This window comes from Camelina sativa, chromosome 4 (genome assembly GCF_030686135.1).
Source record: "Camelina sativa cultivar CO46 ecotype springtype chromosome 4, ASM3068613v1".
In the NCBI taxonomy this organism is placed as follows: domain Eukaryota; kingdom Viridiplantae; phylum Streptophyta; class Magnoliopsida; order Brassicales; family Brassicaceae; genus Camelina; species Camelina sativa.
In genome coordinates, this window is record NC_141883.1 from 926,189 (window position 1) to 1,064,910 (window position 138,722).

At 36.5% G+C, this 138,722-nt stretch overlaps 19 protein-coding genes, 2 long non-coding RNA genes and 6 pseudogenes across 30 annotated transcripts; 16 read left to right on the top strand and 11 right to left on the bottom strand.

The window, feature by feature from the left end:
• Positions 1-20,061: 20,061 nt before the first annotated feature.
• Positions 20,062-20,990, bottom strand: LOC104779474 (uncharacterized; annotated as a pseudogene).
• Positions 20,991-21,356: 366 nt separating this feature from the next.
• Positions 21,357-22,312, top strand: LOC104779475 (putative NAD(P)H dehydrogenase subunit CRR3, chloroplastic). The gene is made up of 3 exons (XM_010503838.2): positions 21,357-21,733; positions 21,826-21,962; positions 22,081-22,312. Exons 1-3 carry the CDS (start codon positions 21,474-21,476, stop codon positions 22,203-22,205), a joined length of 522 nt encoding a protein of 173 aa, XP_010502140.1. The 5' UTR covers positions 21,357-21,473; the 3' UTR covers positions 22,206-22,312.
• A 2,058-nt stretch (positions 22,313-24,370) lies between these two features.
• LOC109132413 (uncharacterized) lies at positions 24,371-25,807 on the top strand. Its single transcript, XM_087509067.1, has one exon. The coding sequence runs from the start codon at positions 24,386-24,388 to the stop codon at positions 25,805-25,807; it is 1,422 nt and encodes a 473-aa protein (XP_087365193.1). The 5' UTR covers positions 24,371-24,385.
• A 285-nt stretch (positions 25,808-26,092) lies between these two features.
• LOC104783432 (uncharacterized protein At4g04775 pseudogene) lies at positions 26,093-26,635 on the bottom strand (annotated as a pseudogene).
• A 490-nt stretch (positions 26,636-27,125) lies between these two features.
• Positions 27,126-29,998, bottom strand: LOC147945173 (uncharacterized). The gene is made up of 6 exons (XM_087509130.1): positions 29,156-29,998; positions 28,447-29,066; positions 28,270-28,277; positions 28,057-28,222; positions 27,892-27,973; positions 27,126-27,815 (listed from the first exon to the last, which is right to left on the bottom strand). Exons 1-6 carry the CDS (start codon positions 29,981-29,983, stop codon positions 27,132-27,134), a joined length of 2,388 nt encoding a protein of 795 aa, XP_087365256.1. The 5' UTR covers positions 29,984-29,998; the 3' UTR covers positions 27,126-27,131.
• Positions 29,999-31,456: 1,458 nt separating this feature from the next.
• LOC104779476 (putative clathrin assembly protein At2g01600) lies at positions 31,457-35,163 on the top strand (annotated as a pseudogene). Its single transcript, XR_015596375.1, has 15 exons — positions 31,457-31,741; positions 31,841-31,910; positions 32,010-32,107; positions 32,193-32,331; positions 32,449-32,576; positions 32,676-32,768; positions 32,871-32,921; positions 33,018-33,083; positions 33,177-33,242; positions 33,327-33,407; positions 33,500-33,580; positions 33,689-33,874; positions 33,974-34,051; positions 34,150-34,264; positions 34,603-35,163. The product of XR_015596375.1 is annotated as a putative clathrin assembly protein At2g01600 (transcript).
• Positions 35,164-35,456: 293 nt separating this feature from the next.
• Positions 35,457-36,641, top strand: LOC104779477 (HMG-Y-related protein A-like). Its single transcript, XM_010503839.3, has 2 exons — positions 35,457-35,782; positions 35,871-36,641. The coding sequence occupies exons 1-2, from the start codon at positions 35,708-35,710 to the stop codon at positions 36,378-36,380; spliced, it is 585 nt and encodes a 194-aa protein (XP_010502141.1). The 5' UTR covers positions 35,457-35,707; the 3' UTR covers positions 36,381-36,641.
• A 1,883-nt stretch (positions 36,642-38,524) lies between these two features.
• Positions 38,525-39,604, bottom strand: LOC104779478 (pectinesterase inhibitor 11 pseudogene; annotated as a pseudogene). The gene has a single exon (XR_015596376.1). The product of XR_015596376.1 is annotated as a pectinesterase inhibitor 11 pseudogene (transcript).
• A 2,506-nt stretch (positions 39,605-42,110) lies between these two features.
• LOC104783434 (uncharacterized) lies at positions 42,111-46,085 on the top strand. Its single transcript, XM_087509131.1, has 4 exons — positions 42,111-42,263; positions 42,345-42,566; positions 42,652-42,979; positions 45,721-46,085. Exons 1-4 carry the CDS (start codon positions 42,153-42,155, stop codon positions 46,083-46,085), a joined length of 1,026 nt encoding a protein of 341 aa, XP_087365257.1. The 5' UTR covers positions 42,111-42,152.
• A 974-nt stretch (positions 46,086-47,059) lies between these two features.
• Positions 47,060-50,294, top strand: LOC104779480 (F-box protein SKIP28). The gene is made up of 3 exons (XM_010503842.2): positions 47,060-47,470; positions 47,540-47,770; positions 47,859-50,294. Exons 1-3 carry the CDS (start codon positions 47,144-47,146, stop codon positions 48,171-48,173), a joined length of 873 nt encoding a protein of 290 aa, XP_010502144.1. The 5' UTR covers positions 47,060-47,143; the 3' UTR covers positions 48,174-50,294.
• Positions 48,278-51,395, bottom strand: LOC104779479 (glucan endo-1,3-beta-glucosidase 3). Of its 2 annotated transcripts, XM_010503841.3 has the most exons (4): positions 51,003-51,395; positions 48,925-50,178; positions 48,791-48,818; positions 48,278-48,699 (listed from the first exon to the last, which is right to left on the bottom strand). In XM_010503841.3, the coding sequence occupies exons 1-4, from the start codon at positions 51,058-51,060 to the stop codon at positions 48,534-48,536; spliced, it is 1,506 nt and encodes a 501-aa protein (XP_010502143.1). In that variant the 5' UTR covers positions 51,061-51,395; the 3' UTR covers positions 48,278-48,533. The 2 variants fall into 2 exon arrangements, with proteins under 2 accessions (XP_010502143.1, XP_019099972.1); XM_019244427.2 differs by lacking the exon at positions 51,003-51,395 and having other exon boundaries at positions 48,925-50,284.
• An 819-nt stretch (positions 51,396-52,214) lies between these two features.
• On the top strand, positions 52,215-53,663 carry LOC104779482 (uncharacterized). The gene is made up of 5 exons (XM_010503845.3): positions 52,215-52,353; positions 52,479-52,537; positions 52,632-52,681; positions 53,072-53,220; positions 53,319-53,663. The coding sequence occupies exons 1-5, from the start codon at positions 52,334-52,336 to the stop codon at positions 53,509-53,511; spliced, it is 471 nt and encodes a 156-aa protein (XP_010502147.1). The 5' UTR covers positions 52,215-52,333; the 3' UTR covers positions 53,512-53,663.
• Positions 53,608-55,524, bottom strand: LOC104779481 (plant UBX domain-containing protein 2). The gene is made up of 3 exons (XM_010503844.3): positions 54,483-55,524; positions 54,109-54,387; positions 53,608-54,013 (listed from the first exon to the last, which is right to left on the bottom strand). The coding sequence occupies exons 1-3, from the start codon at positions 55,395-55,397 to the stop codon at positions 53,780-53,782; spliced, it is 1,428 nt and encodes a 475-aa protein (XP_010502146.1). The 5' UTR covers positions 55,398-55,524; the 3' UTR covers positions 53,608-53,779.
• Positions 55,525-56,619: 1,095 nt separating this feature from the next.
• Positions 56,620-58,420, bottom strand: LOC104779483 (plasmodesmata-located protein 6). 2 transcript variants are annotated; one of them, XM_087509677.1, is made up of 3 exons: positions 57,530-58,420; positions 57,182-57,310; positions 56,620-56,977 (listed from the first exon to the last, which is right to left on the bottom strand). In XM_087509677.1, exons 1-3 carry the CDS (start codon positions 58,251-58,253, stop codon positions 56,967-56,969), a joined length of 864 nt encoding a protein of 287 aa, XP_087365803.1. In that variant the 5' UTR covers positions 58,254-58,420; the 3' UTR covers positions 56,620-56,966. The 2 variants fall into 2 exon arrangements, with proteins under 2 accessions (XP_087365803.1, XP_087365804.1); XM_087509678.1 differs by lacking the exon at positions 56,620-56,977 and having other exon boundaries at positions 57,093-57,310; positions 57,530-58,385.
• An 860-nt stretch (positions 58,421-59,280) lies between these two features.
• LOC104779484 (uncharacterized) lies at positions 59,281-61,695 on the top strand. 2 transcript variants are annotated; one of them, XR_015596377.1, is made up of 6 exons: positions 59,281-59,550; positions 59,765-59,834; positions 60,068-60,126; positions 60,222-60,283; positions 60,779-61,158; positions 61,449-61,695. It is a non-coding gene; the product is annotated as an uncharacterized LOC104779484 (long non-coding RNA). The 2 variants fall into 2 exon arrangements; XR_002037622.2 differs by lacking the exon at positions 61,449-61,695 and having other exon boundaries at positions 60,073-60,126; positions 60,779-61,050.
• Positions 61,696-65,819: 4,124 nt separating this feature from the next.
• On the top strand, positions 65,820-67,052 carry LOC147945174 (uncharacterized). The gene has a single exon (XM_087509132.1). The coding sequence runs from the start codon at positions 65,820-65,822 to the stop codon at positions 67,050-67,052; it is 1,233 nt and encodes a 410-aa protein (XP_087365258.1).
• Positions 67,053-67,717: 665 nt separating this feature from the next.
• Positions 67,718-69,697, top strand: LOC104783438 (uncharacterized). The gene has a single exon (XM_010508594.2). The coding sequence runs from the start codon at positions 67,718-67,720 to the stop codon at positions 69,695-69,697; it is 1,980 nt and encodes a 659-aa protein (XP_010506896.2).
• Positions 69,698-70,690: 993 nt separating this feature from the next.
• LOC104779486 (nudix hydrolase 17, mitochondrial) lies at positions 70,691-72,415 on the bottom strand. The gene is made up of 5 exons (XM_010503847.3): positions 72,001-72,415; positions 71,795-71,900; positions 71,596-71,679; positions 71,363-71,491; positions 70,691-71,257 (listed from the first exon to the last, which is right to left on the bottom strand). Exons 1-5 carry the CDS (start codon positions 72,084-72,086, stop codon positions 71,114-71,116), a joined length of 549 nt encoding a protein of 182 aa, XP_010502149.1. The 5' UTR covers positions 72,087-72,415; the 3' UTR covers positions 70,691-71,113.
• A 7,565-nt stretch (positions 72,416-79,980) lies between these two features.
• Positions 79,981-81,301, bottom strand: LOC104779487 (uncharacterized). The gene is made up of 3 exons (XR_766483.3): positions 81,127-81,301; positions 80,517-80,594; positions 79,981-80,296 (listed from the first exon to the last, which is right to left on the bottom strand). It is a non-coding gene; the product is annotated as an uncharacterized LOC104779487 (long non-coding RNA).
• A 5,728-nt stretch (positions 81,302-87,029) lies between these two features.
• Positions 87,030-89,453, top strand: LOC104779488 (ankyrin repeat-containing protein At2g01680). Its single transcript, XM_010503848.3, has 3 exons — positions 87,030-87,814; positions 87,941-88,350; positions 88,437-89,453. Exons 1-3 carry the CDS (start codon positions 87,490-87,492, stop codon positions 89,301-89,303), a joined length of 1,602 nt encoding a protein of 533 aa, XP_010502150.2. The 5' UTR covers positions 87,030-87,489; the 3' UTR covers positions 89,304-89,453.
• Positions 89,454-89,620: 167 nt separating this feature from the next.
• On the bottom strand, positions 89,621-94,786 carry LOC104783439 (protein VAC14 homolog). Of its 2 annotated transcripts, none has more exons than XM_087509680.1 (20): positions 94,313-94,786; positions 94,068-94,181; positions 93,886-93,951; positions 93,580-93,669; positions 93,351-93,470; positions 93,240-93,268; positions 92,995-93,137; positions 92,818-92,912; positions 92,553-92,639; positions 92,328-92,435; positions 92,142-92,233; positions 91,971-92,052; positions 91,814-91,879; positions 91,574-91,689; positions 91,372-91,492; positions 91,041-91,202; positions 90,821-90,949; positions 90,671-90,739; positions 90,281-90,568; positions 89,621-90,187 (listed from the first exon to the last, which is right to left on the bottom strand). In XM_087509680.1, the coding sequence occupies exons 1-20, from the start codon at positions 94,400-94,402 to the stop codon at positions 90,035-90,037; spliced, it is 2,220 nt and encodes a 739-aa protein (XP_087365806.1). In that variant the 5' UTR covers positions 94,403-94,786; the 3' UTR covers positions 89,621-90,034. The 2 variants fall into 2 exon arrangements, with proteins under 2 accessions (XP_087365806.1, XP_087365805.1); XM_087509679.1 differs by having other exon boundaries at positions 93,240-93,271; positions 94,313-94,704.
• A 523-nt stretch (positions 94,787-95,309) lies between these two features.
• Positions 95,310-96,768, top strand: LOC147945175 (nudix hydrolase 2-like). Its single transcript, XM_087509682.1, has 4 exons — positions 95,310-95,539; positions 95,978-96,162; positions 96,252-96,389; positions 96,488-96,768. Exons 2-4 carry the CDS (start codon positions 96,109-96,111, stop codon positions 96,542-96,544), a joined length of 249 nt encoding a protein of 82 aa, XP_087365808.1. The 5' UTR covers positions 95,310-95,539; positions 95,978-96,108; the 3' UTR covers positions 96,545-96,768.
• A 997-nt stretch (positions 96,769-97,765) lies between these two features.
• LOC104783396 (uncharacterized) lies at positions 97,766-100,342 on the bottom strand. Its single transcript, XM_087509681.1, has 7 exons — positions 99,977-100,342; positions 99,411-99,865; positions 99,012-99,312; positions 98,702-98,929; positions 98,457-98,605; positions 98,269-98,376; positions 97,766-98,173 (listed from the first exon to the last, which is right to left on the bottom strand). Exons 1-7 carry the CDS (start codon positions 100,227-100,229, stop codon positions 98,069-98,071), a joined length of 1,599 nt encoding a protein of 532 aa, XP_087365807.1. The 5' UTR covers positions 100,230-100,342; the 3' UTR covers positions 97,766-98,068.
• Positions 100,343-100,457: 115 nt separating this feature from the next.
• Positions 100,458-101,401, top strand: LOC104779489 (uncharacterized; annotated as a pseudogene). Its single transcript, XR_015596378.1, has 2 exons — positions 100,458-100,703; positions 100,846-101,401. The product of XR_015596378.1 is annotated as an uncharacterized LOC104779489 (transcript).
• Positions 101,402-119,104: 17,703 nt separating this feature from the next.
• On the top strand, positions 119,105-122,657 carry LOC109132414 (uncharacterized). 2 transcript variants are annotated; one of them, XM_087509683.1, is made up of 9 exons: positions 119,105-119,820; positions 120,096-120,298; positions 120,403-120,462; positions 120,541-120,615; positions 120,691-120,747; positions 120,862-121,020; positions 121,268-121,430; positions 121,584-121,967; positions 122,046-122,447. In XM_087509683.1, the coding sequence occupies exons 1-2, from the start codon at positions 119,105-119,107 to the stop codon at positions 120,133-120,135; spliced, it is 756 nt and encodes a 251-aa protein (XP_087365809.1). In that variant the 3' UTR covers positions 120,136-120,298; positions 120,403-120,462; positions 120,541-120,615; positions 120,691-120,747; positions 120,862-121,020; positions 121,268-121,430; positions 121,584-121,967; positions 122,046-122,447. The 2 variants fall into 2 exon arrangements, with proteins under 2 accessions (XP_087365809.1, XP_087365810.1); XM_087509684.1 differs by lacking the exon at positions 119,105-119,820 and adding an exon at positions 122,616-122,657 and having other exon boundaries at positions 120,160-120,298.
• Positions 122,479-123,460, top strand: LOC109132643 (uncharacterized; annotated as a pseudogene). The gene is made up of 3 exons (XR_002037640.2): positions 122,479-122,716; positions 122,823-122,907; positions 123,028-123,460. The product of XR_002037640.2 is annotated as an uncharacterized LOC109132643 (transcript).
• Positions 123,461-126,255: 2,795 nt separating this feature from the next.
• LOC147945176 (uncharacterized) lies at positions 126,256-127,104 on the top strand. Its single transcript, XM_087509133.1, has 2 exons — positions 126,256-126,742; positions 126,872-127,104. Exons 1-2 carry the CDS (start codon positions 126,256-126,258, stop codon positions 127,102-127,104), a joined length of 720 nt encoding a protein of 239 aa, XP_087365259.1.
• The last annotated feature ends 11,618 nt before the right edge of the window (positions 127,105-138,722 follow it).

Genomic DNA, 138,722 nt, shown 5'->3' on the forward strand with positions numbered 1-138,722 from the left:
TTGATTCGGGGGCCACACACTGTTTTGTGAGCCCAGAAATGATAGGAAAAGGTGGGTTCCAGAGAGAACCAAACACCGAATATGGAATGGTCCGAGCAGCCGGCGGGCAGGTGATGTTCCCGTACGGTGTGGTTCGCGGCATCTCGGTCATTGTCAATGGTGTGGATATGCCTACTGACCTAATCATTGTGCCACTCATGAAACATGATGTTATCTTGGGGATGGACTGGTTGGGAAAGTACAAGGCTCACATTGACTGTCACCGAGGGAGAGTAAATTTTGAGGGAAAGGAAGGAACATTGAGATTCCAGGGAATAAGATCAACTTCGGGAAGTTTGATCATCTCAGCAATCCAGGCGGAAAGGATGCAGGAGAAAGGTTGTGAGGCGTACTTAGCCACAATCACAACAAAGGAAGTTGGGGAAAATAAGGAACTGGATGAGATTCCGGTAGCCAATGAATTTGCCGATGTGTTTGAAGCGGTACAGGGAGTGCCGCCGGATAGATCAGATCCGTTCACCATCGAGCTGGAACCAGGGACGACCCCTATATCTAAAGCGCCTTACCGGATGGCACCGGCAGAAATGGCGGAGTTAAAGAAACAATTGGAAGAATTGTTGGAAAAAGGGTTTATCAGACCAAGTAGTTCACCTTGGGGTGCACCGGTCTTGTTTGTGAAGAAAAAGGATGGTAGCTTTAGGCTATGCATTGATTACCGGGGGCTGAATAGGGTTACGGTGAAGAATAAGTACCCATTGCCCCGGATAGACGAGTTGTTGGATAACCTTCGAGGTGCGAAGTGGTTCTCAAAGATAGACTTGGCCTCGGGGTACCATCAAATTCCGATAGAGCCATCGGACATTCGGAAAACGGCTTTCCGGACGAGGTACGGCCACTTTGAGTTTGTGGTTATGCCGTTCGGATTGACCAATGCACCGGCAGCCTTCATGAAGATGATGAATGGTGTCTTCCGGGAATTCTTGGACGAGTTTGTAATCATTTTCATTGATGACATACTTGTCTACTCGAAGGATTGGGAGACTCATCAAAATCATTTAAGGGCAGTTTTGGTGCGGTTAAGGGAACAAAAGCTTTTCGCGAAATTAAGCAAATACTCGTTTTGGCAAAAGAGTGTCGGGTTCCTTGGACACATTGTCTCGGACCAAGGAGTGTCCGTGGATCCGGAAAAGATCAAGTAGATAAAGGACTGGCCACGTCCGAGGAATGCCACCGAGATAAGGAGCTTTCTTGGGTTGGCTGGATATTACCGAAGATTCGTCAAAGGCTTTGCGGGTATGACTCAGCCAATGACACGATTGACGGGAAAAGATACCAAGTTCCTATGGACGGAGGAATGCGAGAAAAGTTTCGCGGAGTTAAAGGCGATGCTCACAAGTGCTCCGGTACTGGTGTTGCCGGAAACGGACGAGCCGTACATGGTGTACACTGACGCCTCTATAACCGGGCTAGGTTGTGTATTAATGCAAAGGGGCAGTGTAATCGCATATGCTTCAAGGCAACTGCGTAAGCACGAGAGGAATTACCCAACGCACGACTTAGAGATGGCCGCGGTGGTGTTCGCGTTGAAGATTTGGCGTTCATATCTCTATGGAGCCAAGGTTCAAATCTTCACCGACCACAAGAGTCTGAAATACATATTCACCCAGCCAGAGTTAAATCTAAGGCAAAGACGGTGGATGGAGTTTGTCGCGGACTATGACTTGGATATTGCCTATCAACCGGGAAAGGCGAACCAAGTCGCAGATGCTTTGAGTAGGAGACGCTTCGATGTGGAAGCTGAGAAAAATCAGGAAGCATTGGTTAATATGCTGGGGACCTTGCATTTAAATGCATTGTCGGGAGAAGTGGAGCCATTGGGCTTAGGGGCAGCTGATCAAGCGGACCTACTTAGTAGAATTCGTTTGGCTCAGGAAAAGGACAAGGAACTAAAGGGTTGGGCGGAGAATAATAAGACTGAGTTCCAAACATCGAACAATGGAACCATTGTGGTGAATGGAAGGGTGTGTGTGCCACAAGGTAAGGAACTAAGGGACGAAATCCTAAGGGAAGCGCACCAGTCTAAGTTCTCAATCCACCCTGGTTCGACCAAGATGTATCGCGATCTGAAACGATACTATCACTGGAAGGGAATGAAAAGAGATGTGGCCGCGTGGGTTGCCAAGTGTAAAACCTGTCAACTCGTTAAGGCCGAGCATCAGGTACCGAGCGGTTTGGTCCAAAGTCTACCCATGCCGGAATGGAAATGGGATCATGTGACCATGGACTTCGTGACTGGGTTGCCTATGAGCAAGTGGAAACACGATGCGGTCTGGGTAGTGGTTAACAGATTGACCAAATCTGCACACTTCATCGCAATCGCGGAAACGGATGGGGCCGAAGTGATCGCGGCCAGGTACATGGAAGAGATTGTCCGGCTTCACGGGGTACCGGTGAGCATTGTCTCAGACCGTGATACACGGTTTACCTTGTTATTCTGGAAAGCTTTTCAAAAGGCCCTGGGAACAAGGGTGAACTTGAGTACAGCGTACCACCCACAGACGGACGGGCAGTCCGAAAGAACAATTCAGACGCTCGAGGATATGTTGCGAGCATGCGTACTGGATTGGGGTGGAGGCTGGGAAAGTTACTTGAACTTGGTGGAATTCGCATACAACAATAGCTACCAAGCTAGTATCGGAATGTCGCCTTATGAAGCGCTATATGGCCGAGCATGTCGAACGCCTTTGTGCTGGACGCCGGTTGCGGAACGGACGTTATTCGGACCCGGGATTGTGGACGAAACGGCCGACAAGCTAAGGTTCTTAAAAATCAAGTTGAAAGAAGCCCAAAACCGACAGAAAATTTATGGGGACAAGCGTCGGAAACAGTTGGAGTTTGGAGTGGGTGACTTGGTGTACCTTAAGGCCATGACCTATAAGGGAAAAGGGCGTTTCACTAAGAGGAAAAAGTTGAGCCCAAGGTACGTTGGTCCGTACAAGGTACTTGAACGGGTAGGTACGGTGGCGTACAAGCTGGAGTTACCACCAAAGTTAGACGCTTTCCACAAGGTGTTCCATGTATCTCAACTTCGGAAATGCCTAAGAGAAGAGGATGAAGTGGTCGAAGATGTTCCGGCCGAGTTGCAAGAGAACTTGACCGTGGAAGCGACACCTATTCGGATCATTGATCGAATGGTAAAGGAAATGCGCAGGAAGAAGATGAACATGGTAAAAATCTTGTGGAACTGCGGCGGACGGGAAGAAGCTACTTGGGAAACTGAAAACAAGATGAAGGCCGATTTTCCTAAGTGGTTCAAGGAGATGGGTGAAGATCAACTTGATCCGGATTCGGGGACGAATCCCCTTCAAGGGGGGGAGACTTGTAACGCCCGCGATCCTGAATAGGATCGTAGGCCATGGCTTGGTCCGGGATGGAAGGGTGATCTCAGACAAGTTGGGAAAGAGCTACTCGTTAGCTCGGTCAAGGGGAGAAAACGAGCCAAGTATGGGACAGCTCCGGACAGCTCTCGGCCAGCTCCGGACAGCTCTCGGCCAGCTCTTGATAGCTTGAGGCCAGCTGCGGTCAGCTGCGGTCAGCTCGGCCAGCTAGTGACAGCTCGACCAGCTGCCAGGGAGCTTGACCCAGCTCGACCAGCTGGACGACAGTGGACAGTTCACTGACCAGCTGGGAGATCGGGACCGAAAGGGCACGGCCAAATGGCCATGGCCGAATGGGTACGGCGAGCGTACATGAGCGAACAGGAGTGAATGAACGGATTCGTCTGAAAGGTGCCTTTTAGGGCCAAAACCGCGGCCCAGGACCCTATTTAAAGGGGGCGATCCTCTCATTCTGAGGACACGTTCGGATACAGAAAAATACACCAAAAACTCGAGAGTACGAGTAAAGATCAGGAAGAAGGATCCGAGAAATAAAGAGTTCGGCGAGAAGGGTAATAAGGGTCGGAGGTACGGTACAGTACCGTCCATATAGGCTCTGGGAATTGGGGTAGTGCATCAAACATAAGCATAAGTAATGCTTCGGTTGGTCCGGTTGGTCGGAGGAAAGGGGGTGCGGCTCGGAAGTGGATCGGGAACCGCCAGGTTCGCCGTGAACCAACCGAACTGATGTGCATGCTACCTCCCTACCGATCAGCGTACCATCCGGGGTGTCCAAGTACGGACAAATTGGGTGGAGAAAAGTAAACGCGGCTCGGCGGTTGGACAGGGATCGGTACAGACCCCCAGTACACCGTCCGAACTGATGCGCGGGATAACTCTCTACCGGCCGATCTCTGTACTGGACGGTTATTAGTACCTAGCGTGCATTGCATGACATGTACAGCGGAAAAAGGGAATGTTATTGATGCCTACTTGGTTTCAGGAAAGGAGGGTGATCGCGGGAAAGGAAGTGCTTAGGCGCGGGACTCATGGCCGGGAAGATGAGTGGTGGTGTGAAGGGTAGATAGGATCGATTATACAGCTTGTTCTAGCTTATTATGCAAACTCATAAGTTGTATCGAATCCTTTGATTACTTAATGAATATCGAATATTTATTACTCTAAGTATTATATCATGAGGATTATGTATGAATCACAGAATGTGCAAACGAACCTTGTTTAAAGGAATGGGCCCTAAAATATGACTAAGTAGTGTAAAGGGACGGGAGAACCTCTCCGGCCATAGATGGCCGGGGATGGGGTCTTTCAGCGTTCGTGAGTTGTAGGGTCTGGGACGACGAGCTCGGAGGTTACTGGGCTCGCTACCCTGGCCGACGCTATCTACACGACGGTGTAGCTTGAAGGTGATATCCGTTTGCATGCCTTTGTGGTTGCAAGCGGGGATTCGCAGAGTTGTTGAGGAGGGGAAGCATACCGGGACCATAAGTTAAAACTTGTCTAAAAACACTTTCGCTTTTATTCAAGTTTATTGCACGTAGTTTGTAGTTGATTGATTGCTTGTTGGATTTATCAATTAGCTCATTAGCTTCCGCAGCTATCTCTGATTGTTGATTGATTGTTGTTTGGGGATTTTGGGGATTTTTGGGGATTTGTTTTCTGCAGGAGCCCTGTAACTCACTAAGTAACATTAGGTTACTTATGATAATATTGTGTCTTGCAGGTAACCCTAGAAAGGATTAGAGGACGTGGTGAACGCTAGGAACCCGGAGTAGTTTTGTGTCTTTTTGTTAAATAAAGTATGTTGCCTTGCAACCGAACTTTGGCTTTAAGCCTTGAACTTTGAACCTTTGGTTCCGTTTGTAATAAACTTTATTTTTCTTATTTAATAAATCGGATTTCTATTCGTATGGGTTGTAGCAGATATAGACTCTGTCCGAGTCGGTTCAACGACTGTCTCAAGGGTTGAAAAGCCTAAAAGATGCCCCATGCGGAAAAGGAGACGCCGTCGACGGACTGGCTAAGGGTCCTGATGTGTTCTTGATCCTCGGCCGGACTGTTGGTGGATGTTTCCAAGTAGCGCATTGGGCCGGTCTGTGGCCTTCGTGTCCATAGCACGGTTCGGGGGCGTTACAAGCGGTGCTATCAGAGCATGGTTAAAGATGCGACTACAACCCATGTTTTCAAATGTTTTATCGAGTCAAAATGGTCGCAAATAGACACTTTCGGAATCCGGTTGTTCACCACTTTAGGATTAGAAGAGATTAGGTAACCCTTATTGTTGATGATGGATGCAGATGTGTGGTCAAGGATCTGAAAGGTCTAGATCGATGCGCTTTTCTCCAGACACAGGGAGGGGTTCAAGTCAACAGTTTGGTCCGGAGGAATGGGATCTGCATTTTGGAGATGAACGTGTAGAGGATTCGTTTCCAGATATGTACGAGCGACACACGTTTATGCCTGAGTGGGATGTGCCCAATGCGACGCCGAGGTACCCGAGAGCAAGTTCTACGCGGAACAGTACACCTGAGTACACGTATCCGTCATTTAGAGAGTATTCGCCAGTTGGACCGTTCGCCGCCAACCCGAATTCAAGTATGTCAAGAGGAGAACCGAGACGTGAGGAGAATCCAAATGAGCAGAGGATGCCCAAGATCCAGCAAACGCTGAAGATGATACAAGACCTCTTAACCCACATGATCCAGCAGCAGCAACAAAACCAAGGAAGCCAGCCAGCCGAGACTCCATCATCTAACTTCATCAAGCTTGTTATGATGATGAGAAACTTAGGAGTTCGCTAGTTCAAAGGAGAGCAGAACACGGTGTTAGCAGACAAATGGATACGAGAATTGGAGATGAGGTTCGAGATGTCAGGATGCCCAGAGGAGTTCAAGAAGGTGATCGCAATCAACTTCCTGGAGGAGGATGCACGTGCATGGTGGGATAGTGTAGTTCCTCGTTATCACTACATGACGATAACTTGGGAAATTTTCAAGAGAGAGTTCGAGCAGAAGTATTTTCCACCAGAATCTCGCGATCGACTGCAGAATCAATTCCTACGTCTAGAGCAAGGAGAGATGAGCGTCCGAGCCTACGGACAGATCTTCACCCGACTACGGAGGTATCTGTATAAGGGGAACGATGACGAAGAAGCAATGGCCCATTGATTTCTCTACGGGTTACGACCAAAGATAAAGGGAAGGTTGCATGATGTGACGTATCGAAGTGTAGCTGAAGTGGAGGAGAGAGGTAGTGAATGTCGAGGAAGGGATAGAACTGGAGAAAGAAGTCATGGTTCGAGAGAAGAAGAAGGAGCATGTGCAACAGAGCAAGGCCGTGAATTTTCGCAAGACTAACCAAGTCGCTGGACGAAACAAAGGAGCGAACCGTGGTAAGGTCAACATGATTGCCAACCAAGGAGGACAGGCGATAACCAACTTTGATCCAAGAGGATGTTTTACGTGTGGTCAACTCGGACACTTTGCCCGAGCTTGTCCGACACTTTCTGAAGTCAAGAATCCCAATCTTGCAACGATCACATGTTTCTACTGTGGAGAATTGGGACACTATGCGACCACATGTCCATCGAAGCCAACCAAACTGAACGCCCAAACTGTGAACCGTGCCCAGCAAGTGCAACAGGGGAAGGAGCCCCCGGCAAAGAAACAAGCGACCCCAGCTAATGTTTACGCCTTAGGAATAGAGCCACCCAAACCACTAGTGCCTGCGAAAGGTCTGATAACAGGTTTGCACGGGTTCTAACTCTCTTGTGATTGATTGTGTGTTGTGTGATTGCGTGTTTAGTTTTTTCATTGCATTTTTTTAAATTGTTTTGCATTAGGAACATTACTTGTTAGTGGTAACCCCACACATGTATTGTTCGATTCGAGAGCGTCCAATAGTTTTGTGACTCCCGAAGTGGCCGATAAATTCGGAGAATTGTGTGAAGAGGAGGAGGTAAACATCAACGTCTACACCGCCGGAAATCAACCGCCGCTTAAGACCAGAAGGATGTTTAGGGACGTGTCGATAGTCTTGCAAGAGGAGAATCTACCGGTTAATCCACTAGTGATGTCGATGGAGAGATTTGATGCAATCTTAGGAATGGATTGGTTATCGGAACACCAAGCCCATATTGACTGCAGCAGGAGCAGAGTCATATTTGAAAACAGAGGAAGGACACCTTTGGTTTTCTACGGGATCATCCCAAGCAAAACGGCATATTTCGCATCAGCTATAAGAATTGGAAATTGTTTTGAAGAGGGGAGTGTTTACTTAGTCACTCTTACCACCACCGGAGGAGACGACAAGGAAGACCTAGAAGTCGAAGACATCACAGTCATGCGGGACTATGAAGATGTATTCAAACCGTTAGAAGGATTGCCTCCACCGAGAAGTCAACCTTTTACCATAAACCTGGAGCCCGAAGCAACCCCAATTGCTAAAGCACCATACCGGATGGCACCAGCCGAGTTAGCTGAACTCAAGACGCAGTTGGAAGACTTGCTAGAAAAAGGATTTATTCGACCAAGTTCATCGCCATGGGGAGCCCCAGTGCTATTCGTCAAGAAGAAGGATGGAAGCATGCGTTTGTGTATTGATTACCGAGGTATCAATAACATAACCATCAAGGACAAGTATCCGTCACCACGGATCGACGAGCTGTTAGATCAACTCAGAGGAGCAAGCTGGTTGTCGAAGATTTATTTAGCCTCCGGCTATCACCAAATTTCGATCTCAGAACCAGATGTGATGAAGACTGCCTTTCGTACAAGATATGGCCAGTACGAGTTCGTAGTAATGCCGATTGGACTTACCAATGTGCCAGCACCATTCATGCGACTCATGAACGAAGTCTTTCATGATTACTTGGATCAATTCGTGATTATATTCATCGATGACATCCTTGTATACTCGCGAAGTGCCGAAGAGCATGAAGAGCATTTGAGGAAGGTGTTAGAAAGACTGCGGGAGAAGAAGATGTTCACCAAGTTCAGCAAGTGTAGATTTTGGCAGAGGGAGGTTGGATTTCTAGGACATCGAGTTTCAGAACAGGGAGTGTCCGCCAACCCAGAGAAGATAGCCGCAATCCAGGATTGGCCAAGGCCAACGTCTGTGACAGAGGTCCGAAGTTTCTTAGGCCTTGCGGGCTATTACCGGAAATTCGTAAAAGGGTTTTCATCCATTACTAAACATTTGACACAACTCACCGGGAAAGGAGTACCATTCATATGGAGTGAAGAAGTGGAGGGAGCTTTCCAGAAGTTGAAGGAAGCATTGACAACGGCACCAATATTAGCATTACCGGAGCCGAACCAGCCGTACGTCATGTACACCGATGCATCAAGAGTGTGATTTGGATGTGTTTTGATGCAAGGAGACAAATTAATTGCATATGCCTCAAGACAATTAGGGAAGCACGAAGAGAACTACCCCACGCATGACCTAGAAATGGCAGCCGTGGTGTTCGCATTAAGGATATGGAGATCATACCTGTATGGAGAAGCGGTTCAGGTACTTACAGATCATCAAAGTCTTAAGTACTTGTTCACGCAACCAGACCTCAATTTACGCCAGCGGAGGTGGATGGAGTTCATTGCCGATTACGACTTGAAGATTCAGTACCACCCAGGCAAGGCCAACGTAGTTGCAGATGCACTAAGCCGCCGAAAGGTAGAGGTCGATGTAGAGAGAGACGTAGCATCCCTAGCCGACGAATTGAAGAAGGTAAGGCTGTTAGCCTTGGAGGGAGAATCTAGCGAGCCGTTGGGTATACAAGTCGTTACTCAAGCAAGCTTAGTACAAAGAATTCGAGAAGAGAAGCCGAAGGACGAGAACCTGAAGAAGATCGTTGAAGAGTTGAGGAGTTTGGACGGACCGAATGCTAGTGGCTATCACTTAGCAGATGACGGCACATTACTCCTTAACGGGAGAATCACTGTACCTGACAGGATGGGACTGCGACAAGAGATCCTAGTAGCAGCCCACAGTTCATCATTCAGTATTCACCCTGGTAGTACCAAAATGTGCGCAGGTAGCAAATTGGGTGAGTCAATGTGACTCATGTCAAAGAGTCAAAGTGGAGCATCAAGTGCCAGCAGGATTGCTTCGCAACTTGCCCATACCAACATGGAAGTGGGAGTCTATTTCGATGGATTTCATCACCGGACTACCAACAAGGAAAGGACGAATCAACGATGCAGTATGGGTAGTGGTCGACCGTTTGACAAAAGTTACCCACTTAATCCCAGTAAGAAGTACAGATCAATCACCTGTTTTAGCAGAGAAGTATGTCGACGAGATTTTGAAGCTACATGGAGTACCAGCCAACATTGTCTCAGATCGTGATCCAAAGTTTGCAGCCATATTTTGGCAAGATCTACATAGAGCCCTAGGAACAAATGTTCATATGAGCACCCCTTTCCACCCGGAGACTGACGAGCAAACAGAACGAACTATCCGAACCATAGAAGATATGCTTCGACTATGTGCTTCAGAATGGTCTTCTGATTGGGAGAAGAACCTACCATTGGTTGAATTCGCGTACAACAACAGTTATCACTTAAGCATTGGCATGTCACCATTCGAAGCAACGTACGGAAGACCCTGTCGAACGCCATTTTGTTGGACAGAGGTAGGAGAAAGGACGAGTTTCAACCACAAGCTGATTGACGAGACGACGGAGAAGATCAAGTTCATACGGGAGAGCATGAAAAAGGCACAAGACCGCCAGAAGAAGTACGCAGACAGGAACATGCGAGAAGTGGAGTTTGAAGTTGGAGATATTGTGTATTTAAAAGTCGCACCTCAGAAAGGGAAGGATCGGTTTGGTAAGGTCGGGAAACTCGCAGTGAGATTCATTGGGCCATACCGGATCGAGAGGAGAGTTGGAGAGGTAGCCTACCGGCTATCTATGCCATAAGTTATGCAACTGCATAAAGTTTTTCACGTTTCACAACTACGGAAGCATGTACCTGATCCTAACATGATAGTGCCCGAGCCTATCGAGGAGTTGGAGACGAATCTCACCTACCCGGAAGGACCATTTGGGATCGGAGAGCAAAGGACGCGGAAGTTGAAGCAGAGGAGCATTCCACAAATCCAAGTATTTTGGGGGAATCAGAACCGCAAAGTCACTATTTGGGAAGACGAAGATAGAATTCGAACCAAGTATCCACAGCTGTTCATTGAAGAGGACGAAGCAGGTCCTTCAGATCCTTATAGAATTCGGGACGAATTCTAATAAGGGGGGGAGAGTGTAATGACCCTCGCCATGGGATAAATTTCAAATCGAAAACCCAAGGCCGAAAGACCTGGAAAGGAAGCCAGGAAGGAGAGCTGAAGAATTGTCGAAGAAGTGTCCGAAGAAATATGGACGAATCGAGAATTGACCGAAGAAGCCGAGATGTACCGCAAGTGCCGAGACGTACCGTAAGTAGCGTCTGAGACGTACCGCAAGTGCCGAGACGAACCGCAATTTTCGTCTGAAGCGTACGGCGAGAGCCGAGACTTATCGAGGCGTAGTCCGAGGCATGCCGCAGATGGAGACCGAGCCGCGACGCGAACCGTCGACGAGATATGGTATCGCAGGCCGAGCCATGCAAATTCCTTGAAAAATTGACCAATACAAATTCATGCAAATTTCTTAAATAATTGGCCAATAGGAATTCATGCAAAAGTGAAAAATATAATTATTATTTTTTACAAAAATTGGCCACTAGGAATTCGTGCAAAAAGGTGAAAAACATAATTATTATTTTTTCACAAAATTGGCCAATTAAATTGCATGCAAAAAGGATAATGGAGATGCATGAACCAAATCTTGGGAGACAAGAATATTCCTTGAAGATTTTAAGCTTGCTCACCAAGTTTAGCTAAGGGGGAAGAACCAAAGTAGAGGACATGCATTGGTCCATCCCACCGCCCACCATTTTCTATATAAGGACCTCACTCTCTCTCATTTTCGCATACCATCAAAGCAAAGTGAGAAAGAAGAGAGAAAGAGAGAAGGAGAGAAAGAAGAAGAGGAAGAGAAGGAAGAAGAAGAAGAGAAGAAGGGAGAAGAGCAAGACTAGACTATCGACCGCCGCCGTCCAAAGCCTTGTATCGAGAAGGCAACTCGATCACAAGCAGAGATCAGATCTCAAGTGCCACCGAAGAGAAGAACATCGCCAAGAGATCCGATCGCCGGTTTTCTGTGAGTTCAGGCACAAGCTTACCGATCTAGATGGATCCCAACGACCTCCATCTAGAAAACGGTTTGCTTGGAATTTTTAGTTGCATTACTTACTTGATTTATCTTTGTGATCTTTCTTGTTTATATGCATGTGGTGTGAGGTTACTCTCATCGCTACCCTGGCCGACGTTGTCTACACGACGGTGTAGCTTGAAGGTGATATCCGTTTGCATGCCTTTGTGGTTGCAAGCGGGGATTCGCAGAGTTGTTGAGGAGGGGAAGCATACCGGGCCCATAAGTTAAAACTTGTCTAAAAACACTTTCGCTTTTATTCAAGTTTATTGCATGTAGTTTGTAGTTGATTGATTGCTTGTTGGAGTTATTAATTAGCTCATTAGCTTCCGCATGCTATCTCTGATTGTTGATTGATTGTTGTTTGGGGATTTTGGGGATTTTTGGGGATTTGTTTTCTGCAAGAGCCTTGTAACTCACTAAGTAACATTAGGTTACTTATGATAATATTGTGTCTTTTAGGTAATCCTAGAGAGGATTAGAGGACGTGGTGAACGCTAGGAACCCGGAGTATTTTTTGTGTCTTTTTGTTAAATAAAGTATCTTGCCTTGCAACTTAACTTTGGCTTTAAGCCTTGAACTTTGAACCTTTGGTTCCGTTTGCAATAAACTTTATTTTTCTTATTTAATAAATCGGATTTCTATTCGTATGGGTTGTAGCTGATATAGACTTTGTCCGAGTCGGCTTAACGACTGGGATGTCTCAAGGGTTAAAAAGCCTAAAAGATGCCCCAGGCGGAAAAGGAGATGCCGTCGACGGACTGGTTAAGGGTCCTGATATGTTCTTGATCTTCAGCCAGACTGTTGGTGGATGTTTTCAAGTAGCACATTGAACTGGTCTGTGACCTTCGTGTTCATAGCACGGTTTGGGGGCGTTAAAGTGAGTATGTACGGTTGAGATCGATTCACTGCAGATATTTTGTGAAAAAAAAATAAAACCTGAAAGATTATAATAAGAAATCAAATTATCGTATGAAAAAATCAAGCAGTTATTTATATAGACAGGAGAATAATTAATTAATTACTCTGTGTATTATATAATTAAGTGGAGGCGCGTGTATCGTACGAAGCAGAGTAAGTCGCGTCAAACAAAGACAACTGAAGACAGCCTGGAAACTGCATACGTGTCGTCCAAGCATGAAAGTGAGCATCTTTCCTACTTTGCCCACTGCCCGCATCCCGAGTTTGAACCGCACGCTCTCTAGTCCCCCAAGCCATGTGGCATTTTGTTATTACTCGCTGCAACTTTCTATTAGCTGAAGACGTGAAGTAATTCCTAAAGCAATACAATCATTTCTTTTATTTTTGTGTGTTAATTTGGTAACTGGTAGTACCTATTATAATCGAAAAGATTCAGAAATGTTTTTTTTTTGTTCAAAAGATTCAGAAATGTATGAGAGAAAATATCACAAAAGTATCAAAAATAACACAACTGGAAATAGCATCACTTTATTTAATTAAAAGGACAAGATTTTTCAAATTAGATTTGTTAATAGAGAAAAAAAAACATAAGATAAAAGGGAATTAACATCTCGAAAATTTGTTTCTCGAAGTTTATTTTTATAAGCTATATATATATACACTTTATATTCTATATATCTATGTGTTAAAAATTCTACAATAGACAAAACATTTCAATATCGTACGACTACATAAATCCATGTTTCAAAAATTGCTAGGCGTTAGTCGGGCGGTGAGGGAGCGCCTAGCACAGAATCAATTAATCGGGGATTATACGGGGATTAATTGGGACTAGTTTTAGGGGTTTTATATATAAATAAATATAATATATTATATATGTGTATTTATACAAATTTTATAGTGTAGTCTAGTGGTTCTAGTCTCTAGGTTGTATCTCTGTGACCCAGGTTCGAATTCCACTTACCTTATTTTGCCCTTTTTTAACAATTTCGATTTAATGAAATACTAAATGACGAATTTGTCCCTGTCTTCAACCTCTGAAAATCGAGATCTGCACCCCTAAATCTGCCGTCACTTTTTTTCTCTCACTTTTCATCATTTCATTTGTTATTTATTATTGTTTACTGCTTAATATACTAGATCCATCAACTATCTATCGATTTCTATCTTCAAAACTCCAAAAATCAACTTTTTAAAAAAATTTCCGATTTTTGAACCAATTTTACCATAATCCCGGCGGTTGCTTGCCGCCGAGTGCCTACTCGCCGCGTAATCGGCCGCGTTTTAAATCAGGGACATGAATACATGTGCATGCATGGTGAAAACTGAAAACATAAAAATAAAATTGGTGAAAAAATCGGTTGGCCAGATTGGGGGACACAGCGCTTTAAGATAACAAGATTTGAGATCTACGACGTCAAAACGAGTTAGAAAATAAATGTATTATGACCTTCAAATTGATTTATGAAAACGACGATGCACAAAAGAAACAATAAAGTGGAAGAGAAGTGAAGAGAGAGGAGGATGACCAACGGAATCATGCTTAGTTGCTTATGTTGGCTTCAGGTGCAAGACGCATGAAGTCCACATGAAAAAAAGGTGGCTCCGCTAGCTATTATGGCTTATCCATAGTGTTCGGTGTTTTAATAAAATATATATCCCTGTTTTTTTCTTCTATTAGCCAATCAACAGAGTGATTTTTTACAACAGAACTCATTTTATTACATCATAACACACATTGAAAGTAATATAAAAGCTGGTCTGAACGAAATTAAAGACATTTATAATTAATTATATATGCCGACATGCGACATGTATTAGATTGCGGCCCGAGAAGGCGACATGCGCAAATCTATTTGATAAGACTCAGAATCTTTCATCATAAGATTTGGCCTATCTTTCCTCTATTATTTCTCCTGATATGGTTTATCACTTCACTAGCATTAGTATGTCTGAATTTTGTACGGAGTTATCTTGAAACTGATGAAATTTCATAACCCAAATCATCTATATTCGTGTTTTACTACGACCACACCAATTCGAAATCTCATTAACTGTACAGCCCAACAACATACCGAAGAGTCTAACCCACAAATTAGGTTCTCTGATCTTGTTTCTTAAGAATATTACTCTACCAATTTATAATCGTATTGTTTATTGTTTTTTTTATGATAGATGTAAACTCTTTATTCTTTAACATCAAAATGAGATTCCAAATATTGAACATTGGTGACACTCTTGGCTTTTTTTTTTTTGAATAAAATGTAAAATTTATTCAGAAAAACTTTTGTACATCGAGTGCAGCGTTTGTTTTAAGAAAGAGCATACATTTTCAGAGAAAAAAAACTTGAGAAACTTGTGCCTTAGTTAGGAGGATAGCGTGTGGCGAGCCATGTGACCAGACCGTCGCGTAACTTCCAATCACCCTGTTCTTGGATTGAAAGCAATCGATTTCGTATTTGTTGATCGAGTCGTCAAACTAGCTGAGCTGAAGGAAGGATTGTGTCGCCATTGCGTCTTGTGTTTTGTTCCATCCACAGTGAATGAATGGTAAGCTGAAAAACATACCGTAAGAGATATAGTTTGGTAGAGCCCAATGAGGTATCTGTCAATAACGATAGTAGGTGAGTCCATGAGGTTGTGTAGCGCGTGAGGAGTAGTTTGGATGTGAGGCCAGACCAAACCTCCCAAGAGTAACAACAAGCAAAGAACATATGATTTCTAGTCTCCAAAGACTGGTTGCAGAGAATGCAGGTCGGATTAACACCCACATTCAAAGCCCGCATGCTATCACCTGTAGAGAGTCGATTGTGGATGGCTAGCCAAACCATAAAAGCATATTTTGGAGTGGCGTGCTTGAACCAAACCCCCTACTCCAAACGTTTTTCTGTTTGTACAGTCTTATGGCTTCCCATGTGTCTTTTGTGCTGAACAAATCACGAAAACAGTCCCCTTTACCCTTCCAGAGAACTACATCGTCCTCTGTTGCCTGCTGGTGAGACTGCAGCTGATCAATGAGCTGCTCAACTTGGTTGAATAAAGCATTGCGATGGTTCCTTCGGCGGTGAGTTGCCATAACCTCAGCAATAGTCGAATGTAAACCAATACCCAAATCAATACAGCCTCTTTGGCATGTGGTCTCAATCAAACACCCGAAGGAAGACCATTGATCATACCAAAAGGATGTGTGATGGCCGTTGTGCACCTCATATTTCACAAAACCAGAGGCTATACCACGATATTTCAGGAGTTTCTTCCACATCCAGGATCCTAGAGTAGTGGTACCTTTGATCGACCAGAAAGAGCCTTTGTGAAGCAGATAGAGTCTTAGCCACTAAACCCAAAGTGAGTTAGTCGACAGTATCCTCCAGATAAGTTTCAAACAGCTTACCTTATTTGCTTCCTTTAGAGAGCGCAGGCCTAGACCACCCTCATCCTTGGGAGTACAAACATCACACCATGCAACTTTCGCCTTCTTTGTGTTTAACTTTGGACCAGACCACAAAAATGCAGAGCATAGGCTATCAATTTCTCGGATACAAGAGCTGGGAAGCCGAAATGCAGACATCCAAAAATTGGTTAAACTATGAATGACTGAAGCAATCAGTTGTAGGCGACCAGCAAAGGACAAATGCCGAGCTGTCCAGCTACTAATACGCTCCCTGACTCGCTCTAAGAGTGGACTATAATCTGCAGTTGTCATCCGCTTAGTGAGGAGTGGCAAACCAAGATAACAGACAGGTAGGCTACCTGATGCAAACGGGAAAGAGTGAAGAATATCGTCCATGTCACTCTCGCTTACCCCTGCCATATACAGGGTTGATTTTTCGAGACTGATTGACAGTCCTGACATCGCTGCGAAACTGTCAAACAGTTGAAGAATACCCTCAATAGAGCTTTTCGTACCATTAGTGAATACCAATATGTCATCCGCAAAGCACAAATGTGTCAGCTTCAGCTTGTGACATCGAGGGTGATACCTGATACGTTGCTCCAGACCCGCCTTGTCAAGTAAAGTAAACAAAACATGCATACAAATGACGAATAGGTATGGGGACAATGAACAACCTTGCCTCAGACCTCTCTCACTACGGAACAGTCCTGCCAACTCTCCATTCACCTGAACAGAAAATGATGCTGTTGTGATACAGAGTTCAATCCACTTGATAAACTAAGGGAAATCTAACGCAGAGAGTGTGTTGAGCAAAAACGACCATTGCACTGAGTCAAAAGCCTTAGAAATGTCAATCTTTAAAGAGCATCTGGGAGATACAGTTTCTTTGTGATAGTCTTTAACCACTTCTGACGCCAACAAAACATTTTCCATCAAAAGTCGTCCCTTTATAAACGCTGACTGATTCGGAGCAATGAAGTGTGGGAGGAGCAGCTTCAACCGGTTAGCAAGAATCTTTGATATCACCTTGTATAAGACGTTGCAGCAAGAAATAGGACGATAGTCTTTCATCTCTTTAGCCTCTGTCTTCTTAGGTATAAGGGCAAGAATGGTTGTATTCACTCCTTTGGAATGAATCCATAGATGAAAAAGGACTGAACAGCCACAACAAAATCCGCCTTAATGATTGGCCATGTCTCCCTGAGAAACTCCACCGTATAGCCATCAGGACCCGGGCTTTTATGATGTGGCATGGCAAATAGCACCGCCTTGATTTCGTCTGCCGTAACCTCGCTCACAAGTTGGTCCTTTTCAGCCTCTGAACAACGATAGGACAAGAGGTTTTTCAACTCCTCCTCCGAGCTGCATGTAAAGTAGGATGGTTTATGTGTAAGAAACTCATGAAAATATCTCTCTGCTTCCGCCTTCATCTCTTCTTGAGAGTCAACTATTACACCATCAGGCCGTAGTATCTCCTTCATCGCATTTGCGCTTGTCTAATCTTTACAGCCCTATGAAACACCTTATTGTTGCCATCCCCCACCTTCAACCAATGTAACTTAGAACGTTGCTTCAAAAAACGTTCCTCTAAGCCCGAAAGGTGCATCCATTTGTGATAAGCATCTGATTCATTCCTCATTGCCAAACCCGTGGGGTTCAGAAAAACCTCAAGTTGTAGTTTACATAAACGTTCAAAAGCTGCTTTGCTATTTAATAAGTTAAACGTTGTGTTGTAATCATTTGAAATTTTGAATATGTTCGTAAAAACAATTCAAAGACCACAATATGTTATTCAACAGCTATTATAGTTACCTTGTTGTCAATCTCCATCAACAATTTTTCAAGTTTCTTACGCTTTGTTTAGATGTGGTCACGTGTCTCGATGGTCTACCATGCACATCTTATTCCAAACGATGTGCAACAGAAACGTAAGAAACTTGTTTGGAAAGTATTCAACGATTCTGAGAATTTATTTTTTAACTTAGGTGTTCTAGTTCATAAGACGCAGATTACTATTAACAAATATTGTTCCCTCATGTTTAAATTTCTTCCACATGCTAAAAGGTCTTTTATACATTTCACAGATTCTAAACTCACAAGCACTATGGTTCCTTGCAGCTCTATGTAACGTTTGCAGCTATAGCTGATGGTGTAGAAATGGAAATTCATAAAAAGACCCTATTCAACGTTTTTTAGTTTTTTTTTGCACGAATACTAACATCAATTAGTTTTTTTTTTTGGTCGTAACATCAATTGATTTAAAATTTCAAATGGGTAAAAATGCTTTAATATCTGATGGTATAATAATTAAACATGTTATCAACGATGGAGAGGTATTTTATACCATACTAATATACTATATAGTATATACTAAGAATGCACGAAAGTCAAACATGATTATGATTTGATTAAGGTGCTGTTCGTTTCGTGATCTAGACACAATATCTAGATTTAGTATCTGGACAGAGTATTTGGATGCATCATCCAGATACTGTTCGTTTGTGTTTTTGATCCAATTCATTCAGATATTGTATCTGAAACAATCTATGTTTGTTTTGTAATCGGGTATAGATAATTGGATACAATATAAAAAATGATTAAAATACCCTTTATTTTGTGGTTTAGTAATTTTAGTGATTTTAGTTATGTTTGTAGTTAAATAATTTTCATATTAAATTTAAATAAACATCTAATAAATATTTAAAAATGAAATCATCTTTTATAATTTAAAAACAATAACATGTATCTGCATCTAAATACTGCATCTAACACACCAAACGAACAACACCTAAGTAGCTTCTTGTTTTGGTAACGTATTTAAAAACTAAAAGAACAAAAAATCTCTTGGATTTACCAAAAATGGATCATAGTCGATTAGTCATCCATCATTCCAAGTCATCACGTTGACATCAAATCATATTCTTATACTATTTGCAGATATAATCATATGTAACGTGGATTGAATCTGTAAAATGTTAATGCCAAGTCTTATGACACGGATGTAACGAGTGAGTTCGACGTCGTTCAGTTATCAGTTTATCACCGTCCCTTAGACCCTTACTTAAACAAGTGAAACGCTGTCGTATAATCTATCAAAGGACTAAGGGCAGTTGTGTAAATTATAGACAGCAGAACCGCAGAAAGGTTCGTAGCGAGATGGGCTCGAGTGAGAGAGAACTTCGATGACAATGGCGTCAGTGAGGGAGTTCCACAAAGTCGCTGAATCTCGTCTCGATTTCTAGCTCAGGTACTCTTAAAATGTGTTTGTGAAGTTTTAGGTTATCGCTGGAATCATAGGATTTTGGGAGTTAGAGGGTTACAATTAGCTGAGGATTCCGATTTCAAAATGCCATACTCGTGTCGAAGCTTAGTGGTTCCAAAGATTGTGAAACAAAAGGACTTTTAGAAATAGTTTTGTTTTTTTACTCTCTCCAGTCCCAGGCTCTGTTTTTGTTGACAAGTGACTCTTCTTATTAGAAATTTTGGAAAATGCTGTTGTGGTCTTTGTCAAATTCTGTATGATTCGTTGCGTATATTGTGTTTGCTTTCCTTGTTCTCTTAACCTTGAATCAATTTGGTATCTTCAATCTACTTTGAATGCTAAAGACAAATCACATCTAAGCTCAGTTCAACCATATGGATCAGTGGATTACCTCTTTTATTTTTATAATCTTGCTGTTTATGTTTGTATTATATTTGCAGTTGACAGAGGCTAACCTAATTGATCTACTTCAAATGTTTTTGGCCTCCCCATCTGTTTTCAGGTATACGCATCTATACCTGAAAATGCAGTAATGGCTTGTCTTTCTTTAATAGAATTGGTTATAATTGCTTGCAGCCTTGAACCTCAGAGTTTTAGTCAACTCCATTGAGTTTGAACAAGTTGTTATTAGCCATTAGTAATCATGCTCTAATGATCAGATGAGCTATTCCAGAACTTAGTTTTACCTTTGAGCTCTTTTCATCAAATGCTTGAACTTAGTTTTTGCAATATATAAGACTGTCTTTGGGTGGTATCATGAAGCGTTTTGTCTGTGCCTTAATTGCTTCGTTATGTGGTTGATACATATGTATGATCTTTTAATGTCTAGTTATGAACTCAATATTCAAGGACATGTCTCATTTCATTGCTGGTCGCGCTGGCGTTGTGGTTTTGCAAAAGAATGACCAGAGATTTACATTCTTGGTAACTATCTTATCAGCACATACATATATGTTTGCTTTACGTTATTAAACATTATCGAACAGACATATGTATAAACTTTGATCGCTACTTTCACAACTGTGATCAGGTTCTTAGAGATCAATTATTTCCTGAAAGAGTAGAACACAGTGAAGATATAAATACTGAGAGCAGAAGAGACCAAGACCACAAGCGCCAACACGGTATGAATCGCCAACGCACTGCCGCAAGAGAGTAGCCCGATACGAAGCTGAATGACATCAACAATTGACAACAGGATAAATACACAGCCCAAGATAGATCCACCAGCTGCACCAAGCACACCGAAGCGAAGCACATCACTATTGATATTTGCTTTAAACACTTCGTCCGTTTCTTTGCTGTTCAAAAGGTTGATGGCTAGCTTCATCCCTTGAGCCACGAGGGAGGAGAAGAGGAAGAAGGCAAATGAGATGACTTCAAACACAACTAGGTCCCGTTCCACGTCTCGTCCCGCACTGCACTCGGTTCTGTCCGTGAGGCTGAGATCCTGTGGTTGGTCGAAGGAGATTCCGATAAAGACCGCAACCGTGAAGAGAGAATTAGCACTTACGATACCGTCGAGGGCTGTAACGTGAATGCTCGTGGTCGATGCGGTTGAATGGCTGGTGTTGCTGTTGCTATTGTGGTTGCTACTCGTCTCTTGTCGGAATCTGCCATTACTAATGGATCTCTTTTTGTTGAATAGCTTCAAAGCTTCTCTCTAGTGGTGTGGATCACATATATTCTTCTGCTGTGTTCTTATATGGTTTCCCTTTTTAATTGATTTGGTAATGTAGTTTAAGAGTGGGTGGTGTTTGGTTTAGAACGATTAGCCTTTGGGAAAATGATTGATGTATGTTAAAATGAATATTTTAAATCCTTTTCAAGTCATGGAAGGTGGTACACACACACCTTTCTCCTTCTCCTTTTGTTGTGTTAGAAAAAGGCTTCTTCAGTAACCCAAATCTTCACTCAATTCACATGTAAATCAACACAATGTTGTAACAAACTTACACGTAAACTATCATTTTCTTACATTTTCTTTTCTATTATACCGGTGTGCTCAAGAAATCGGTTTAGACTAAAGGGAAGTTGCGTATTTGAAGAGACATGAAAAATATCATATAACCAAGAATAGAAAGAAAACAAAACTCAAGGTTTGTATCAGCTGACGTGACATGGGTTGTCTTAGATGACGTGGCATTATCTCAAGTTTTAATTGGCTGGGGGAATTGAAGAGGATGAAATATAGAAACCTTCATCTTAAGTAAAAAAATTCAAACCACACAAGTGAGGACTGAAGAGGAAGCAATGGCGGTCTTATCCACCATCTTCTCCGTCACCACCAGAGCCTCAACGCCTCCTATAGCGTCTCTAGCTAATGACTCACCGTCTCCACTTCCTTCTTCGTCATCACCGTCTAAGAAACCGGCAAAACTCATCAAAGTGAGCAAACAAATGGGAAACCAAAACCAGCAATTACGGAAATTACAACGGCGAGGCAACAACAAGCCTTCGATAGCTCAGATCGAGCGAGCGTTCGGCTCTGGATCATATCTTGATTCCGAAGGGTAAAGACAAGTCATTACGTACGATTGTCGTCTTATAATCGTAACTGTGCCAATTTTTGATGATTTTTGTTAATTTTTGTCTCGTCCGAAAGGGAAATGGATATGAATACAGTGTTTGATGAGCTTCTATTAGGCCATACTAATAAATTCGAAGGAAAAATTGAAAAGAAGCTGCGAGAGATCGGCGAAATCTTCGTAGCTCAAACGGAGACTAAGCTTCGTTCCTCCGGTCAGTTTAGTGATTTATAATACAATAATCTCATGCTGATTAATCATCATCACATCTAAATTCCATATGATAGCGTTGGCTTAATCATATATAAGTAATAGATTGATGTACTTTGCAGGGAAACAAGTATTGATGTTTACAATACAGTGGATTCTTCCCATATGGATTATGTCTCTGCTCGTAGCTTGTGGAGCTATTAAACTCCCTTTTAGCCTCCCGTTACTTGATGACTTGATCATGTGAATTCTACTAGCTACAATCCATGTCTCGTTACTTATACTTTTACTGTGATATATGGATCATATATGATAGAGATATCTTTATAGCTTCTACAAATCTTGGTTAGAAAATGGTGTATGCATAAACAGAAAGTTATAATCTTGCAGCTCTCTGCTTCAGCTATAAATAGTAAGTTGTTACAAAGTGGCATTTCACTTCATCACCGCCGCTATCAAAACCAGTCCGCAGCTGTGAACTCGACTGATTGTGAACGTTTGAGTCAAACAAATTTAGAATATGAAGCTGGCCATTTTAGATAGTTAGCGGTAGGTGGCCAACATTTCTCACTCTCACATATGTAATCTAATCTCCACCGCCATTTCTTATGTTATTTTCTTTTTATATTGAAGAAATTGATGACTAGAGACTGTAGGTATAAATAAGCATCTCTAGACTATATATGTATTATTGAAATACTAAATACAGAAGTATAGAACACATGGCTTTGGGATTTTACAAAAAAAAAAGGTGATATTAACAGATGGGATAATCCAGAGGAGCAGATTCGAATTGTTTTATTGATGAGTAGAAGTTAGGTCACTAGTACTGTCAGATTTTTACAGATATACACATATCATTACCGTTTTATGCTTTTGCGTGACCTTTAATTATGATTCCCCCGTTTCATCAAGCACAATATTATTCCCAATTATAAATAAAGGATCTTTTTCTAAATTGTCAATTGTCAATTGTGACGAAAATGCCCCTACTAATAGAAATAGTGAAGTTTTTAGGAGTTTGAACCAATTAACAAACAGAAAATCCATGTTAGTATACAACTGTGTAAAAAAAAATTTGAAAAAAAAATGTTTTGGATGTCAAAAATCAGTTTGTAATTTGCTGATTTCTGGTCTAAATTGTTTAGAATAGACTTTCTACGATTTTTTCTCTTTCTGAAACATTTAGATTGTTCATTCTACAGTTTGTACATGTTCTACAAAATTAAGAATATGAATTCTACGTTTTTCTTCATTCTACTTCAATTCAGAATTCGTTTTCTACGTTTTACCCTATATACTAAAAGAAGTAGAAGATATATCATAGAAATTTTAGAATTTGTAATCTGTAAACCTTAGAATACCCTTAAAATAGAAAGAAAATAAATTAAATAAGGAAAGTGAATATTTTTTAAATATTTTTTAAATATTCTTAATTTATGGTTAAGATTTCGTAATTATTGTTTAGATTTGTTCTAATATATTCTAGAATACATATTCTAAATTATTTAGAAGCTAAACAAATTAAGAAAAATCGACATTATACCTTAACGTGATCGGTCACCATCTCTTCCACCTTCCACAAAAGCTTTCACTTACCTGTTTATGATGCAAATCTATGTTACTTGTGGTGTATGGACACTGGATGCCAAGAAGGAGTGGAGATTTATTGATGATGAAGAAAAACGTGCTAGATTACTGACTTTGCAACCCACTACATCTCTTGAAGAGTTGAAGGTGATGGTTTCAGAAGACTATGAAATAGAGCAAAATATGTTTGATGTGGAATTCAGTTATCTACCCACAGAGGTTAAAGTTGATTGTCATCCTGTTGTATTGACAAATAATAGAGGTATAAATAATTTTCTTGCATATCTGAAAAAGATAAACATGATTCGGTTGTGTGTTACATTCCAAAGAGTAGTTGATGGCGATAAGAGTAAAGTCCAGTTCGATCTGAAGAAGTTGTCAGTTGATAGTAGCGATGGTTGTAATGTGGAAGTTGATGTGGGAAAATCAGTAGGTATTATTTCAAGGAATTCACCTAAGCCGACTAATGATGTATTAGAAAAGCCTACTGATGCTAATCTTGGTGATGCTGCTGGTTTAAAGTTGGAAGATTCAATGGTAAAAAATGGTGAATATTTCAGCAGTAAGGAAGCTTTACAGGCTACTATGGAAATGTATGCAATGAAATATAACTGCGACTATAGGATTACAAAATCTGATAAGAGATGGTGGTGTATACGCTGCATTAATAGTGCTTGTAATTGGCGTCTCCGGGCTGAGTGTTTACAAGCATCTACATATTTCAAAATCAACAAGTTTGTGGGTAACCATACATGTGCCCCTTCAAAAAAAAACTCATTTTGTAGGACTCCATCTGCAAGAACAATTGGACATCTCATTAAGCAAAGCTATGAGGGCATGAAGGAAGGTCCTAAACCGAATGATATAGTTAATATTATTCGTTCAAGGTACGGCTGCGAGCTAACATATCACCAAGCTTGGGAGTCTCGGGAGTATGCAGTTAACGAAGTTAGAGGAATTCCTGAGAAAAGTTATGCTAAGATTCCAAAATACTTGCACATGCTACAAGAAGCGAATCCTGGTACCTTCACGAATTATGAAATTGACTTTGATGGAAGATTTAAATATCTATTTATTTCTTTTGGTCAATCAACAAGAGGGTTCTACAAGTCAATGCGGAAAGTGATAGTAGTTGATGGTACATTTTTGAAGAATAAATACAAAGGGGTTCTCCTAGTTGCTACAGCTGTAGATGGTAACTCCAATTTGTATCCAATCGCATTTGGAATTGCTGATTCTGAGAATGATTGTTCATGGGAGTGGTTTTTTATGCAACTTAAGATGGTTATAGCTGATGAAGAAGGTTTATCATTTGTGTCAGATAGACATACATCGATTGCTAAATCAATTGGAAACATCTATCCATTGGCTAAACATGGTATTTGCATCCACCACTTGCTTAGCAATGTGATAACATATCATAAGGGAAGAGGTGTCGCTGGTAAGGTTGCAAAAGCATCAAAAGCTTATAGATTTGCTGAGTTTGAGAAAGAGTTTGGGCAAATTAACAATATTAGTCCTGCTATTGGAAGTTATCTAGAGGAAGCCGATGTGACAAAATGGGCTCGCTGTCATTTTCTGGGTTATAGGTATGATATTAACACCAACAATGCAGCTGAATCAATTAATGCTGCTTTGAGGACACCCAGAGAGTATCCAATAATTCCTTTGTTAGACAGCATCAGAGAAATGATGACACGCTGGTTTTATGAGAGTAGAGAGTTAAGTGCAAAGCATAAAGATCCTTTAACTGTTGAGGTGGAGAAAAAGATTTCAAGAAGAATAGAGAAAGGTAAATTCATGAACGGTTATTTGATGAGCAGATCGCAGATCCAGGTTAAAGGTAATAGAGTAGACTACATTGTTGACTTAGAAAGAAGGACTTGTTCATGTGGAAAGTTCAGCATCCAAAAACTCCCTTGTAGACATGCTATAAAAGGAGCTTTTGATATAGGCAAAGATCTATATCCTTATGCTGATGATGTGTATACCACTACTGCATGGAGATCGCAATATGAGGAAACTGTTAATCCAATAGGTGTTCCTGAAGAAGAATGGCGAGTCCCACAGTATGTTGAAGATGCAAAAGTTCGACCACCTGAAACAAGAAGACATCCAGGACGGCGAAGAAAAAGAAGATATGAATCCGCTGAAGACAAGATAAAATCATCACAAAACTCACAAGGGTCAAAGAGACATAAGTGTGCGCGGTGTGGCAAAGAAGGGCATAACAGAACGACCTGTGATATCGTGATATAACAATGGTTTGTGCATCAACTTAAGATTCCTGTTTTTGAATTTTTGATTTCACGGCAGCTGCTTTGTGATGAATGATGGTGTTTGATGGTTTTTATTTTCGATTAATAGACTCATTTGTTTTGAAATTCGTTGATGGTGTTGATTTAAGACATTTGAAGTACTCATGTGTTTTGAAATTCCTTGATGGTGTTTTCTTTCAATCAAACTTTCATTAAAACCAGAGTACAAAAAACAAGACTAACAAAAAGTGTTAAGCATAACAACAAAATACAGAAAGCAAAGACATCATATCATCTTCTTATAAAACCAGGCCATTGAAACTGCCAATACGACTAGTACACAAATCCTCTGCTTGTTCGACTTCTCCATACTCTCTTTCGCAACCATTAGCTCTTGCCTGATGATCTCAATCATATTCTTCTCCATCTTTTCTTCCATCTCCTTCACCATCTCCTTTTGGAGCTCCACATTGTTTGTTACCATCTTTTTTAGGTCCTCTAAGAGTTGGTTTTGTTTGCTTTCAACCATCCTAATCTCCTCTAGAACAGCATCATCAACCCAACGGAACATGTGTTTCTCCTTCTTCTCCTAAAATCATTGTTTCGATAACAATATTTAATAAATTTCAGCTATTGTGATGAATAAGGACTGATAAAAGTAAATTACCTTCACACCAACAACACATCTGTAAAATCTCCTACAGGGATTCTCTTCCGTCTTTGATGTGTAGGTTCTAATCTCTCCACCACACCGGCATCTACACGGAACTCCAACCTGAGAACTTCTCGACGGTAACCCTGACGATCCAGCCGAAGAATGTTGGCTCATGGCTCCTATCAGTTGTTACAATGAAGAAGAAGAAAGTATCGGGAAAGAAGAAGAAGAGAGTATTGGAGAGGAAGATCAATTATTGGAAAAGAAGATCCCTAATTTTAAGAAGAAGAAAGTATCGGGAAAGAAGAAGAATAGAGTATTGGAGAAGAAGATCCCTAATTTTATTTTTTTCCTTAATATTGAATTAAAAACCGGGTCATCGGTATGCTTACATCGGGTCAACATTTAAATTTGGGTCAATAGCTGGTTTAAATCTGATATGTTTAAATTATGGCAAATCGGTTATGTTTTTGTGTTGTTATGTTAACATTTAAATCGGATATGATATGTTTTTGTGTTCTTTGTGTAGGACCTTATGTTATTGAGTCTCATATTAGTCAGTCCTAAATCAACACCATCGAGGATTAATACTAATGAGTCTGATATTGGTCTAACAAGAAAAAGCATCAAAAACCATCATTTACAAAACAATCATAAAGACACTTAAAAATTAGGCAAGGTCTACAAACTCAGCCGCATACACTGGACGCACATAAGTTTTCATTCGTTCCACTAGCACAGGATCCTTTGCTGCTGACCAAAGATCGACTGCCAACTTCAAACGAGCTTGCTTGATGTTTTCATCGTCAATCAACTCATAAGATAGATCACGCATGTGACACTCGATATACTTCAGGGTATAAACTCCACAATCACAACTTGACCGATTTAATTTAGGTGGCATACGAACCTGGATGATCTCGTATGGAGTCAACAAGGGAGCTTTTCCATCAACCTTTTTGTGAATCTCCTTCACAAGACGAGGGATGACATTAGCGAATGGCTCAACGTGTCTTCTGTTTTGGTATTGATTACAGTCGAAGACTTCAATTGTTCTTAGTCTGAAGTTAATGCAAACTGAGATCCAGTGATTACCGTTAATGAAGACCGGTGCATAAATTCTATCCAAATCTACAGCCCAACTTTTTCCTGTCTTTCCATGAGATGGCAGTTCACCTTTGGCATACTCTAACAAAAAGTGATTCCAAGTGTGGGTTCGTCCTGCCGATCTAAACTTATTGTAGTCGGCCTTGACGTGCTCGCTAAACTGACAATTCATGAAACCTACACGATCCAACTCTAGGCGGCCTAAAGATGTATGCTCCCGAAAAATATACATCATTGCATCCATTTCCTGTAAATATTTAAAGACTCAGGTTTGTCTTACTTTAAGAATATAAAATATAATATTTAAAAAGATTGACACGTACCTCGTTTCCAAGCCATTTGAAGCCCATCATGACTCGGTTAAACAATTCTTGATCAAGTAAAGTTGGACCCAGTTGAATGCTTCTGTAAACGTAAAACAATTGTAAGATTACAAAAAAAAAATTGATAAATCATAACATGTATATAAAAATATTTGAATCACGTACTCGAGATGCCTACTCCACTCTTCGAAACCATTCCATAGATCATCAGAAACTGAAGTCAACACCGCATCCGGTTCATCTTTACCCGCGTCTTTGGGACTAAGTGTAGGATCAAATCCGGTCACAACAGACTTCTGAGATAAGTGTCCTACTGTGTTCTTTAGATAGTCTTGTGTATCTACATTGAGGTCTATCAACAGATTATCTAAATCAAACAGTTCAACCTGTCAAAAAAAAAAATTATGAAAGGCTTTAGTTAAAGTTACAACACATAAATTATGACACATAAGTTACAACACATAATTTATGTTTACAACATACACATACAAACAAGGATACAACAAAAAGGAAAGACCACACAACATATTACAATCGAACAAGGCATTGAGCTACTTCTTACGTACCGAAGTTTTGGGCTTCACTCGTGATGGACTAGGATCCACTACTGCTGGCTTAGGATCCACTTCTGTTGGCTTAGGATCCACTTCTGCTGGTCTGGATATCAAGGCCTTGATATCTGATACATCTTTCTCCATTGTTAGCAATCGTTCCCCAAAGGTCTCTGTGAAGCTCTTGAAAGAAGAGTCAATTAACTCCTTAAAGAACCGCTTCATATCATCTCCACATGAACAATGTGAAGTTGATGCTCTCTGAGATAGCACCATTCTTTTCTGTGTCTCTGCTCCATGGTCAACTTGCTTCTTCTTCCTCTTCTTCAAGCTAGACACTTCTGGGATATTAGCTTGCTTCTCACCACTCTCCTCTCCAACCGAAACTTCATTGTTCCCTCCAACAGCCTGAGATTGTTCCACACCAACATCCTCAATGTTATCATCTTCCACACCATATCCTTCGCCACTCTCCCAAATATGATCTCTAAAATCATAGCCAGATCTGATCAAAGCTTCCAAGTTGTCCACTTCACAATCTTTAATTTCATCACCCCTCAAATATTCAATGGACTCCAATACATCAAAGTTTCCAGTGGAGGAAATGCATGGATAAACAACATCCTGACAAAACAATAACAAAGAAACCAATTAAAAAAAAACTCAATGTACTCGAATTTAAACTTAAAAGAAAAAAGAAGAAGTCAACTGACCTTGTTTCCAATTGATTTCTCTACAAGGAGGAGCTCATCATATGATACTTTAGCAGCACCTTTCCAATTAGAGATTCGGCTAACTGTAATCTCTGTGTCAATCTTCTCTCCCATAAGTTGTCCAATGAGAGGAATGGCTTCCATAACCCAAACTTGAAGAGCATATGAGAAACCATTGAGGATGTAACTAATGGGGTTCTTCAGTTTCTTTCTTGCTTCCACTATAGAGCTAACTAAATGGTCAAAAGCTACAAGACCCCAAGGATAAGTCCTAACCTTCTCTAGATCCATGACCAGCTTGATGTATGAATGTGGTATAGCTTTCTTCTCATCCTTAGCCACTACCAACCCAGCAATCACACAAACATACACAAACCGAATTCTATCTTCTTTTTTTCTCCACGATGGAGCTGCTTCAAGGTGGGTCTTCATCAAGTTTTGAATGGTAATGATACCACCTCTCTTCAACAATTTGCTCCAAACCCCATTATCATCTGTCCAACTCTCTGAATCATGACTGAAATCGGCATTGTACTTAAGACCAGTAACTGCATGGAATTCTTGCATTGAGAATCTAAGCGGCTTCTTACCAAACACAAACCACAGCTCATGTCTTCTCTTAGTCACCAACTGCCTACACATGATGCTGTGTATCAACCGAGCTGAGTACCCAAGACCATTCTCATACAATGCAAATACAGATGCGAAAACTGGATCACCCTTCACAATCTCATACTCTTCTGGTAATGCCTTCTTGATTTTGTGTAAGATTGACATTCGACAAGTGTTATTTATCTGTCCAACTTGTGGCTCGCTTCCATCTTCCATAAGTCGTTTAGGGTACTTCTTTTCCATTCCTGCCGAAAAAAGTAAAAAATGAATTAGTAAAAATTAGCCAAAACTGAAATAAATCAACAAAGATATGAGACTTCAATTTTACAAAAAAAAAAAAAAACAGATTACTAAAAGTATGATTTAAGAACAAGAAAACTATGACTACTAATCATTTAGCTGCTAACAGAAACTTGAAAAAAAAAATAGAATACTAAACGGATCACTCTTGTTCTTGTTAACTAGCTTTATCGATCTTGTTTCATCAACCCTGGTACACAATTTTTCCTTTAAAGTCAATAGAATACAAAAAATAATAATCAACATGCAAAAAAAACAAGAATTACATGGTCAATATGCTAAACGGATCTAAAACTATGATGTTCTATAAACAACTTTGATGTTCATTTGAATTCTGGATTGAAAAAGAGATTACAAAAGGATAAAAATTAAAATTTCCCAAAAAAAATCCACAATTAAACATACCAAATTCGATAAACATGGAGTCATGGTTAAGAGAAATCCAAACTGAAAATTTAATAATTTACTTATCATTAGACAATTCTAGATTGAAATCAAGATTAAACAAGGACAAAATTTAAACATGAAAAAAAAACACAATTAACATACCCAATTCGATCGACAAGGAGCAATGGAGAAGAGAAATTCAACCGGATTGAGCTTGAGATAGTGAAGAGGAGACCACCAAAACGAGTAAGAAGCAGATGGATAGAAGGCGGAAGACAGTGAAGATGGATAGACGGCGGAAGACGGTGAAGAAATCGAATCGGCGGAAGATGGTGAAGATGGAGAGAGATGGTGACGATGGAGAAAGACGACGGTGAGATGGTCAAGATGGAGAGAGACGACGGTGAGATAGTGACGATGGTGAGAGACGACGGTGAGATGGTGACGACGGTGAGAGACGACGGTGAGATGGTGACGATGGTGAGATACGGCGGAAGGGTTTTGTCTCGATTAGCCCTTTTGGAAAAAAAATTTTACCGTAATTGGTTTCTTACTTTATCTCGACAAAGTGATTCTTAATTTGTCAAAACCCAAAACAATAAATTAGGCCCACTCGATGGAACCCCAAAACAACAAAATGTATCTGAAAAAATAATTAAGGGTATAATTGGCTATTTTCGATTAATAAAACTTATTTAACCAAACTTTTATAAAAAAAGTGTACATTGCCAAATTTTTAGAAAAAGATCATTTATTTATAATTTTCCCCACTAATTATAATTAATTAAATCCTGCCTAGTTTACTTATTTTATTTCGTCTAGTCAAATAATTATTTAGTTCTACACTAATTATTCAAAATTTGACTCTATCCCATTTTTATTTTATCAAGTCTGAATAAATTGACTTTAAATTACGAAAAAATAAAAATAAAATTAAAATGGAAACGGAACAAGTAAGAGTAGTCTAAAACCTCGCGTCCCCTTTTTTTATTTGCCTTCTTCACTTTGTTTTTCTCTTTCTTTCTCTCTGTCATCGGTTAGTCCCTCTCTGTGATTTCTCGTGATTTTTCCCGGAGCTTTTCTTGGGAAAAATTATTTAAATCTATCTAAGAAGGTGGTTCTAGATTGTGACACGTCATCTCCGAGTTTCGTAGAGAGAGATCTGAACGAGTCTTCCTCCTAACGTCTTTCTTTCCGATGGGAACGCTTCAGTCATGGAGAAAAGCTTATGGAGCCCTAAAAGACTCCACCAAAGTCGGCTTAGTCCGAGTCAACAGCGATTACGCCGTACGCTCCCTTTCCTATTTTGTCTCTCTTTTTCTTCTCTAAACTAATGATTTTGTTTTCAGTCTCTGATGGATTCGGTTTTTGGTTTCTTGAATTAAGGAATTAGATGTTGCCATAGTTAAAGCTACCAATCATATCGAGTGTCCTCCCAAAGATCGCCATCTCAGAAGTGAGTTATTGGGAATAATTCCTTAGATCTGATTTTTTTCCAATTGGGAATTCTTCTCTGAGAATGATTGATTGTATTCTATTGTTGTTGTTGTTGCAGAAATCTTCGCGGCAACATCAGTGACTCGTGCTCGAGCAGATGTTGCTTATTGCATTCACGCCCTTTCTCGCCGTTTGCATAAAACCAGAAATTGGACGGTACTCATTTCCTCCTTCGTTCTTGAAATCGTGTGATTTGGCTTAAGTTCATGAACTGATCTCTACTGGGTTGTTTGGACAATAGGTTGCGCTGAAAACACTAATTGTTATTCATCGGCTTCTAAGGGAAGGAGATCCAACATTCAGAGAGGAGCTATTAAATTTCTCGCAGAGAGGGCGAATTCTGCAACTTTCTAACTTCAAGGATGATTCAAGCCCTATTGGTAAACTCAAATTTAGTGTTTCTGCTTCGTTTGTGTGTATATGTGTTGGAATCTTAAGTGGTTCCTAATAGAGTGTTAAAGTTAACTGGAAGGTTTTTGTTTTTGTTTCTTTTACAGCCTGGGATTGTTCAGCTTGGGTACGTACTTATGCATTATTCCTTGAGGAACGGCTTGAATGCTTCAGGGTTTTAAAATATGATACTGAGGCAGAACGTCTTCCTTAATCTACCCCAGGGCAGGATAAGGTATCAATTTTTCGTTTACTCTCTCTTTTTTATCATTTGTGTTCCTACCTCTTTTTTCTTTTCTGATGGTTTCGGTTTTGCATATTGCGGGATGGCCAGGGGTACAGTAGAACCAGGGATTTAGATGGTGAAGAACTCTTGGAACAGTTGCCAGCTTTGCAGCAGCTTCTATATCGTCTCATTGGTTGCAGGGTACTGTTTCTGATTTTATTTGTTTCTGTTGTTGATAATTGATATTATGTTGCGGCACTTGATGATCAATGAACTGTCTTGTCCCTTTGTTTCTTTTTTCAGCCAGAAGGCGCTGCTAACCACAATCATGTTATACAATATGCACTTGCTCTGGTACTTAACAATGTCTTGCTCTGCAAAAGCTTTCTGTTCCATATGGAAAAATAACGCTTGAAAATTTCTAAACTTTTTTATTTTATCGTATGATAGGTGTTGAAAGAGAGTTTTAAAGTCTATTGTGCTATCAATGATGGAATCATTAATCTCATTGACAAGGTAGGTCTAGTTTGTCTACCATCATAGTTATTACGTCTCTCTATCTGCCTTCCTTTTTCCCCTGCTTACTTTGTATGTATATATGTATTACAGTTCTTTGAAATGCCAAAACATGAAGCCATCAATTCCCTTGATATATACAAGCGTGCGGGTCAGCAGGTGTGTTGTTGGACTGTTTTGTTGGTATATATTTTCACTTGTCACACTTTTTTGTATGACAAGGGATATATGTTTTTTTTTCAGGCACGAAGCCTTTCTGATTTCTATGAAGCCTGCAAAGGATTGGAACTTGCGAGGAATTTTTAGTTTCCTGTTCTTAGAGAGGTACTACCGAATGAGATAACTTCTGATAAAGTTAGTTGACAGCCATTGCTTGTTTCTATTACTTAATACATTATTTTATGTTATTTTCTCAGCCTCCACAATCTTTTCTGACAACAATGGAGGAGTATATTAAAGAAGCACCACGGGTTGTTGATGTCCCAGCCGAACCACTGGTATGTATGCCTATTTCTCATATTAGTGATTCAATATTTTTGGTCTTTTCGCCATATTTTTTCTTTTCTTTCTGGGCCTTATGTGCTAATGGAGTTTTCTGCATTCAGCTTCTAACGTATAGGCCGGATGATGGACTGACTGCCGAAGATACTGAACCGTCACATGAAGAACGTGAAATGTTACCTTCAGATGATGTGGTTGTTGTATCTGAAGAGACAGAACCTTCTCCTCCGCCTCCTCCGCCTCCTCCTTCAGCCAGCACTCAGAACTTCATTGATACTGATGATCTACTGGTGAGATTTCTAACATGATGGCTTTATAATTTTAGTTTCAATTCTGTTTCTTACTGCGATTCTTATTCTCAAGTTCTCTTTGTTCAACTTTCACCACAGGGTCTGAACAGTGCTGCTCCTGATGCATCTGTGATCGAAGACCAAAATGCACTTGCTTTAGCCATTATTTCAACTGATGGTAAGCTTTCTTGTTAGACAATCTGCCAGTCTGGAGAGGGTGTTACTGTATTTTATTTTTTCATTTCGCTAACGCATTTCTGTTCTCTCTATTTCCATCTAATCCTTCAACGCCTCGTTTTGGTCAAGCATGATTACGATCCTACAGGATGGGAGCTTGCTTTGGTGACGGCACCCAGCAGTGATATCTCCGCAGCCACCGAGAGGAAATTGGTAAGTATTATTCCCTTTTGTTATTCATAATGCCATATGCTTAAAACAGTAGATCACACAAATTAACGCCAGTTAGTACTTGGTAGCTCAATTTATAAATCCTTAGACTAGGAACCTTGTTATTAGCAAAAAATAGTAATGAAAGAGTCATCACATGCAATTTATTATCAAAATTGTAACCTGAGACAAGGAGCCTCGCTATTAATCTAGTTACGGAACCGTGAGGATGAAAAGTTCATTGTTGGTGTAGGTTACTATATAGGAGGATTAGGATAGTGTGGAAGGCTGTAAGCTAATGTTGAAAAAACCATTTAATCTGTGCAACAAAAATGTTTTAGGCTGGAGGGTTAGACACCCTTACACTTAGCAGTCTACACGATGATGGAGCCTACATAGCTTCCCAACGCCCAGTCTACGGTGCACCAGCTCCCAATCCTTTTGCGTCCCATGACCCTTTTGCATCGTCGAATGGCACAAGTCCCCCACCTCAGCAACAGCCAGCAGTGAACAACCTCTTTGGTGCTTACCAGCCGACGTATCAGCATCAGGCCAACCCTCCTCCTACCAACAATAGTAATCCATTTGGAAATTTCGGGGAATTCCCGGTAAATCCGGTATCACAGCAGCCAAATACCACGGGTTATGGTGATTTTGCGGTAAACCAACATAACAACCCATTCCACAGCACAGGCCTCCTGTGATCATGTTTTCTATATTCACGTATGTATCTTTGATTGGTTTTGGTTGGAGGGAAAGGAGAGAGAGATGGAGAGAATTGGTTTTATTTGTGAGTAATAGAACCACATGATTGGTTTGATGATCTCTGTTTTTTATTGTTTGTAGAAAGATGTCTGGGATATATATATGCATATATGAGTTAAATCCCCCCTACGCTCTAATTACATTCTTAAAAGTATTTATCTTCTATTTTGTGTGCTCTATCATCAGAGAGCAAATGTTTGAGTTCTAAATGGGCCTGTCTCGACTTCAGTACTTTTACTGCTACAAACCGAAATGAGGTGTCTCTCGTCTTAAGGTTCTCAATTCTTTTCGTCCTTTACACTAGCCGTTGATATTTCAACACGTGTCGACTTTTAACAAGCCGCGAATCATCAAATTATTGGCCCCAAATGGTTAGTTTATTCTTCGATGATAATAAAGTTAAAGATCAGGGAGAATAGCGTAATTTCTCAAAAGGTGTGTGAGTTATCACCTTTAAGCCACGTCAGCGATCCGGCGAGGTGTTATTCTGATCGATGCATAGCCGTCAGATCATCAATCGAGTTCCGCATACCCTAACCGTAGGATGAGATAGAAAACCACTTAACCAATTAATTTAATTTTGTTATTTAAAATCCCTCAAGAAGCCACACAGTTTCTTTGCTCCACCGCAACAGTACTACTCCTCTCCTCTCTCTCTCTCTCTCTCTATCAATCTCTCTCATGACGACGGCGGAGAACGAAATCGATCTTCAACAGAATGATCCAGTGGCCTTCTCTCTCCCTCCGTATCCTAAGGTATAATATCTCTCACTCAAGATTTTGATTCCTCATTTCTCCCTTTCGTAGATCTGAGAGATTCTTCTTTCTTTGTTACTTGAATTAGATGATAATGGACGCGATTGAAGCATCAAACGACGCGAACGGATGCAACAAAACGACGATATCGAAACACATCGAATCGACTCAGATCACTCTGCCTCCGTCTCACAACACGCTTCTCAATTACCACCTCAACCACATGAAACAAACAGGCCAGCTCGTGATTGTCAAAAACAATTACATGAAACCAAATCCAAACGGTCCTCCCAAGCGAGGCCGTGGCCGTCCTCCCAAACCTAAACCCGATGTCGTTCCTAGCCACGCGGCGGCTGTTCCAGCTCCGCCTGCTTCTCCACCGAGGCCTCGCGGTCGTCCTCCCAAATCCAAAGAGTCTCAACCAGAGACTAAAGCGAAGGCGGCACCGAGTGGTTCGGGGAGGCCACGTGGACGACCGCCGAAGAAGCAGAAGACGGAATCAGAGACTGAAGCACCAAAGGCTCAGCCTGAAGGTGAGCGTAGAGGTCGTGGAAGGCCACCTAAGGTGAAACCAGCCATGGTGCCTGTTGGTTGTTAAGTCTCTCTCTCGAGCTTTTGATTTAATCCCTCCTTAAGTAAACCGCTCTTTAAAAAACTTTGGTTCCGGTTCGTTTATGATAATAATTTAGGTTTTTATTGTTAAATCGTCTAGTTTAATTTTTAATTGCTGTGTTCCGTTATTGTTTAGGGTGGGGTTGATGAGTAGACAAGATAAATGTTGTAATTCGACTTTGCAATTGTGTGTGTTGTAAAAAATTTCGGGTCTTAACCCTTTTCTAAAAGTAACGGTTTGGTGAAATAATATTTTTATGAGTGTGTGATTCATCAAAGTTTTTAGTTAAAAAAACAAGCGTTACAATTACAACTTGGTGGCTAAATTGAATGTTGGACAAAATAGTGACAACATTTCAGAATTCGAAATAGAATTCAGGTATTTTCGAGGTTTTGCTGTTCAGGCGGGAGGTGGGGTTTTCAAAAGATTGCAAATTTTTCGGAAACATGTTTGGTCCCCATTTCCTTGTAATCAAATAATGATGGTATTGGTAACACTTCACAGTTCACACTTCTGAGTTTTGATTGATAAAGGTTGTTGTTTTCGGTTTAAAACTTCGATGACAGAGAGAGGCCTAAAATCAACTTCATGGACCTATAATGGGCCTAATAAGACTGAAAAGGAAGTTGCAAAATAATACTACGACGACATGTTTGAGCCTCCTTACCAAAAGGCTCTCGAGTCTCAAGCTAATATAAATTGTACAGTCCCATAATATATAGTGTTGTGTTAGCTTGGAACATAAGAAGTCTTTCCTTATGAAACATCAGTACCTCTGACCGTCCCTTTTCAGATCTTCACTTTGTGTAGAGTTGTAGGAAAGAAACAACTCAACAAGGAGTTCCATTGAAATGGGTTGTGGACTCATGTGTGTGATTCACATATGATATATTCTATTAGTCTCTTAGTATAGTATTCAGGTAGTTTGACTTGTTTGATCAAAGTCTTTTTTTGTTAATTATCATTAATACGTTTTTGGCTAAAAAGGCAATAAACACATGGCAATGTATCGTATCAGTATGGTGTTTTTTGTTCAAAAATCTTTGGCTTGTAGAGACTCTTTCTTAGATAGAAGCTAGGGGTGACATGACCAACTTAAATAAATAATCTTTTTTTTTTATATAAGTTACAAACTTTCAACCATTCAGTGTTACATACTTACATGTAAAGAAGCATGACAAACAAAAGAACAATCTTAAGCATACAAATACAATGATTCACGTCTTTTTTTTGCTATTATGTTTGCTTACTGTTTTTACCAAAAAAAATGTTTCCTTACTGTTTTAGTTTTCAATTCTTGTGAGTATCGATCGCTTTTTTATCACACTTCATGTTAAAATTCATATACTCTCTTAAATTGATCAGAGTAATTTTTTTAATGTAATTTTGTCAACACCGGTTTAGAACTCTAACAAATTAAGTTTAACAATATATATAAGCTCTCTAAGTTCCAATGATTTAAATATCTTTCTTCAAAACCAGTAGTAAAACGCCCTATCATATGTACACAAAATCCAGTGTGAGTTTGGACACAGTGCAATCTCGTGAGTAAAAGACCGACGTTTAATTTTTTTTTTTGTTTGTTTGGAAGGGCTTGAGTGGGACCATTAACAGAAACTAGGACACACAGAAGTGTGGGAAATGAGTATATATATATATGAACACATTGATATTAATTGGTCTATTGGATATATATGGTGACATGTCCTACTCATTCCACGGGTCGAGAAAGAAGAATAAACACAACAAAACTTATAACCACTCCATGTGATTGTGATCTATATCTACTATATTCATACATACATATTCTTACAATAATCTTCTATATATTTATACGATCATGCAATTTAGTTAGTAAATCAAATATGTAACACCATCTTCGAGACTGCATGATAATTATACACTAGTAAAGACAGCGATTCAACGTTAGTCTGTCCTTTAATCTATTAGGAAGTCTTGTTATCTTATAGTATGATTTTTTTTTTTTCAAACACGCAAAGCTGGTGATGTAATTAACATCTCCTTGAAGTGACCTTAACCCGTACCCGTTAAGGCGTTAAACATACACAAAGCTCTCAGTCAGCTCGGTTAAAAATAAAAACCAAATCAGTAATTATAATCATTTCCACATAATAGAGACAAAGCATATATATTTAGAAGCTTGCACTTAACATTCAGTTTCCTTCCACACAAAACTATTATAATATTTATAACTTAAACCCATAATGTATTAAATTATCAAAACATACACTTAATCAAAGTTAAAAATCCTCATGGGGGCTCTCATGGTCATGGTCATGGAGCTCCATTGTTGGCATAAGTGTTCACAAGAGCAAGAGCATTACTCGTTAACCTCTTCACTTCCTCGAGCCGGTCACAAACGGTCGTCTTAATCAATCCTCCTTCGTCCATATCTTCAAATCCATCAGTACACGTGTCCTCATCCGTCAATGCTGCACTCATCCACGTCTGCACGTTACTCATCTGAAACCTAAACGTTTCCACCGACCTCCGAGCCGCCGGGACTCCACCTTTGCCGTTCATGTCGCGTAGCTGTCGTAGAGATCCTCTCATCTCGTCCACCGCGTCTTCAACGTTCGAAACGCAGTCGCGGATTACGGAGGAAGCAGTTTGGTGGCCATCACCGACAGAGGTAATCACGGCGGCAGAGCGTGAGAGTTTGGAAAGATAAGCCGCCGTGGATTTGGCTTGCGAAAGTGAAACGCCGATTGCGAGCTTGGCTAGCCTCCCCGGACTGTCTTGTACGGCGGAGGCGTAGCTGGCGAGTGACGTGAAGCATACGTCTGGATATAGGGTGGCGTTGCAGCTTGTTCGGATGAAATCAAGATCGTTGGTTGTTGTAGTGTTTGGTCGTGGAGGCAAACGGACGGCTGAGATTGATCTGGAAATGAAAAGAAAGGTAGTGGTAAAGAAGAGAAACGTCGCCGTGTGTCTTTGGCTTACCATTTTCACTGTTTTTCGAAATTGCTTTTTTTCTTCTCGTGTAAGATTATAGAGGAGTGATTGGCGGTTTATGTAGGCCTAAGGGATGGGGGTTTTCAACACTTTTCATGTTACAATGTTACCCATCTTTGTTATAGGATTTACTAGATTGCCACTAATCATGTTGTCTGATATGTGTGAAATCACGGATTATGTTTTGGGTTGTAGCTTACAAGTATATAAAATAATAAATCAGGAGAGTAATTAAAACCTATGTATATAGAGTTTCACATTACGATGAGCCATGTCGTTTATAGAACTTACATATTACTTTGTCCTATACTTCTCATAATTCCAGCTAACTACATTTGTTTAAATGTATTTCTACCTCTGTGTAAACCGGCTATGTTTCAGTACTATGGTCGATGGTCGATGGTCCACCACATATGGTCGATGGTATTATATTATAATGAGAATTTGTAATGAGAATTAGAAAAGATAAATACTTTTGCGAAGAATTATACTGTTTAAATTAATTTCGAAGTTTTTTAATAGATGTAATTAACTTTGAAGTCTTATTAACATTGGCATATTAGGTGATCAAAGCTAGATGGTGGATAAAAACATTTTATGAGGTGACAAAAAAAACTCCTTAATATTCAAATGGGAGCCACCTAAAGTTGATAGATTCCTTGGAGATTCGCCAACCTTCTTTATTTTGCGATTGTGGGATGGTGCTTTCATCTGCCGTACCATTGTTATTAATACGTTAGAGAAATGTTCGATCACGCAATACTTAAACACCATTCATTTCCAAAAATGTTAGCGATCATTCAAATTAGTGCGTAAATATGATGTGAAGGTTAAGAGGTTGCATATCCAAAAGTGGTAACGATCATTCAAATTAGTGCGTTCATATGCTATCTATCTTCATTTTTAACATAGATTCATTACATTATATACACAACTTCATTTGTTTGAATTTTTTGGGCTCTAATAAGATGTTTACTTTGGTTTGTACATCCCATAATATGAAAAGTAACCGATTGTATTTCCATACCACTACAAGAAAACATGGAATTGGTTAATGAAATTTGCGACCGTTTAGCTACTGAATGACTACTAAAATAAATCAGTCGCCTAGTAGACGCTAATTGGAGACTGATGCATATTGTCGTAGTGTAGTCGCCAATTTGCGACTAATTTGGAGACCAGTTTGACAGTCGATAAAAGTTTGCGACTACAGAGCTACTATTTAGCGGTTGCTTTAATAAATTTGGGCCTTAACAAAATTTGGGCCGTAACAAAACACGAAAACCCATTATTTTTTGTTTTTTCCCCGAACAAACCCTAATCTAACATTTCTTTTCTCATTTCTTCTTCTTTTTCTTCGAGACAAAACGGCGAAACCTCAAAACCCTAGATCTAAATTCCTCTCACTCGACGAAACCGTAAATCCTTGATGGCTGGAGCAAAGAAAAGAGGTGGAGGAAGAAGAAACCCCTCTAATCGAACCTCTGGAACCTCACAAACGGCGAATCACAGACCCGCCAATCTTCCTCCCCAATATACCTTCACGCCGGCGAACCATCGAGTTCCAGAGACTGATTCTCAGGGAACTCCTGTCCCAAACCTCCAGCCTCCAGCGAGACCTATACCTTCTTACCGAGACTATCCACCTCCGACTAATCATTTCCAGCACTCAAGGAGCTTTCCCGGAACATCCCCTTTCGGGGAAGATCCAACCAGGCGTCCTTTTCCTCAACATCTCACCTCCGCGACGAATCCACCAGAATTCTCGAGTCAACTTAGAGTCTCCTCAACCGTCAGTCACGAATCATCATCGACAGTCTCCTCAAGTCCCGAATCTACCACGAGAGTCTCCTCTACCTTGACAGTCTCATCGACCACCCTCTTCTCAACCTGGTCAACCTCGAGCAGCTTCTGCATCGCTTCACAGTTCTCAAGCGCAAAACTCACATGAGGAAGAAGCTGATTCGGAGGATGACGGTGCAAGGGAATCAAATCTCCCAGCTGATGTACTCACTTCTTTACATGAAATTCTTGTCCAACCAGGCCGTGAGAAGTATACCACTGTCCTCTCTCCCTCATTAGAGCGTGGAACCACTTGGTAAGAATTTGGATTAGAATTTTGTATTTTGGATTAGAATTTGATTGTGTTTGTTTTGTTTGGATTAGAATTTGACTGTGTTTGTTTGTTTGTGATTAGAATTTGGATTAGAATTTTGTATTTTGGATTGTTTGTGATTGTTTGTGATTATTATTAGAATTTTGGATTGATTGTGTTTGTTTGTGATTAGAATTTTTAGAATTTTGGATTGTTTGTGTTTGTTTGTGATTAGAATTTTACTTGGATTGATCGATTTGTTTGTGTTTGATTGGAATTTGACTACTGATTTGTTTGTGTTTGAAGGTTTGGTAAAGACAAGTCATCACTTACCCGAAATATTACAAAAGTGTTTACAAACAAGTTTGATGGTCCATATTACAGTTGGGGTTGTGTTCTGAATGCAAGAAAAGAAGGTTACTTAATTCGCGGTAAGTTGGAATGGTCCATATTATAGCTTTTTTCTTGGTTTTTTTATCACTAACACTAGTCTTCTTTTGTAGAAAACACACACCTGGGATCCCTGTCTAACCGGTGTGGTTCAAGCAAAGTTCTATAGCATTTGTCAAAATCGTATAAAAGACATGGTTTCCAAGGCAGCAGCTCAGCGAGAGGAAGTGAAACCGAGGTGGATTGAGAGAACTCTTTGGAAAGAAATTTGTGACTATTGGAACACAGAAGAAGCCATGGCAAAGAGTGCAACCACTTCAGCAGCTCGAATGTCTGACCGTAATGGTCTTAGCCCTCACAACCATGTATCAGGGCTAAAGTCTTACTTACAAATCGAACAAGAGATGGTGAGTTACATCATGACCTTTTCATTGTTTAATTACTTGACATCAAATGGTTCCTAACCTTTTCATTGTCTAACATTCCAGGAAGTAGAATTGGGAAGACCGCCAACTATTCCTGAAGTTTTTCTGAGGACTCATACAAAAAAAGATGGTACTTTTGTGGATAAGAAAGCGCAAGCAGTTCATGAGGCATATAATAAAAGAAGGGAAGCTAAGTTGGCTGCTCAGGATAATGATGAGTCTTCAGATGGTACTTCACGTCGATCAGAGCTATCTCACGAGGAGGATGATGAGCTCTTTCTTCAGGTAATTTTCTTCTTTCTAATAAGCTATTAAGTTTTTCATTGTTCAGTAATTATAATAACTTTTTCTCTCTGTTTTGTGTATGGAGTCTACTTACATAAATGATAGAGGAACATACTTTGGAGTTGGAAGCCTAGGAAGTTACATCAACGGGAAGCGAAAGTATCCTGGAAGCTCTTCTACTTTCACAACCCTGCAACAACAGCTTGAAGACGCTAACCGCAAGATAGAAGAACAAGCAGCTCTACAAGCAGAGCGTGACGCAGAGGCTTCACGGGTTGCAGCTGAGGCTTTGCGGGTTGCATCTGAGCAACAAGCAGAGATCTCACGCTTGGTGAGCTTCCTCAAGACTAACCCAAACTATGTCGCCTTCCTTGAGTCTCAAACCAATGACCCAAACCCTGCTGATTTTCAAAGTTAGCTTCCCTCATGTAATATTTGCAACACTCTTGGATATTTGGATGTTTTTTGGAACTTTTGCTACTTTTGTAAAAACATGGTACTTATGTCTTTGTTTAATTTCATGTTTGTTATGTTTTAGTACATGTTTTCTTAATCAGTTTTGGTATTACAAAATCAAATAATGCATTTTTACCAGATTTTTTTAAAAAACTTGATAATTAAACAGTCGCAAAACAGTCACCTAAACGTAAACAAAACAGTACCCAAACAGTCGCAAATGAGTAACCATATCAGTCGCTAAAGCGTTGCAATTCAGTCGCAACTTTAACGACTGTTTGGCGAGGGAAGAGCGACCCCAATTATCAGTCGCCAATTAGTAGCTCTCTAGCGACTATTTAGCGACTGATTTTTTTTAGCGACGCACTGTTTAGCGACTACGTATGTCAGTCGCCAATCAATCGTGACTAAGTAGTTAGCGACTGTATAGTGACTGTTTTTGCAGTCGGTAAATCCATGTTTTCTTGTAGTGTACCAAAAATATGGTTCGTATATATCAGTGTAGAATTTTGAACGTATACGATAAACCATTTGCATACTTGTAATTACTTAGATCCACAAATTATAAACCATTTGCACACTTGATTTGGAATCCCATGATTATCATGTTTTTAGGAGATGATCAAATTGGAAATAATTTCTGATGGTATTAGACCAACCATGCTTTTTAAGGAGAGGTATAAAACTCCACATTATAGTACTTTTCTGGAAAGCGAATACTTAGGGATATGATGCCTTATATGTATAGTGGGGAGGTAGCCGACTCATTGTTATTGCGTAAGACATAGAACACTCGTATACATACACGCATTGACGCATACTTGTTATAAATTATTCTTCCCCTTTTTTAATAGGTTAAATATATTTTCCAATTGATGTATATAAATATTATTAGATTGACCTTTTGAAGAGTGTTGGTTAAGAATGTGATGGAAATGGAGGTAACGACTTGTGTTGTCTTCTTAGAGAAGACGGCCATTAACATTTTGTGTGAGGAGGGTCCATTTTGGTTTAGTCAACTTTTCAAGAAACAAACTAAAATCAAATACATAATGATGGTTTTAACTTTTAATTGATTACGGACTTTAACTTCAAGAAATTCGTGGCGAGATTGGCTCTAAATCTACACTCGATTAGCTAAATTTACAAAAAGGCAAAAAAAAATTAGATAGGACATATAAAGATAGAAGCCACTTTATTCTATGATGTTATCTTTTGTTTCAAAAGCTTTCTCTTATTAACCAACTACCTGTATTCTTTTAACTAACAACCTCGACCAACTTATTTTTGAGAAAAAACAAACGATTTTTTATCGATTAATAAAAATAAATAATTTAATGGTTCGAGATTTTGGAGGAGAATATTGGATTATTAATGTTCATTTTACTCAGAAATGAATTTGTGAGCTCAAGATAGTGAAAAAGTCAAAAATATTATTGACCAACTATCATCATATCTTCATATCCATTCCCAACGTTCGAACGCCGTGGATTATGGCAACATAAATGATTCAATCATGCACGAGTTGTTTAAAAAGCTGTACATGTGGTTAGGTTTTGAAACAAAAGTTTTCATGCAATATTACTTTTTCCTTTTGAATTTAGACTCTTTCTGTGACATACTTTTTTTTTTACCATGGACATGCTTTTGTTGTCTACAATATGATAATTTAAGAAATTTAATTTAAATCTCATTCCATAAAACACATCTCGGTATACTTTTTTTTGTGCAAACCATAAATTCATTAACCAAACTAAACTAGGAACGATTTTTTTAAGTGATAGCTGAAGATTATAACATCATGTATTCTTTTTTTTTTTTCTGTTCAAAGAACATCATGTATTCTAACAGGTGCTTTCTTTGAAGAACTTTTTGAGTTCTTTTTCTACCTTTCAATAATGGCATATGAATTATTAGGCCAACCAGATATTTCTATAATCCATCTACAAACAATCAAGTGTAGTTAAGGCTTTAGATTTGTGTTGTGTGTAATTGTTTTTCAATATATCATCAGTCCATCACACTCCTTAACTTGGTCACTAGGCTCCATTAAGATTGATACTTCTAATTAAGTTCTAAGTAGTTACACATAAATGGATGGGTAAACAAATAAGTAAGAAATATGATAGATATTAGTTATTTTGAATTTGTTTGATATGACATTACCTTGACTCACATATTTTGTTCACAAAATGTGAGATCATGTGTGAAACTTGAAACTTTTGTACTATCCTTGCATAAAATCTCCTTTAAATAGAAAATGTTATGTACTTTTTGGCATCTTAAAAAGTTATAATATTTGCTTAGCAAAATAATAATAAAATATGAAACAACAAAATTATTTTTGCTTTATTGTAGAAAATATCAGTTAAATCCTTAATTATTTATATTGGTATCCTAGTGATCATGATTAAATTATCATGAATATAACTTCTTAAACATTAATAAAACATTACATTAATTAAATTGAAGTTCATAATAATCTTTAATAAATCGGCGGTAGCTGCTAGCGTTCATCAATTAGAACTCGAACTCTGTTTAAATCAAAAAGGACCCGCATATCTTCACCTGTGACTTTGAATCTCAATTGGTTGAATATGTTCCGTACCATGGACATGCATCTTCGTTCGTTTGGGATTACTGAAAGTCTTGCCATATTTTTGACCCATTTGGCCTTCTTTGCCTTTCTCTATTGAAGATTGGCTCTTCAACAAAAATGAATACCAAAGTCACTCACCATATCAACCAAGTGTTCCAGTGATTGATCACGATGATGAACCTCAAACTCAATGTAATCAAGTAGATCTTATCGAACTGAGCGATGATGATCACGATGATGAAGAGGCCAATGACTGTCGAGAGTACCAACATTATGATCTAGAGCAAGTTATGTGGTTCAATGAACTCCCTGAAGGGAAAACACAAGGACAATTCTCACTCACCGATCTCAAGAAATGGAGTGATGATGAGTACTTTGTTGACCTTCCAAATCTCAAAGTATGGATAAGAGAAGAGAGCATTGAATCTGCAGTGTTACTCACTAACCTTCTACCTCATATCTAGTGATGTTAATATGGGTTTTGAAACCCATTTAATTAAATGGCTATGTTATACAATATTCAGCCCGTTTAGTCCCATTTATCTAAAAATGTTAAATGCGTACCCGTTAATTCAACGCATTATTCACAACATCATTCACAGCATCATTCAAAAGCATCACTCACAACATCACTGACAAATATTTTTTATCACTATCTTTACTTTTTAAAACGTTTCAATTCAAAACAAATACATTTTTTTTTGTAATAGTGAAATTAGCAAGAATAACAAAAACAAATTTAGTTAAGAGATTAATCAGGTAATACATTTGATTATGATACATTATATATAAATTATAATATTTACAAAACAGATGATTGTCTTCATCTTCTTTTTTCTTCTTGTATCTTCTTTGTTGTTTTTTACCAATCATTTTTTTCCCTTGGATCTTTTCACAATCAAATGATTCAAGTTTTCGATTTCAACTTAAAAAACATAATAAATGGTATAGGTACAAACACAAATTTCTCAAAAATCAGCGGAATCACAAACTTGAATTTTTTTTTTTGTTATGTTGTCAATGGACAATGTATTATAAATTGTATAATGTGATTTTAATAAAAGTTAGTGGAAAAAATATAATTAGTAGCGTTCGTCTCGTTATATTCTAACATTCTTTTAGAAAACTTAGTAGCGTTCGTCTCGTTAGTTTCGAGTTTCGACTAAGCTAAAACTTAGAATAACCCACAAAAAGAAGAAAGTTCAATAGGATTTGAGACCAAATTTACAGAGGTCTATTGATATTGTGGATGCTAAACCTTACTACTTGCACAGATTTGGAAGTTTTGAAGTTCCTAAACAATAAATCAAATCTTGCAGAAATGTATGGGCTTTAGGCCCAACGTGTTATAATCCACAAGAGAAACTGGGCTGGAGGCAAAGTAGCCCAAACAGCTCCCGGCGAGTAAAAGGTATTATTACATAATTCAAACATTTGTAAGAAGTTCCGAGTGAGTGGCATTGATTCATCTGATCGTCGCTCAAAGGATAAGAAAAAAGCGCAGAGCAAAACTGAGAAATTGATGAAGACGGAGGAAGAAGAAGAAGAAGAATGGCGATCAGCTCGCAAGGTTTTGTTGATAGTTCTTCCTTATCTTCCTTCGTTGTTCGAGCTTCTCTCTATGACTCGCGTTTCGCGATCGCTCAGAGACGCGATCAGAGACGAAACCGCCTTGTGGACTAACATCGTCGTTGAACCACCGCTGAGCTCTCGTCTTACCGATGATATTCTATCGGACATCACTTCCAAATCCGCCGGTAAGCTCAAGACTCTGATTCTCCGCCGTTGTCTTAGGGTTACCGACAAGGGCCTCCGACGTGTGGTGGATTCGAATCCTCTCATCACTAAGGTAACCAATTTGGAACCCTAGAGTTTTAGATCTATCTGGAATTGGAATCTGAACTTTTGTTGATCTCAGATAATTGTGCCGGGATGCTCGGGATTGACTCCAGAAGGAATCATGGAATGTGTTGTAAGCTTGTCCAAGAAGGTGGAGACACTTCACATCAATGGTGTCAATGGCTTCACTAAACAACATCTCTCATCACTTTTGACTTACCTTTCTTCCGAGGTAGGAACGATCGACCTCGAGGTCTGTCCCAAATGCGATGAAGTAAGAATGATCCCGCCTTGCTCAAGAGAATCATGTGTAAGTATAAACTCTCAAGTTAAGAGATGATTGAGTTGAGACTCTTATAAATACTACTAATAATATAAATGTGTTTCTTGGGTTGCAGAACAAGAAGCAAACGAATGAACGCAAGTGTAGGGGATGCTGGCTTTGTATCCCTAGATGTGCAGAGTGCTCTGTGTGCCTTGGACCAGATACTGAGAGTCAAGAAGCAGCGTGTGGTAATGACGATGTTCTGTGTCTTGAATGCTGGCTTGTGCTTCCCAAGTGCAGGTTCTGTAACAAACCCTACTGCACAAATCACAGTAGTCGTCGACATGAGATTGCAACAACTAATGCTGCGGCGAGACCTTCGTTTGAATGTGAAGCTTGTTACTATAGGGCAGGTACAAACCCATATGAAGTCGACTATCAAATCTAAAAGCTTGGGATTGCAACTTGTTCTCTCTGCAACTTTGTTTATTTTTTTGTATATGAAAAGCCTTGGATTGTGAGATATATTCAGAGACGTTCATGGAGTAAAAGTAAAAAAAGAAAGAGTCCAAGCTTTCAACACAGGAATTAGTTTACAATCATCGATGGTCTTGAAGCTGAGAACCTACAGGCTACCCTCCATGAACTTCTTGTTAAAGAAGATGGTCAACAAAACTGGGTAGACAGCTAGACACAGAGAGAACAAAACCACCGAGCTCTTTTTTTTGTCTCTCACGTGTTGCAAAGAAAGAAGTTAAATTTTTAGAGAAACAAGAATCGAGAGTTGTTGTTCGTTCTTTCAGAGTTTCTACAAGAATACTAAGGCAACGATCAGTAGAAGGGAGAGTAATGTTAAGTCAGCGAAAGATGCGTGAGGGTGGTGATAGTACTTTGGGATACATCCAGAGGTTGTAGAGTTCGCTGAAGGGGCCAGTGCCATGGTGTTGTTTCCAAGTGTCTGATTGCTTTTCGCACTGCAAAATGTAGAGATGTCGATACAAACGAAGTGAGCTTGATTCGTTTGGATATTACAATTTAACATGAGAAGAAGAATAAGAATGTTACCTTCCAGGGAACACGCATGTTCCTCGACCTGCAGAGACAATCAAAAGAACAGAAAGTTCGTTTTCAGATTCAGAGGCAATAGGTATATTCTTTTGCAAAGAGGAGAATGATATAGTGTTGAGAGATTCACATACTTGGATCAGTTGTGGTGACTGTAGCAACTCCTTTGAAATCACAGCTTCCTAAAGCTTTCCCCATCTTCTGGTAATAAGAATTAAATGCATAAGTGGAATGTGCAACCACATCATCAGGTTCATAACAGGACTCTCCCTGCATCAGTGCAGAGCAATCGACTTTCCCTGGACCGCAAGCCCAATCAAGAGCTGCCTGAAGCATCTTTTTATCAACCTTTTCCTTCGCTATACAAAACGTTTGGTTTGTTGTATCATTCGCCAGAATAGCCCCTGCACCCGCCAAACGCAAAGTGTAAACCGGAGTCCCGTTTGTATTAAACAGCCCCCAGTTCTTCTCAGATACAGGTCCCGGCCTCGAATCTTCATTGTAAAGCTCGTATATGTATGCAGTAACTGCAGTTCCCGGGTGTTTTGGTGTTCCAGTCTTGTTGATCACGTGCTGGATCAAATTGCTATTGTAAGTGTTTGCGTTCTCTACAGTTGCGTCGTGCTCAGAGGGGCCTCCTTTAGATGGCCATCCAGATTCTGTGACCACGATTGGAATGTTGGTGAAGTTAAGATATGACATTGCAAAATAAGCTGCGTCGACGATTGCATCAAAAACATTAGTGTAATGTAACAATGTGTTGGCGTCTACAGCTTCTTTGTTGGCTTGGAGAGGCTGAAAAAGCGCGTAGTCAAGCGGTATAACTCCATTGGACTGAACATAGTCGAAGTAAGGGTAAACGTTGAGCAGCAATGGCGATCCCGTGGACTGAAGGAACTTGAGGAGAGGAACAATGACTGGATCCCAAGTCTTGTTGAAGAAAGCTTGCGAAGGAGGGAAAGAATCAAGAATGATGGCTGAAGAGTGCGGAGTCGATACTTTGATCTGACGGTCGAGATTGGCCGTGACGAGAGCAGCTTGGATGTATTTGAGGGCTGAGACGAGGACAGAAGCTGCGTTTGATAGGCTGGTTAGGACTTCTGATCCGACAGCTATTGTGGTAATGTTGGTGGCAGGGTAATAAGCGGCTACGTTTCTAGTGACCCAGTTGGCTGCGGTTGCATTTGATTGGCTGATACCGAGAAGCTGTTCGTTTGGTACTGAGATTATAACTTGAATGCCGGTGTGAGCAAACGCGAGAAGCATTGAACGGTCTGCGTCGTAGAGGCGTACGCGGTTGATGTTCTGTGATTTGAGGAGTGCGACTACTTGTGTTGGACTCGGCATGTTTGTCACTTCCGTGCCGATATTCACACCGATTAAGGAATCTGAAATATATGTTTGAAAAACACACAAAACAAACTTAGCGTATGTATTTACGAGACATTTCACATGAAAATCCGTCGACTGGTCGGTCCAATTCTCAATAAGCATTAAAACCAAATGCTAATGCAAAGAGTCAAAAAAGAATTTCTAAGTGTATGTGGAAACACACAAAGAGAAGCCATTGGCTTGTACGCAAAAATCGAAAATGCCCTTAGAATGAAATGAAGCTCCGAGGACAGTTTGGTCCAGTTAGATTGCAGAGTACTACTGGGGGAAGCATATGAGCTGGGATGCAATATCTTGAGATTCTCATTCCCATTAAAAAGATGGCAAGATTGGAATAATCCCTTATTATTAAAAAAAAAAACTAAAATTTTCAATTAAAGTCTTCATCTTTAGTTCTTTCTTTACTTAGGGAAAAGTAAAAACCCTTACAGAAATGAAGAATAACCCAGAATCATCTAAAAAGAAAAGAACATAATAAATCCTTGAAAATATCAGACTGTTTTGGCATCAAAGGGAGACAGTTGTGGAGTTGTTACCAAAGAAAGATTTACAAAATGAAGGCACCACATTTTCTATTTAGTAACCATAAATATTGATTGTCTAACCACAGAGAGATCCTTCAAGTGAAAAAACACACAAAGGAACAGACAAACTTTCAACCACTAAAGTAGTAGAAGAAGAAGAAGAAGAAGAAGATTTTTATGCAAGGGTGAGAGAAGAAACATAGAAAAAATCAACAGATTTATCTATTAATCAAGAAATGGGTTTCTTTCAGTTGGTTTTTTTGAATAAATTTTTTAAGAGAAGAAATTTTTAATACCTTGGGAGAGAGCAGAACTTGCAAAGAGGAAAAGGAAAAGGAGAAGAAGGGAAGCCATTGATGGAGCTTCAAATCTTGGGAGATGCTTTGATTTTGCTTCTGAAGCATAAAGCCAAGACAGGTCTCGAGGTTCTCTCTGAAGTAACCCACGAGAACAAAATCCAACCAAGACAAAAAAAAAAATATTTATTAAAAAATAGAAATAGCAAAAGAAAGTGAGAGAAAATTAAGAATCAGTTCACTTCAAAAGATTTATATATAAACTGATGTCTAAAGCCTAAAGGTGGGTTTCTGATTTATTCTTTTTTTTTTCTTTTTTTTTGCTGAAAAAGATGTATCGTACCACTAAATAACAATTATTTATTTTTCGGTGGAGAAAAATTGCTTATATTTTCGTTTAAATGAAACTACAAGCTTTTATATACTCCTACAGTCCTACTTACCAATCACCCTTTAATAAATGTTACAGGATTCTTTTGTTGTTTTTTTCAAATTTATGATAATAGATTTTTTTGTCGTTGTGAATCTTAATTGTTCTCTGTAGTGGCAGTGATTCACAGTTGATTCAGTTCAACGGTCATCTAGCATTTTTTTAAAAATCGATTTTTAATTTTAATTTTGAGTCTCTAGACTCTCTACTATTTATATACCACACGAGTAATCATTTATTTTATGTGTGTTTTTTTTTCTTCTGTCAACTATTTTGTGTTTTTTTCCTATAAAGAATTTATATGAGAGATTCCTTAATTATTTACAGGCTGGAACTTTTTTTTTGGGTTGCTTTTGTCAGTCTTTTTTGTTGCTCATCTTTTCTCATTTTTTCCTTGTTATATTCTTCTTGCCATTTTGGGTCTAAATGAGGTTCGTATCTCTACAAATTTTACTTGAATACATGGTCATCAATGTTGATAGATAAAACAAATAAAAATAGATTATTTGTTAATGTTAACTGATAGGTGTTGTACTGTTGTTTTAGTCTTTCAAAGCCATTAATATTATAGTCAACATGCAAAGCCAAAACGTTAGTCAGAAATAAACACAAATTTCTATTTTAGATTTGCTTAAACAAATAATGATGTAAGATTTAAGGTTTTTAGCACGCATTATTGTGTACTTATCATTTGGGCTCATAATGGGTTTATAAGTCTGGTAAGGCCCAACATTACTGTTATTCTTTTCCGGGTCGGGTCACAAGATCCGAAATTACAAGGCATTCAAAAATGTCTTGTCACACGAATTTGTTCAAATCTAAAACCCTAACAAAACTTAGTTCGATCAGCTTTCGCCATTAACCAGAGTAATCTGAGGTCGTCGAAGGTTTAAGAGACAGAATGGGCAAACCGAGTAAAGGGTACGGCTTTGTCTTCTCTTGTTCCAACGATTATTCATCTCAGCTCAGATTCTGTTTTGTTGTTGTTGTTGTCCGAGATTTTGAGTTTCTGATGCTTAGTTTCTGGCGTTATTGTTCACTTTCAGATCGGAAGTGACTACGAAATCTGATAAGAAGTTCGATAAGAAGCTTCAATTCTACACAAGTAAGCCCTGATTGTCTCGAAAAATTCGAACTTTTATTCTAACTAAACAAATCAAAATTGCAATGTGTCTGAAAACTTTGTTTTGTGAACGCAGAGGTCAAAGATACAGTTACTTCTTTGGCTGTCCAAAAGGAGATTGGCAAGGTAATCTCACTTATGTTTCCCATTTGAGAAAGTTGCAATCTTTGTTTTAAAACTGTTGAGAATATTTGCTATTCTGCTACTTGAGTCCGTTTCTTTAGTTCTTGGTGTTATTGTAGTTCAGGCATTGTAGGAGTTTCGAATAATGAGCTTACTTCTACTAATTAGTTTGTTGCAAAATTTGAAAGCTTTGAACATTTTTCCCATTAGAGGAAAGTATCAATCTTTGTTACAACTTGTTTGTTAGCAGTACTGCAATTTGCAGGGAATTTCTAAAAATGAGCTAACTTTACTTGTACTATGGTGTTGTTTGTTGCTATTGTGAAAAGCTTTGAACTTTTTTATCCATATCATTTGCTAATTAGGGTAAACCTTTAATTATGGTTTGATCAGAAGAAGAAAATCCGCACTCGCCAAAAGAAACTAAAAGCGTATGATCTCTCCAACCTCTCAGAGTTTCTTCCCGAGTTCAATGCTTTGCAGAAATCAGCTCTTCCTGCACCTGACTTGAAGATGAATTGCAAACGGCGACAAAAGCTTGTGTATAATCTCCATTTTGCTTTGTGGTTTGTTTGAACTTTCTTTTGTTGTGATTTGCATCTGAAAGGATTGTCTTGTGTGTGTGTGTGTGTTTGTGTAGGTTGACGGAAGGGGAAAGGTTGAACAAGGTTCTAGACCATCCAGCTTTCCAAGCTGATCCTATTGGTTCGATATTTCAGCATTTGCAGAGTCAACAGCCACCGGTGGAAGAGAAGCCAAAGAAGAAGACTAACACAAACGGGAGCAAGAAAAGGAATCGAAAAAAGGGAAAGGCTGATTCCATGGAAATCTAATCTTGTCCTATAGACATAAGTTGCTTTTATGTTTTGTTTTGTTGGTTTGTTAAAGTAGTAAAACAAAATCATGATTTTGTTCCTTGGACATGATGATGAGTCTTCAAATCTGATTGTTATTATTGTGCAACTTACACAAATTTTTCCATAAATATGTGCTCGTATCACAATCACAAAATCATCATCAACTACAACTTAAAAAAGAGAGAAACGTAAATACTTTTTTTTTTCTACGGTTCAAGCCAAATCTTATGTGGAACACAAACAATCACGAGAGTGGTTCGCTGATCTCGAGGAGTTCATTGCAGAGACCTGTGTACACCAGAGAGTCAGTTTCAATTGGTCTGAACTTGATGAGTGCTGACGGAACAAGTTCTTCATCCTCTAAGGTTATCGGTTTCTGTCCCGGGGGTGGAGTATGCGGAATCACACGCCTTTTAACCAGCACTGGATCCAGCAGCTCGAACTGCAAACTCGGTTCTTTCAAAGCAGAGCTCACAAACTGATAAGAAAAAAACAAAAATCATCAAAAACTTTTGTTTAAAAAGACTAAAACCAGACTTGTGTATGCCATTTTAAAGAGATATCATTTTTTACCTCATAGAGAGCAATGGTTGGTTCCCATGGAGCAAACACACCTTGAAGCACAACTCCATCAGGAAACTGCACTCTTATCATACTTCTTTTGTACCTTCTTCTAGCCGCTTTCGCTTGTTTCTCCTTATAAGATCTCGGAATCAAAAGCTGAGACTCCGCAATCTTTTTCCTCCGTAAGTCCGCTTCTCTCTTGATTTCATCAGCTGATAGACTATAGAACGAATCAGGTACCGCTATTCTCGATGCTACGTTTTCAGAAACCGAGAAAAAGACACGAATCTGAACCAAGAAACCAAAAGTAAAACACTCTCAGAACAAGTCACAAACTTAAAATATAGATTATGTCACAACTTAAAGACCTTAATGACTCTTACCTCTCTATCAATCTTCTTTGGAGCCACTGGTTCCACAACCTGAGGTGAAGATACTGACTTCTCATCATCTTTCCTAGGCACCTCAATCTTTCTGTTATCTAGAAATCCAACAACTTTACTGATCAGTTTCGATTGTTCTTCTCCAGGAACATCCATAACAGCCCAAATCTCATTATTTTCCTCTTTCAACTCAAATCCAACCAACTCAAGAAGCTCAACACCTCCAGCAACATCACCAATAGCTTCTTTAATTTTAGCGTTACTCATTCTAATCTTTCTAAACTTAGCATTCTCAGGTTCTTTAACTATGTTCTTAAACAACCTAAGCAAAACATCAACCGAGCTCTCACTTGGCTTCCCAGAGAGATACACAACCACAAGTTTCTCGATTTCAGATATATCATTATCATTATTATCATCCTTCTCAAGTGAAGATTCTTCTCCATTAGTGTTCCCATTACCAAGACAGCTCTCAACATGAACAGAGACTTCTTCCTCTGAGGTAAATGCATTTTTACAGATCGGACACTCGAACATATTCAGAGAGTATCCGTTCTGAGATCTGTTGGAAGACGTTATAAACGCACCGTACGGGTCGAACCCGTCTTGTGGAGGAGCACGAACCGGGTCAGGATCCGGGTTTCTCGTAGACCCACTAATAATCTTCTGATCGGAGGATATGGGTTTGTCAGGCAACTGCGTCGGAGTTGGATTTGGTTTGGGTCTAGGAGTGGGATTGGTAGGAGGAGCTTGGGAAGAGTTAAACCGGTTATGAATCGGGTTAACGGGTGGTGGTGCAGAGGAAGAAGAAGAAGAAGATCCGAGAACTCTACCTGGGCCTTTGAATTTGCCAGAGGAAGAAGATAAACTGACTTTTTTCATGAACCCTTTTAGCTTATCTTTAACGTCATCCATCTTCTTCTTCTTCTCCGTGTAATCTCTCAAGCTAAATGAAAAGTACAATCTGTGTCTGAAAAATCAGAGAATGATCGATCTGTTTTGTTCTCCGGTCGTTGAAGACTTTTTTTTTTGTGTTCTGTTTTTTTTTTCCGGTTTTTCTTCATATGTAAGCCTGCGGCGTAATTTTTTGATGGGCCCTATTGGGCTAAATATTCTGATCCAACACCTACATACATCCTAAAAGCCTTAAAAGTTAAAATTACTAATTTGATATTTCTCCATTAGCCTTGGTTTTTTTTTTTTTGTTTTTTTTTTTTGGCTTTTAAAACTTTCTTTAATTTTGAAGAGGTTGAATTTTCTATTGTGTAAATTTTTGGGTAAATTTTTCTGTCATGTTACAGTTACACCAACGGGTTAGGTACCCTGATGTTGTTCCAAACATTCCAATATTCCATGAAGAGAATGGTTTCTGAACCTTACCTAGTTATCTTCAATCATTCACACTGTGCTATTACTTGACGTAGAGAGATGAATGGTGGTGATATATATAGGCATATAAAAGAATCTGTTTTTCTAACATTGCAACAGAGAGATTCTAACGATGCAGTGTCACATTTGCCACTGGCACATTTTTTTAGCAACCCTTGTTTCACATAAAATAAGGTTGAAGATAAAGGAAATGGTATATATAACAATGTTTGATCCACAGGAAAACAAAATAGTGTTGCTGCTTCTTTCTGGCCTAGGATAATATCGAACGCATAAAATGAAAAGAAATACAAAAGAAGTTAGATACTTCAAACAAATTTTAATCTACTTTAGAACCTAAAAGGGGGGAATAATTGATGATAGAGAGTGCGTCACGTAAGCCGATTGTTCCACCAATTATGCTTTTGTTTCCCCTACTTTTTTGTATGAAACATAATGATACTAAATATTCATATCTTATAGTATGATATGATTAGTATCTAATTCAATCAACTATACCTACCATTTGAGACATTGTATTTTACTTTAAATCATGGTGGATGTTAGAACTCGTTGTGATGAGTTAAGATTAAATGAAAGGGGGTTTCAGAACTTAGTTGTATAAAACATGAATCGAAAAATAAAAATAGAATTGTTTCATTGATTATAATAGAAATGGATAGACTCCTCCTAGGTTTTACTTGTGAGAATGCGCTGAGAGTAATTATTTTGAAAGAAATTTATATACTGGAAACTAAAAAAACGTATATAGCTCGCCATGGTTTAGATTCATCATTAAACAGAAACATACACTTTTTATGTCAGGATCCGTAACACATATAACATCAGTCGACAGCGTTAAGTGGCTATGGTAATCAGAAATATCAAAAACAAATTGCATGCGCCACACTTTAAAATGTTCTAACATAAAAGATACGATCACAAATCCAAACGGCGTGAGTTTTCTATATACATTTTGAAAAATAGTAAAAAACTTAAATTAAAGGTGGGTCAAAAAAGAAACATCTTTTTAGAGTTTTAGTGGAGAATATAAAGAATCTCTTCGCTTTTCTTTCTCCTTTACCCATTTAATTCTTTTTTGATAATATACGAAATTTACTTGCCACCTGATATATTGAAGAAAAAAAACATTAATAGAGGATATTGAATAAAACGTCGGAATCCATATATATAGTGCCTTGTCTAGGGTCCATCACAATTTAGTCCGTTAATCATAAAAAGTTTTTGATTGTGATGATAATGTTCGATTAATTATTAGATAATTAATTGAAACAAAGATGAGTTAGTAGGAGATGGGTCACTTCATTTACCTTTACCTCTCTCGCACGATTTTGCCATAAAAGAGAGAAATACAACGAGTAACGTAACTCCAGCAATTAAGCCAACTATGATTGCAAGTGTTTTCTCTATCTCATCGTCATCATTGTTACGACTTCCACCTAATTATATCAAAATGAAAATTAATTAAACCAACACAATTATAATATGTTACATAACATTAAAAAAAAATTAGAAATTCTATAAGATAAATGAAAGAAAAAAAAATCTTGAATATAGAAACATACCAACACTAAATCACAATTAACAAAATAAACCTACTATTAATTTAAAAAAAAAAAAAAAAAAAAAAGCAATGAACAAAGAAGAAAGGGCATTACCATAGCCGTTGGCTCGAGAGTGACCTCCACGGCCCGAGTAACGCGCGTAGCATTTGGCTAAGTACACGTCAGCCCAAGCGGCTCCTCCGCAATCCGATCTTAACCGGCCGATCGCCTCCATCAAACAGTCTTGACACTCGGTCGCACTGAGATCTCCGGTGCACTGCGCCACACCTTGCAACCCCCCTGACACTCCTACTCTGTACGAACCACCGCTACTTGCCGCTAAATAACCCACCACCGAGTCTCTCCGAATCAGCTCATCCGAGTTATAACCAACCGGTGGTCCACACCGTCTAACCACCACCGTCTTGTCTTCCACGCCGAGGAACGTCGCGTTGTCGTATTTAACGAAACAGCCTTCGAGCTGCAACGCGCCACCGCAGGCCATGGCGCAGAGACTCCCTAGCCGGCTAACGGCTCTCGCTATGCATCTTGCGCAATCTCCGGAGCCGGAGGAGAGATCGCCGCGACACTGGTACAATCCGTAGACGTAGGAGCTGTCCCCGGAGATACCGTTGACGGTGAAGTTGTTGTATGTGTAGAGAGAAGCTGAGCTAACGAAGGAGGTGAGCAGTGAGTTTACGTTGGACTCGTAAGGCGATCCCGGAAAGTACTTTGCCTGTGAGCAGCCACCGTAGACGAAAGTATCAACGGCGGCGAACGTGAATGTTCCGAGAAGTGACACGACGGCGATAAAGAGAAGTGTTTTTGTCGGGAACATGACTTTCACCTATTGTTCTTTTTGTTTGGTGTATGTATGGAGTATGGTCTAAAATGATTCAAGAATATATGAGAACGTAGCAACTTCTTTATGCTTGCTAAAATGCTAGGTGCGTTATTATTATCGTTTTGTTTATTTATTTATTGAGATATATAATACGTTGGTGCATTTATATATGGTTACGAAACACTTTGTGTATATATTAAACTTCTTATCATCTGTTTTTGGTTTGCAAATTGCTATTGTGCGATACTGTAGTCTGTATACGGTCAATATTATTTTACAATTGCTAATGTAGTCATATGCGCTCATTATATAAGTTATACGCTCGTCTAATGGACAACTAGAGAAAAAAAAATATGGACAACTAGAGTGCATTCTCGATCTAAGGTGACTTTTGTTAAATGAACACATTTATCAGAATTGTAAGTACTGTTATCTTTTGGTTATTAAGATTAATCCAAACTATGCCAGAAACAAATAATTTATTGTTATTTCTAATTACAATATTACATCTTGTTCATCATATTTCTAAACGAACTTTTATTATCATTAGTGAATTTATTTCATATAGTTTATAGTTTATATACCTTAAAGTTATAGATACAAATTTGCTTTCAGAAAAAACTTGCTTAATTATGTTTACTCAACTGAGTTCTTTATACAATACTAATACTAGGATCTGACCCGCGCGGGGGAAAATTTTATATACATATTCATTTAAAATAACTGTTTAGTATAGTATGGTTGTATCTCTATATTAGTATTATTTATGATTTTACATAGAAAACATTTGGGGGATACAATATATACAATTCATCCACATAATAATATAGTATGTATATTTTTAAAATTGACCAATATATTGCACTGATGTTGTGATTGGGCTCAGTTGGGCCGAAGTTTTGTTTTATAGTTATTTAGAAATCGTCAAAAAACAATCGGGCTTCATACGTGGGGTTTTTAATATTAAAAAAAAAAAAGCCTGGAAAGACATTATTAATTTCCGATCACCCTCCCCAAAAGAACCGATCGACTGCATGACACCGTCTCAACTTCTCGAATCATTTCACCATCTCTAATCCTTTTGGAGAGAATTGATTGAAACCCGATTATTTTCATCACACAGTCCAGTCCCTTTTCTGTTCTACAATTTTGGAGACCCAGTCGTACTGAAGAACAACTAAATCTTCAACTCGAAGAGAAAGGGGAAACCTAATTTGCCGTTGATTGTTTTCTTACACGGCGGATTCAATTGTGGGTTTTAGAAATCTACTTATCTATCTTAGTTAATTGGGTAAGTTGATTCTGATTAAGATAAACAAAACCCCTATCAGTACCTTCGTGGGTTTGAATTTAGCTTTATTTTTTGCAATTTGAGTAGTTATTAGAATTCGTTTTATCCATTTTTATCAGAAAAATAGTAGTCGATGTTAAGAATCACTGAAAATTTCATATGTATCCTTGACTTTAATTTGTAATGGTCTTATTATTATGTTGCAATTTTTCAGTGAATATGTGAAGGAGATCTATAAAAACAGACGGACAAAGACACAGACATCATAAACGGCAGATTATATGGTGGGTTTAACTAATCTTGTAAACTAATTCTAGTTAATTGGTTAAGTTGATTTCTAGTTCTGGAATTATTAAACGACTATCACTTTCTATCAAGTTTGAATTTAGCTATATTTTATACGATTTTTACCAACTGTGAGTATTCGTTTTATCTAGTTTTCAACTTCTTTCACAAAACATTAATCTTATTTGCTCTAGTTTCGTTATGTGCTGATTGATATGTACTAATTTTCCAGTGCAGTTGTGAAGAATAGTAATCAAACGGGAGGACAAAGGGAGAGACAGTACTGCAAATGTGAGATTTAATATTCCCGATTATATAATTAGGAGTGTTTAAGCAATTTTTACGTGATATTACTGAACTGTACTAAACATCTGTAATTATATCAGGTATCTTCGTGGAACCCTACAGCTTAGATTGGAGATGACATTGTCCAACATATTTGATAATGGTAAGTATTCTCATCTACTTTACATATTAAGATATTGATAGGTTAGATTGGTTGTTGCATATATGAAATTAGATAAATTGATTGCCAAACTTAATTTGAAAAGAAGCTTATCCTTTATTAATATCATTATCATTTCATAAATGGAAATACTAAACAACTTAAACATGATAAAGCATAGAAATTTTGACATCTTTATTATTAAGTACTGAAACATTAAGACTAATCATTCTTGAAGTAATCCCCTGGCCATACATGCGTCCTTGTATGAGTCATATACGACACCATCATAAGTTCTCAAATCTTCATCACATTTTGGTCCTTTTAGAAAACGGAAAAGGAGTTTCAAACAGAAATTTCCATCAAACTTACTTGGAATATACGAAATCCTTCTATTCCCATTTGTTCTCTTCCTTCTTATGAAGCTTTTTTTCTTTCGGATCCCAAGAAAAGTACAATGGAATGTCCTCAAACGTTAGTGCTCTTGCTTCTGGACAGTATTTGTTGAGATAGAAGCAAGCTGAAAGCAATGGATCTTCGATGCTTCACTTCTTTCCCACTATCCATACTGGATGGTCTTGATGGATGCAAGATCAGTTATTGCTAAGTTGGCAGCCATTTCGTAAGCTTAAGTGATATGTGCTGAAAAACTTTGTTGGAAGGTATGAAGTTTATGTGCATGAGTAATGAGTATTTATAGGTAAAATATGTTCTCATAATACATTATCATAATTGATTCACTAATTAATTCGGTAATCAAATTTCCGTAATTTTAGTGGACTGAGTTTTAGATACAGGTTTTGGAGATCAGTTACGGGACTAAAAATCCGATTGTGCTGACTAAAATTAAGGATCGTTTACTTGATGATATATATTTGGTAAAGTTATGAGATCGTAGAATGTTTTAACGATTCCTTATTTTCCGAAACCGAATTGTATAAGACTTTAGTTGACTAAAATTATGGATACGATTAGGGAAAATATAGTTGGCTAAGATAGGATATCTTTGAGAGTAAAGTGTGAATTACTATTTCGTCTCTCAATAATTGTAATTATGATTCCTAAATTATAGGAAACGTAAAACGACCGTATTTATTTTGAAGATATTTGTTTAATTGTTTTGAAGATTAATGTTTAATTAAGGTTTAATGTTTATGATTTATTGTAGATTTCGGATCACCCAGTTGGAGATTTCGGATATAAACATCCCGTTATCCGATTGTGTTAATTTCGGGTTAATTTCTTGTTATGACCCGACCCGAATTCTATTTGTACTTCTCTTTTTTCCTAATATAGAGATTTCTCTATAATCCAAATTAGATAATAGAGATGAATCTTTTTTTTTTTTTTGCCAACGAGATGAATCTTTAAATATAAAAACAATGTAAAATATATATATCATGTAGTCTCTAAAATTAAAATTTAGCATTAAAATTTTACAATGATATTTCATTTGGTTTTTTGTAACACATACAACAAAAATAAGAAATTGAAAACATAAAAAAAAAAAAAATTGAGATATTGTGGAAGAGAATGAAAGAAGTGGAAGAGAATGTGAAAATGAGAAAGTAAAAAGTGCCAATATGAGAGAATGAGACAATGCTTATTTATATGATAAGAATTAATGGAAGTTACATTTAGAATTATTGGAGTTACAAATATTATTTATTGTGTTTGAATAAAATTGAGTAGTGGAATATGATTAATGCATAATTTATTTTATTTTCAGTTATAATTTTATTTTAATGTATGAATTAAATGTATTATGTTAATTGGGTCTTAAATATTATTTAAAACAATCAAACAATTAGAAATCAAATAAAAAAATAAAAGATTTAGAAAGTATTAAATGAAAATCAACCAATAAGGAGAGACCAAAACCTTAATTATATATATATGATTAGATGTCTTTTAAGGTTTTCCACATAAATTATTTAAAAAATCTTGCTTTTCTTTTATTAATAATATATCATATACTTTTTCTTTATACAAAACACTAAAACAATAAGGGTAAAATTGAAAAATTGTATCAAATATTTGCATAAAAAAGCCTAAAATAATACTTATCACTAGGATTTCACCCGGGGTACACCGTGGAACTAAATTATAAATTATTGTATTTTAAATAATAATTTTTAATTTATTTAGTTTTTAAATTCTCAATCAATTAACTTTTTTCTAATTAATTTAGAATTTTGTTTAGAATTTTTATTTCTTCTTCTTATTTTTTATAAAGTTTATAACTTAATTACAAAAAATTTGTGGTTAGATAGAATATAAAATTCTAGATTTGTTTTGTTCTCTAGAATTAAACAAAGGTATATGCCTATATAGTATGTTAGTGCATACTTTTATGTGTATTTAATTTTTTTTTTTTTTGGAATATTAAGAATGTGTTATAGTATGTGTAACATTTTGTAGTTCATATACTAAATAATTTATAAGTTAATTTTCAAAACTATGATTACAAATATATAGTATATATGAGATAAACTAATAATTTTAGTGTTGGTTCTATAGTCCAATTTTGCTATGCTAGGCGGGTCAGACAACATGTTCAAAGATTTTTAATCCACAAAAAACTCATCATACAAACTCGTGAAAGTAAAATTTAGTTTTAAATATGTTGAGATCAAAAATCTCGGCCTGATCTTCCTCCAAGATTGAAAATCAATTCGTTTATTGATTAGGGCGATTGTTTAGGAAATTTGTGTATGAAAAAATTAAAATATTGTTTTGTAAAATTAGAAATTTCATATTAATTAAATTAATTATAAATTTAATAGTTAATGTTAAAGAGAGTGGCTCCCATTATTTTGGAAATTTATTTAAGATGAGAAATCTTGTTTTCAAAAATAGAAACTTAATATTAATTAATTAAATGAAAAAGAAAATAATAATTAATGTCAATAACAATCTTGTAAATAGATGTCAACTTCAGGATTTATTTGCTAAATGTACTTGAAAAATATATATATAGATAAACGAAATTTAAGTGGTAAAATGACATTTAAACTAAAACAGAGGAAATAGTAACTTTTCTTTAAAAAATGGGAGTAATTGCTCTTTCTAGAATGATCTATTGGAAGTTTAATATATACAAAAATGGGAGTAATTCAAGTGGTTAGTGGTGGTGCAAATGCAATATTGATTGCAATAAGAAAAAACGTCAAAATTAACGCTCATATTGGAAGTCTTGGGAGTTAAACACATAAAGATAGTATCTAACAACCACTCTTTAACCCCAAAAATAGAAATACCCATCGGTCCCAACAAACAATGGTGAATATCCGCGACGGTGCAAAGCTTTCCGACTTCTATTTTTCTTCCACAAAGGACAACCACCGCCACCAGCACCGGATCTAACCATTCGAAGTGTTTAAGGAACCAGAGTACAGAGGAGATAGAAGCAACTGTAAGTTTTTTCTCACACTCTTCCCCACTCTCGGTGTAACCCTTGCAAACTTTTCTTAAACCTTTTAACCCTGTTAACCCTGGAAAGCATTTGATAATACCTGTAACCATCGGAACTGTAAACCCACAAAACCCTCATCTGAAACCTTAAGCTGTACGTTATGGAGAGACGTATACCGTACCACCAAAAAGGAAAAGGAGTAGAGAGAGGTTTTTCCCCACCCCCCAGGAAGAGAATCAGAGCCCCAGAGCTGGATACATCAGCAGTAATCGAAGCTAATGCCCTCACGCTAATAGGACGACTCACCAACCCGTCAGTCCAAAGACTATGGTCTTTATTTCCTTTCCTTGCTAACCGCTGGAACCTCCGGGGAAAAGCGACGGGAGCCGACCTAGGAAGAGGATGCTTCCAATTTAGCTTTGAATATGAGGAGGATATGCAAAAAGTACTTGATAACCGGCCGTACCATTTTGACCAGTGGATGATCATCTTTCAGAAATGGGAGCCAGAAATCTCAGAATCCTTCCCATCCCTAATCCCTTTCTGGGTGGAACTTCAAGGGTTACCAAAGCATTACTGGCAACCTATTATGTTGCAAACTATTGCGGAAGAGCTAGGAGAGTTCATTGACCTGGAAATAACAGCCTCCGCTGCAAAGATTAAGACTCTCATTAACGGTCTACAACCACTCGCAAAAGACACAGTAGTGGAATTTCCAATCGGTAAAGAGGCCATTGTTACCTTCGAATACAAGAATCTCAAGAACCATTGCCACCACTGTATGAGGCTATCTCATGAGATGAAGCACTGCTTGGGATTAGCTGCTGAAAGAGAAAAACTTAAATCATCTACGGAAAAACCAAAGTACAACCTGGGAAGAGAGGTGTCCAGAAATTACTATGTGGCTAGTGATAATTTCACAGCTCCGAGATCCCAAGGTTTTGCAACCCATTCGGGCTTTGAATCCCAAGAAGGTATTACCTCTCGAAAACGCAAACTCGACAGTAGAGCAGAGAACCAACTCTCCTTTTCGGGGGAGAGAACTAGCAGAACCCCCTCAGCTGCACCTATAAGAGAAAGAAGATATGAGAGTAGTGGATGACCTAGATATGGTGAAAAGAATAGCCCCAGAATCCATAGTCAATCAGCTCGAGCACCAACTTACCGGATGCTGCAATGGCGAGAAAGACCAAATCAACAATACTCAGCTAGAGGAGAAGATTCAGGGAGCTCCAGACCTCGCAGACCTCCACTGGAGAGAATTGTAGAAAACCTTGAGCAGCGAACTCCGCCAACTGCCTCCACTACTCGAGAAACAAACCAGAATGCTATTGAAAATGGCGGCAGAATAAACCCGACTCCGGTAGTAATACCTTCCAAGGATCAAGTCTTAAGTGAGTTAAGAGAGGTAATTGTACAATACTGCTCTGTCGCAGATCCTACGGAGAGTGCAGCGAGGAGACAGAGAGTCATTCAGGGTGAGGCAAGGAACCTTATGAACCAAACAGCAGAAGAGATTATTGAATCTGCGGTGGTGTTAGCCTCTGATATCCTACCGGGAGAGGAGGTGGCTGTGACTGGAACCCCAGTGAATCATGTGATTATCAGTGAAGATCTGCCACAAATTGACAGAACAAGAGCAACACAAACACCAAGAGGTCGAGGAAGACCACCAATGGCAAAACCACCTACAAAAACTGTACAAAAGCTGTCAGGAGCTAAAAGCCAAAAACGAAACCTAATTCAGGGTTCTCCAAAGAAACCAAGTGCTCCTAGACAGATCCAAAGAAGTGGTGGAGAAACCTCAAAACAAAATAGAGGAAAAGCGGCAGACTCAGAGCGAACCGAGGATGAATCATCATCTATCAGAAGCCATAAGTCGAAACAACGCAAAACCGGGGATCCAAAGATCTCTTTAATACCTGCAAGAAGGAAGAATACAGTGGATTTTCAGAATCCGCCAACCCCTCTTCCTTAAGGGTACTGAGCTGGAACTGTTGTGGATTGAGGAATCCCATAACAGGCCAGCGGCTAAGGGAAATCAAGAAAAAGATATTCCCTGACATTTTATTCCTCATGGAGACAAGAAATACCTCGAAGTTTATTCTGCAACACTTGGACTGGATGGGGTATACGTCAAGCTTCCTTGTTCCCCCATCAGAGTCGACTACAGGAGGACTTGCCTTGTTCTGGAAAGGAAATATTGAAATGGAAATCATTACCTCTTGTGCAAATTTTATTGATACCAAAGTAACAACAAAGGGTAAAACTTTCTACTCTACCTTCCTATATGGAGAACCGGACTTGGCCAAAAGACAAGAGATATGGATCCAGATCCAAAACTTTGGAGAAACTCGAAATAGCCCCTGGTTTATTACAGGAGACTTCAATGAGATCATAAATAACTCTGAAAAAGTAGGTGATCCACCAAGACCTGAGGGTTCATTTACTAACCTGCGAGCATTGACGTCTACCTGTGACCTCTTTGATTTAAAACATTCAGGAAACTTCCTGTCATGGAGAGGAAAAAGATATTCTCATTTGGTACGGTGTCGTTTAGACAGGGCTATGGCAAACAGTGAATGGGTGTTGGAATTTCCGTCGGGCAGAAGTGAATATTTGAGATTTGAAGGATCTGACCACCGGCCTTTGGTCACCTCCTTTGACCCTATTAAACAAAAGAGAAGAGGTTTGTTCCGGTATGATAGAAGTTTAAAAGGAAATGAGGAAGTGAGGAAACTTATCCTAGATGCCTGGAAGTTGATCCCGGAGGCAGCAGTTGAGGAAAGACTAGAGGTTTGCAGGAGGGAGATAATCACCTGGAGCAAAAAGAACCGTGAAAACAGTAAAAAAACAATCAATCTGCTCCAGAAAGATTTGGAAGAACAAATGACTAAGGATGAGGATAATCAAGAGGAGTTAGACAGAATAAACAAAGAGCTACTGAAAGCTTACCAGAAGGAAGAGGCTTTCTGGAAACAGAGGAGTCGACAGCTGTGGCTCACCTTGGGAGATAAGAATACGGGATATTTCCACGCAGCTCCCAAAAGCAGGAGGGCCCTAAACAACATATCAGTGATGGAGGCAGCGAATAGTATTCCAGTTTTTGAAGAAAATGAAATAGTCCAGGCAATTACTGACTATTATCAACAAATCTTCACCTCCCAGGAAGGAAACCGAAGGAAAGTGGTACAGGAGGCTCTAACTCCCTGCATAACAGAGGATATGAATGCAAAACTGATTGAGATACCTTCAAGCGAAGAAATAAAAAAGCATGCTTTGATATACATCCTGATAAAGCCCCGGGCCCGGATGGCTTCTCAGCTTGTTTTTTCCAATCAAACTGGAGTACAGTGAGTGATGAAATAGTTGACGAGGTCCAATCTTTCTTCATCACTGGAAACCTACCACACAAGATCAATCACACCCATGTTAGGCTCATTCCCAAGATTACGGCTCCTCAAAAGGTCTCAGACTATAGACCTATTGCTTTATGCTCAGTATACTACAAAATAATATCCAAAATACTGACCAAAAGACTGCAACCAATCCTCTCGTCGTGCATATCTGAGAATCAATCAGCCTTCGTCCCCCAAAGAGCTATATCAGACAATGTGCTTATCACACATGAAACCCTGCACTATTTGAAAACATCAAAGGCAAAAGAGAGAGTGTTCATGGCTGTCAAAACAGACATGAGTAAAGCATATGATCGTTTAGAATGGGATTTTATCAAGGCTGTGTTGGAAAGGATGGGTTTTCATAGACAATGGGTGCAATGGATGATGCAATGCATAACAACAGTTTCCTACTCTTACCTGATTAATGGACAAGCGCTGGGCTTAGTCACACCCCAGAGAGGCATTCGCCAAGGAGACCCCCTATCGCCTTATGTCTTCATTCTGTGCAGTGAGGTACTTACTGGTTTATGCAATTGAGCACATGAACAAGGCAGTCTCCCAGGGATCAAAGTTGCAAAAGAAATCCCCCGCGTGAACCATTTATTATTTGTGGATGACACAATGTTTTTCTGTAAGTCGGACCAGAAGAGCTGCATGAAACTGAAGAATATCCTGCAAAAATATGGAGAAGCATCAGGTCAACAGATCAATCAAGATAAATCTGCCATCACCTTCTCAGCAAAAACAAGCAGGGAAATAAAAGAGCGAGTAAAGAGAGACTTAGCTATACACAAAGAAGGGGGTCGAGGCAAATATCTAGGCCTCCCAGAGTTGTTTGGTCGAAAGAAGAAAGACTTGTTCACTCAAATAGTGGACCGGATAAAACAGAGAGCTATCAGTTGGTCTTCCAGATTTCTCTCGATGGCAGGCAAAATCACACTACTGAAATCTGTACTAACTGCCATGCCAACCTACACTATGTCTTGTTTCAAGATTCCAAATTCACTATGCAAGAGGATCCAAGCTGCACTTACCAGGTTTTGGTGGGACTCCAATACCGGAAAAAAGAAAATGACATGGATCTCCTGGAAAAAGATGTCAAGATCATTTAAAAACGGAGGATTAGGGTTTAGAGATATCAAAGTGTTCAATGATGCCCTTTTGGCAAAACAAAGCTGGAGACTACTTACCAAACCGGGAAGTCTACTTGCACGGGTGCTAAAAGGCAAATACTTTAAATCCTCATCTTTCCTGGAAAGTGAAACCCCAGGAAACGCATCTCATGGATGGAGAGGAATCTGTATAGGACGCGAGCTACTAAAGAAAAAACTGGGCAGACTAATAGGTAATGGGGAAGATACCTCTGTATGGTACAGTCCATGGCTATCACTCACATCCCCCTGCAGGCCCATAGGGCCCCCTACGAAACTCAACCAGAACTTAAAGGTATCAGAACTTATCCTACCAGATACAGGACAGTGGAATTTGGATCTTATCCGCACTGTTCTCCCGGGTTATAAAGAAGATATCAAAAAGATAATTCCAAGTACCTTAGGAGCAGCTGATGAATGGGCGTGGCTTCCACAAAACTCCGGAGTATATACAGTTAAATCTGGATATTATGAAACAATGGCAGAGAGAGAGGAAGAATATCATATCAATCACCCATATGTTGTGGATGACTTTGATTGGAAAGCTCTCATCTGGAAGAAGGAAGTATCACCAAAAGGCAAAATGTTTCTGTGGAAACTAGCTCAAAACGCCTTACCAGTGGGAGAGAACCTCATCCACCGTCAGGTGGTCACAAATGCTTCCTGTCCTCATTGCGGGAGCCCTGAGTCTGAACTCCACCTCCTATTCCAGTGCCCCTTTGCGGAACAAATATGGACACAAGCCCCGCTCTACCCCCGGGTTCAGCCACCAACCCTCAACTCCATTCATGAGGGTATATCCATTTCTGTTAAAGCGACCTGCCTCCCCCCGACCGGAATTAGGGCTGGTCCACTATCCCCATGGATCATGTGGGCAACCTGGACAGCAAGGAATCGTTTAATTTTCAATAAAGGAAAGCTGAAACCAGGAGACGTCCTATCTATTGCGATTACCCGAGCTAAGGAATGGCAGGAGGTGCAATTTGAGAAATCAAAACCACTTACCAAGACACGGAAGTTGGTCCCGCCTGCCCCAAGAAACTCAAACCACTGGATCTGCACAGATGCAGCGTGGAGAGAAGATGGATCAGCAGGTTTAGGATGGGAGATAAAGAACCCTCAGGAAGAACCAATCTGTGAAGGGTCTTCTTCAGCATCGCACGTCGCCACACCGTTGGTAGCCGAAGCTTTAGCAACTCTGATGGCAATCAAAGTTGTGATTGCATCGGACCTCACATCGGTATCCTTCGCTTCAGACTCGCTAACCCTTGTCAAAGCTATCAACAAAGAGATCCAAGTCAAGGAACTCTACGAGATTCTACACGACATCCTGAATTTATCCACTGCCTTTGCTTCTGCTGTTTTCTGTTTCATCTCTAGGGATTTTAATCGTCGAGCCGATGCTCTGGCAAAAGAAAGCCTGTTGGCCGGTCTAAACTCTGTTACTTAATTGATTGAATGAAAATCCGGTTTAGTTAAAAAAAAAAAAAAAAAAAAAAGAGTATCTAACTTTTTTTGGTCGACTAAATCTACTACTTAAAATTAGCTAGTGTCTAACAAAACATAGTTAGTATTAAACTCCATTTTTAAGAAGGTTCTACAAACGATCGGCAATCAGATTGAGAATCAGATAATCAAACGCTACCAAGGAATCAATATAGCCCAAAATTTAATTTACGGGCCTCAACCAACCCAAATGGAGCTGATCACGGACTCACGACATGCATGTCACCTAGGCCTACATGGTTCAGCTCAAACTTTTTATTCAAATAAAATAATACAATGTCCGATATGAAATTGATGAATTCAACGCAAAAATGTAAACAAATATACTATTAATGGTATTTTTAAAAATCTTTAACGAACAGAAACACCGATAAATATACAAATTCATCAGTACATTTATAATTTTTAAGCATGAATAATTGACAGAAACTCTTTGTCAATTACTGGATCAAAGAGGCTTCCACAAATATGGATTAAGTTTTAAGACAATTAACTTTTCACATTTTCCTGAAATTATTAGTAGTAAAACCGACATAGCATGCAAACGACCTTGTTATGATAACAACAATTATCATACTAATAATAGTTATTGTGTTATATAATTATGTATTGCCATCTAACTTCATGCCTAAACTAAGATGTTGGTTGGTGACAATGAATAGGTAGTTGGGGAAAAGAACAAGTTTACTCACAATGTGAACCAAAGTTTTCCAAAAAGATAAAGCCAATTTTGATGATGATGATGATGATGACTCATCAGCATTATTTTTATATTTTTCATAATAAATTTTTGAAAAGGACAATTTTGCTTTTCATATAGTAATATTAGCATATGGTTGGAGTAACTTATTCCTGCTTTGTTTCTTTCTTGTAATCAATCACATCACAACACGCATCACCTACTTGCATAATTTTATAATCACAAAGAGCATCATCATGAAAGTTGAAACCAAAATGTCTCCATTGCCAATTCAAGAAAGGGAGAGAGATAGAGGAAACATAAACAAGAGGGAAACACAATTGTACAGTTTTTTGCTTGCACTCTAAGTTTATATTATCTTCTTCTTCCCTCTTACTTAACTTAATCAAACCCTTAAGAAGTTCTTGCAGAAACATTATAAACACAAACACACAAGACTTCTTAAATCACAATGATGTTAAAAGTTGCTCCAGAGGACCATAACCTAGAAAAAACTCTACCATCTCTTTTTTTTCCTGCTCTGTATCTGATTTTCGAATCGATTTTTAGCTGTCTCAATAACTAGTTGAAACTCATCTATTTTATACCTACAGAGGATCCATTAGTTTTATAAAACTCCCCATCACAAATCAGCAATTTTAGCAATCATGGATGACTTCATCAGCACATTGTCTCAATAGAGATAGAGATAGTCTTCTCTTCCTTTGGTTGATTCATTGGTGATGAGAGTCTCTCAACCAAAACATCTAATGCTTCTTTCATCCACCAATCTCTACAAGCTTCTCTTGCTTCGGTTACATTCATCTGTAATCCCCGGAAAAATTCATACTAATAATCAGTACAAAAGCTCCTAAGATATGTTTCAAAACAAAACAAAGAGACTTTAGTTATTTTTTATAGCTAACTGACCCAGATTCTTTGCCTAAGATGTTGTTCAGGCCAAAGCTCAAGTTGTTCTGTAACAAGCATAGGGAACATTAGCCCTTCATAGTATGTTCCTCTGCTTTTGCTTAAAAAATCCCATTTTCCGAGTTGATGCTGCCAATAATAAAAAATACAAACACAAAAAATTAAGAACAAAAAAAAAACAACATATAATAAACAAAACAAGAAAAAAAAAGATTTTAGTTTTAAAAAAATACCTCAATGTTACCAAGAACTCCAGCTTCTTCACGACATTCTCTTGAAGCAGCTTCTTCTACAGATTCATCAAGCTCCCAACCACCCTATAAATTTATTCAAAATTTACAATTAATTATACAACCTCAAATGACAAATCAAGTCTTTGGGTAAACATAAAAATCCAAACTTTTTTTTGTTTGTTTGTTATATTAGTTATACCTTAGGGAACATCAAGGCGTGACCTTTTTGCGAAGAGATGACAAGAACTTCTACTTCGTCACTTATTTTACCATCGTTAGATAGCTTGAATCTATACGGAACACATCTGCAATAACCACAAAAAAAACTTTCGTTTCAGAAACCGAGAAAATTTAACCTTTTTTGGGTAAAAGCAGAGATCTATTTGTAAAGATGAACGAACATACCCAACGACTTGACGACGACCTTTGTTGTATCTCTGAAACTGACGACCCGTGCGAGAAGCCAAACACACCATTTTCTCAACACCCATTTTTCTTGAGCAAAGATTTTGAAAGAACCCTAAATCTTGTTTTGTCCAGAATAATAAAGAGGAAAGGACGATGTTTTATAAAAAACACAAAAAGGAAAGATGAGTGTAACAACTAAAACGGGTAAGAATCTGTCGAAACTAAGAAGAACCCTTCGAATCTCTATGGTCGGTTTAGTTATTGTTTCTGCTTTTAAGTGTTTATGATTCGATTCGTTACGCCTGAAAATATTTGTGAGAGAGAGAGAGAGATGGAAGAAGAAGCAGAAGGAGAGATATGAGATGAGACAAAAAGCGTTGTCTCAACCTCCAGTTGCTTATCTTCCTTATATAAAAAAAACGGCCGCTCCTTTTTTTATTTTTTAAAGAAAAACAAATGTGAATAATATTTTTTATTTCTTTTATTGGAATTTTCATCATTGGTCGAGAAGCTTAATAAGCTTAAGCTAATGTTGGTATTTTTTAGAAAATATTAAGTACCATAACATATCTTTAAAAGTCTAAATTTATCTCATTACTTGATTACTGTATATAAGACTTATCCCTTCTTTTATCATTTCCATTTTTTAGTTCATTTATGTTTATTTTGTTTGACATATGTTCGTTCCGTTTTATCCAATGCTAATAATTAATGATCTCATCTTTAAACCTTTATTACATCATTATTCATTAATATACCATTTAAGTTTATATTCATAAATCATATATATAAAAGTAGAGTTTCAGTCTCTCCTTATTGGTCCACTTGGCAATGCAATTTTAACAAAACAAAATTATATTAAAACACAAATTTAAAACAATTAATTTTCACATTTAACTCACATAATATAAAACTGAAATCTTTATACCTTCTCCCTATAAATTATGCATTAACTTTATTTCTCCACTAAGTTGTATTAATCAATTGTATTAAAACAAAACAATAAATTAGAATTGTAATTCTCATTTTTCTAAATGTAATTTTTCATCATTTCTCTTCCTATAAATACTCATTATCTTATTCTCTTAGTCTATCACTCTTTCATTCTCTCATCTTCTTCCACTACTCTCAAATCTCTTTTTTTGTTTTGTTTTGTATTTTTTTTTGTTATTGTTGTTGTATGGGTTATAAAAAATCAAATCAAATATCATTGTAAAAGCTTAGTTTTAGAGTTTGTATGATATGTATATCTTATATATTTATTTTAATCTTTTAAAATGTTTATCTCCATTTTCTATTTTATATTAACATCTTATAAGTCATTATTTTCATACATCAATATTCACGACACAATAAGATCATAAAGTTAAAATGATCCATATGTAATTATCTATTATGTCTCTGGTTATCTTACACATTCATGTATCATTTTAAATAATTTATAAAGATCAGTATAATATTTAAAGATCAATATAATTATCCATTTATCCATTTATAAAGACTATTTTGTTTTGTGATCCAATTGTTAAATCTGCAGAGATCAATATAATATATATTTTTTTTTTATGATTTGAGGTTTTTGAAAACAAAAAGAACATAATTAAACAATTGGTTTTTTGTGTCTTTAATCAAAATTAAAAATGATCCAAAAAACAAAACATATTCAACTAGAACTTAAATATAAAAATAAAATATCATTTTAAAAATATCATTTCACTAAATTCTCTAAAGATGAAACCATTAGTATGAAATCTAGCACTATAAATTAAATTGATGAGTAAAAACCAAAAAAAAATATAAGTTATCCTTGGGATTTTTAAAATTATTGAGATTGAAGAATTCATATAATTTTATAAGAAAACTAATTTAGTTTGTCACTTAAAAAGTAATATTTTTGATTTTGAAATATTATGTGTAAGTGTTGAGTTTATATCAACAAACAACCAAATCATGTGAATTTTGATTCAGCCACTTGGTATTCCTTTTATTTTAGGTTATAAAAAATTAAAATATTTATTTATAATTAAAGACATGTAACTCCATTTAACTCAAATGTAACTCCTATCCAATAATTGTACATTAATTCATTCCTCCTACTAACTTATTATCTTTCAAGAGAAATTATTTTTGGTTAAATTTTAATATTTTTTATTTATTTTGGTTGGCTAAACTTATATTTATATTTTGGTTGGCTAAATTAATATATTTCTCATGTAAAATTATTGTTTATAATATATTTCTCATTTCAAAGTTTAAAGCAATATCATATATATAAAAGTAGAGTTTTAGTCTCTCCTTATTGGTCCACTTGGCAATGCAATTTTAACAAAAAAAAACTTATATTAAAACACAAATTTAAAAACAATTAATTTTCACATTTAACTCATATAATATAAAACTGAAATCTTTATAGCTTCTCCCTATAAATTATGCATTAACTTTATTTCTCCACTAAGTTGAATTAATCAATTGTATTAAAACAAAACAATAAATTAGAATTGTAACTCTCATTTTTCTAAATATAATTTTTCATCATTTCTCTTCCTATAAATACTCATTATCTTATTCTCTTAGTCTATCACTCTTTCATTCTCTCATCTTCTTCCACTACTCTCAAATCTCTTTTTTGTTTTGTTTTGTTTTGTTTTTTTTTGTTATTGTTGTTGTATGGGTTATAAAAAATCAAATCAAATATCATTGTAAAAGCTTAGTTTTAGAGTTTGTATGATATGTATATCTTATATATTTATTTTAATCTTTTAAAATGTTTATCTCCATTTTCTATTTTATATTAACATCTTATAAGTCATTATTTTCATACTTCCTTACAATATTCACCACACAATAAGATCATAAAGTTGAAATGATCCATATGTAATTATCTATTATGTCTCTGGTTATCTCACATATTCATGTATCATTTTTAATAATTTATAGAGTTTCACTCTCCTTATTGGTCCACTTGGCAATGCAGTTTTAACAAAAAAAAAAATTTATATTAAAACACAAATTTAAAAACAATTAATTTCACATTTAACTCACATAATATAAAACTGAAATCTTTATAGCTTCTCCTTATAAAGTAAAATACTTAGGTTCACCCCTAGGGGTGAACTTCTCCATTCACCCCCTCTTCTCTCAGCCAATCAGAATCTTCCATCTAATATTTTATTTAAAAAATAAATCAAAACTAAATTAAAAAGCAAACTAAATAAGGAAACAAATTCTGCATACTTTTAATTAAGGAAAGATAAATATTGGCTTGGTTTAGATTTTTAAAATTAGAATAAAATTATTTATCGGTTTGGGTTTACAAATGAAGTGGTTAGAGTTTAGATTTTACAATTCAAACGTAATTATATGTCGGTTTGGATTTACAAATGAGCTGGTTAGGGTTTAGATTTTACAATTATAACGAAATTATATGTCGGTTTGGGTTCACAAATGAGATGGTTAGGGTTTAGATTTTACAAGTAGAACAAAATTATATGTCGGTTTGGGTTCACAAATGAGATGTTAGGGTTTAGATTTCACAATTCAAACGAACTTATATGTCGGTTTGGGTTCACAAATGAGATGGTTAGGGTTTAGATTTTAAAAGTAGAACAAAATTATATGTCGGTTTGGGTTCACAAATGAGATGTTAGGGTTTAGATTTCACAATTCAAACGAAATTATATGTCGGTTTGGGTTCACAAATGAGATGGTTAGAGTTTAGATTTTACAAGTAGAACGAAATTATATATCGGTTTGGGTTCACAAATGAGATGGTTAGGGTTTAGATTTTATATATGTCGGTTTGGGTTTATTAAAGAGCGGTTTAAGATTTTTAATTTTATAATAATATATACAGATTTTATTTTCTTATTTTATAAGGGGTGAGTGGAGAGGTTCACCCCTAGGGGTGAACCCAAGTATTGTTCCCCTATAAATTATGCATTAACTTTATTTCTCCACTAAGTTGAATTAATCAATTATATTAAAACAAAACAATAAATTAGAATTGTAACTCTCATTTTTCTAAATGTAATTTTTCATCATTTCTCTTTCTATAAATAATCATTATCTTGTTCTCTTAGTCTATCACTCTTTCATTCTCTCATCTTCTTCCACTACTCTCAAATCTCTTTTTTGTTTTGTTTTGTTTTGTTTTGTTTTGTTTTGTATTTTTTTTGTTGTTGTTGTTGTATGGGTTATAAAAAATCAAATCAAATATCATTGTAAAAGCTTAGTTTTAGAGTTTGTATGATATGTATATCTTATATATTTATTTTAATCTTTTAAAATGTTTATCACCATTTTCTATTTTATATTAACACTTATAAGTCATTATTTTCATACTTCCTTACAATATTCACCACACAATAAGATCATGAAGTTGAAATGATCCATATGTAATTATTTATTATGTCTCTGGTTATCTCACATATTCATGTATCATTTTTAATAATTTATAAAGATCAATATAATATTTAAAGATCAATATAATTATCCATTTATCCATTTATAAAGACTATTTTGTTTTGTGATCCAATTGATAAATCTGCAGAGATCAATATAATATATATATATATATATATATTTTTTTTTTTATGATTTGAGGTTTTTGAAAACAAAAAGAACATAATTAAACAATTAGTTTTTTGTGTCTTTAATCAAAATAAAAAATGATCCAAAAAACAAATCATATTCAACTGGAACTTAAATATAAAAATAAAATATAATTTTAAAAATATCATTTCACTAAATTCTCTAAAGATGAAACCATTAGTATGAAATCTAGCACTATAAAATTAAATTGATGAATAAAAACCAAAAAAAAATATAAGTTATCCTTGGGATTTTTAAAATTATTGAGATTGAAGAATTCATATAACTTTATAAGAAAACTAATTTAGTTTGTCACTTAAAAAGTAATATTTTTATTTTGAATTATTATGTGTAAGTGTTGAGTTTATATCAACAAACAACCAAATCATGTGAATTTTGATTCAGCCACTTGGTATTATTTATTTTATGTTATAAAAAAAATTAAAATATTTATTTATAATTAAAGACATGTAACTCCATTTAACTCAAATGTAACTCCTATCCAGTAATTGTACATTAATTCATTCCTCTTACTAACTTATTATCTTTCAAGAGAAATTATTTTTCGTTAAATTTTAATATTTTTTAATTATTTTGGTTGGCTAAACTTATATTCATATTTTGGTTGGCTAAATTAATATATTTCTCACGTAAAATTATTGTTTATAATATATTTCTCATTTCAAAGTTTAAAGCAATATATCATATATATAAAAGTAAGGTTTTGGTCTCTCCTTATTGGTTGATTTTTATTTAATGTTTTCTATTTTTTTTTTTTTTGCTTTCTAATTTCTTTAAACAATATTTAAGACCCAATAAACCCAAAACATTTAACTCACACATTAAAATAAAATTATAACTGAAAATAAAATAAATTATGCATTAATCACTTTAAAGGCATAAGAGGTCAAAAATAACTTCTATCCAATAATTCCACACATTCCTCCCACAAATAATATATATATATATATATGTTCAATATTATATTTAAATATCAAAGAATTTTTTAGTTAGCTAAACTTATAGTCACATATATACAATATATATACATAAGAATCTATATTACTTATTAACACCATAATTCGACCCATTATTTGCTTAACTCAAAATTGGTTTCAAAGCCAACTAAAGAAAAACATAAACGATCTTATTGATATTAGACCAAAACATGGACATACAAACATAATCACTTACACGGAAAATAATTACTTTTAAAAAATAACTTATTATTGCAACATCAACGTATGAAGGGTTTACATAAGCAGTTAATCAGAAATCTAAAATACAATAAATGTATTAGGAACAATATCAGTCAATGATAAGATTGGATCTTCAAAAGCAAGAAACAACATCCTCATAATTCATAAAAAATAAACGCAACAATTGTACACATCTAAACGAAATGATATAAACATATAGTGTATTAATACAAGTGACTGCGAAGCCCATATATGCCTAATTAAAACGAAATAATACAAAAGAGAAAAAGAAATAGACCAAAAAAACAAAAAAGTGTCAACTACACCACAAGCCACGCGTTGCGTGGGGAAGCACCTAGTTGTAGTTAAAATTAATGTTTTTTTTTTCTAGTTTCCAAGATAAAAACCGAACATGATAATGTTTAAAACGTTAAAGTTCGTCGTATAAATTAAATAACAATTTTTCATAGTATAAATTTGTAAATTTCAATATACGTTGTGAAAGGTAGGCCCGAGCAACAAGTGTTAGATATTAAATGAGGACAAATTAAACCAACCAAACTTTTGGATTATAAGTAAAAACACTTCATATTGCAAGTGTGGGGCAATTTTTTGGTATCATATAACTTAACGACATATTTGCGTGCATCATTTATATTTTAGCAATATTTAATACTCCATAAAATAATGCTACGAGTTGAGATATTTTATATTCGAAAGATAATACAATGTAATTACAGATCGAGGTATGGTAAAATACTCATGGTTTTAGAAGTTTTAGCCAATGATCCGATATATTCAAACCTTTTTTGTCATTAGCTTTTACTTGCAAAATTTACATGGTAGTAATATATATAGTCGCAAAATAATACTAAAAAACAATGGCTAGTGTGGATTTCAACATTAGACGCCCGGTTATATAAATTTGTAAAAATATTGGTAGGTCAACAAAATTAAGAAGTACTTAATTAAGAGAATTATAACTAAGGCATATAAGCCAATAATTCAAAGTAATTAATAATTGGACCTTGTCCCTGTCGAAGTGTCTAAGGGGTTTCTCTGTCGTTTCGTGGTCTCGGTTTGTAGGTTTAATTGGTTAATAACGAGAGACATTTTAATTTAGCCATTAGGCTACCAATTAAACACGTAAAATTTTAAAATTATGAAAAGTAGTAAAACCGCAATAGTCTCAATCCTTATGCGGTACGTTTATGTTGACTTTGGAAGAGACATGGTCACGTGCGTCGACATCGTCGAAGCTCCTATCCTATGTGCTCGATCAAATGCGTACGTGTTTGAATCGCGGTTAGTGGACGCGTCTATGTTTGATGTATGTTCGATGTATCTACGTTTTATTTTCTTACCTGAGTGATGCAGTCGTTACATATAATGCTGCTTACAAGTAATCCGATCCTTATATTCAATATAATGCTGCTATTGCATAATGCGTGGTTTGGACCGGTTTCTTAAACTCGAGAAAGATTCATATTTTTGCTCCTTATTATATACCAACCTCATGGGTCGAATATGATATGTTTTAAAAATTTGTTTGTTTGCGATATATATAGTCCCATGCATGAAACAGACAATACGGCACAAAAATAGGACCTACCTATGCCTTTATTTAGCTCACTTAAACTATAACCTAAACGAATTAACTTCATTATTGCAATTTTAATACATCGAAACGACATTTCTTGTATAATAGAGAAGTCAATTTATAATGTTCCTACTTAGCTGATGATTTTACAAGTCCAAATATCAAACAAGATTGTAGAAAGAAAAAGAAAAAAAAAAGACGAAAAGAGAAAATATTGAGGATTGAGTAGGTAGTAACATGGACATATAAGCTAAATGCACCATAAAGGTTCAATGAATACTGGATAAAACTAATAATATAAGTTAGACTTTTAATATCGAATATGAAATGTTCCTGCAAATGTGTGGTACGTAGATATGAATTGTTTTAATGCTTCAACCATCAGTATTTAAGTTTTAGCCACCGATTTAGAATCTTTTCCCTTTAGTTCCCCCAAAAGGATTTTTTTTTCACCACCACACATGATTAATGACCTTAGTCTCTTAGAGCAAGATTATCAGTAGTATCATAATTGGAGTCTCTTAAACATTATTTGATTTTTTTATGAATTAATTGTGTATTGTTTTGAATATAAAAACCCATGATCTCTTAGTTAAAATTTTCTCCTCCAATGGTAGATTTTAATTTTGGATCTCTTATTTTTGAAAATATTGTTTTTTGACATTTAAAAATTTTAGATAAAAATCAGAGAACTTGTTTTACAAACAAAACATGAAAAAGAATCATGACAAGAGTACAAGCACGAACCATGACATGAGGATTGAAGTTGAAGTTGCTCTTGGCTTGTTGGTGCTGAGTACAAGCTTGTTGTTGCTCTCGGATGTTGAATCAATTTATTGATTCTCGGAGTTTCTATAATTCATTCATGTGCAGCTTTCCGATTTTATTGGAAATCCACCAATACCTGCAAAATAACAGATTTAAAAGTTATATGAGGCAAACTCTCACTATGTCAGCATTAATCCAAGAAATGAATTCACTTAAGCCATCAACATTTATAATTCTTTATTGGGATCGTTATCCTCCATTTCCATAGAAACCATAACCTGCACACACCATCAAGTATAGAGCAATCTCTGTCCCATTCCAAAAAATAATCACAACACTAGTTTTGCTGAACTTACCAGTTTAATACCTTGCAGTGACAGCTTTTTTATAGTTCCACAGTACATTGCTGAAATTTACGAAACATATGTTTGTTTCTGGCAGGAAGAAGCAGTAGAATTGAGTTGAGACACATACACAGAACAAAACCACCCACAATCGATTACAAACCATACTATTTCACTACAATCCTGAAACCAGTTCTAGTTTCAAGAACAAAGATCTTGTAGCCAGAGAACATCAACCAGAGAAAGTTACTACTATTATTCAATTGGCCAAAATCAGGTTTCTCAATCAAAATCCAACAAACCCCAAAACTACACAAACTCAGTAACAAATTGAATCACATATTTCATAGTTCATCCAAAAAACATCTTCGATTAAGATGAAAGAGAAACTATACAATCAAACTTATAGATGCAATTCTAATGTTCAAAAAGAAACCAAACAAGTGTTGTATACTTGTATTCACAAACAAACCGAGCCAAACCAAGACTGAATTAAAAAGAAAAGAAAAAGTAGTTGGATCAAATCGTTTTCTAACAAAGAACAGAACATATAGTTTGTGAATTAAGAAAAAAAAACAGAGAGAGATTTAGATGAAATTAGTAATAGGATAAACAAAATTACATCAGCCCAAGAGATGTCATCCTCATCTTTAGCTTAATCGAATCCGATTTTACGCGATAAAATCTTGAAATCGATAGACAGATCGAGATGATTCTCCTTCAGCGTCACCACCACCGGATCGAGATGATTCTCTTTCAATCGCGAGAGAAAGAGAAAGAGAGAGAGGAAAAATAATAAAATCAATCGTTCCAATTTTTTTCTCGTTTTGTATTTTCTGTTCGCCCAACAGATAGCTGACACGTAGCATCTCTTAACCCACGATCCAGTATACTATATAAGAGGAGATCTTACATTTTTTCTTTTCTTTTGATTTATTTTTTTTGAACAAAACACTAAGAACCTTAGCTATGAACCTCCGATAAACATGACCTTAGTAACGCATGCATCATGATTCTTGTGTTTTCATAATAATCCAATTTTGTCACATTTGATCAAGTTTCAATAATGTTTATTGAGATTATTCATTTATATGACAATCTCTAACGATTTAATTTTGATTGTTGCTGTATAAATAAGTTTAACTATACAAAAGGCAAGTAAAAGAGCCCCACTTGGTGATGGATATCTAAAGAGTGTTTTACTATTCAAAACTTTAACGCTATAGGAAAATTCTAATATGACAATCCAAAACCCACGCCGAAATACTTTTGGTTGCTGATTAATTGTGTTATCTACAAAATATGAAAACATGATCAAATTCGAAGCTACTTCTCTGGATAAAATTACGACAACAACAAATAAATGGAATAGAATTGGTCAGAGATAAGAGATACCTCCGCACAATATGTTTCTCTCTCAACCACAAAGACATTTAAGACACTCAGCTTACAAATTACATGGACAGGAAAGAGTCTTAACAATCATTAAACTTAATCAATGATCATTTGATTTTTTTTCTTTTTTCTTTTTTTTTTAATAACAAAGATCAATAATCATTCTCATTTTCCATATGCCCTACTATATTTGGATTCCACGCGACTTTGTTACGAAACACATTTGTTTATTGGAATAGCAAAATATATATAGTTAAATTATTTTGAAATCATTGGCTGAAATTATGGATATGAAAATATTTCCCGAGAAATTAGGAAATGGACACGACCACGAGGGTATCATGGGATCATAGAATAATAATAAATAGTAATCTAATTTATTTATTATTTTAGTTTATTGTTTTTCTAATTTTAGGTGATCCGAATCTCCACACCGAACTAAAAAGATGTGAAGTTCAAATTGTTTCGCAGTAACCAAAAATCAACAAAAATTTGCTGGTATACACAGACGAAACCGACTAATATGATGTAGTCCAACCAAGAAAACTGACCCTATCATTTTCATATTTTTAGGTTCTAAAAGTATTCGTTTTTGCTATATCCTATCATTACTTTTTAGTTTTCATTCGAGTAATTTTGACACCAATTTTTCGAAAGTCTATTATGGGTGTGAATAGTTACAGCGGTTGAGGCGGAAAAATCTATTTACGGATTAGATCGTTTTTTATTTACCATTCACAAATTTAGTCCGTATTAGTGAAACAATTCAAGAAAGATGGCGAATATTCGCCGTCATTATTAGAAAGAAAACCGCCGCCAGACCAACTACAGACTATTTTTATGTATAAATAAAGTTGGTCCGTAGCGATTTACTGTCCGGCCTATTTTTGGGGCGGACTAAACCGCTGACAGATTTGACCGCCCCGACCATAGTCTATATTATCTTTTTGGAAAAATTATAATCTTGATATATATCTTTTTATAATTGATTAATTCTCATCTGTTTTTTTCATACATATTGATAGAACACTCATCATTTTATTTATATGTAACAATCTAGCTAGAGATGTATTTTAAAAAAAATCATTTAATATTTTAAACATAGAAAATTCATAAAATATATTATACCATATAGAACAATAATAATTTTTAGAACATTTGATATACTCGTTACGTAAAAAGCTATATATTTGGATTCGGGTGGTACATATTATGTGTTAGTTTCTTAACCGATAATAACTTAACCTTCTTCTTTTAGAAATATTATTAATTAAGTCTCTAAGAAAACTAACGATTAAAGATCTGATTAAGACTTTTCCCTTTCAAGTATTTCTTCCAGAATCCACATTAAAAATATGAAAGGTTTTCTACGAATCCATCTGAAAATCATCATTTTGCAGTGCACTAATCTAGGTAGAAATGTATATTAACAAAAGTCCATCAAATTGATTTTTTTAGTCAATTTCTTTTGAAATGTTTTTTCTATTTTTTCTCTAGAATGAAGTTAATATATTTTTTACATTTTCACCTTAAACATAGAAAAGACTTTGCCCTTTTCGAGTGTTTCTTCCAGAATCCACATTAAAAATATGGAAGACTTTCCTACGATTCCATTTAAATTTATAAAACTATAAGAGAATCGAGAAAAACAAGGAAAAGCCACTTTCTAGAATTTAATTTGAATTTTAGCTGTTTCACAACATCTAGATTTAATCAAATGTTGAGAAGTAAGAGAGAAGAATGGAAACTGTTAGAATTATCCCATATCGGAAGAATTAATTTACTTTGGGCAATATATAGTGTTAATAGACTAATAGAAACCTTATAAAATATATGAGAAATATAATATTTTATGCTCACAAAACCTAAACTAAACCTAATCCCTTAATATATTTACTATGCTCGATTATAAAAACACACAAAATCTGAAAACGACATTTGAATGTAAATGTCTATATATAAACAGTTAAATATACGCATGACATGAAAAAGACGTAGAAAATTGGTTACAAAGGGTTTAAAACTGAATTTAAAATAACCATTCTTTCGGTTGGTCGACATCTCGCACCGATCTTTACTGGTTTTATTTTCTTAACTACTACAAACTTATTGCATCGATCAGCTGTAGATTTGAGACCTCAGTTTGAATTTAAGTTTGAAGTTTTATAAGCTACTAAAATGGTTAATTAAGCTAAAATATTGGTGAGATATTAATAGTATTGTACTAGAAGTCTAGAACCCCACAGTCTATAATTTAAGAAAAGAAAAGAAATAAAAAAGAAAGAAGATGTCGGCATCAGAGGAAGACCCGAGCAAGTCGTGAGGGTTGAAATGGTCGGACACCACATGCTCTCTTTTTCCCTCTCTAATAATACATATTATGCAAGTTATCAACTCTCTCTTCATATAAATAGTTTTTTCTTTTCTTTCATTTGAGTCTGATTAACAGATTATGAATGTTATAAAATATAATTTCATGTCTTTTAATAGGAGTAGGTTTTGTTTTCAATGAGTTATATAATACTATTTCGTTTTCTTTCAATATTTAGTTAGAAAAACTACTTTTTACTACGATTTTTAAGGATTTTTTCTTCTGAAACCAGAATATTCCAAATAAGGTTCCATAATACTCCACGGAATATGTAGAAGAGACAAGTTTTCTAACAATTTAGAACGTATATACTACTAGGCTACTATCTATGATTGAAACGAGGACCAATCCAACAACTATGGTCCAAAACAAAATTGTAGATTGCTACCATATATCAGTTTTATCAAAAAAAGAGATGAGGATATACTATCAACAAAGGAAACTGTTTAAGATAATAAATCATTGTTATGGCCATATGGAGTTTTCACTCCTTGTTGCGAGCTGATTCGATTGCTCTTGTAAGCTTAGCTGCTTAGATCGTGGTTGTTTTTGTTTGATCGTCTAGCTACTCGTCTTAAGCCTGATCAATATTTCTTAACCCATCATGAGTAGTTTTTTTTGGAAACCTAGAAAATGATTGTAGTAACATTGATGATATTAGTTTTAACAAAAAAAATACTATGCAATTCATAATATTATGAAGTACAGTTCCCCCAAAAAATAAAAATAATGTCAACCAATCGCTGCTTTAAGAAATGTAGTTGAATTGTTTATTACCTCAAGAAACAAACCACTGGTTTAAAAGAGTATTTTGTCTGAAAATATGAAATTATACATTATTAGGGCTTTTTTATTTTATTTCTGTCTAATTATGGACATGTTTATTTCGAATGTATGGTAATCTTCCAACACTTATAATGATTATACAATAATTTAATTAAATGCTTTTGTTTATATAAATAATAAAGAGCGATTCAATTAGTACACCTCCATGTGACCTGATGGGTTCTCCGTAGACAGAGGTGGGGGCAATTTTGTTGGATCAACCAAACCCAACATTTATTTATATTGGCATTGTATAGATTACATTAGTAAAAGAAACAATAGTTAGTGTCAAATTTATACGAGTGTATGGAGATATAGTTAACTAAGGAACCTCAGTGCATGTAAACTTTAAACACCTGCATACGAACGGAAAAAAGCAGATAATGATTTCTGTATTTGTATACTTATCATTTCTATGTTCTTGATGATTTCATTACATGATAATTTTATTATCAACAATGTTAATAAATGAGCTGATGAGATGTTAAAAATAATCTATGTAATAATGACTACATGATATTATACCCAAGTAGTAATATATATACCAATGTGAATGAATTAATAATTTGAAAAATACAGTTTTATTTATCCATATTGTTTTTAACAAAAAATTGTATAATGATTTGTAGGAAAAATACAAAACTGTGTACTTAAAAAATGGTTTGTATGTATTGGATCCAAGTAGGATTTCGAAGACTTTGAAGGGCACATCCTTTTCAAAGTTTACTTCTATTAAATGTAATGCTGAAGTCATTGTTTACTTTTTTTTTTTCTAGAACACATAAATTTTCCACAATATGATAATTTAAATTAATTGAGTTTTGTTTGTTTTCTCTTTTATAATTGGTTGTTTTGTGGATAAAATCCAAAAATTACAGTCACTATCTTTCGACGTGGCTCACTTGCGGCCTGATCCTTTTCTACAATGTAACTTTATTTTTATTCTATTTCTTTGTCTTTTAAATCAGTTTAAATTCTTAGCATAATAATTAAGAGTTATTCTAGATTTCTAACATAAACCATAATATTTGTAATTCTTTTTATTAGTAAATTTTCTGAAACTATCAATACAATGAATTAAGACTTATATGAAACTGTTAAACTGACGGTGATGCCGGTCATTTGGGTCGGTGGTGGTTCCGTTGCGGAGACGTTGACGGTGGGTTGTTTGACGTCAACGTGAAGCATCCCATTCATTCATATGCAAACACAAAAGAAGAAGACAAAGAGTTTACTTTGATAATTATAATGGGCTTTCAAGCCCATGAAAAACATGGGTTTCAACAAAATAGACACCCTGTAAAACATCAACCCATTTGTCTCAATATAATTGAGTTGTATTTGGGCTTTGGGACAATTTTTTTCTTTTTCTTTTCCAACTCTGGTATTGGAGAGAAGACATTCACCAAGGTGCAAAGTGCAAATCATCCAAGAGATCCCCAACAGGATAACAAGTCTAAAACATGCATATAAAACCTACTCAAAATCCCACTAACACAAATATACAATATTAAATTTGTTTGAAGAATACGTCTGCACGAAACACACAAGTTAAAACTTCTTTTACTGATGATAAAGTTGCTAAAATTCCTTGTAAGTCACAGTATTAACTTTTTTTTGGGGGGGGGGGGGGGGGGCAAAATGTCAAGTAAAAAGCCATATTACATGACAGAAGTTTCGTATTTCTCTGCATTGTGCAAAGCAGGCCTGTACTGCACATACATGTAGTATGTTTTTAGTTTTAAAAAATTACATCATGTTCATAGTGTTAGCTTGATTGATAATATATATTCATAATTGAAAATCACATGTCGTTTGAGATATATATTTCCAAAAATTTTAAATATTCCAACTGTCAACGGTCCACATACGTTATCTATATAGTACAAAAAAATAATTTGGTATAAGTTTATAACAAAAAATGTTGCTGTCTCGTCGAAAACAGAAAATAAAAATACATAATTTTTAAAAAATAAAAATACAGAGAAAACGAATTATTGAAGGGGAAAAATTACACAGAGACCATTCAGGTTTTGATTGATGGAGAGAAAGATTCCCCCCATTATCTTTTTCTTTTTTGTGTCAACATAAAAAAAAAAAAAAAAAAAAAAGCATATAACCTTAAAGAACAATTTTTTTAATATTGTAAAGAGCAATCAAACAAACAAAAAAGAAGCAAAGAACTCAAACACGGTTTCACATGAATCCCCAATTTCATAGCAAAGCATAACTAAAAAAATAGTAGCTTTTTGGAGATCGAATCTGTTTTTCTGATGGGTTTTTACTGAGACTTCTTGAGATAGAGAGAGAGAGAGAGTACTGAGTCTGTGTAAAGTTGAGAACTTTTTGGGGTTTAGAGAGAAGGTGAGAGCTTTTACAGAGAAAGAGAGAGAGATGGAGATGAAGCAGATGAAGTTTCTTACTCACCAAGCTTTCTTCTCCTCTGTTCGATCAGGAGATCTTAGTCAACTCCAACAGTTAGTTGATAATTTAACCGACGACGAGCTAATCATTGATGAGTCATGCCCTTCTTCCGCCGTCGCTGAGCTTATGTCTGTGCAAAACGACGCCGGTGAGACCGCCTTGTATATAGCCGCCGCTGAGAATCTTGAAGACATTTTCAGTTACTTGATTAGATTTTGTAGTTTGGAGACAGTTAAGCTCAGATCCAAATCCGACATGAACGCCTTTCATGTCGCTGCTAAGAAAGGTCACTTGGGTATGTCTCTCTAATTTTTGCAATCTTCACTCTCTTTTTTTTGCTGAATTCAAAATTTCAAACTTTGGCTCTGTGTTTGTGATCTTTGACCCTTTTGGGGCTCTTCTGCTTATGGATGATATCCAGGAATTGTGAAGGAGCTACTGAGATTATGGCCAGAGCTCTGTAGAATCTGCGACGCTTCCAATACGAGTCCGTTATACGCAGCTGCGGTTCAAGATCACTTAGAAATAGTAAATGCTATGCTTGATGTCGATCCAAGCTGTGCAATGATCGTGAGAAAGAACGGGAAGACATCTCTACACACAGCGGGAAGGTACGGGCTACTTCGGATAGTGAAAGCTCTCATTGAGAAAGACGCAGCGATCGTTGGTATCAAAGATAAGAAAGGTCAGACAGGTCTTCACATGGCTGTTAAGGGGAGAAGCATGGAAGTAGTTGAAGAGATTTTACAAGCTGATTACACGATATTGAATGAGAGAGATCGTAAAGGGAACACTGCTCTGCATATCTCTACTCGAAAGGCTCGGCCACAGGTATTATTATAATACACTGCTCCTTTTCTTCTTTCGAATATCTAATAATGATACTTACATAGATGCCTTTGTGTTTTGTTTGTTAGATAACGAGCTTGTTGCTGACCTTTACGGTGATTGAAGTGAATGCGATTAACAACCAGAAAGAAACAGCTATGGATTTGGCTGATAAGTTGCAATATAGCGAATCCGCTTTGGAGATCAATGAGGCGTTAGTAGAAGCTGGTGCTAAGCACGGGAGGTTCATTGGTCGGGAAGATGAGGCGAGAGCATTGAAGCGAGCTGTGAGCGATATCAAACACGAGGTGCAATCTCAGCTTTTGCAGAATGAGAAAACCAACCGCCGTGTCTCTGGGATCGCGAAAGAGTTGAGGAAACTTCACAGAGAAGCAGTTCAGAACACGACTAACTCGATAACGGTGGTGGCGGTTCTGTTCGCTTCCATAGCGTTCTTGGCTATATTCAACTTGCCGGGGCAGTACTTCACGGAGGGGTCGCATGTGGGACAAGCCGATATCGCGGGGAGAACTGGATTCCGCATTTTCTGTCTTTTAAACGCGACATCGCTGTTTATATCGCTAGCGGTTGTGGTGGTTCAGATAACTTTGGTTGCATGGGACACACGGGCACAGAAGAAAGTTGTGTCGGTTGTGAATAAGCTAATGTGGGCAGCTTGTGCATGCACGTTCGGAGCATTTTTGGCGATTGCGTTTGCGGTTGTGGGAAAGGGGAATTCATGGATGGCCATTACGGTGACGTTGCTTGGAGCACCCATCTTGGTAGGGACGTTGGCGAGTATGTGTTATTTCGTGTTTCGGCAGAGGTTTAGGAGCGGTAGTGATTCGCAGAGAAGGATTAGGAGAGGGAGTAGCAAGTCGTTTTCATGGTCTTACTCTCATCATGTTTCTGATTTTGAAGATGAATCAGATTTCGAGAAGATTATTGCTCTTTGATCTCAACACTTATTGCTGCTGCTGAAGCGTCTTTGTATAGAGCCTCCCTACTCTTGTTGTGTATTCTTAGAATAAATGAAAGTAACAATCTTCTTGTAGTATGTGTATCATACAGTATATAGCAGCAATAAAGTCGCCACCAGTATACCATATCTGATATCTTTATTGTTTCTGTTGTACTTCCTGTTACTATTCATTCAAGTAATAGTGAATCATGCGTTAGGAACTAGTAAATTTTTATCATTCGGCGATGAGCACTATCATATGCACCCTTCAAATGTTAATCAATAAGCTTATGAGCAAACATTGTATAAATCTGTGGAAAAGGGAGCATCATTCAACATAAATATCCAATAAGTCACCTCTACAAACCTCATGTGGTTTTCCAGTTATAAAAAAACAACACAAAACCACATGATCACTTCTTTTTCTTACATCCTCCACAAAAGGTAAGATATAAAGACTCCAAACAATGAAACAAATTCATGAAACGAACCCCAAAAAAAAAATATAAGGTGGACTGAAGAAGAATCTCTCGTAAATAAAAAAAAACCCGACAGAGAGATCGAGATAGAGATAGAAAGAGAGGGATGGACACACGACCGCAGCTTTTCCCCAAGTTCCGAGGAAACTTGAAGGGTTACCGGTGGTGTCCACACAAAGAAGAAGAAGATGATGATGATGATTGTCGGGGATGGATATTATTTATTATTTATGATTACCAAGGTTGGTTAAAGCTGTAATTGACCAGGGCCTTTTCTTGAAGATCTTGATGGAGGTCGATTGTTGTCTGCAATTGATGATGATGTCGAGGAAGGTGGTGGTCGTTGTTGTTGTTGTTGTTGCTGCTGCTGTTGTTGTTGTTCTTCAGATCTCCTCATCTCCTAACAGATCAATAAAAAGCACCATGAGCCTATCTATGTCTAATAACATTCAACACTCCAAGCCTTAAGATACATGTGCTGCGTTCTATGTACCTTTGATGTAGAAGAAGAGGAAGTGTGATATGAGTAGTTCACTCTAGTCCTTGCCTGGCCACGATGCAGATTCTGTACGTTCTCAAACTGTTGTAGCCGCGCAGAAAAATTGATTCCTTGGTGAGAACTGTTGCTATTATCTTCTTCTAAGTCACCGTCCTCGTTTTGATTCATATACTGAGAGAAAGGAACTCCTGAAGTTGCTCTTCCTATTTGGTTTCCATTACTGAATGAGTACGTTGGCACAGTTTTGAGTCTTGTTCTAAGTATCTTGAATGCCGCGCTTTGCTGCATACATAAACAAAACCAGGAGTTAACAACTTTTTTAAAGAACACAGCAATTTTCCAACAAACCAAATAAGTCTGTTTCTTCTTTTCTTTTCGTTTTACCTGGGGAAGTAACATTAAAAGACCATAAAGTGTTTTCAGCAACCATGTGTATCTTCCTGGTTCAAGAAGCTGCAGAAGAAAAAAAAGGTTTTGGTAGCAACGAAAGAATCCATAAAAGGAAACGGATAGTTTGAGATAATTCAAGCAAACCTGCAACCTAAGGTAAGTAAAGATTGGAGTTTCGAGAAGCCGGATCAATTTATCAAGCTGTACTAGAAATTTGACATTGATGTCTTCTTCTACCAAAGATTGAATCACGACACTCGCATGCTGGTAAGCCTGTTAATAATTCCGTTTTCTCGATATTCAATACAGATAGTCAACAGAATCATATTGTGTTAACTTTACGTTTCTTGTTGTTTTTTTTTACCTGAGCTAATAAGCAGAGGCTTATAATTGCCATGGGTGAATGGCACCATGAAGTATACAAGGCAACAAAAAGTTCTTTCCCTTCGCGATTGACGAGTGAACCTTTTAATAGATCTCGTAATTTCGATAACTCCGGGGAAGTAAGCAAAATCAAATTCAATGCCTGAAACATAAAACAAAAAGGCAGTCTAGTGATTGATAACTCAAAGTGAGAAAAACCCAGTCAACTCTCAAAGGGCTAATATAAACCACGCAGACAAAAACAATCAACTCACTGTACTGACCTTAAAAACATTCCTTAATTGAAGATATCTAGGAAAAGGAGATAATACCTGAACCATGGTAGAGGCAAAGTCAAGATTATCTTCTCCCTCAAGAATTGTTGAGAGCTCTCGGTAGACTCTTTCGGCATCCAAAAGTACACACATTCTTCGGACGATAAGGGCACCACGCCTGTAAAGAGAAATGTTTTGCCCAACTAAATAAATATGTTCTTTCCAGCAACTTAAAGGCAGATTATTAGATGCAACTAACCTTTCCAAAAGAGAATTATCAGCTCGGAAATTGTGGACTAGAAATACAATGAGCTGGCGAAAGTGTTGAGGATCTTTTGCTACACCAGCATGAACCTCCAGAACCAAGAGCACCACCTAAAGTATATTTTCAAGTCCAGATAGTTCAAATATCAGATAAGTTCATTACTAGGCAAAACCAAACCTACATATCACAGAGTTCAACAACCAATCAAACAAACAGTCAGGGAATAAAACTTACGTCGTCAGAAGAATCAGATAGTGCTTTTAGAAGGGTGTCAAATATGTCATTCAGGAAGCACAGGACCTGTTACAAGATTAGCAATTTAGTTATATAGAAACAAACCAAAAGGGCAAACTTGAAAAGAATGATGCCCAAACAAAAACCAGTTCTTTACCTCTGTACGATGCTTGTTTAAAAGTGTTGATATCCAATTCAATGCTTCAATTCGTGTAGCCTCAAAGTCACTTGATAGCTGCCTGCTCGATGGAAAAACTCACAAATCACAAAAACAGGCGAGATTTTATATCATTCAAAAGGAGAAAAACAAAGATAGAGAAAAACTAACCTCCTTGCAACAGAGAGAATTGCGCCAACGTCAAAACCATCCGAGGGTTCAACATGAATTGAACGAAGTTCTTCATTGGTTTCACGAGCAACCTTGTGGGAAGAAAATTGAAAAAACAAAGAAAGTGAAAAGTTGCATACAAAACCTACAGTTTCAATTACCGGGGAGGAGGAGAAGCAAACTTACCACCCTAATTTTCTCTTCTTTGTCAGATATGCAAGGCAAAATAGCCCCAAGAATATCAGCGTAATAACGCACGAGCTGGTCACCCCCAAGTTTTACAAACTCGTTTATCTACAAAAGACATTTAATAAAAAGCAGATATTCTTAGTACATGAATCTCCTGAGAAGTCAAAGTACCCATATATGTAACTGGAAGAGGCCAAGAAGAAGCATGGTTTTTCTGCTTACCCACGTGATGGCTGTTAATCGAGTAAATTCATCAGGAGAAGCAGCCCTCTGCACCAGTATTTCAGCCATGCGACCATAATCTACAGACTTCAACAGTAGCACCGCTCGAGTCAGTAATTTACCAATGAAACATAAATATTGTCTTTAAAAAGTACACGAGCTAACAAGAAAAGATAGACCTCCAGAAAATTAGTTGAGAAAAGGAATATGCTAGCAGGATTTTTTTCTTAGTCCAAAAAATAAGGCCACACAACAGAAGTCTTACTGGTGAATTTTTAATCTCTTGAAGAAACTCTGAAAGAGCTGAATCAGCTTGTTGTCGTATTTCATGACTAGAGTCGCTCAACATATTGAATAACCCTGAAATTCAATGACAAGTTGCGTCAGCTGACACACAAGTAACAAAATATACATCAAGCTGAAGTTAGCAAAGTGCAGTTACCATCTAGAAAGTCAGGCAGAAACCCAAGCATATCAATGTCTGGAACACTATCAAGAACAGTGATCCATCCTACCAGAAATTGCCGTACATAAGGGTTTAGAACGTTCATACGCTCTTTTAAAAGAGGTATGAATTCCTCAATACTGCAAAAAATCCAAATCCAAAAGAAATAGAGCGTCAAGTAAAGTTAATAGTGACAGATATAGTTTTGATACACAGACGAAAAAAAAGCTAACTAGACAAACCTGAACTGATCACTTTCCGTCACAATATCCTGCTTTACAAGGTTTTAACTCTAATTCAGCGTAATGTTTAAAATCAAAAGTATCATGTGTAAGAAAAAAAACTGTCCACACCTTAACAAGGCGATCCAAAAGATGAGCAGCACTTTGGACATTGGCATCAGAATCTGCTGAGAGTTTGCACAAGGCATCAAAAATCTTATTGAAGAAAATAATGAAATCGCCTCGCACAACCTGTAGTAGTAAACCAGAAAAAAAAAAAAAAATAGGCAACTGTGGATCAATGACAGTATCACATAGAAGAATGAACTGAAACACAATGGATACTAGTAAAATCTTTTACCTTTGCAATGTTATATAGAGCTTCACATGCATAGTACCGAACTCGGCTATCTTGATCAGAAAAGGAATTAATCACAGGTGGCACTATGTGCTTCACATGTCATGAATGAAAAAAGAAAAATTAGAAAACGTTTTCATAATCCAAGAAAGAAAGTAGACAAATACCATAGATGGATTTATACATTGAAAAAGAGTACAACAGTAATCATAGCTTTTCAAATCTTACTATGAGCAGATAGCTTAACTATGTGTTATATATAGTGCATATGCTGCTTGAACAATTCACACTCCATACATATATATATACCTCAAGATATTGAGCAGCTTCTGTAGACAAACCAACAGTAACAGCAGCTAAGCCAATAAGACCACCCTATTATTATACCACAAAAAAAAAAAAGACCCAATGATCAAAGCAATTTCACAAAGGAAAAAATCGGAAAACCCTCGGATCTAAGTAGAAACGCAAAATGCAAATTTGGGGGAGACCTTTCGATGATTAGCTTGAGGAGATTTGGCAAATTCCTTAATCAACATCTCAATGACTTTGGAGATCTTGTCATGATCACCCGAAGAAGTTAGATTCTTCACAATATTCTCAAGCTACAAAATCGAAGATACAAAAAAGAAACTATCATCATCTCAGAAAACAATTGAATGAGAAGTAAGGAAAAACCCTAAAAAAAAAAAAAAAAAAGAGGCAAAAGAAGAGAGAAGAGAAGCGAATGAGAAACCTCAAGGGCAGCATTTTTGCGCTTCTCATAGAGTTTATCGGAGAGATTGCGATGAACAGCGGCCGGAATGGCAGAAAGAGCGTCTGACATCTCTCTCTCTGGTCAGATGGAAATCGCGATCGGAGAAGAAGAAGAAGAAGAGCGGATTGGATTATTGAACGTCAAAGACGAAATCAAAATCAGATCTGGTCAAAAACAAAACGATGAACTCATCTGTGGCTACCACCACTTGTTACTCCCGTTTCTCGAATTCGATTTCTGGAGAAAACTATTTTCCTGATTATTATTTTTTATTTTTTCCTTAATCCTTAGTGGATTTTTTTTTTTTTTTTTTGGTTTGTGTAAAAAAAACGAACACACACAACACAACTGATGTATTTAGAAAAAGCTTTAGGAAAAAAAAAGAAAAAAAATTAATAAAGAAGACAAGTGAAATGTGCGTGATCAGCTGTTTGTTAAATGACACATCCACCCTTAGTTCAGGAACAGACCAACGTGGATAATATCGGCATTTTACTAGAGTGGTTTTTTTCCATTGGTTTTTCATTAGCAAGCTGCAAGCCACTATGGTGTGTAAACTGTATAAACCCAATCCAATAAACCATAATTATGAAAACTACCATTCTAGAATCTAGATGTTTATCATAGCCATAATTTTGGGTCTAGCAATTTTTGTTTCTCAAAATCTCTAACGTTATCTCTTATTATGTTTTTTTTTTGTTTCTGTCTTTTGCCGTAGATAAGACGAATAAACGACAGTTATGTTTTACTTCATTTGTTATGCTTATGAGAGCTTGTTTATCGGTGGTATATTAGGGGTTGTTAGTGGGGTTTTAAGTATTTTTTGGAGAAAAAATAAATCATAAAGAAATAAAAAAACTGAAGAGATCCTCTTATATAGTAGACTCTCTTCGGGTGTAAGAGACGCCACGTGTTGATGTTTGGTTGGACGAAAGTAAAATAGAGAAGGTGAAGATTGAGAACAAAATTTTTTTTTGGCCTGATCGTGTTCTTTTTCTTCCTCTCTCTCTCGCTCTCTGTCGCGAACCTCTCAATCCGAGGAGATTGAATCAGTCGGAATCGTTGGAGATGGAATCGGAGGATTCTGAAGGAGATTGAACTTGGACGAGATTGAATTCGGAGTCTAATCAATCGGAGTTTTGCTCGCCGTTTTGAGTGGGAAAGCTTCCCCAACCAGTTCCGATATCAAGGATATTCTTGGATCAGGTTCGTTTCTTTTGTAGTCACTTCAAATTTTTAAGCATTCAATTATTATTTTTTTTTAATTGTAGGAGGACAATTCGAGTTTATACATGGTTACTCTAGTTAATGAGAGTTGTTGGTTTAACTACCAATCGCATATGTTTGCTACAAATGTGGAAGTTGTTTAAGTGAAAACTTGCAAGGTAATTGAATAAGAGGCATTTGTTGTTGTGTGGTTTAGTTAGTTCATGTATGCTTTTAAAGGATCAGAGAGGGATTTAGTTAGGGATGATTATAATTGGGGATGGTTTTAATTGATTGATTGAATGTGGTTTAGGGATGATTATAATTGGGGATGGTTTTAATTGATTGATTGAATGTGGTTTAGGGATGATTATAATTGGGGATGGTTTTAATTGATTGATTGAATGTGGTTTTGTTGTTGTGTTTGATTTTTTGCAGTTAGTGTTGATACAGAGGACTCTCAGATTGAGCTTTTGTTGAAGGAAGTGAAAGGAAAAGACTTAACTGAGCTAATTGCTGCTGAAAGGGAGAAGCTTGCTTCAGTGCCGTCTGGTGGTCGTGGTGTTGCTATGGCTTCTGCTCCATCCGCTGGAGGAGGAGGCGGTGGTGCCCCTACTGTTAAGGTTTGTTTGTTACTTCAACCAGATTTGTTATATTGTTTTGGAGATTCTTCATGACACACTGACTGGTTGTCTATTTTTATTATGTGTAGGAGGGATTCTGGTTTCATCGCGCCGAGAAAGACTACTTGATGCTTGCGTATTGGATCCCCAAAGATGTCCATACGCTTCCTGCCAATGCATCTCACCGTGTTGGCATAGGTGTCTATGTCATTAACCACAACAAAGAGGTGTGATGAGATGAGATTTTCAATGTTTTTTTTTTTCATTTGAAAACATCTCCAAGAATGGATCACATCTCTGTTTCTGTATTTTTTTTATCCAAAAGGTGCTGGTAGTTCAAGAGAAGACAGGACGATTTCAAGGCCAAGGTTTTGGTGCCTGATCAACAAGGAAACTTGTACTACAACACCCGCGACTTACATTCGGGTCATTGACCTTCAACAGAGCAGTCCTCACAGATTCTAACGAAGCTGGTTTATTTGCTTCCTCTCTCTCTCTCTCTCTCTTTATGTAAGCATTTTGACTGACTCTTGAATCTATTTAGCCCTTAACCAAAAACATAAAAAGCCTCACAAATGAAAACATTTGCATTCAGTGCGATCCAAATGCAATACAATGGCTTTAGGTTACATACAAGATTCAAAGAAGCAAATTTGTTAGTGAATTCTATTGTTCAACAAACACACTTGATCCTCTTTACACAGATTCAAACAAGCTGGTTTATTTGTCAACGCCTATTTATTTACCAAAACAAGATCCCAAATATTTTTGATTTTGCCACTATCTAAAGCAAATTAAACTCTTGCAGATTTGGTGGAGAATATTTGGAGCAAATCAGTATTAAAATTAATCTTTCTCTCCATTTATAAATTGCACTTCTGTTGTAATATGTATTAATGTTTTTATTATGTTTTGTATGTTTGAAAATTAATTAAAATGGAATATTTTCTAATTTTAGAAAATCTTAAATGTTTACACACTTATACCACTTCTATTTTCTTTAAAATTTTTAAATTTTAAAAAACAATATTTTCAAAAATAAGAGACTCAAAATAAAAACCTACCAATAAATGAAAAAATTTTATCTAAGAGATCATGAGTTCTTATATTCCAAACAGTACACAATTAATTCATAAAAAAATTTATGAACTCCCCTTACTCAAACCCACCGATAAATATGCCCTAATGTGCATAATTCTAAAATAATATGTATGAGTTTTATCATCAAAACTAAAAGCTACGGTGAAATTTCTGTCCACTTATTAACGAATTCAACATTTAATAAAAAAAACAAAAAAGTATCAAATCAAATGTAACATTTTAACATTATTAAAACAAACGCATATTGAAAATATCATACGAATTCATGCATGGACTATGGACGTGGAGTCTCCTTTTATTTCTGGTTATAGATGTTATAAATTAATCACATAATTAAGCTCGTATTAATTTACGAATACTGTATATATATATGCGCGTATCGAATCTGTCCGTTGATTGAGACTCAAACGTAATGTAAAACAGAGCAAAAACGAATAATAAAATGCAACTAATAAATTTGAAATCATAATGTATATATCTCCTTGGACTTGGAGTTCAATGATGAGGCAGAAATTTGATCTTGAAGGCATTATTAGTAAATACTAAATAATATGATTTAACTTAATTAAAAGTAAATAAACTACTACAGTTTCAAACAAACATAGCGAAACGACAAATAAACAGTCCAAACGAGAGTATCTTGAAACAAAGACAGAAACGAAAAATAAGAGCTTCGAGGACAATAGAAAACTCAACCCGAATTCATTATCGCCCTCTCGAAGCTGCCGGCTGATCATGTCGCCGTTGGGTAGACACTCGTTTCTGCCAGATGCGGGTATGAAACAACCAAGTTTCAGGTATAAGATTAGTAAGACGTCGAGCTCCTAGTAAGACGTAAATGATTATGAAAAGGACGAAAACCAGTCCGGAATGCTTTCCTCAAACGTTTGCTCTTTGGAAAATCTTCTACCTACAAGAAACAAAAGAGTATTTTGGAAACGTGAAAACATAAAACTGTGGAAACCAGCAAGTGTGGAAAACCAATTTCATGCTTTCTATCTCAACCTTTTCTCTTGCCTGCTCTAGGCGGTACTTTCGGTACATTCTCGCTAGGCGGCGGTCTAGGCGGTACATGCGTAGACTGGATCGAATACGCTCATGAATACAAGACTCCTGCTTGACAAGGAGTGGAAAAAGTTAAAACAGATTGTTGCTTAGAAAAATGAAACAATGTATTGAGAGAGAACGCTTACTTCCCATGCATGTTCATTAGTTGAGAGATGCGTCATGAAATCATCAAAGCTTTTGCAATCACAACGGCACATTTTGCAATCAAACATTCCGGTAGATTCACCCCTTTGACTAGTGCACCTCTGAAGAACGTGTCTTCTTGTCTCAGAAACTGTGGAAAAAAAAAGAAAAAAACAGCTTCAGAAACAGCGTAATTAGATTTCAACAGTACTACGTAGTAGATGATGAGAGGAGAACAAATAAACACCTGCCAGTAAGCTTTCCCAGAGCCACTCGGCAGAGGTGACCAGGGCTAACATTTTGTAAGGCCTATATGAATAAGCCAGGAACATGTTGTATTTGCTAATTTGTTGATTCAAGGCAACAAATTTTGAGAAGTATTCCAGATTATTGGATATGATCATCAATGTAGCTGGAGGAGGATTAAGGTCTCGCCATTTCAAGAAATCGGACAACATTTTCTTACATCTGAGTTCTGTTTCAATAAAAGGAAAGCATTGCACTATTGATATATATATAAAGTCGAGCTACGAGAGATGAATAACAAATGGACTAACTGTCAATGGCATGTGCAAGAGAGACTCCAGTGGAAGAGAGACTTCGCAGGAGATGATAAGGGATTTGTGATAGGTCGCCATAGGCAGTGATGGAAACAGGACCAGAGTAGCCTAGGTTCTTGAACGCCTCTTCTAAACTAGGACGGACCCGAGTAGCATCAAAACCCTCCGGAATGGGACAGTCCACCATGTCCCACCACACCACTATTTTAGCTGTGGCGTATTCAGGCTTGGCCGGGTAGTTCCTTCCCCAATCAGATGTTACAAAGGTAAGTTCTCGTTTGGTAGGGTTTTCAACCTCCTGCCATAAACTAAGGTGTTAGTTGCTGCTCAAATAATAATTAATTAGAGCATGAATGAAACAAACAATTAATGTGGAGGGAGAGAGAGGATGCTTACTTGCGATGCATGGTTTCTGAATTTCCTCAGGCTTTGGGTATTGGATGTGCACGATTCAACATGCTTTCTACTCGAGAGATGGTTTCTGAATTTCCTCAGGCTTTGGCTATCGAAATTGCACGATTTACAATAGAACATGGCAGCAGAGATCATAATTTCTTCTTCTTCTTCTTCTTCTTCATGTTTATTAAACATGGCGGTCGACCCTAGTAATTCATCCCAGCCCCACTCTTCAGAAAATCGCAGCACTGATTGCACTGATATTCTAGTACGAACCGAATAAGTCAGAAAGATGTTGTATAGCGTCTCTTGTTGTAGCCGGGCCAGATCTAAAGAGACGCCATCATCCTCCACCCGATCGTATACCTGATCGGATATGAACATTATTGTAGCCGGAGGAGGATTGTGACCTCGCCATTCCACCATATCCGAATACATGAGTGCGCATGTCCTTTCTGTTTCAGTACTAGATTTTAAAGGAAACCCATTTCACTAATTGAAAAATATTTAAACCCTACATATAATTCCACAGATCGATAAAAAAAGTAATATATATATGGACTAACCGGAACTGGCATGTGCAACAGCGACTCCAGTGGAAGAGAGCCCTCGCAGGACATGATCAGGGGTTTTTGTTTGGTCGCCATAGGCAGTGATGAAGACAGGACCATAGTAGCCTAGATTCTTGAACGCCCCTTCTATACTCGGACGGACCCGACGAACATCATATCCTACGGGAATCGGACAGTCCTTCATGTCCCACCACACCGCTATTTTAGCTGTCGCGTATTCAGGCGCCGCCTTAAAGTTCGGCGGCATCCTCTCTACTAAACTAGGGAAACCACAAACGCTATCGGTTTTTCTTAGGTTTGCTGTATATATATACACCAAACTAATGAAAGCCTCTAAAGGTGTGGGCTTACGAAATCCGATCTTTCTTAAATTCTTATTATCCTTTATCTTGTGTCACAAGTCACTTGCCCAATTTTGATTTTTCCTTTCGTTTTCAAGTTTTTGCTCTTCTAAATATGTAAACGGTAAAATAATATGGCGAATCTGCCGTATCTTCAGCTTTCTTCTTGCGTCGTCAGAGGCAGATTCTGTTCCATGAACTGCGATTTTGATCTCTGCCCAAGTATCGTGAGCCGCGGATCCTTTGATTGCCGCGACGAAGGGTTTGCTCGATTCGAGTTCGGAAACCCTAAGAAGAAGAAGCCGTGGTGGTTGGATAATTATGATGACGATTATGATTGGATGAACGAAGAAGAAGAGGACTGGACTATGGTTTTTGAGGTATTTGCTTCTTCTCCTGGGAAATTTCAGAATTTAATCAGTAAAAAATTTCTCACTTTAAAATTCATAATGTTGTTGTTTAGGTGTTAGCTCTGTTTAGCCAATATTGGGTTTTTGTTTGTTTGTTTGTTTGTAATTGCAGGTATTTAGGACTTTGAGTTGGATGCTTGCACCCATTGGCATGTCTTTACTTCTTGGAACAGATTCAAACGCGGGTTCAGCGGTTCCTTTAGTACAGTCTCTGTTGTCTCTCATTGTGGTTAGTAAGGTCTGGAGCAGGCCAAGCTTTAGTAGGCCCTATGAAAAGAAGCAGAAGAGATACATTTTCAAGATCTGGGAGTGTAGGTAGTTCAAGAACAAGGAAAACTAAGAAAGGAGAAAACATGAGGAGTGGTGTGCAAAAGGGATGATACAAGCTGTTAAGTCATGGATGGTAGGAGATGTTGGTTCTAACAGCATGGATGGGATGATCTAGACACGCTAAAGGAGATTAGAAATGACTATCCGTCAAACGAGGATGTGAGCTAAGGAGAAGCCATTGCTCTTGAGGATGCTTATTGCTGCCTTCCCTTTTTTGGGTTCATGGACCAAATTGTTATTTTGACAAGGGATTTATCTAAGTCCTTATAGTTTGGAGATTAATTGTTTTCACGTGGTTTAAAAAAGGACAAGAGTTTCTCTCGCGATTGGTCGTCAAATCAAATGAATCCAGTCTTCCTGAAATCCTTAAGGTTAGCTTTCAGTTATCTTGGAACTTAGAAGTTCGATTACTTGTGATAACTATGCATATTCTTTGTAAGTTGAGAATATATGCCTGTAGATTTGTGTTTCTATAAATACCAAGGTGTAATAGTTATTGTTTTCTACAGCCTAATTAGTATCTTATTTTTTATATAATCAGCAACACTAGTCACTAATTGGTGATGGCTTACCAGGTGCTGCTGCTAATGTTCTTTAGTATGTGAGATTTAAGATTACATACTCTTCTACTTTATCTAGTCACGAAGCACTACTGCTAGAATTAGAATCTATGCTTTCACATATATTTGTTTCACATGTTATATTAAACATTTTTAAAGGGTTGTTTTTATGTTTTTTCTTAGTGATAGTAACCAACGGCCTCATGATAAGAATCTTTGATAAAGACCTTTTTAAGAATAAAGAACAATATCAGTTTATTGGTAATCCTTAGCAAGTTTCTTCAGAACGAAACAGGAATACATATCTATGATGAGAAAATATACAGTAAACAGTTAACCCACAATATATATATATTTCACTAACCTTCATTGAATTATGCATATTCGAGTTGAAAGAGAATTAATATCTTTCGTCACTTCAAACTAAGTTTCAGAAGCTCAGGAGTACCATTACATCTATGATCAGCAACCTCTTAGTACCTTAGTCTATTTGAACTAGGTAGGGAGCTTTACGGGTGTTTTGATTTAATTTACTGCTGTCTCCATATATATAAGTTTCAGAGTGAAACTGTTGGTTTAAGCTTGAAGAAGGCTTAAGAAGAAAGGAATCATAGTCCTAATCGAGTTATGATTAAAGAGAGGATAAGGCTCAAGTCTTGTCTAGGAGTTATCTAGACATTGGTGTTTTTCTATTAGGAATAGGATTGGTTTTGTTATAAATATGTGTGTCGAGTTATGGCATAAACATATCGAGAGTTTGTGAGTTTAGACTTGGGTTTGATAGAGAGAACAATTGTTGAGAGAACTTTAGTTTTGAGAAAGTTTCGAAAGTTAATAATAAGAGAGTCATTCTTATTTAATCTTTGTTCTTAACAACCTGCAAAGCCTGCATATTTTCTATATTTTGGTATCAGAGCGAATCAAGAAAAATAATGGCAGAAGAAGGTGCTATTGTTTTAGCAAAATCGACAAAAGGAGGAGGACCTTCCTCCATTGCATGCCCGATGTTGACTGTCACAAACTACACAGTTTGGGCAATGAGAATGAAGTTTGTTCTTAGGGTTAACAAAGTTTGGGAGGCAATTGATGCAGAGGCCATTGACGAAGAAAAGAATGATATGACCATTGCATTATTGTTCCAGTCGATCCCTGAGGCACTCATTCTACAAGTAGGAGAGCTTGATACAGCTAAAAATATATGGTTAGCAATCAAGAACAGGCATGTTGGAGCTGATCGAGTACGAGAAGCTAGGCTTCAAACTTTGATGACAGATTTCGGTAGGTTAAAGATGAAAGAAGTAGAGACCATTGATGAATTCTCAGGAAGAATATCTGAAATCTCTTCAAAGTCAGCTGCACTAGGAATGATAATTGAAGAATCGAAGCTGGTTAAGAAGTTTCTTAAGACACTTCCTCGAAAGAAGTATATTCATATTGTTGCTTCCTTGGAACAAGTACTTGACCTGAATACAACAACCTTTGTTGATATTGTTGGACGGCTTAAAGCGTATGAGGAGAGAATATATGATGATGAAGAACCACATGAAGATCAAATGAAGCTAATGTATGCTAACACTGCTACTAATGGAGATACTAATCAGACTAACTATCAAAATCAGTACGAGTACAACGAAAGCTACATAGGAAGAGGCAGAGGAGGAAGATTCTCCTATCGAGGAAGAGAACGAGGACGTAACGGAGGGAGAGATACCTCACAGATTACGTGTTTTAGATGTGACAAGATGGGTCACTATGCTAGTAGCTGTCCAGATCGGTTACTTAAATTGCAGGAAACTCAAGAAGTGGAGAAAGATACAGAGAACGCAGATGAGCTTATGTTACATGAAGTTGTTTTCCTGAATGAAAAACGTTGTGTGCCTAGCAAATTTGAGACAAACAAAGCTGGTGAGAATGTGTGGTACCTTGATAATGGAGCTAGCAATCATATGACTGGAGGTAGAAGATATTTTGACACACTCGACTGCATAATCACGGGCAAGGTGAGATTTGGAGATGACTCTCGTATTGATATTAAAGGCAAAGGAACTATAGCTTTTATTGATCTAAACGGAAAGCCAAGAAAGATGACTGATGTTTACTACATTCCGGGTTTAAAAAGTAACATAGTTAGTCTTGGTCAAGCTACAGAGGCTGGATGCGACATTAGACTAAGAAACGGTTTTCTAACCATGAGAGATCGTGAAGGAAAGCTCCTTGTCAAAGCAGATAGATCACCAAATAGACTCTATAAGGTGAGAATGGGTCTAAAGGACAATACATGTCTATATCTAACAGACATAAACGAAGCAAGTAAGTGGCACGCAAGGATGGGACATGTAAACTTTGATACTTTGAACTCTATGATTGAAAAGAAGATAGTCCATGGAGCTCCGAGTACTACACTTAAAAAAGAACTCTGCAGTTCATGTTTGCTTGGTAAACAAACACGGAAGGTGTTTCCACAAGCTACTTCATATAGGGCAACAAAGAAGCTTGAGCTTATACACGGTGATCTTTGCGGTCCAATTACACCATGTACAAGTGCTGGAAATCGATACATTTTTGTGCTTATAGATGACTTCTCACGATACATGTGGACAATCTTGCTGAAGGAAAAAGGAGATGCATTTCAAAAGTTCAAAAACTTCAAGTTAAAGGTAGAGAAAGAAACAGAGAGCAAGATACAAACCTTGAGAACAGACAGAGGAGGTGAGTTTGTATCAAATGAATTTACCTCATTCTGTGATGAGAATGGCATTCAGAGACATCTTACAGCGCCTTATACACCACAGCAGAACGGTGTAGTTGAAAGACGGAATAGGACTTTAATAGAGATGGCGAGAAGTGTTTTGAAACACATGTATATGCCAAACTACCTATGGGGAGAAGATGTAAGACACTCAACCTATGTCTTAAATAGAGTAGCAACACGATCTCTCAAGGACAAGACGCCGTATGAGTTGTTTAGAGACAAAAGACCAAACGTTGAGCATATTCGTGTGTTTGGATGCATCAGATATTCAAAGGTGGACTCACCGCATTTAAGAAAACTAGATGACAGAACCCGTATACTTGTTCATCTAGGGACATAGCCTAGATCAAAAGCTTATCGATTGCTTGATCCACACACGAAGAAGATCATTGTTAGCAGAGATGTTATTTTCGATGAGACAAAAGGATGGGATTGGAAGATTGATGATAATATGAGAAACAGAGATGGAAGTTTTTCGATTATGACTGATGGTTTTGCAAACCATGGATTACACGGTGATAGCATAAGTGATGAGACAGAGCAAATTGTCGAGTATGGGGGGACATCTGAAGATAATGAGAACAAAGAGGTTGAAGAAGAAACAAGTGAACATGATTGCAGGTCTGCGAACACATCTCCGATGATGTTGAGACGATCTCAGAGAGAAAGACATATCCCAAAGTATCTTGAGGATTATGTGCTTCTAGCAGAGGAGGAAGGAGAGATGTTACTGTTAATTTTGAATGATGAACCAATAAGTTTTCAAGAAGCTAAGGAGTCAAAGGAGTGGATTCATGATTGTGAAGAAGAAGTTGGCTCAATTGAGAAGTTAAGAACATGGGATCTTGTTGATTTGCCACTTGGAGTAAAACCAATTGGGTTAAAGTGGGTGTTTAAACTAAAAAAAAACTCAGATGGAAGCATTAATAAGCACAAAGCAAGACTTGTTGCAAAGGGATATGTGCAACAGTATGGAGTTGACTTTGAGGAGGTGTTTGCTCTAGTAGCTAGGATTGAAACAATTAGACTACTTGTTGATCTTGTAGCAGCACATGGATGGGGAATAGATCATCTTGATGTTAAAACAACATTCTTGCATGGTGAGCTTAAAGAAACAGTTTATGTTTCACAACCTGAAGGATTTCAAAAGGTTGGAAGTGAAGGGAAGGTCTATAAACTAAACAAGGCTTTGTATGGTTTGCGTCAAGCTCCTAGAGCCTGGAATAACAAATTGAACACAATTTTGTTGGGCTTGCGATTTGTTAAATGTTCAAAGGAGCCTTCGGTGTATCACAAGGAGGTTGGAAAACACTTACTGGTTATAGGTGTTTATGTCGGTGATCTGTTCGTGACAGGAACAAGCTTGGTGGCAATAAACGAGTTCAAGAGAGAGATGTCGTCGAAATTTGAGATGAGTGATTTAGGCAAGCTGACATACTATTTATGAATTAAAGTGTTACAACATCAAGGAGGAATAACCCTGAATCAAACACGCTATGCTCAGAAGATTCTTGAGGAAGCAGGGATGAAAGATTGCAACCTCGTGCATACACCTATGGAGACTGGTTTGAAATTATCAAAGGCTGAGAGTGAGAAAGAGATTGATGCAACATTTTATAGGAAAAATGTGGGTTGTCTTTGCTACTTACTCCACACACGACCTGATTTATCTTTTACTGTGGGAGTTTTAAGTAGGTACATGCAGAGTCCTAGAGAGTCGCATGGAGCAGCTATGAAGCATTGTCTGAGATATCTTAAGGGTACTACAAATCTTGGTTTAACTTTTGGCAGAACAGAGATACCAAGACTAAGAGGGTACTCGGATAGTAGCCATAATGTTGATCCAGACGATGGCAAGAGTACATCTGGACACATTTTCTATCTAGGGGACAGTCCAATAACATGGTGTCTCAGAAGCAGGATGTGGTAGCTCTGTCTTCTTGTGAAGCCGAGTTCATGTCTGGAACAGAGGCAGCAAAACAGGCTATCTGGTTGCAAGAGTTGCTTTGCGAGATCACCGGAGCTTCATGTGAAAAGGTTACAATATGGCTTGATAATCAGTCTGCAATTGCGTTGACGAAGAACCCTATATTTCATGGCCGAAGCAAGCATATACATAGGCGTTTTCACTTCATTAGAGAGTGTGTCGAGAACGGGAGAATTGAAGTCGAACATGTTCCTGGAGGTGAGCAGAAGGCAGACATTTTGACAAAAGCACTTGGGAGGATTAAGTTCAAAGAGATGAGAGACCTCATTGGAGTTAGTGATGTGAAGAGTGAAGTCAAGCTTAAAGGGGAGAATGTTGGTTTAAGCTTGAAGAAGGCTTAAGAAGAAAGGAATCCTAGTCCTAATCGAGTTATGATTAAGGAGAGGATAAGGCTCAAGTCTTGTCTAGGAGTTATCTAGACATTGATGTTTTTCTATTAGGAATAAGATTGGTTTTGTTATAAATATGTGTGTCGAGTTATGGCATAAACATATCGAGAGTTTGTGAGTTTAGACTTGGGTTTGATAGAGAGAACAATTGTTGAGAGAACTTTAGTTTTGAGAAAATTTCTAAAGTTAATAATAAGAGAGTCATTCTTATTTAATCTTTGTTCTTAACAACCTGCAAAGCCTGCATATTTTCTATAGAAACGACTATTATGTGCCAATTGTTTTTTCTATGAAAAACAAAGAAGTTACATCTGACAACATAATCTAGGCAGGGCTTTATACATCCTAAGCATTGTGTTTTTGGTTTCTCTTCTACAATTTATTGTCTGAATATAGAATCTTTTAGGCTTCATGGTGAGAAAGACTAACCCAAAACTAGATTTTGATTAGGAAAAATTATGGAGAAGGAGGAGGATCGAACTTGTAGTGTTTGTTAAGTCCCTTGGGGATGGTCACAAGGTCTCCTGCACCAAACTCTACAAACTCAGATGACCCTTTTGGATACACCTTCACCTTTCCCTTCACCAAATAGCATGTCTCTCTTTCTTCAAATACCAATGCATATTTTCCGGGCTGACAAGACCATCTATTTGTCAGAAAAAAATCATCATGTTATTAACAATATTATGAGGAATTGAAAAGGGGGAAATCTTTGTGGTTAGTCGTGATAGGAGCAGAGCATGTGCATGTTTGATACTTACTTAGGCCATGACATGACTCCAAGGTCAGATGAGTTCCTGCTTGAAGGGTTGTATTCGATTGCAATATTCATTTTGAAAGAGGGATAAGGTGAGAATTGGACGATGTTTGATGTTAGATAGAATCATAGAACAGAATAAACAGTGAGAAAGAAGGTTAGGAAGAAAGTAGGTATATGAGATGTATTTATATGGTGAAGGACCGAGTAGTTGGTCTGCATGTGTGTGTACAGGATATATAAAAACAAGTATGAATAAAGTGACTTCTTCTTTTTTCCCTTCTATTGAAAGGGATAATAGGAGCGAGGAATCTTTAAAGAAACACTTTTGACTCAGGATGGATACAAAACAAAGTCAATAAATACATTCGAATGACTGACATTGAATAGTAGATTTTGCTGGATTAACAACTTGTATGCTTAATTTGCGTAAGGATGACTGCTATGCTTTTATAAAAGACTCTATATATGCGAATATTTCTCTTTATATGTTAGCGCATGGATTTGGTAGTGATATCTTATTAGCCGTTCAACAAAACCTTTAACCCAACAAAATGAAAGTCTAAACTTGATTACATTTCGTACGTATATATATCTAAAACATCAAATAACATATCTTCTTTACTTTCTTTACCCTAAACAATATGGACGAAATTAATAAAAAATAATATATATAGAATCTTAGTATGGTCTAGATGAATAGTATATACAATGCATCTTTCGACGAAATGCCCGAGAGGGATGGTGTTTCGGTACAATTAATGATCTTAGCTTGCTTACCAAATAGACAATTGAAGTGGCTCGCTCATCGATACACTATTCAACTTCCTCTTTGATATAGTTTATTTTATGTTCTTTGTTGGTTTAATTAGGCAACTAAGACGCTAAGAGAACTGAAAGTGACGTCAATGATCGTTGGCGTGACTTCACTAGCTGACCATGAAGAGGAGCGTAGGGCTTTTATGGAAGCTGGACTTAACCATTGCTTGGCAAAACCCTTATCCAAGGACACTCTCCTCCCTCCCATTAACCACCTCTTGGATGCTTAATGGTTGACGTCGTTTCATCATGGATCTATGCAGGTTTTCTATCATAAGAAAATACAATAATGTCTATACATACACGTGTATATATATATATATATCTGTATGTGTTTCTTTTAAAATTTAGTGGAGATCGAAGTGTTTCAATAGAAAAATAGATGACAAAGAAAAAAGAATCGATCGAGAGGAGATCAAATTGGGAAGAACCTGTCGATGATATATAAGAAGAAACTAACGGTGCTGATCGTTGACGATGATCCATATCGCCGTGCTCATCACATGGGAGTCATTCAAATGGCTGGAGGATTTGTGTACATGGCGAGAAACGCCGAGGATGCGCGGTGAACCTCCACCGTAATTAATGGTGACTCTTTTAACCTTATTATCAATTTATCATGGATAATGATATGCCTCTCATCGTTGGAGTTCCCGTAAGTATCATCATGATAATCCCCCTAATTAACTAGGTGTATATATATTAAAAACCCTCATTAATTAATGACTGTTTTGATCGTTCACTAATCACTAGTACTAGTATAGTATGATACTAAAAACTAGTAGTATAGTATGATACTAATTCACATAATATGATTATTAATTTGTTTTGTAATTTCACTCTAATTATAATAAACTAAAATATATTTTAATATAAAGAATTTATAGAAAATAGCTGAATACATACTTCATTTTAAGAGAGAACAAAATGTATATTTAAAATTACAATTTGATTAGTTTGAAGTTCCTGACATATATTTATATTTATATTTATAGTAATTTAAAATTTTTATATTCAAACCAAAAATCAGTTCTTTATTCACAATAAATTGATTTTTATGATTTTTCACATATTTTATTAACTTACATATTCTATTAAATATTTTGTAACTATCATATTTATAATCATATCCATATTTTAAGGCACTAATTTTTAATTAATTGCAATTATTTATTTGTTATCAAATCTTAGTGGTTGTAATCAAATCTTAGTGGTTAAGTTTTAAAATATCAATGTCAATTATTTATTTCTTCGTTATCAACCTAATACTATCAACATCATCATCATCATACTATCATCATCATCATTCTACCATCATCATACTATCATCATCATCATCATAATACCAACATCATCATACTATCATCATCATCATCATCTTACCATCATCATATCAACATCATTATAATATCATCATCATTATACTACCATCATGTAACTATCATCATCATCAACATTGTCATACTATCATCATCATCATCATCATACTTTCATAATCATATTAACATCACCATCATCATATCAACATATATATATATATATATATATATCATATTCAACAGCATGATGTCATCATCATTATCTTATAATTTTATATTAAATGTTAATTAAATTATATTGTAATTAAATATTATTAATTTATAATTTTATATATATATGTAATACTAGTATCATATTAGTACTTCATATATATTATTCCTATATTATGAACATTAAGATGTATAGTTTTATTTTCAATTCTACTTGTCATCCATAAGATATGTCGCATATTTTCTATTTTGTTTTTATTTTTTTATTCATATTAAGAGAAATAATTCACATGAAATTATTATGTAACCATTTTTCAATTTCTATTCACTTATTAATATTATTCTAATTATATATCATTTATCAGTATATAATTAATTAATATATCTATACAAAATATGTTTATATTAATTTATTAAAACTAAATTATTGTAAATTGTAAATATATATAAGTTAGGTTATGGTCTCACTTATACTGGTATAATTGAATCATTTTTCATATGATTTTTATATATGGCATCAATCATCTCGAAAATGCGTCTTTAGTTTTTGATTAATCATCTCGAATAATATTTATTTTCATAATAAATCTAAATAATATAATAAATAATAGGTAAATTTTCTTGCATTTGTTTGACAGTGGAAAAACTATTGAAGTAATTAAGAAAGCTATAAAGCCGTAATTGAGGGAAATTTTTTAATAATTTATGTACTAGTTTTGATAGATACTTATTTAAAAGAATATTTTGTAATCTAAACTATTAAATAATCAATTTATTCAATAAGTTACTAAACTCCTTTAAAAATATTATTCGAGATAAAAAACTGTCAAATTTTGCATTTCACCGAAGTTCCGCTGAATCAAATTTGTGGCTTCTGATTTTACGATATAATACCATCGTAGAATGCCCATTTTCATTTAATGCTTGTAAACTTTCAATGTATCCCTTATCGCTTGCTATTATCATGGCGCTCTGAAGTTTTGGCTTAGTCGCTAGCCAATTATCTATGCAATATCTAATTAGCTCATCCGCGGCTTGGTTATTTTTTGTTCCTGATAGCCCTTAAACAAAACAAATTACTTTCCATTACTCATAGGATATTATTCAACTAACAATAAAATATAACTACTTACTCTTGTATTGATGGGCATAGTTGATTGTGATATTCTTATGCTTCGTCAGGATCTCGAAAATACTTTATTCAATCGAACTTGTATAGCCACACAAATATTGATTGAGATTACTTTCTCAGTGAAACCCTCATCTTTTAGTGTGGTATTAGAGAATTTTCATGATTGAGATTACTTTCTCAGTGAAACCCTCCTCTTTTAGTGTGGTATTAGAGAATTTTCATGATCCCACCATAAATTGGTAGAATCTTTATTTGTATGTTTGTTTACCCTACTTTCCGCACCAGATAATAAATTTTGTGTTAGGAAATAAATTGAAATTATGATATAGATGCTGATTATTGGGAAATAAACTGAAATTATGAACTGCGGACAAAACGGTCCCAGAACAAAATATATTATAATTTGAATTTGTGCCATAATAAAATAATTTCTGAAATAAATGTCGGTTATTTATTATTACATCTATACTATTAATTGGGGAGCACACTTAGGGATACAAAAAAACAAAAAAACATGACATATATCCATGTTGCCAAACATGTTCAATTACTTATATAATTAAAAATAAAAAAATAAACAATATATGGTAAACAAAAACTGTTAGTCAAAAATCTAATATTTATGGAAACAATAATTACAAAATTAATTATACAATAAAAATTACCCTATATTTTTGGAAATGGTTTAAAGTTTAAAGTTTGCTTCCATAATAATCAAAGAATTTAAATCAAAAATTATATATATATATATATATATATATATATATTAATTGGGAGCACACTTAGGGATACAAAAAAAATAAAAAACATGACATATATTTATGTTGTCAAACAGGTTCAATTACTTATATAATTTAAAATAAAAAAAATAAACAATATATGGTAAACAAAAACTGTTAGTCAAAAATCTAATATTTATGAAAACAATAATTACGAAATTAATTATAAAATAAAAATTACCCTATATTTTTGGAAATGGTTTAAAGTTTAAAGTTAAATAATCAAAGAATTTAAATCGAAAATTATATATATATAAACATATTTGATTTGGTTTTAAATTGTGAGATATTTACGGAAATAACAAATCAATTTAATACAATTAGATAGAAACAAATAATCATACATCTATAATATTAATTAGGGAGCACACTTAGGGATACAAAAAAACAAAAAAAAAATATGACATATATCCATTTAAACAAACAATCATAAAGTTTCATTTAAAATAATTAATTACAAAGTTATATTTTGAATCTGTAATTTTTATGAATGCAACCTTTACAACTTTGAAAAAGTTATTTTTTATTACTTCTACATGATCAAATTGAATTGCATATACTGTTTTGACTCATTATTTTTTTTTTATTTCTTTTATTTTTACCAAACTAATAATAATATTAATTTTAAAATATTTTTAACTTCATTTTTTATTTTATCAATACTTATTGTAATGGACTTCTATAATTATGGCTCCTAAAGACTTTGGGTTGAATTAAATTAGAAAAATTTATGTTTTCTGTCAAAATTTATATATTATAGGTCTTCTCACTATTTTTAATAAATTTTCTAATATAAACAATTTAAACAAATGTTTAAAAAATTAAAAACCCTGCACAAAAGTGTGGGTTGGTCCATAGGTTTAGTTCACAGAAATTAACCCCAAATAATTTTAGTTTTACTAATACATAATTAATTAAAAAATATAATGTACAGGGAAGATCAGATACGAGACGGAAACGGGTAATTTTTTAAAAATAAAAACATTATATAAACTATTTTTCATAGAAAAAAGAACAAGAAATAAATATATCAAGATGAGATTATAAAATTACGATAGTTAAATTAAATTTTATGTGAATCCAAAATTTATGGTGAAGCGGTTATTATTTCAAACGTTTAGAAATTTGATGAAGATAAACCTATTATAAGTTTATGTTATAAATGTTATACCAAATAATTATATTTACAAATAAAATGTTATGTGGATGTGAATCTTTTACCTACTTTCTTATTTGTTGGACTAAAATATACAATCTCAAATTGATAAAATATTATTAAAACTACGGTTATAAGATAAAACAAAAAAAGGGACATACCGTATATGGGATGGGACGGGTTACAGAAACACATAAACATATATACTATCTTTCTCTTACTATTTTTTAATGTACTTAAATTTAATCATCTTCTTTCCAAACCAAACTGAAAATAAATTGGTATAAAGTTAGATTATGAATGTTAATAACATTTTTAACATTCATAGTTACAAATATAACTCCGCATAAATCCTAACCTAATTACAAACTTAGTTCTTTTAAAATTAACCCTGCAAGTATGTGCGGGTCCAATCCCTAGTACTGTATTAAACTATTAGATTATGCAATTGAAATTCCAGTCTATGTAGACCGAATAATTAAGTTCGGTTATCTATCTACAAGTTGTAACAACTATGTAATCTGTTTGAAATTTTAAGTTGAAATGTAATTATGAAAGGGTCACACTATATTAGTGTAATAGAATAAAACGAACATGCTCGCAAAGCCAGTTTTAGAATTGACGAAATCTCGCTTGGTTTAGTCCGGTTATCCAATTTGGTTCGATAAAAACCAATAAAAAATCTGGAAGACAATTGCTCACGTGATCTGCATATGATCATCGTCCCGTTTATAACAACACAGTATGAATTTTAATTAAAGAATAAAATCACTTTATCCCATTCCCCACTGAGAAAGAGAAAAAAGAAAAAAAAAAAAAAATGTCTCTCTGCTTCATCAATCCTCAAACTCAATCCACCCAATTCCTCGTCGCCTCTGCCTCACTTTTATGGAACGAGCTAGAAATCGTGACACTTGAGGTGTATCTGAGGTGGTTATCTATGACATGATTGCCGCTGGGCTTAGCACTGGACGATCCTCGTTCTTTCCATGGCTGAGTCGTTGCTCACGCGCTTAACGGCGACGAAAAAGCGCGGTAAATGCTTCGCTGTAGCCTTAATTAAAGAGATGTATACTTTTCTGATTTCTTTAAACAAGTCACTCCATTGCTGAAAGCTTAAAACTCACAACTGAACTTTGAGCTATGGTTTAAGACTTTTAACATTATTTTTTTTTTTTTTCTAAAATCCAAATTGGAACTTTCCTCTTTCTCGTAGCTTCTCGGGTGTGTTTGAAGTGAAAGATTATTAATACTTTTCTTTGTTTGGTGTGTGTGATTGCAGATGCACTCGCTGAGGTGCAGGGCAACGTCCGCTTCCTGAAGCAATTATTGCTTTGGTTCGACTCTCTGGTCGCTACGAGAGAGGCTTAGAAATCCTTGCCGCTATGGAAAACCCTAACTATGACATTCGTCAAGGCTTGGCTCATTCATTCTTGTTGGTATCGGCAAGAGTTCAACAACTCCGAGCAAGACTCCAACAGCTCCGAGCAAGAGTCCAACGGTTCCAGTTTTATCTGTCAAGATCGCGAGAGATCCAGATCAGAAGAAGAATCAAGTTACAGTGAAGAAAGAAGACGAAGAGATGTTTTTGACTGAAGAGATTAAACCGTTAATGGGCTCTACCTCACAACAGCCCATTAACGCCAAGCCCAACTGTGATCCCGCTCAGCCCAGTGCAACAATTCAGTCCAACAGGGAAAAGCCTGTCTCATCTCAGTCTTCTCTTCTTAGCCATCAACGGTCGACTCCACCTGTGCAAAGAGACGAAATCAGAAGAGACAATAAAGGAAAAGCAAAGGTGGACTGTACGGAACCAATACCTCTGAAAAACAGGTTTGAGTGTCTTGACTCATGTGAAGATTAGTGAGTTGTCTCAATGTAAAACCCTAAGAGTTTCAAGGAAAAAAAGATTATAATGTTTCTTACCTAGAGAGCCGCTGAGCTCATTCTTTATGGTATCAGAGCCATGAATCAAATGATTCAACTTTATTCTCCTCCTGCTCTTCACATATCAAATTGTGTCACTGTGCAACTGACCGAGAAGAACTATCTCCTTTGGAAATCCCAGTTCGAGTCTTTCCTCTCTGGTCAAAACCTTCTCGACTTTGTTAATGGTGCCTTTGCTCAACCGTTAGCGTCTATCCCAGTTCCTGCTATCGACGGTCAAGTGGGTTATGTCTCGAATCCTGACTTTCTGTCGTGGCATCGAGCAGATCAAGTCGTTCGAGCCTGGTTGCTTGGATCTCTCTCCGAAGATATCCTACGTGATGTTGTTCACACCACCACTGCTCAAGATTTCTGGTCTGCCCTGGCTCAGCATTTCAACAAGGTATCAGCTTCTAGACTCTTTGAAGTGCAACATAAGCTTCAGACAGTTGAAAAGTTAGACAAGTCCATGGAAGATTATCTTAGGGAAATCAAAAGAGTGTGTGAACAACTTGCCTCTATTGGTAGTCTTGTTAGCGAACAAATGAAGATCTTTGCTACTCTCAAAGGTTTAGGTAGAGAATATGAGTCGATCAAAACCTCTGTAGAAGGATCTATGGACACCCAACCTTCCCTGACCTTGGATGCTGTGATTTCAAGGCTCACTAGCTTCTCTGATCGTCTTGCAAGCTACAATAACGGCACAGAGGTTTCTCCACACATGGCGTTTAACACCTTTGGTCCAAATGCTTCTGGTTACTACAATAACAACAACAGAGGAAGAGGTAGTTCTCGTGGTGGTAGAAACAACTTCACAACAAAAGGTCGAGGCTTTCATCAGCAAATCTCACAAGAAGGTGGTGGACTTACCAAGGTGATTTGTCCGATCTGCAGCAAACCCGGTCATCCTGCGTCAAAATGCTGGCATAGATTTGATAACAGTTACCAGTTCGATAGTATTCCCCAAGCGTTGGCTGCCCTTAAGATCACTGATGTTACAGATCAGAATGGAAATGAATGGGTATCCGACACTGGTGCAACATCTCATGTGACCAGCTCGCCTCACCATCTACATCAATCACAAATGTATGAGGGACACGATGCAGTAATGATGGGGGATGGATGTTTTCTACCTATAACACATACCGGCTCAGCAAGTCTTCCTTCAACCTCTGGTAATTTACCTCTCAATGATGTTCTTGTTTGTCCTGGTATTGCAAAATCCTTGTTATCTGTTTCAAAGCTTACAACAGATTATCCTTGTGGTTTCCAATTTGATTGTGATGATGTGCGTATCTATGATAAGGCGACAAGGGGGTTGTTAACAAAGGGAAGACACAATAATGGACTCTATACGATAGAAAACTTACGTGGAGGAGCCTCACTTCAAGTCAATTTTTCTTCACGACAACAAACAGCAACTGAAGACATTTGGCACCATCAGTTAGGTCATCCTGACACGCAAGTTCTCCAACAGCTCTCTACAATAAAGTTAATTGTTATCAGCAATAAGGGTATCAATAAGACCTGTGAAGCTTGTCAGCTTGGGAAAAGTGCTAAGTTACCTTTTTCTGCTTCAACTTTTGTATCTACTAGACCCCTGGAAAGAATACATTGTGATCTATGGGGTCCTTCACCAATAATGTCAGTTCAAGGTTTCAAATACTATGAGATCTGTATTGACAATTATTCAAGATTCTGTTGGTTTTATCCACTCAAGCTCAAGTATTATTTTTTGCAAACGTTTTATGGATTTCAAGCACTTGTGGAAAATCAATATCAGTGTAAAATTGGTACCTTTCAGTGTGATGGTGGTGGTGAATTCGTCAGCAAACAGTTCACTGCTCATCTGCAGAAGCATGGCATCAGACAACAAATCTCCTGTCCACACACACCGCAACAAAACGGGTTAGCAGAAAGAAAACACAAACATATCGGTGAGTTGGGACAGTCAATGATGTTTCAGAGTTGCGTACTTCAGAAGTATTGGGTAGAAGCGTTCTATACAGTTAACTTCCTCATCAATCTATTGCCTACCACTGCTTTGGAAAAGAATCACAGTCCCTATGAAATGTTGACAGGTCGAGCTCCTATCTATACAACTCTTCGTGTGTTCGATTGTGCTTGTTATCCTACTCTTCGTGACTACACTGCAACAAAATTCGATCCCAGGTCACTAAAATGTGTATTCTTGGGATACAATGAAAAATATAAGGGTTACAGGTGTCTATTACCTTCTACTGGACGTGTTTACATTAGCAGACATGTCATATTTGACGAAGAGGTGTTTCCCTTCTCAACCTTGATCGTCGATGCCTCACAACGATGCACTCCTCTCATGACAGCCTGGTATAAAAGTTTTCCTACGTCGGTTCAAAGTGTGAATCAGATAAGAGAATCAGTGATAACAGGAGATGAATAACTAAGGAACATACCATTGTTCTCACCTCAAGATTTTCCACCTTTGCCAAATACAAGGTTTCAGGTTGTGTCTACTGAGGGTCTGGGGGAAAGTACTGAGTGTACGACAGGCTTTGATCCTGCTTCTATTGGCAACAGCTCTCCTCTTTCGCCCATCAGGACGGATACTTCTCTGCAGGACGCCTTGTGTTCCACCTCCTCTGTGGTTCCCACTCCTCCTATTACTCCTGTATTTAATTCTGAAAACAATACGCCAGTTCAAACACCAACAAGAGTTCAAACTTCGACATCTGCTCCTAATACTCAGAAAACACCGGAGTCACCAGTTCAAAATACAATTATTCCTACCTCAGTGTCCCCAAGCTCGAATTTCTCAAGTCCAGACGCAAGCTCCGAGCAAGAGTCCTCAGCTCAAGTCTCTCAGGTTTATGACTCGGACACAAGCTCGTTGGCATCTTCAGCTCAAGCATCTCAGGATTCTGCAAAAACATCACAAGCAGAACCAGTTAATCAAACAATGGCTGAACCAATCAATCAAGTGATGCCTAGTCATGGAATGAGAACACAGTTACAAGATGGAATCAGGAAACCAAACCCGAGATATGCCCTTTTATCTCATAAAGTGTCCTGTCCGGAACCAAAGACAATGACTGAGGCTCTCAAACACCCGGGTTGGAATGGAGCAATGGGTGTAGAAATGGGAAACTGTAAGGCAGTAAAAACTTGGTCTCTAACTCCTCCTACACCAGATATGAACGTGTTAGGAAGCAAAAGGGTTTTTAGAGCAAAAAGAAATGATGATGGATCACTACAGAAGCTCAAGGCTCGACTGGTTGCTCAAGGATTTAACCAAGAAGAGGGAATAGATTACCTGGAAACATACAGTCCTGTAGTGCGTACAGCAACTGTCAGAGCAGTCTTCGACATGGCCACCAAAAGGGGTTGGGACATCAAGGAATTGGATGTTGAACATGCCTTTTCACATGGAGATTTGACAGAAACGGTGTACATGAAACAACCGGCGGGCTTCGTTGATCCTGAAAAACCAGACTATGTGTGTCGACTGCATAAATCAATCTATGGGTTAAAACAATCCCCGCGTGCCTGGTATGATAAATTCAGTAATTTTCTGTTGGAGTTCGGGTTTACCTGTAGTATACCAGATCCAAGCCTCTTTGTTTACAAACGGGATGGAGCAGTTATTGTTCTTCTGCTCTACGTGGACGATATGCTTATCACGACCTTCTTAGCCTCTCTCCACACTCAATTTCACATGAAAGACCTGGGGCAAATGCACTACTTCCTTGGAATTCAAGCTCATTTTCATCCATTAGGTCTCTTCTTATCTCAGCAGAAATATGCAGAAGATTTGTTGATTGCTGCAGCCATGAGTGAATGTTCATCAGTTGCAACACCATTGCCTGAACAACTTGAAAATACGAGAGCTAAGAACAGGGAACCGTTTCCAAATCCAACATACTTTCGGAGTTTAGCTGGAAAATTACAATACCTGACTCTTACAAGGCCCAACATCCAGTTTGCGGTAAATTTTGTCTGTCAGAAAATGCACGCTCCAACTTTCTCAGATTTCCATCTTCTCAAGCGAATCCTCCGCTACATCAAAGGCACAATTACAATGGGACTCAATTTCAATAAGAACAAAAGCAATACTCTCAGAGTGTACAGTGATAGTGATCATGGAGGTTGTGCGGAAACAAGTTGACAACAGGGGGGTACTGTTCTTACCTTGGTACCAACTTGATCTCGTGGGCATCTTAGAAGCAGGACTCCGTTGCTCGAAGCTCTACGGAAGCCGAGTACAGAGCAATGTCAGATGCAGCAGCTGAGATCTCGTGGATCTGCAACATCCTTAAGGAGCTTGGGATTCCTCAGTATCAGGCCCCAGAACTGTACTGTGACAATCTATCAGCCGTTTATCTCGGCGAATCCTGCGTTCCACAAGAAAAGTAAGCATTTCGCAAATCACTATCATTATGTAAGAGAGAAGGTTGCTCTAGGAACGGTTCTGGTAAAACATATACCTGGTCATCAGCAAATCGCCGACCTCTTCACGAAGTCGCTTCCGTTCCGCTCCTTCAATAACCTTCAGTACAAACTCGGTGTGGTCCTTCCTCCCACACAGAGTTTGCGGGGGAGTATCAGCAAGAGTTCAACAACTCCGAGCAAGACTCCAACAACTCCGAGCAAGAGTCCAACGGTTCCGTTTTTATCTGTCAAGATTGCGAGAGATCCAGTTCAGAAGAAGAATCAAGTTACAATGAAGAAAGAAGACGAAGAGATGTTTTTGACTGAAGATATTAAACCGTTAATGGGCTCTACCTCACAACAGCCCATTAACGCCAAGCCCAACTGTGATCCCGCTCAGCCTAGTGCAACAATTCAGTCCAACAGGGAAAAGCCTGTCTCATCTCAGTCTTCTCTTCTTAGCCATCAACAGTCGACTCCACCTGTGCAAAGAGACGAAATCAGAAGAGACAATAAAGGAAAAGCAAAGGTGGACTGTACGGAACCAATACCTCTGAAGAACAGGTTTGAGTGTCTTGACTCATGTGAGGATTAGTTAGCTATCTCAATGTAAAACCCTAGAAGGGTATTGCCTATAAAAGGAATAATGATGTAACCTAAGAGTTTCAAGGAAATAAAAATTATAATGTTAGAGAGCCGCTGAGCTCATTCTTTAGTTGGTATTCTCTCCTACCAAGACTATTTGTTAGAATCAAATGCTTGTATTTTTTTTGTGTGTTGGCCATGGTTGGGGTTATTGAGTAATCGTTTATAATTGGATTGTGGCTTTTTTTTTATAGAGGAGCTCATGAGAACCAATCACTTGGAAGATGCAAATAAACTTTTCTTGAAAGGTGCTAGAGATGGGATGAGAGCAACAGATCAGCTTTATGATATGATGATTGAAGAAGATTGCAAAGCTGGAGATCATTCTAATGTCGAAATGGAGGCAGCTGGTAGAATGGCGACAACATTTCATTTCAATTGTCTTCTTAGTGTGTAGGTTTGTCATTGTATACACACGCTTCTTCTTTGTCTGATGATGAAGATGGTTTTATGCCTTTTTGTTGTTATCTAATAGGTTTTTCTTTGCTTCCATTTGTGTAGGCTACATGTGGATTCCCAAGGTTGCTTATGCGACATTTGAAAATATGGAGTATGGCCAAGGTTTGTATTTTTTTTTCCAGCTTCAAATGTTTGGTCTAGTTGTTGCGTAGTGGCTTCTTACATAGCTTTATTTGATAGATTTTGTGAAGCCCGACACTGAGACATATAACTGGGTGATCCAAGCCTATACAAGAGCTGAGTCATATATGATAGGTAATTCATATGAGGTTTTGTTGCACACAATTAAAAGTGGACAAAGTTTTAGGTAGCCTGTTGCATGAATCACAGGGTTCAGGGTGTTGCTGAATTACTTGGAATGATGGTTGAGGACCACAAGACTTATGCGTAAGAGAAATTTCATACTGTCTTGAACTCATTTATACCCAGTTTGCATTTCAACTCGTTCTATTGTTAAAAAAAAACCCTAATATGTATGATCTGTATAATGATCCATTTCAGGCTCTTAGTTGAGTGCTTTACAAAAATATTGTGTTGTGAAGGAAGCAATTAGACATTTTCGTGTGCTGAAAAAATTTGAAGGAGGAACAATAGTTTTCCTCAATGCAGGGAACTTTGAGGATCCTCTCTCTTTGTATCTCCGGGCTTTGTGTCGAGAAGGTATGCATAAACTTCTACCTGTGTAAATACTAATATGCAGAGGCATATGTTGAACACTTTCTGGGACATTGTGAGAATATATCACTATAACTATTTACGATTATGGTTCTCTATTTTTTATACTTTTATGTGTTATCTTCGTTGTTGATTTTAGGACATGCGTTAGTGAGTAGTGACTAGCTTTTTTTTTTCTTCCTTCCCTTGTAAATTTACTGTCTTGAAACGATACTCTCTACCTTTGGACCAGGAAGAATTGTCGATCTTATAGATGATGCAATGCGCAAAGATAACCAATCTATACCTCCAAGAGCCATGATTATGAGCAGAAAATATCGAACACTAGTCAGCTCATGAATTGAACCATTGCAAGAAGAAGCTGAACTTGGCTATGAGATTGATTATTTAGCAAGGTAAAATATACTGGAGTCCTGCGCGGTTTGACTGGAACTTTTTACAAGTTATATTCTTATGCTCTGTTCTAATTTCCTGACAGAAAGTAGGTGTTTTTTCACATGTTTTTGTCTTGATATACTAAAAGATTTGCACTTTGTAAACATTTTCAGGTACATAGGTTTATATACTCAAACCCTATTGAAACTTCCATTAAACAGAGATGCCTTGAAGATTGGAAAATTCACCATAGGAGGCTCTTGAGAACCTTACAGAGTGAAGGTCTTCCAGTTTTAGGAGATGCATCAGAATCTGATTACATGAGAGTGATTGAGAGATTACGGAACATAATAAGAGGTCCTGCACAGAATCTTTTGAAGCCGAAAGCAGCAAGCAAGATGGTTGTATCAGAGTTAAAGGAAGAACTTGAAGCTCAGGGTTTGCCAAATGATGGAACAAGGAATTTTCTTTACGAGCGAGTCCAAAAAGCAAGGAGAATAAACAAATCTCGAGGTCGACCTCTTTGGGTTCCTCCAATTGAAGAAGAAGAGGAGGAGGTAAGTTTGTGTTCCTTTCTTTCAATTGGGAAAATGTGTATCTCGACTCATGTAATAAATTTTCATTTTTATATATAGGTAGCTGACGAATTAATATGTCGAATCAAGCTACATGAAGGAGACACGGAGTTCTGGAAACGTCGGTTTCTTGGAGAAGGCTTGATTAGAACTTCAGTTGAATCCAACGAAACAGCTGAAACAGTAGCTACAGTTGAGTCGGAGAACAAAATTAAAGATGTTGCAAAAGAAGTTGATGATGATGAGGAGGAGGAAGAACAGGAAGGGGATGATGAAAATGAGGAGGAAGAAGTGGTAGTTGCAGAAACTGAGAGGTCGAGCAGAAGGAGAGGATTTAGTTAAGAATAAGGCAGCTGAAGCTAAGAAGCATCTTCAAATGATTGGAGTTCAACTCTTAAAAGAATCTTATGAAGCAAACAGAACAAAGAACGTGGGAAGAGGGCATCTCGTATGACACTTGAGGTGTGTGTTTGTATATGTTTATGACTTTATTAGTCACATGTTCATGAATATGATAGTTTAAGCATGTTTGTCAATGCCGACTACATTCTGGTTCCCTGAGGACTCATTCGAAGCATTAAAAGAAATGAGGGAAAAGAAAGTATTTGACGTGTATGTATACAATAGCAGATGTTTGGGGTTGGACATGGGAGAAGGATTTTAAGAACAAAACTCCTAGGAAATGGTCACAAGAGTGGGAAGTAGAGTCGGCAATTATACTCATGACAAAGGCAAGAGTCCCTTCAAACCTCTAAATCATTATTATATAACTCTCTATGACCAATGTCAATAATATAAGTATATAACAATAACAAACGTAATCATGAGTTTGTGTAGGTGATTGAATTGGGTGGAATCCGATGCCTTCAGCCTTCTTGAAGATCTTGCAGACGACACACAGTCTTGGCTACTCTTTTGGCAGGTAACTCATTTACAACCACTCTTTTGGGTTTAGTCATTTATGGAAGCTGGCCTAAGGCGTTCAATATGACTAAACTTGACTACAAACAATGACATCTGAATACCGGGTCTTCTATTGCAGCCCGTTGTACGATGAGATCATCACATTGTGTTTGGACCTTGGAGAACTTGATGCAGCCATTGCCATAATTGCAGATATGGAAACCACAGGGGTCGATGTCCCTGATCAAACCATTGACAAGGTCATATCTGCTAGACAATCCAATGAGAATCCCCGGTCTGAGCCTAAAGAACCACCATCAACAGGAAGCTCTAAGTATATTTTTCTTCGGCTGCTTTCTGTGAAGCTCCCTATAAGAAACATGAATTAGAAGACGCACGCAGCTGAATCTGTCTTTAGTTATGAAAGTTTTGTTCATTATCTGCAAAAAAAAAAAAAACCACTAGAGAGTTTAATTTGAAGTACAAGTGTGCAATTAGAACATTCTTTACTCTTTTACTAGTGTTGAACCAGGTCCCTCCAGTCTGATGCTTAATTCTTTTACTACTGTTGAATTTCTCTCTATAAGAAACACATATATCAAGAAGCAGCTGAATTGGTTTTACTAATGAAAGTTTTGTTCACAAAAAAAATCCAGGAAAGCTTAATTTTAGTACAAACTTGGTAATCTCCCGCGCATATGCGCGGGTTGTTGTATTAGTTATGTTAATTCATTTTAGGTTATAATAATCATAAAATTATGAGAATTTTCTGAGAATATTTTTTTAATAAAGAGAGTTAAAAAATTTTGATTTACTAATTCTATTATAATAGTTTATTTTGTTAAAATATTGCATACTTTAAGAAAATAAAATAAATTTACATGAATGAAGATGATTTCTTTAGCTTTATTTTCTCATTGGGTTTTGATCGAAATTAGTGTTGTTGAATCTGCATCGATAATTTTTTTACAGCCACCAAAATTGTATTATATATATGTAATTGAAAATTGAAAATAATAAAAAGACAAAGAAAGAAGGAATAAATACATAAAAACAAAGAAATAAAATTGAACAAAATATAAGATAAATCTAACAAAATATATAATCATATTCTTACCATGAGTTTTGAACCCATGCAAGAACATAAACAAAACAAAGAAAATATTTAGAATGTGAGATATGGTGAATGATGATGTGAGAATAGTTATTTATAGGATTTCAAGGGATGAAAGTTACATTTCTAAAATTATTTAAATAGAAGAGTTAATTATAATTTATAGTGTGTTTGAATGAAAATGAATGGAAAAAAGTAGTCAATTCATAATTTATGTCATTTCAGTTACAATTTAGTAGTAAAGTATGAATTTAAAGTATAGATTAATGTACATTATTACATTTTTCTTTAATTAAAAAGAAATATGATTCTTTTAGAAATTAAATACTAAATGGACCAATAAGGAGAGAGTAAAACCTTATATATATATATATACAATGTAAGATATACATATCATACAAGCTTTAAAATTAAAATTTAGAATTACATGTTTACTATGATATTTGAATTGATTTTTTTTAACCTATACAACAACTATAACAAAAAACACAAAAAAAACAAAAACAAAAAATGAGATATAGTGGAAGAGGATGAGAAAATGAAAGAATGAGAGAATAAGAGAATGAGTATTTATATGAAGAGAAGTGATGAAAAATTATATTTAAAAAAAATTATATTTAGAAAAATGAGAGTTACAATTCTAATTTATTATTTGTTTTAATAAAATTGAGTGGAGAAATATATAGTTAATGCATAATTTATATGATTTCAATTTTATATTAATATGTGAGTTAAATGTCAAGATTAAATGTTTTTTAAATTTGTGATTTAATATAAATATTTTAATTTGTTTTGACTTAAGGAAAAGGAATACCAAGGGGCTCAAAATTTTAACTTACACATGATTTGGTTGTTTTGTTGATATAAACTCAACAATCACACATAATTTTTCAAATTGAAAATATTACTTTTGAAGTGGCAAACTAAATTAGTTTTCTTATAAAATTGTATGAACTTCAATCCAAAGATTTTTTAAAACCCCAAGGAGAACTTCTATCTTTTTGGTTTTGTTTTTTGTTTTTCACTCTTCAATTTAATTTATAGTGCTAGATTTCATACTATTGGTTTCATCTTTGGAGGATTTACTTAAATGGTATTAAATTATATTGTTTTTCTATATTTCATTTCTAGTTAAATATGATTTCTTTTTGGGATCATTTTTTCATTTTTCTTAAATCACAAAGACCAACTTTTTTTTAATTGAAGTTCTTTTTGTTTTCAAAAACCTCAAATTTTTAAATAAAATAAATATCATATTGATCTTTATATATTTATCTATTGGATCACAAAACAAAATAGACTTTATAAATAGAGTTTATAGACTTTAAACAAAATAGACTTTATAAATAGATAATTGTATTGATCTTTAAATATTATTATATTGATCTTTATAAATTATTAAAAATGATACATGAATATGTGAGATAATCAGAGTACATAATAGAGAATGAGAGATGAATCTTTTCAACTTCATGACTTATTGTGTGATGAATATTGTAGAAGAGTATGAAAAATAATAACTTATTAGATGTTAATCTAATATAGGCAATGGAGATAAACCTTTTAAAACATTAAAGAAAACAATGTAAGATATACATATCATACAAACTCAATGATATTTGAATTGATTTTTTTAACTCATACAAAAAAATAACAAAAAAAAAACACAAAAAAGAGATATAGTGGAAAATGATGAGAGAATGAAAGAATGAGAGACTAAGAGAATAAGAAAATAAGTATTTATAGGGAGAGAAGTGATAGAAAATTACATTTAGAACAATAGGAGTTACAATTCTCATTTATTATTTGTTTAAATACAATTGAGTGGAGAAATAAAGTTAATGCATAATTTAAATGATTTCAGTATTGTATAAAAATGTGAGTTAAATGTGAAGATTAAATGTTTTTTAATTTGTGATTTAATATAATTTTTTCTGTTAAACTTGAATTGCCAAGTGGACCAATAAGGAGAGAAACCTTACTTTTATGTATATGATGATAAATATGAATATATTAGATAGGCAAGAAATATAAAGGAAATATATTAAACTTGGTCTTTGTAGTTTGAAGGAGGCAAATGATGTGTGTTGTTTTAAGTTGGTTTGGCGGATACTCTCTCGCGGAAACTCCTTATGGGTACAATGGGTGGATCGTTATCTATTGAAGGGGAGATCATTATGGTCGGTGAAAGAAAACTCAGGAGTGGGCTCTTGGATATGGCGGAAGATCCTGAAATATAGAGCGGTTGCAACAATGTCGTGTAAGGTGGAGGTGGGTAATGGGCAGCTGAATTCTTTTTGGTTTGATACTTGGTCGTCTTTAGGCCGGTTAGTAGATGTGGCAGGAGCTAGGGGAGCTGTAGACTTGGGGATTGGGCGCACAATGACAGTAGCGGAGGCATGGTCTGCTAGGCGTAGGCGTAGACCTCGTCTCCCACACCTCCTCTCCATCGAGGATGTTTTACGCTCGCAGTACCAACGTAGAACAGAGGAGGCTGATTTGTTTCTGTGGAAAGGGAAGGCGGGTAACTTCAAAGCGGACTTCTCTACGGCAGACACTTGGAATCATATTCGTCGCACTTTTGCGGAGGTTTCCTGGTACCAAGCGATTTGGTTTCCTCATGCTACTCCGAAGTATACCTTTTGTACCTGGTTAGCAGTTCACGACAAGTTGGCGACAGGGGATCGAATGCTGCGGTGGAACATTGGAGCTACGGGGACCTGTGTGCTTTGTCAACAAAGTATAGAAACCAGGTTGCATCTGTTTTTTGCCTGTAGGTTTACTTCAGAGGTGTGGAAAGCGACGACTAAGGCGATGTTTCGTACACGATACACAACTGATTGACATCAGCTTCTCAATTTCTTAGCAGAAAACCACCTGGATCGTTTGGACAGGTTTTTCACTCGCTACACCTTTCAGCTAGCGGTTCATACCATCTGGCGGAAAAGGAATGGAAGACGGCATGGACAACACCAAAATAGTCCGGAGCAGCTAATCAAGTGGATTGACCGCCAAGTCCGGGATCAGATTTTGGCCATTCAACGACAAGGGGATAGGCGGTTTGACAATGGGCTTCAAGCTTGGTTTCATTCTAGAATCTGAGACTGGTTTCTATTTTAATCTAATGTAAAATCTATAAGTTTATTTCAAACAACCGATGCACTAGTTGTAAAAACACTATTTTTTTCTTTGAATATGATTTAACATTAGATTTTTTAAAAAAAAGGATGTTTTTTAAAGCTTTTGTAAGGAATAAGAAATATAAATAGTAATTATGTTTTATTTGTAATGTCTGAATCAAATATACTATGATTTTTACCCAACACAATTGAGTTTTAATTGTGAAACATGAAAGATTGGATGAATGAGGGATCCGTATGGTAACATCAGCTTGTACGCGACCTTACCACAACGATCAGTAATCTTGTACGTTCCATAATATTTTGGAGCCAGTTTCTGATTCACACAAACCACCACAGAGCCTTGACGATATGGCTGCACTTTCAGATACATAAAGTCACAAATATCAAACGTTCTGTCAGAGCAATGTGCATCCGCAAACTGCTTCATCCTGTGTTGTGCTCGTAGTAAGTGAAACTTCAAAATCAGCAACATATCTTCTCTTTCCTACAAACTCCTTGCCACAACCGCTACTTTAGACTTACCAGGTAAGTAAGGATGGTGAACTGGTGGAGCCTGTCCATACACCGCTTCGAATGGACTCATTTGAGTTGCGGAGTGAAAATTGGTATTGTACCAAAACTCTGCCAGAGGCAACCAATTGTTCAGATGTGCGGTTTGTCGTTGCACATACAACATATATAAGTCTCTAAACACCTGTTTAGAACCTCTGTTTGTCCATCGCTCTGGGGGTGATAGGCGCTAGAAAACTTCAGCTCAACACCCTGTAGTGTGAACAATTCTTTCCAAAACGTACTGAGGAACACGGTGTCTCTATCGCTAACGATTGACTTTGGACATCCATGTAAGCGGAAGACCGTATCGATGAACACTTGTTCCACAGAGACTGCAGTGTAAGGATGAGATAATGCCATAAAATGAGCTGCTTTGGTGAGCCGATCCACGGCAACAAAAATTACAGTCTTGCCTGCAGAGACGGGCAATCCGTCAATGAAGTCCATGGAGAGATCTGTCCAAATAGTCTCAGGAATAGGAAGTGATTGGAGCAGTCCCGGATAAGCAGCCGTATCATACTTGCACTGTTGACAAACAGAGCAACTGCGAATGTAGTTTTGAATTTCAATTGCCATTCCCTTCCAAAAAAACAACCCTTTCACCTTATGATAAGTAGCATCTCGGCCTGAGTGACCACCAGTACCGGAGCAATGCATCCATTGAAGTATAGAGTCACACAAAGATTGGTCTTGTGGCACCACAATCTTATTCTTCCTTCGCAGAACAGACTGAACACATGAATAATGTTTCTTTGCCCCCGGGTCTGTTACCAAATCCGCGATGATCTTCTTAAGAACAGCATTCATCTCGTAATGAGATTGTATATCCTTGAGCATGTCACATTCAAGAACTGACATCACCATGTGCAACACCTCTGCTCCCTCTACTCGAGAAAGTGCATCTGCTGCGACATTGTCTTTACCTTGTCGGTACTGAATTTTATAGTCGAACTCTAGTAGTTTGGGCAGCCATTGTTGTTGCAGAGGAGTGTTCAAACGTTGCTCTAACAGGTACTTCAGACACCTCTGGTCCGTTTTTATAATGAAGTGATTTGGTAGCAGGTAATGGCGCCACTTCTGCACCGTAAAAACCACTGCCAAGAGTTTTTCCTCGTAGATTGATAGTTGTAGCTGCTTTCCCTTTAGGTGGCGGCTGATGAAAGCTAGAGGATGTCCTTTCTGCATCAGTACAGCCCCAATCCCGGTAGTGAAAGCATCAGTTTCAACCAAGAACGGCTCATTAGATAAGGGTAAAGAAAGTACTGGAGCTTGGCAGAGTGCCTCCTTAAGACTGACAAAAGCGGTCAATGCTTCTTCAGACCAGAAAAAATAATATTTTTTGGTCATGATCGTTAGAGGCCTAGCAGTTGTCCAAAATTCTTCACAAAACGCCTCTATTACCCCGCCAAACCCAAAAATCCTCTTAGTTGTTTAAGATTAGTAGGAACCAGCCAATCCACAACTGCCTTAACCTTGTTTGGATAAGTGGAAACACCTCCTGCAACAATGTAATCGCCCAAATATTATACTTTGGGTGATGCAAAGTCACACTTGCTTTCCTTAGCGAACAACTTGTTTCTCCTCATCAGTTGAAACACTTTTTCCAATTGAATGATGTGATCTTCCATCGTTAGGTTGTAAACCAATATATCATCAAAGAAGATAAGGACAAATTTTTGCAGGAAGTCTTTAAATACTGAGTTCATCTGTAACGCACCGACCTCCACCTCTTAGTGGGCCCCATGTCAAATCCCGGTCCATAGGCCTACTTTTCTAAATGGGTCTCACGTCCTTTCACTAGGCTCGTGAGCCTATTTCTATCCGACAGCTGGTTTGCTACGTCCGGGAGGTTTTAAAAACTTGTTACCGTTCCTATAAATCACCACATGATCTTTCCCTGTGTTTTGTCCTCACTCACACAGTTCGAACAGTCACATCCCGAAAGGTCACCCATCCTGAGACTACTCCAGCTCAAGCACACTTAACTCTGGAGTTCTCTCAGGCCCCTTGAACGAAAAGATAAGTGCACTTTGGTGAACATAGGTGGCCAAATCAATTCTTTTAAACCTCTCCACAAACTGAGGTGTCACATCATCAAGCCTTGAAAGATTGCAGGTGCGTTTGTCAAATCAAACGGCATGACTAGATATTCAAAGTGTCCACAGTGTGTCTTGAAGGCTGTCTTATGCACATCCTCGGGTGCCATTCTAACCTGGTGGTAGCCTGCTCTCAAGTCTACTTTTGAGAATACCATAGAACCGCCTAGTTCATCCATGAGATCTTCAATTAGAGGAATATGAAACCGGTTCTTGTTGGTCATCCCGTTCAACGCCCTGTAGTCGACACATAGCCTACATGTGTTATCTTTCTTTTTGACTAACACCACTGGTGAAAAAAATGGAATCGAACTCACTCTGATGGTGCCCGCGGTTAACAACTCCTCCATAATCTTATCTATTTCATTTTTCTAGTACACTTCATAACGATATGGTCTCTGATTAACTGGATCAGAACCGGACTGCAGCACAATCTGATGATCATGATTCTCCCTGAAAGGTGGTAGCTCTGTAGGTTCTGCAAAAATGTCAGCATACTCAGTCTTTAGCTGCAAAACCTCTGAGTTATCTTCATTTGTCATGTGGCTCACCTCCACAGCATAAAGTGTCATGTCCTCTTGCTCCACAACCTCCGGAGCACAAATCATTGACACCTGCACCTCCTCCTCATCAAACTTGTTAAATGTCTTTGCTTAATTGTTCTCACCGCACCAAGTTTGATTCCATGAAGCAAAATCCTTTATTTATTCCACCAAAAACCCATCTCCAATTTTTGTATGTTCCATTTTGTGTCCCCCAAAGGAGCCAGCCATATTACACCAAGTACCATGTCACAACCACCAAGAGGAATCAGCATAAAATCAGCTTGGAACGATGTACCCTGGAACTCCCACTGAAATTGAGATACTCTTTCCTGAACCCCCAACTTACTACCGTCTGCAACCACTACTCGAGATATTCCCGCAATCTGCACTGATACACCAAGTTTCTTTACCGTCCGAGGATCCTTAAAGTTGTGTGTGGATCCTGTGTCAAGCAATATAAACATCACCTTCTTCTTGTGTACTCCTCTCACCTTCAAGGTGCGAAAGTCAGAGACTCCAGCAATTGCACTAATCAAAACTCTCAGCATATCCTTCTCTTCATTAGCTAACACTTGATCCTCATTTTGATCAATCTCTTCCTCCTCTCCTTAATTCTACTTCAATCATGAACACTTGTGTTTTCTTATGTTTCAAATAGTGATCAGGTGTGTACTTTTCATCACACTGAAAACATAACCCCTTCGCCCTTCTTTCACTCATCTCATTTTGCGATAAGAACTTCCTGGTCAATTTTTGAATGGTTGGTAGCAAGTTCTTGTCCTACTTCCTTCTTCTGAAGTGTGACTGGTTTAGTAGCTGAGGTAGTGTAGCTATTACCGGGGAACTTGGAGTGTGACCCCCATAACCCGAACCCTTAGCCACTGGATGAAACTTCTCTTAAAGGCAACCCAACACCAAACACTGACGGACGGTCTGCGGCGGAAACATCCTGATGTGCATTTGGGTGTCAAGCCGAAGGCCTGCAAGGTATGCACGAACCAGGTAATCCTCTAAGAGAGAAACCCTTGTTCCGATCAGCTCGAACTTCTGATGGTAAACAACGATCCCCTCCCTCTCTTGCAAGTTTTTAAGCTCTGCAATCGGATCCTCTAACACATCCACAAATCTCTCCCTCAATAGCAACTTATAAGAAACCCAATCTTGTAACAAACTCTGACCGAAAGGTGTTTGGATAAGAGCATGATGCCACACCGCAGCATGACTATCAAAATGCATCGAAGCCATGTGTACCTTGGAGTGGTCAGGCGTAGCATCCAACACAAAGTAGTCTTCCACCTTACAGATCCATTCCGAGCACCGATCTCCGTCAAACCTTGGAAAATCCACCCTTCCCAAACAAGTAACACTTGAGTACTTACCAGGACCAGTACCACCACCACGGTGATGATCAAACCTTCCTCCACACGAATCCGGCGTCGCTGATACTGTCATAGGACTCTGTTCTGCTTTAGGTTGATAATTCATTGAAGCTTGTTGACCAGGGATCATCTTGATTATGTGGATTATATCAGCAATATTCCGCTCCATCTTCTTAACTTGCTCCTCAATTGCTCGCTCTATCGCTTGAGTTCGATCGAGTAAGCTCCTTGTATCTCCGATCGTCTCTGTTTCACCCTTCCGGACTTCATCTCCACCCAAATCTTGCCTGTTCATCTGCGATCTCGTCTCCACCGCCATCGTTTTCGAGGTTCGAATAGCTCTGATATCAATGATAATGATAAATCAATAACTCAACACAAACAAAAATGATTCAAAGATAAGATATGATAAACGATAGTTCAAAATAAAAGCAGCAACATCATCTCACCAGCAAGAATCTCAAGGAGAGAAACCAGCTATACGATGAGGAAGGTTCCAGAAATTTTTTACAAATTCAGATATTTTTTGCATAAGATTACTTACAATGGGGAGATTTTAAGCTGTTGACTAAATTATTCAACTGTTGAAGCATTACAATGGTCAGTTGAAAAAAAGAAAAGTGATGAAGTGGAGACAACTGTGTTGAAGCCATACAACGGAGTTGAATCGCAAAAGTTTGGGTTGTGCTTGCCACGTGGCAGGTTTTTATTGGTTTATTTTTTCATTTTTTTTTGACGAAAAAGTTTATTTTTATTTTTTTTATTTGTAGGATAATATTTAGATAAGTAAATGTGTTGTGTTTCTATTAGATGGTGAGATTTCATATATTTTTTATCCAACCCAATTATTTGAGATCAATTATCTTATAGAATCCGAAAATTTTATTTAAATATTTTTATACCAAAATTAAACATTTTTCGTTCTCTACAAATAGAGACTTGATTCATTTAATTTGGATACACAAAAAAAACTCATATTTTCTATTATATTTTTGCTATCAACCTTCATAAAATCTTGTTTATTGTTTTACCCGTCTTTGTTTTTAAATGGATCTTAATAATAACCCTTTTAATTCCCAAAATTCTTCTAATTATCCTTTTAGCTACTCAAATCCCAACAATTATCAGTTTCAAAATCAATCTTCTAACCATCCCCAGCATATACCAAACTATGGATATCCACCAAATTTTTTCATGCCGTCAGCTGATCGTCCATATCATGTAATTTTATTAAACAAAACTATTGTAGAGGATAAAAATGATGTATGTGTTAAATTATGATTTGGAAGAGAGAGAAGATGATGTAGAGTGTTAAAAAGAAAAAAGTTGGCGTTGTAATATGAAAACCATTATACATAGTCTAAAGAAACACAGAGCTAAACATGTTCTCTTTATAGACTGTTATAACGTCGATTAAATAACAGAGTTTAACCGACTTATTCCTCCGTAACGTTTACAAGTTCTTCCGTAGCGTTTACAAGTTCTTCCGTAATGTCCACCTAGCTTTTAGCCTCACATGCTCCATCCTTGCTCTTCATCTCCATTGTATACGTGCAGGCTCACGATTCTCTACATCAGTAGTGCGGTACGATTCAACTGCGGTTCATGCGGGAGAAATATATTTGCGGAAGAAGTGCGGTTAATACAAAATAAGCTCCATAATAAGCAGTAGAAAATAATATAAATAATTAATATAATTAGAAATTATTATGTGTAATATGTTTCATAAATTTTGTGGATATATTTTTTATACAAAATATATTTAACATAAGTAAACAAAATTTGTATAAAACCAATTAATTATTTTTACTAAAAATCTCTTATAGCATGTTTTAGCAATTTTAATATACCAAAATATCAGATGTTTCTTCAATATTTAATCCAATAATAGTGAACTTAAAATACAGTATTATTTTAACATTATATAACAATGATACAAGACTATCAACAATGGTTTTTAGATTCAACACTCTCCACATCATATCTCTCTCTTCCACATCCTCTTCTCTCTCTTCCATCTAATTATTCAACATCCCCTAAAATTTTACACCCTACAATGGTTTGTTTAATAAAATTCAACACCCTACCCCACCCCTTTTTATTTCATTATTTTTTTAATTTCTTTTAAGTATTAATAACGACTATCGTTTAAATTTAATTAACATAATTATGAGTCAAATAGTTTTTAATTTTATTTTTAGTTTTATTTAATAATAATTCTCTTCAATAATGTAGATGTAAAAAACCTCCCAATAAATACACTCCATTACTACTTCTAAGAACAATAGCTAGGCTAAAACATCAAGTTGGTTCCTCTACTATTACTACTTTTAAGAACTTTAAAAACTGCAGAAGCACGAAGATGGTTTTGGCTTCATGTGTGATACTGAGATCCAGAAACAGGTCCATTTCCTTGAGAGGACCTTCAAATATTCTCAGCTTCCGATCCCTGTCCTATACCCACACAAAGAAAGAAAAACTCAGCACATTCTTGTTTTTTAGCAACAAATCCTAAACTATGAGAGCAAACAAATAGCATACCTCACTTTTAGTTCTCTACCAATGATTTATAATGAGCCTCATCAACCAGAAAACTAAACCACACATGACGAACAGGCTCATGGTCGTTGGGACGAATAAACTCGATCTTATCCACATCTGTAGATATCACGTGTATTTCTATATGAAGCATTTCTGCTGCAGCATGTAATGTAAAATTATCTCCCCATACTTGATCCATTGACATGTTGTCCATATATCGGTCGTAAAAATCATCCTGCAACAAGAAATATACTGAATTAAAAATAGTTTCTCTCAAAACTGAATCATTATAATTTAATAATAACTGTAGCCTAACCTCTCCAACTATCTCATCTACTACCTCTCCAACTATCTCATCTACTCGACATGCAAAACCCTAGTACCTTTCCCTATATTTGCAAACTGCAACAAGAAAGATACTGAATTAAAAATATTCTCTAAAATATAATTTCTTAATAAATGTAACTAACCTCTTGCACAACTTCTTCCCTAACTCTCTTATGGAGTTCCTCATCTCCATACATCTGCTGAGCTATTGCCCTAAACTGGCAGTTACCATCTCCTTTAACATCCCTATCATGCATGTTTAACTCTCCAAACCTAGAAATATAACCTCTACAAAAATAGGTTAGAGAGAAAATATCTATTAAAAAAAAGAGAGAATCTCTATATATATAAAAAAAAAATTGTACCCTTCTCCTTCAATTTTTTGTTCTTCAGTCAGGCCTCATTCTTCAAGCTCTTCTGCTTCTTAACATTATTAGCCTTGCAATACCTTTCTCAAACTTTATATGTTCACTAGAAATACTCTCTTCGCTAAGGGATAAAAACCTTCTCCAGTCTCTGTCAAATTTTGCATTTGCCCTTCTACCACAACACTTCTACCGCAACATCTAATGTAACATGATCTCATCATTCTTTGACATGTTGTTCACATATTTGTTGGAAACATCATCCTGCAACAAGAAAGATACTGAATTAAAAATGTTGTCTCTCAAAACAGAATCAATATAATTTCATAATAAATGTATCTCATCTAGGTATGCAAAACCCTAATGAGTTTAAAATTTTGACCTTAATGAGTTGATGGGTTAAATAAGTTGATGATTAAATGAGTTCACGAGTCAAATAATTTTGGTTATAATGAGTTTATAAGTTAACCACTAACCTATCATTTCTTCATTATCAACCTAATATTATCAACATCATCATGATAATACCAACATCATCATACTATTATCATCATTCTACCATCATCAAATCAACATCATCATACTATCATCATCATCATAATACCAACATCGTCATACTATCATCATCATCATCCTACCATCATCATCATCAACATTGTCATAATTTTATCATCATCATCATACTTTCATAATCATACTAACATCACCATCATCATATCAACATTTATATATCATAGTCAACGACATGATGTCATCATCATCATCTTATAATTTTATATTAAATATTAATTAAACAATATTGTAATTAATTATAATTAATTTATAATTATATATATAGTACTATTATCATATTAGTACTACATATATATTATTCCTATATTATGAACATCAAGATGTATAGTTTTACTTTCAGTTCTACTTGTCATCCTTAAGATATGTCGCGTATTTTCTATTTTGCTTTTATTTTTTATTCATTTTTAAGTAAATAATTCACATGAAATTATTATGTAACTATTTTTTAATTTATATTCACTTATTAGTATTATTCTAATCATGTATCATTTATCTGTATATAGTTAATTAACATATATATAATATGTTTATATTAATTTATAAAAACCATATTATTTTGAATTGTAAATATATATAAGTTAGGTTCTGGTCTCACTTATACTTGTATAACTGAATCACTTTATATATGATTTTTATATATGACTTTATCAATCATCTCAGAAATGCATCTTTAGTTTTCGATTAATCATCTCGAATAATAATAATTTTCGTAATGAGTCTAAATAATATAATAATTAATAGGTAAGTTTCTTGCATTTGTTTGATAGTGGAAATACTATTGAAGAAACTAAGAAAGCTATAAAACCATAATTGAGGGAATTTTTTAAATAATTTTTGTACAAGTTTTAAAGATACTTATTTAAAATAATATTTAATTAATATAAAGAATTAAATAATCAATTTATTCAATAAGTTACTAAACTACTTTAAAAGTATATAATTATATTTTGTTATATTAATTTCAAACCCAAGCGACGCATGGGACATTATCAAGTTTCATTATAAATGTAACTAACCTCTTCAACACCGTTTTTCCTATCTTATGGACTTACTCATCTCCATATATCTGGTGAGCTATTGCCCTAAACTGGCAATTACTTATTGGTCTCGTTCTTCAATCTCTTCTGCTCCTTAAACCTTATCACCCTTGCAACACCTTTTTCATCCATTCTCTTATTACTACAAGTACTCTTTTCCTTAAGGGATAAAAAGCTTCTCCACTTTCTGTCAAATTTTGCATTTCCCTGAAGTTCCGCTGAATCAAATTTGTGGCATATGATTTTACGATATAGCGCCATCGTAAAATGCCCATTTTCTTCCAATGCTCGTAAACTTTCAATGTATCCCTTATCGCTTGCTATTATCATCGCGTTATGAGGTTTTTGCTTACTCACTAGCCAATCATCTATACAATATCTAATTAGCTCATCCGCTGCTTGGTTATTTTTTTGTTCCTAGTGCCCCTGAAACAAAAACATATTACTTCCCATTACTCATGGGATAACTCATGGGATATTATTCAACTAACAATAATATATAGCTACTTACTCCTTTATTGATGGGCAAAGTTGATTGTAATATTCTTATGCTTTGTCAGGATCTCGGAGACACTTTCTTCAATCGAACTTGTATACCCCATACAAATATTGATCGATACTACTTCCCTAGTGAAGCCCTCATCTCTCATTCCTTGGCAAAACACCTCATAAAAGTATCCAGTTGGCAGTTCGTGTGATATTGGAGAATTTTCATGATCCCACCATACATTGGTGAGATTTTTATTTGTATGTTTACCTCCTTTCCCCCGCCACATAATCTAGAAGAGAAATTTTGGTTTAGGAAATAAAACTGAAATTCTGATATAGATGCAGTAAGTACAGAATCACCTTGTACTTAGCATTGTTTTTTCGTAGTGTGAATCACAAATCAATAACACCTCCTTATTATCGTATGTATTCTAGATAAAATGATTAGAATACTTTCATTTTAATTATAACGTTCACGACCTGAATTAAATATAGATATATTTCCAATATGGTTAGTTGTAGTAAATTTATTTATTACAATATCAAATATTTATTCTAACCATGTTTGTTTAAATTTATTTATATAGTAACGTATATGCTACGAATAAGATAAATAAATGATAATCATTTCTTATATAATAAAACGGAAGTACACAACATTTTTTGTATACTATATAATTTTTATAAATTGGTTACAAAATAGGTTATATATTAAATAGGTTATATATTAAATATAGGTTGGTTACATAAAAAGATTATAGATTAGTTGGTCAATTTGTGGGCTATATGAATACACTTAAGAATATTCCAAAGAATGCTCTTAAAGAGAATATTCCAATGATTTATATAATTTCCAAAATAAATTTTTAGTATTCCATGTATTGTTACAAAAATATATACTGTTAAGCATAAAAGTATATTGTTAGGCGTAAAAAGAAATAAAATCTTGGCAATTTATCACACTTAATCGTGATTTCCAAGATCTTTTTTTTTTGTCAACCAAACATTAAATTAGAAGGAAACTCCAAGGTTGGAAGCCCAAAACGGAGGAAAAGAGTTTACAAAATAAGTAGCAAAAGATAAAGATCTCGAAGAATGGGCAAGACAATCTTATTGTACAGTTAAAAATAAAATCTTACCTATGCACGGTCATATTAAAAAAATTTCACCAAACATGTTCAAAAATTAAAATAAAAACAAAACATAAACATAAGTACATAACCATTTCTCATACATAAAATTACAAAATTAACAATATAAAACTTACAAAATATATGATTTTCAAACCAACATATTTAGCATATAATTTTATTGCATAATTTTTTATCCAAAAAAACTTTTAAAAACAATCATATAAATTATATTTTATTCTAAAATTATTCTATAAATAAAAAAGATTTCAACATGTACATAAAATTATTATATAAATAAAATTATTTCTGCGGATCCTAATCTAGTTTTTTATTTATAACGCTTGCCGGCTTACTCAAATATAGAAATTATTTTCAAAATAATTGTGCATAGTAAATTTTCCTATTAAAAACATCTAAATTATCTCAAACCATGCTTTATTAATATTTTTATTGTGTGGAGATTAAGATAATATTATATGCTTCAAAAGGAAATTCTTATTAAAACCGACAATACTAGAAATAAAATCAATATTTTCCTAA

Coding starts and splice junctions, on each gene's coding strand:
- LOC104783434 (XM_087509131.1), top strand. CDS start 42,153: ATGGCAAAGAGTGCAACCACTTCAGCAGCTCGAATGTCTGACCGTAAT. Junction 42,264..42,344: donor TACAAATCGAACAAGAGATG/GTGAGTTACATC, acceptor CTAACATTCCAG/GAAGTAGAATTGGGAAGACC. Junction 42,567..42,651: donor ATGATGAGCTCTTTCTTCAG/GTAATTTTCTTC, acceptor TTGTGTATGGAG/TCTACTTACATAAATGATAG.
- LOC104779488 (XM_010503848.3), top strand. CDS start 87,490: ATGGAGATGAAGCAGATGAAGTTTCTTACTCACCAAGCTTTCTTCTCC. Junction 87,815..87,940: donor TGCTAAGAAAGGTCACTTGG/GTATGTCTCTCT, acceptor GATGATATCCAG/GAATTGTGAAGGAGCTACTG. Junction 88,351..88,436: donor CTCGAAAGGCTCGGCCACAG/GTATTATTATAA, acceptor TTTGTTTGTTAG/ATAACGAGCTTGTTGCTGAC.
- LOC147945176 (XM_087509133.1), top strand. CDS start 126,256: ATGTCGTGTAAGGTGGAGGTGGGTAATGGGCAGCTGAATTCTTTTTGG. Junction 126,743..126,871: donor CTGTGTGCTTTGTCAACAAA/GTATAGAAACCA, acceptor ATTTCTTAGCAG/AAAACCACCTGGATCGTTTG.
- LOC104779475 (XM_010503838.2), top strand. CDS start 21,474: ATGGCGGTCTTATCCACCATCTTCTCCGTCACCACCAGAGCCTCAACG. Junction 21,734..21,825: donor TCATATCTTGATTCCGAAGG/GTAAAGACAAGT, acceptor CTCGTCCGAAAG/GGAAATGGATATGAATACAG. Junction 21,963..22,080: donor GACTAAGCTTCGTTCCTCCG/GTCAGTTTAGTG, acceptor TGTACTTTGCAG/GGAAACAAGTATTGATGTTT.
- LOC109132414 (XM_087509683.1), top strand. CDS start 119,105: ATGCAGCAGCTGAGATCTCGTGGATCTGCAACATCCTTAAGGAGCTTG. Junction 119,821..120,095: donor CCAATACCTCTGAAGAACAG/GTTTGAGTGTCT, acceptor TTTTTTTTATAG/AGGAGCTCATGAGAACCAAT.
- LOC104779486 (XM_010503847.3), bottom strand. CDS start 72,086: ATGGGTGTTGAGAAAATGGTGTGTTTGGCTTCTCGCACGGGTCGTCAG. Junction 71,901..72,000: donor GGTCGTCGTCAAGTCGTTGG/GTATGTTCGTTC, acceptor TGGTTATTGCAG/ATGTGTTCCGTATAGATTCA. Junction 71,258..71,362: donor ATCTTAGGCAAAGAATCTGG/GTCAGTTAGCTA, acceptor CGGGGATTACAG/ATGAATGTAACCGAAGCAAG.
- LOC104779481 (XM_010503844.3), bottom strand. CDS start 55,397: ATGGATGACGTTAAAGATAAGCTAAAAGGGTTCATGAAAAAAGTCAGT. Junction 54,388..54,482: donor CAAAGAAGATTGATAGAGAG/GTAAGAGTCATT, acceptor TTCTTGGTTCAG/ATTCGTGTCTTTTTCTCGGT. Junction 54,014..54,108: donor CAACCATTGCTCTCTATGAG/GTAAAAAATGAT, acceptor TTTTCTTATCAG/TTTGTGAGCTCTGCTTTGAA.
- LOC147945175 (XM_087509682.1), top strand. CDS start 96,109: ATGGCTTCTGCTCCATCCGCTGGAGGAGGAGGCGGTGGTGCCCCTACT. Junction 96,163..96,251: donor GTGGTGCCCCTACTGTTAAG/GTTTGTTTGTTA, acceptor TATTATGTGTAG/GAGGGATTCTGGTTTCATCG. Junction 96,390..96,487: donor TCATTAACCACAACAAAGAG/GTGTGATGAGAT, acceptor TTTATCCAAAAG/GTGCTGGTAGTTCAAGAGAA.
- LOC104779479 (XM_019244427.2), bottom strand. CDS start 50,284: ATGCTTATTGAGAATTGGACCGACCAGTCGACGGATTTTCATGTGAAA. Junction 48,819..48,924: donor AGTCACCACAACTGATCCAA/GTATGTGAATCT, acceptor TTGTCTCTGCAG/GTCGAGGAACATGCGTGTTC. Junction 48,700..48,790: donor ACATGCGTGTTCCCTGGAAG/GTAACATTCTTA, acceptor TACATTTTGCAG/TGCGAAAAGCAATCAGACAC.
- LOC104783439 (XM_087509679.1), bottom strand. CDS start 94,402: ATGTCAGACGCTCTTTCTGCCATTCCGGCCGCTGTTCATCGCAATCTC. Junction 93,138..93,239: donor ACGGAAAGTGATCAGTTCAG/GTTTGTCTAGTT, acceptor GATTTTTTGCAG/TATTGAGGAATTCATACCTC. Junction 90,569..90,670: donor TTTTAATGTTACTTCCCCAG/GTAAAACGAAAA, acceptor TTATGTATGCAG/CAAAGCGCGGCATTCAAGAT.
- LOC147945174 (XM_087509132.1), top strand. CDS start 65,820: ATGGGGTATACGTCAAGCTTCCTTGTTCCCCCATCAGAGTCGACTACA.
- LOC109132413 (XM_087509067.1), top strand. CDS start 24,386: ATGAAGGAAGGTCCTAAACCGAATGATATAGTTAATATTATTCGTTCA.
- LOC104779480 (XM_010503842.2), top strand. CDS start 47,144: ATGAAGACGGAGGAAGAAGAAGAAGAAGAATGGCGATCAGCTCGCAAG. Junction 47,471..47,539: donor CGAATCCTCTCATCACTAAG/GTAACCAATTTG, acceptor TGTTGATCTCAG/ATAATTGTGCCGGGATGCTC. Junction 47,771..47,858: donor CTTGCTCAAGAGAATCATGT/GTAAGTATAAAC, acceptor CTTGGGTTGCAG/AACAAGAAGCAAACGAATGA.
- LOC104779483 (XM_087509677.1), bottom strand. CDS start 58,253: ATGTTCCCGACAAAAACACTTCTCTTTATCGCCGTCGTGTCACTTCTC. Junction 57,311..57,529: donor CTCTCGAGCCAACGGCTATG/GTAATGCCCTTT, acceptor TGATATAATTAG/GTGGAAGTCGTAACAATGAT.
- LOC104779482 (XM_010503845.3), top strand. CDS start 52,334: ATGGGCAAACCGAGTAAAGG. Junction 52,538..52,631: donor GAAGCTTCAATTCTACACAA/GTAAGCCCTGAT, acceptor TTGTGAACGCAG/AGGTCAAAGATACAGTTACT. Junction 53,221..53,318: donor AAACGGCGACAAAAGCTTGT/GTATAATCTCCA, acceptor GTGTTTGTGTAG/GTTGACGGAAGGGGAAAGGT.
- LOC104783438 (XM_010508594.2), top strand. CDS start 67,718: ATGTTTTTCTGTAAGTCGGACCAGAAGAGCTGCATGAAACTGAAGAAT.
- LOC104783396 (XM_087509681.1), bottom strand. CDS start 100,229: ATGCCGCCGAACTTTAAGGCGGCGCCTGAATACGCGACAGCTAAAATA. Junction 99,866..99,976: donor TGTTGCACATGCCAGTTCCG/GTTAGTCCATAT, acceptor GTACTGAAACAG/AAAGGACATGCGCACTCATG. Junction 98,377..98,456: donor CTAATGAACATGCATGGGAA/GTAAGCGTTCTC, acceptor CTTGTCAAGCAG/GAGTCTTGTATTCATGAGCG.
- LOC147945173 (XM_087509130.1), bottom strand. CDS start 29,983: ATGGAAGATGGAAGCGAGCCACAAGTTGGACAGATAAATAACACTTGT. Junction 29,067..29,155: donor AGAAATCAATTGGAAACAAG/GTCAGTTGACTT, acceptor TTGTTTTGTCAG/GATGTTGTTTATCCATGCAT. Junction 27,816..27,891: donor TCAAATGGCTTGGAAACGAG/GTACGTGTCAAT, acceptor AAATATTTACAG/GAAATGGATGCAATGATGTA.
- LOC104779477 (XM_010503839.3), top strand. CDS start 35,708: ATGACGACGGCGGAGAACGAAATCGATCTTCAACAGAATGATCCAGTG. Junction 35,783..35,870: donor CTCTCCCTCCGTATCCTAAG/GTATAATATCTC, acceptor TACTTGAATTAG/ATGATAATGGACGCGATTGA.